The sequence below is a fragment of the Pristiophorus japonicus genome, chromosome 5 (genome assembly GCF_044704955.1).
Source record: "Pristiophorus japonicus isolate sPriJap1 chromosome 5, sPriJap1.hap1, whole genome shotgun sequence".
Lineage (NCBI taxonomy): Eukaryota > Metazoa > Chordata > Chondrichthyes > Pristiophoridae > Pristiophorus > Pristiophorus japonicus.
In genome coordinates this window covers 18,747,511-18,891,689 of record NC_091981.1, presented here as the reverse complement: position 1 = coordinate 18,891,689, position 144,179 = coordinate 18,747,511, and the positions used below count along the sequence as shown (strand labels likewise).

At 46.2% G+C, this 144,179-nt stretch overlaps 1 protein-coding gene and 1 pseudogene across 4 annotated transcripts; one reads left to right on the top strand and one right to left on the bottom strand.

The window, feature by feature from the left end:
• Positions 1-19,019: 19,019 nt before the first annotated feature.
• LOC139264805 (U2 spliceosomal RNA) lies at positions 19,020-19,190 on the bottom strand (annotated as a pseudogene).
• Positions 19,191-49,264: 30,074 nt separating this feature from the next.
• On the top strand, positions 49,265-126,862 carry LOC139264227 (brain acid soluble protein 1 homolog). Of its 4 annotated transcripts, none has more exons than XM_070880358.1 (2): positions 49,265-49,587; positions 125,374-126,862. In XM_070880358.1, exon 2 carries the CDS (start codon positions 125,384-125,386, stop codon positions 126,107-126,109), a length of 726 nt encoding a protein of 241 aa, XP_070736459.1. In that variant the 5' UTR covers positions 49,265-49,587; positions 125,374-125,383; the 3' UTR covers positions 126,110-126,862. The 4 variants fall into 4 exon arrangements, with proteins under 4 accessions (XP_070736459.1, XP_070736461.1, XP_070736458.1 ...); XM_070880360.1 differs by lacking the exon at positions 49,265-49,587 and adding an exon at positions 50,391-50,615; XM_070880357.1 differs by lacking the exon at positions 49,265-49,587 and adding an exon at positions 50,395-50,602.
• The last annotated feature ends 17,317 nt before the right edge of the window (positions 126,863-144,179 follow it).

Genomic DNA, 144,179 nt, shown 5'->3' with positions numbered 1-144,179 from the left:
GATATGTTTAAAGATGTAATGTATTTGCTTCATGGGTTCTTTTCTTAAGAATTCATAGCAACACATTGCTATTAAGAACTAGTTGGTTTATTAGCAAAGTTTTAACAATCACATTACACATTACCAGTTCATCCACCGGGCTCACGACTGCATACCTCATCGTGGATGACCTAGACCCACTCATAATGCTACAGCTCTACAAACCTGTGAGCATACTCATAGGTGCATAGATTACAGTGAAGAGAAATTAACTGGTCAGTTAACCAGTTTATCCACCAGGCTCACAACCACATGCCTCATCGTGGATCCCCTGAACCCAACTGACTGGGGTTTTATTGAGTCTTCTGAACATCACGTGACGAGCTATGCCACTCCCAACTTAACAGCTCTACAAATCTGTGAGCATACCCACAGGTGCATATATTGCAAAAGATAGCTTACTGACCTTGATCTTTGCGTAGATTCTACACATGCATTTAACCCAGGTAGGAAGCATGCAAGAATAAATAAGTCATGCGACTGAATTGCAGGAAAATTAAAATCACCCATCAAACAAAGGTGGCATTTTATATTAAACGTGCTAGCAATCTGTTTCTGTTACACTGAGTGTAAGAGGTTGCAGCCCACCTTTTGAAGGAGCTGCTCCTCAATATTTGACTGTACTTCAGCCCCACGCGCCTGATCTTTGGTCACCCAGAGCGGAGGGGAGTGGCAAGTCGGAGAATCTCCTCATGGGACTGCTCCTGGGGCTGGATGCGTTACCCTCTGTTGTAGTGGGAAGTGCAGCTGAAATACTTGTTGCAAATGTAAAGGTCTGTTTCCTGACTCAACATGTTAATGAAGTAACTAGGGTTGATCATATATTAGATCTGGGGTTAGATTTTCCACCTGTTGCCGTCTCTTTTTTCGCCCCGAAGTGGGGGCAATGGCGGCGGTGAGCTCTTCCGGGTGGGCGGCCAGTTTCCAGCACCCTGCTGGGGTGTTTGGGGCCGGTTTCGGCGGGGTGCTGAGCATTACTGCCCGGGAGAGGCGAGCGGTGTACAACGCCCCTGGTTGCAACACCGGCTTGATTTTTGGCTCCCACCCGACCCGTAGCGCTCCATAGAGCGCCCCCTGTTGGGAACGCCTGTGAAAGTGGGTGGTCCGAGCTGTAGCGGCTGCAGTGAGGTAAGTGATATCAGCCACAGGTAAGGGTGATTGGTTTTTAGTTTTTTTTTTTGTGAGTTATGTTGTGATGGTGCGAGCTACTTATTGGGAATGTTTTTGGCGTTTTTCTTTCAGGTTTCTTTCCCTCCCCAGGCCTCTTTCAGAGCGTTCCCAGGCCGGTTGTTTCGCTCGGGATTTTCCCATGCTCAGCTGGCCTAGCGCCCTAAAAGAGGTGTGTAACGCCTCCCTTAGCGCTCAGCCCCACACGCAGGGCCCAGCTGCCCAATTTTGCTGATTGTGGCGCAAACTGTTCCCGGGCACAAACTTTACCGCCCCGCTGCCATTACCGCCCCGATATGAGCAAAGCTGAAAATCCAGACCCTAGTGTTTAGTGGTGAGCCTGATCTTGTATCGGGCCTCCATGTGGGGGAGCATCTGGGCAACAAAGATCATAACTTTATATGGTTTCAACTGGCTGGTAGAACTAAAGGTACTGAGAACCTGCAACTCGTACCAGATTTCAGGAGAGCATAATTTACTAAAATGTCAGATGATTTGGAATGTGTTAATTGGCTAACCCTACTGGATGGTGATGAGACTGATCTAGATACACATGGAAAGTTTTTAAGAACAAGATAAATAATGTACAAGACAAATATGTGCCAAAGTCAAAAGAAGGGAGTGTGATAAGAAAAAGTCAAGCTGGCCAACTGGTTATGGACAAAGACGACAATAACAACGACTTGTATTTATATAGCGCCTTTAACATAGTGAAATGTCCCAAGGCGCTTCACAGGAGTGTGATAAGATTTTTTAAAAACTTGATACTGAGCCAGATAAGAAGAAATTATGGCAGATGACCAAAAGCTTGGTCAAAGAGGTAGGTTTTATGGAGTATCTTGAAGGAGGAAAGAGCAAGGGCTTAGGGCCTAGGCAGCTGAAGATATGGCCACCAATGGTGGACCGATTATAATCAGGCAAGTTCAAGAGGACAGAATTAGAGGAGCGCAGACATCTCGGGGAGGTTGTGGGGCTGGAGGAGATTACAGAGATAGGGAGGGGCGAGGCCATGGAGGGATTTGTAAACAAGGATGAAAATTTTGAAATCGAGGCATTGCTTAACCGGGAGCCAATGTAGGTCAGCGAGCACAGGGGGTGATGGGTGATGTACACAGAAATGTTTCTATAAATTAAAACATTTAATACTCAACTGAACAGAATAGAGTATAAGGAACAGCTAACATAAAATGAAGGTTGCTATTAGATCAGTTAAAAGGCTAATGGTAAAAAGGATCGTAGACAACTGTGGAAATAATGGGAAAAGCCTTTTCAGTTATGTAAAAAATAAGCGAACTGTTGAAGGATGTTCAAGGATAGGTTGCAAGGGACTCACTGAATAATATTAAATGAGTGCATTGCATCGGTCTTCACTCTTGAAGGTGATATCGACTATTAGAATTGAACAATATTAATAATGGAACTAGTAATATTAAATTGGATGAACATATTTCTTTTAGCTGGAATTAAGGACTTGAAAATAGATCGAGCAGCCGGGCTGGATGATATCCACCCGAAGGTCCTCAGGGAGGTGGGACATGTGCTCTAGCCTGTATTTTACATAGCTCACTGCACTTTGGGATGGTTCCTGTAGACTGGAAGGAGGCTAATGTAGTTGCCATCTTTAAAGAAGGAGACAAGATGGACCCAGGTAACTATAGGCCCATAAGTTTGACATCAGTAAATTAAGCAAATACTTTGTGACTTCACGGAAGAAGACGCAAAAAACCTCTTGGAAATAGTTGAGAAGCAAGGGTCTAGCAAAAATGAGGAACTGAAAGAAATTAGTATTAGTAAAAAAATAGTACTGGAGAAATTAATGGGACTGAAAGCCAATAAATCCCCTGGACCTGATGGCCTACATCCTAGGGTTTTGAAAGAGGTGGCTATAGAGATAATGGTGCATTGGTTGTCATCTTCCAAAATTCCATAGATTTGAGAATGGTTCCCGCGGATTGGGAGGTAGCAGCAGTAACCCTACTATTTAAGAAAGGCGGGAGAGAGAAAACAGGGAACTGCAAACCAGTTAGTGTGACATCAGCAGTAGGGAAAATGCTAGAATCTATTATTAAGGATGTGGTAACGGGGCACTTAGAAAATAATGATAGGATTGGGAAGAGTTAACACAGATTTATGAAAGGGAAATCATGTTTGAAAAATCTGTTAGAGCTTTTTGAGGTTGTAATTAATGCAATAGATAAGGGGGAATCAGTGGATGTGCTGTATTTAGATTTTCAGAAGGCATTTGATAAAGTGCCACACAACAGGTTATTAAACAAAATTAGGGCTTATAGGATTGTGGGTAATATACGAGCATGGATTGAGGATTGGTTAACGGACAGAAACAGAGATTAGGAATAAACGGGTCATTTTCGGGTCGGCAGACTGTAACGAGTGGGGTACCACAAGGCTCGGTGCTTGGGCCCCAGCTATTCAAAATCTAAAGCAAATGATTTGGATGAGGGGACCAAATGTAATATATCCAAGTTTGCTGAAGATACAAAGCCAGGTGAGAATGTAAGTTGTGAGGAGGATGAAAAGAGGCTTCAAGGGGATATAGACAGGCTAAGTGAATGGGCAAGAACATGGCAAATGGAATATAATGTGGAGAAATGTGAAGTTATCCACTTTGGTAGGAAAAATAGAAAAGCAGAGTATTTTTTAAATGGTGAGAGATTGGGAAATGTTGGTGTTCAGAGGGACCTGGGTGCCCTTGTACATGAATCACTGAAAGTTAACATGCAGGTACAGCAAGCAATTAAGAAAGCAAATGTTTATTGTAGAGGATTTGAGTATAAGAGTAAAGACGTCTTACTGCAATTATATAGGGCCCTGGTGAGACCGCTCCTGGAGTATTGTGTACAGTTTTGGTCTCCTTACCTAAGGAAGAATATATTTGCCATAGAGGGAGCGCAACCATAGAGGTTCACCAGACTGATTCCTGGGATGGGGGGGATTGACCTATGAGGAGAGATTGAGTAAAAGAGGCCTATATTCTCTAGAGTTGAGAAGAATGAGAGGTGATCTCATTGAAACATACAAAATTCTTTAAGGGCTTGACAGGGTAGATGCAGGGAGGATGTTTCCCTTGGCTGGGGAGTCTGGAACCAGGGGTCACAGTCTCAGAATAAGGGGTCAGCCATTTAGGCCTGAGATGAGCAGAAATGTCTTCACTCAGAGGATAGTGAATCTTTGGAATTCTCTCCCCCAGAGGGCTGTGGATGCTCAGTCATTGAGTATATTCAAGACAGAGATCGATAGATTTTTGGATATTAAGGGAATCAAGGGATATGTGGACAGTGCAGGAAAGTGGAGAGATCTTATTGAATAGCAGAGCAGGCTCGAGGGGCCGAGTGGTCTACTCCTGCTCCTATTTCTTACGTTACGTTCTTATCGCATGGTTTCGGGTCGGGTGAGTGTATATGTTGTGATACACAAGGTATCACAATTGTGTGGGGCAGGTGGAAGCACCAGAGGGTCTTTACCTGTCCGACATTGTTCGTATGTTTGTAAATCTGACCCCTGATCCAAAGCTACAGTAAACCCTTAATGAGGGCTGATGGATCTTAAAAGAAAAACGGAAATGAGAAATAAAACCTAAACCGGGAATTTCAATGCTAACAAACATGGGGACAATTGATCATAAAATAAAAACACAAAATTGAAACAAAAAGGCACAAAATAAAATCCTAACCAAAGCATATGAGCAGCATTCTGAGACAGCTCTGATAGACAGGCCATTCAACTCGCCCTCCCACCCACCCTCCCAGACTGGGAGATCATATGAAAGCCCAGGGCCCACATTAGCATTTGCATTGATTTGCAAGCCACACACAAAATATACTTAACACATGGGTTGAGAAGTCACAAGGGCACGATTGGCTGACATTAGCATCTGCACTGGACAAGAGAGAAAGATCTCATCCCACACAAACCTGCAGACACCTGGCTGAACCAGCAGAGTGCAGTACAGTATTACCCAAAGCCTTTCCACCATCTGCAAGGCACAAGTCAGGAGTGTGATGGAATACTCTCCACTTGCCTGGATGACACTCAAAAAGCTTGACACCATCCAGGACAAAGCAGCCTGCTTGATTGGCACCCCGTCCACCACCTTAAACATTCACTCCCTCCACCACTCCCTAAAAAGTAGGACCTCAAAGTAGTAATCTCGGGATTGCTACCAGTGCCACGTGATAGTCAGATGAATACGTGGCTTGAGCAGTGGTGCAACAGGGAGGGATTCAAATTCCTGGGGCATTGGAACCGGTTCTGGGGGAGGTGGGACCAGTACAAACCGGACGGTCTGCACCTGGGCAGGACCGGAACCAATGTCCTAGGGGGAGTGTTTGCTAGTGCTGTTGGAGAGGATTTAAACTGATATGGCAGGGGGATGGGAACCAATGCAGGGAGACAGAGGGAAACAAAAAGGAGGCAAAAGCAAAAGACAGAAAGGAATGAGGAAAAGTGGAGGGCAGAGAAACCCAAGGCAAAGAACAAAAAGGGCCACTGTACAGCAAAATTCTAAAAGGACAAAGGGTGTTAAAAGAACAAGCCTGAAGGCTTTGTGTCTTAATGCAAGGAGTATCCACAATAAAGTGGATGAATTAACTGTGCAAATAGATGTTAACAAATATGATGTGATTGGGATTACGGAGACGTGGCTCCAGGATGATCAGGGCTGGGAACTCAACATCCAGGGGTATTCAACATTCAGGAAAGATAGAATAAAAGGAAAAGGAGGTGGGGTAGCATTGCTGGTTAAGGAGCAAATTAAGGCAATAGTTCGGAAGGACATTAGCTTGGATGATGTGGAATCTATATGGGTAGAGCTGCAGAATACCAAAGGACAAAAAACGTTAGTGGGAGTTGTGTACAGACCTCCAAACAGTAGTAGTGATGTTGGGGAGGGCATCAAACATGAAATTAGGGGTGCGTGCAATAAAGATGCAGCAGTTATAATGGGTGACTTTAATATGCACATAGATTGGGTTAACCAAACTGGAAGCAATACGGTAGAGGAGGATTTCCTGGAGTGCATAAGGGATGGTTTTTTAGACCAATATGTCGAGGAACCAACTAGGGGGGAGGCCATCTTAGACTGGGTGTTGTGTAATGAGAGAGGATTAATTAGCAATCTCGTTGTGCGAGGCCCCTTGGGGAAGAGTGACCATAATATGGTGGAATTCTGCATTAGGATGGAGAATGAAACAGTTAATTCAGAGACCATGGTCCAGAACTTAAAGAAGGGTAACTTTGAAGGTATGAGGCGTGAATTGGCTAGGATAGATTGGCGAATGATACTGAAGGGGTTGACTGTGGATGGGCAATGGCAGACATTTAGAGACCGCATGGATGAACTACAACAATTGTACATTCCTGTCTGTCGTAAAAATAAAAAAGGGAAGGTGGCTCAACCGTGGCTATCAAGGGAAATCAGGGATAGCATTAAAGCCAAGGAAGTGGCATACAAATTGGCCAGAAATAGCAGAAAACCCGGGGACTGGGAGAAATTTAGAACTCAGCAGAGGAGGACAAAGGGTTTGATTAGGGCAGGGAAAATGGAGTATGAGAAGAAGCTTGCAGGGAACATTAAGACGGATTGCAAAAGTTTCTATAGATATGTAAAGAGAAAAAGGTTAGTAAAGACAAACGTAGGTCCCCTGCAGTCAGAATCAGGGGAAGTCATAACGGGGAACAAAGAAATGGCGGACCAATTGAACAAGTACTTTGGTTCGGTATTCACTGAGGAGGACACAAACAACCTTCCGGATATAAAAGGGGTCGGAGGGTCTAGTAAGGAGGAGGAACTGAGGGAAATCCTTATTAGTCGGGAAATTGTGTTTGGGAAATTGATGGGATTGAAGGCCGATAAATCCCCAGGGCTTGATGGACTGCATCCCAGAGTACTTAAGGAAGTGGCCTTGGAAATAGTGGATGCATTGACAGTCATTTTCTAACATTCCATTGACTCTGGATCAGTTCCTATGGAGTGGAGGGTAGCCAATGTAACCCCACTTTTTAAAAAAGGAGGGAGAGAGAAAACAGGTAATTACAGACCGGTCAGCCTGACATCGGTAGTGGGTAAAATGATGGAATCAATTATTAAGGATGTCATCGCAGTGCATTTGGAAAGAGGTAATATGATAGGTCCAAGTCAGCATGGATTTGTGAAAGGGAAATCATGCTTGACAAATCTTCTGGAATTTTTTGAGGATGTTTCCAGTAGAGTGGACAAGGGAGAACCAGTTGATGTGGTATATTTGGACTTTCAGAAGGCTTTCGACAAGGTCCCACACAAGAGATTAATGTGCAAAGTTAAAGCACATGGGATTGGGGGTAGTGTGCTGACATGGATTGAGAACTGGTTGTCAGACAGGAAGCAAAGAGTAGGAGTAAATGGGGACTTTTCAGAATGGCAGGCAGTGACTAGTGGGGTACCGCAAGGTTCTGTGCTGGGGCCCCAGCTGTTTACACTGTACATTAATGATTTAGACGAGGGGATTAAATGTAGTATCTTCAAATTTGCGGATGACACTAAGTTGGGTGGCAGTGTGAGCTGCAAGGAGGATTCTATGAGGCTGCAGAGCGACTTGGATAGGTTAGATGAGTGGGCAAATGCATGGCAGATGAAGTATAATGTGGATAAATGTGAGGTTATCCACTTTGGTGGTAAAAACAGAGAGACAGACTATTATCTGAATGGTGACAGATTAGGAAAAGGGCAGGTGCAAAGAGACCTGGGTGTCATGGTACATCAGTCATTGAAGGTTGGCATGCAGGTACAGCAGGCGGTTAAGAAAGCAAATGGCATGTTGGCCTTCATAGCGAGGGGATTTGAGTACAAGGGCAGGGAGGTGTTGCTACAATTGTACAGGTCCTTGGTGAGGCCACACCTGGAGTATTGTGTACAGTTTTGGTCTCCTAACCTGAGGAAGGACATTCTTGCTATTGAGGGAGTGCAGCGAAGGTTCACCAGACTGATTCCCGGGATGGCGGGACTGACCTATCAAGAAAGACTGGATCAACTGGGCTTGTATTCACTGGAGTTCAGAAGAATGAGAGGGGACCTCATAGAAACATTTAAAATTCTGACGGGGTTAGACAGGTTAGATGCAGGAAGAATGTTCCCAATGTTGGGGAAGTCCAGAACCAGGGGACACAGTCTAAGGATAAGGGGGAAGCCATTTAGGACCGAGATGAGGAGGAATTTCTTCATCCAGAGAGTGGTGAACCTGTGGAATTCTCTACCACAGAAAGTTGTTGAGGCCAATTCACTAAATATATTCAAAAAGGAGTTAGATGAAGTCCTTACTACTAGGGGAATCAAGGGGTATGGTGAGAAAGCAGGAATGGGGTACTGAAGTTGCATGTTCAGCCATGAACTCATTGAATGGCGGTGCAGGCTAGAAGGGCCGAATGGCCTACTCCTGCACCTATTTTCTATGTTTCTATGTTTCTACCATCGGTGCACCGTGGCTGCAGTGTGTACCATCTACAAGATGCACTGCAGCAACTCGCCAAGGCTTCTTTGGCAGCACCTCCTAAACCCATGACCTTTACCACCTAGAAAGACGGGCAGCAGGCGCATGGGAACACCACCATCTCTAAAGCTCCCCTCCAAGTCACACACTCTCCTGAATTGGAAATATATCGCCGTTCCTTCATCGTCACTGGGACAAATTCCTGGCACTCCCTCCCTGTCAACACTGTGGGAGTACCTTCACCACACGGACTGCAGCAGTTCAAGAACGCGGCTCATCACCACCCTCTCAGGGGCGATTAGCGATGGGCAATAAATGCTGGCCTTGCCAGCGACGCCTACATCTCGGGGATGAATTAAAAAAACTAACATGAGACCAAACACCCTTAATGAACCCTGAGAGAAATCTAACCTGCTTTGGGGAGGGGACAAAATCCTCCACTGACGATATGTAACATGGGAGGAGCCAACCTTCGACCCCAAGAATAAAAAGAGTTCCCATAGGCAACGTTTTAAATCTCCCTGACAGCAAAACCCAGGTATCTAGTCAGAGAAAAAAAGATACCATTCAAAATCAAACTGAGCCAAAATCCACTGGTGGTAAACTTCTAGTTATTAAGGTGTCAAAGAAAAACTAGTAACATCTTTTTAACCGCTGTTGCACTTTTCAACACCCAGAGAATGAACAACAATATGCGGAACAAAAGCAGTCTGCCTGGGAGCCAAACGCAGATGAGCCCAAACTCTGGTGCACACAGGAATCTCTCGAGCCTCGACCAGGAACCAGAGACAGATACTCCAGAAACTCCATGATCTAAATATTCCTAGAGGGTGAGGGACAGCCCCCTAAGGGCATTGTATGACAGCCGGAAAAATTAACGGCATTTCATAAAACCGGCAAAGCCTGCATGGGAACCCTTGAAAAAAAATTGGTCTCAAATTCTGAACACTGGGCAAAACAAACAAGACAAATTCAAATTGAAAATTACAAAAAGCAACCTGCAAAAATTGGACAATGGGCTGAATTGGGCTGAAGCTGAATTGACAGACCACCTGGAGGAGGCGATGGCCAAACCAATGAATTGCAATAAAGAAACCTCAGAGAGATTCAGAATAAAAACAATGTGACAAAATAAAGAGGGGCTGGATTTCCGGTGTCCTGCCGCCCCGCTTAGCGCCCCGGAGGGGCGGCAATGGCGGCAGACAGCACTTGTGCCCGGGCGGCCAGCTTCCAGCGCCCCTCTGGCACATTCGGTGACGGTATTGCCGGGGCGCGGAGCATTACCGCCTAGACATGGCGAGCCAGTATGCAACGCACCTGGTTGCGACAACGGCTCGATTTTTGGTTGCCCAACGACCCGTAGTGCTCCGTAGCGCCCCCTGGTGGGACCGCCTGTGAAAACAGGCGTTCCGAGCTAATGTAGTATCTCCAAATTTGCGGATGACACTAAGTTGGGTGGCACTGTGAGCTGCGAGGAGGATGCTGTGAGGCTGCAGAGCGACTTGGATAGGTTAGGTGAGTGGGCAAATGCATGGCAGATGAAGTATAATGTGGATAAATGTGAGGTTATCCACTTTGGTGGTAAAAACAGAGAGACAGACTATTATCTGAATGGTGACAGATTAGGAAAAGGGGAGGTGCAAAGAGACCTGGGTGTCATGGTACATCAGTCATTGAAGGTTGGCATGCAGGTGCAGCAGGCGGTTAAGAAAGCAAATGGCATGTTGGCCTTCATAGCAAGGGGATTTGAGTACAGGGGCAGGGAGGTGTTGCTACAGTTGTACAGGGCATTGGTGAGGCCACACCTGGAGTATTGTGTACAGTTTTGGTCTCCTAACCTGAGGAAGGACATTCTTGCTATTGAGGGAGTGCAGCGAAGGTTCACCAGACTGATTCCCGGGATGGCGGGACTGACCTATCAAGAAAGACTGGATCAACTGGGCTTGTATTCACTGGAGTTCAGAAGAATGAGAGGGGACCTCATAGAAACATATAAAATTCTGACGGGGTTAGACAGGTTAGATGCAGGAAGAATGTTCCCAATGTTGGGGAAGTCCAGAACCAGGGGTCACAGTCTAAGGATAAGGGGTAAGCCATTTAGGACCGAGATGCGGAGGAACTTCTTCACCCAGAGAGTGGTGAACCTGTGGAATTCTCTACCACAGAAAGTTGTTGAGGCCAATTCACTAAATATATTCAAAAAGGAGTTAGATGAGGTCCTTACTGCTAGGGGGATCAAGGGGTATGGCGAGAAAGCAGGAATGGGGTACTGAAGTTGAATGTTCAGCCATGAACTCATTGAATGGCGGTGCAGGCTAGAAGGGCCGAATGGCCTACTCCTGCACCTATTTTCTATGTTTCTATGTTTCTATGATGCTGACCTCGGGTAAGGGTGATTGTTTAAAATGTTTTTTTTTACAATATATGTTGTGGTGGCATGGGCTATATATTGGGAATGTTTCGGGTGATTTATTTTCTGTTCCTCCCACCCCCCAGGCCTGTGTGTTATGGCGCTCCGATGCCGGCTGTTTAGCTCGAGATTTTCCCTTGCTCAGCCAGCCTAGCACCATAAAAGACGCGTGCAACGCCTCCCTTGGCGCTCCAGTCCTAACTCCGGTCCCAGCTGATGAATTTTGCGGCAGCAGACGCAAACCAATTGCCGATGCAAAATTTACCGCTCCGCCCGGGACAATGCATCAACTGAGGCACGACCACATTTTTCCCCCCATATTTGAACTGGTGTCATTGTCAGAAGCGGAACAATGGGTCAGCTCACCACCCAGGAACTGCCTGGATCCATGAGCTAACTGGCATGACTTCCAATGTGGCCACCACTGTGGATCATGCTCACATCCCAAGAGAACAAGCCAAGTATTTCTACGAGGGGCACCACCAGTGGGCTGTACATGGACCATGTACAGCAGGGACCTCAAAGCACTGGAGAAGTACCACCAATGCTGCCTGCGCAAGATCCTGAAAATCCATTGCCAGGATAGGTGCACCAACGTCAGTGTTCTCGCTCAGGCCAACATCCCCAGCATCGAAGCATTGACCACGCTCGATCAGCTCCGCTGGGCGGGCCACATCGTCCGCATGCCTGATACTAGACTCCCAAAACACGCGCTCTACTCAGAGTTCCGACAGGGCAAGCGAGTCCCAGGTGGGAAGAGGAAACACTTCAAGGACACCCTTAAAGTCTCCTTGAAAAAGTGCAAAATCCCCACTGACACCTGGAAATCCCTGGCCCAAGACCGCTCAAAGTGGAGGAGAAGCATTTGGGAAGGCACCAAACACCTCGAGTCTTTTCGTCAGGTGCCCTCGGAAGCCAAGCGCAAACCAACGGAAGGAGCGTAAGACAACCCAGATCCCCCACCCGCCCGGCCCAGCAACCACCATCTGCCTCACCTGTGACAGAGACTGTCGATCCCGCATTGGTCTCATCAGTCACCTGAGAACTCATTTTAGTGTGGAAGCAAGTCATCCTCGACTCCGAGAGACTGTCTAAGCAGAAGAAGAGGGGGTGGGGGGGGGTGGGGCAAAGACAATTGGAGCTGTCTGGAAGCCCGGGGTAAGGGTGACCAAGGCTTTCTGCGCCTCCTGGCCTATAGTGTCAGTTGTGGCTCAGTGGGTAGCATTCTCACCCCTGAATCAGAAGGTTGTGGGTTCAAGTTCCACTCTAGGGACATGAGCACATAAATTCTGGCGGACACTCCCAGTGCAGTGCTGAGGGGGTGCTGCACTGTCGGAGGTGCTGTATTTCGGATGAGACGTTAAACCGAGGCCCCGTCTGCTCTCTCAGGTGGCTGTAAAAGATCCCGCGGCACTAATACAATCTGACGAAGGGTCATCGATCTGAAACGTTAACTCTGTTTCTCTCCACAGATGCTGCCTGACTTGTTTCGAAGAAGAGCAGAGGAGTTATCCCTGATGTCCTGGCCAATATTTATCCCTCAATCAACATAACAAAAAAACAGATTATCTGGTCATTATCATGTTGCTGTCTTTGGGAGCTTGCTGTGCACAAATTGGCTGCCACGTTTCCCACGTTACAACAGTAACTACACTCCAAAAGTATTTCTTTGGTTGTAAAGCACTTTGAGACGTCCGGTGGTCGTGAAAGGCGCTATATAAATGCAAGTCTTTCTTTCTTTATAAATAAAAATTAAAGACGTACCTGACTGGCCCTCTTCTGGCCCATGATCCATCTCCCACTGGGTCCCATCTGATGCAGAAGATATTGCTTATCCCTGCTCAGGTCTCCGACTAAAATTGCAGATCAGGTCCTGACGAGATCATCGGGACCCGGTCTGAATATTTAACGAGGATCCTGCCAGCTTGGGGTGGGTCTCCTGCTTGCCTGCTCCAAGGTTAATATCCAGGCCGGCCAGGAAGGCAGTGGGATCGGAGGAGGTAAGTCGACCCCCTCAGTTTAACCTCACACCACCACGGTTTAATCTACCGGGGAAGGGAGTTCAAATCGGGGCCAATGTCTTCGACATACTTTCTCTATTTATATTTTTTCTGTGTTTCTTACTCCCTCCTTTTCCTTTCATTTGCAACAGAGATCTGAAAATGGACCCAAGACTCCAAACCTCTGATGGCCTTGCCTCTTTTACAAAAATATCCATTCATAGGATGTGGGCGTCGCTGGCAAGGCCGACATTTATTGCCCATCCCTAATCGCCCTAGGGAAGGTGGTGGTGAGCCGCCTTTTTGAATATATCTTGCTAGGCCATTTCAGAGGGCAGTTAAGAGTTAACCACATTGCTGTGGGCCTGGAGTAACGATGGGTAACGGCAACAGATTTCCTTTTCTAAAGGACATTAAAACCCTAAATGGGTTTTTACAACAATCTGGTAATTGCATGGTCACCATTGCCAATACTTACTTTTTACTTCAGAATTATTATTGAATTAATTGTCTGTTAATCCAGGCCTCTGGATTACTAGTCCAGTAACATAACCACTATGCTACTGTAACCCCTACTAGTAGGCGCTACTGAACGACACATTCTTGCTGTATTTGCAACAGGAGGCTGGGAGTGAGAAAGGGAGGGAATGGGGGGAGGGGATTTGTGATGCAGCTCTGCTTGCATTATATACTTTAATTAATAATATCATTGACTCTGTCTGTATTTAGTTATTATTAAATTGCTTATGACGTTGCCACAATTATTTGATGAATTAAGTTTTTTAATACAAGATTTCAGCGAGCGTGTGGTAAATCTATGGGACAGGGAGATGGTGGAAGCAGATAATAATGATTAATTAAAATGCAAATTAGATTGATAGCTTTCAGGGAATAATATTTTGGGATCCAGTACATGAGTAATTTGAGACGTACTGTGTCATGCTTGGGAAGAACTGGTGACTTTGGCTCTCTGGACTAGTAATCGAGGGAGCTGGACTAATGGAACCACAGACAATTCATTCAATTATTTGAATAAATTTGGAGTAAAAAGCTAGTATCGGTAATGGTGACCATGCAACTACCAGATTTTTGTAAAAACTCATTTAGGGTTTTAATGTCCTTTAGAAAAGGAACTCTGCCATCGATACCCATCGTTACTATGGTTCCCACAGCTCTCCACCACTGGGGTTTTTTTCCCGCCTCATGTTCTCGGAACTTCTCGCACAACAGCAGCTGGTATAAAACCACGAGCAAAACTACTCAACTACTGCTGAGCCGACCTCTGTAAGGTAAATGCAATACATTTTTGTAGAAGCCGTGTGGTCAGATGTCACGTGATCTGATGCCATGTGATCAGGTGTCACATGGTCCGGTGTCATGTGGTCAGAATGTCACATGATCAAACCTCCAGGAATGCCTCCAACCAGAGTTTGACAACCCTATTGCAAACAGATGTTGCAGAAGGAGATGGAGGAATGCCTCCTCCCCACTAAATCCGTCCCAAAGACTGCGTAAAAACATGCAATGCTTCACCGATTTGTGCATAATGCTTGGGCAGGGGCCTTCCGAACCTTCTCCCCATTGTTCCAACGATTGTTGAACGGTGACAGTTGAGCGGGTGGTAGGAATTCAAGCTTTTACCAAGAATGAATGCCTGATCTCTTGCTCAATGCAATGAGTTGAAGCGATCTTACCTCTCTGATTGGCTGGGCAGTAGCCTTGAATTCCTGCGATGAGAAGTTGCATTTCAGAAAAGAGCCAACATGTTGAGGCTTGCGTCATCTCTGGCTGCACCATTAGCGACTGTACAAGGCTTTAGTAAAAGGCGGTGGGCTGGAGATACAGTGAGGTTTTCAGAGCTTGACATTCCAGCAATTGCCGACTCCTTATTCTGAGACTGCTCCATCTGCTCTCTCAGGTGGACATAAAAGTTCCCATGGCACGATTTTGAAGAAGAGCTGGCGTGTTATCCCTGGTGTCCTGGCCAATGTTTATCCCTCAATTTACATCAATAAACATGAGAACATAAGACTTGGGAGCAGGAGTAGGCCATTCGGCCCCTTGAGCCTGCTCCGCCATTCAATGAGATCATAGCTGCTCTTCTACCTCAATTCCACTTTCCTGCATTGTCCACATATCCCTTGATTCACTTAATATCCAAAACTCTATTCATCTCTGTCTTGAATATATTCAACGACTGAGCCTCCACAGCCCTCGAGCCTAGAGAATTCCAAAGATTCACCACCCTCTGAGTGAAAATGTTTCTCCTCATCTCAGTCCTAAATGGCCGACCCCTTATTCTGAATCTGTGACCCCCCAGGTTCTAGACTCTCCAGCCAGAGGTAACATCCTCCCTGCATCTACTCTGTCAAGATCTATAAGAATTTTGTTGTGTTCCTAACACAGATGAGACTGCACACAGGGAGGTTAAAGTAACAGTGACCTCAGTCTTTATTAAGACGCTCCAGAGTGAGGAACAGTCCTGAGGGACCGGCTTATATACAGTGCTCCCAAGGGATGCTGGGATCCCTTGGGACTTCAGGGGATGCACTCCCTGGTGGTGGAACATGGGAGTGCATGCTTTACAGATACACATCAATCTCCCCCAAAGTCAAAGAGAAAACTATTTACAAGGTGAGGCGGTCGGGAGTCTTTCTTTCCCTGGTGGACTGCCTCGGTACAAATGTCTGTTCTGGTGTGTTGGCTGTGTCCTCGCTGGGCTGGCGTGTTGTTGGCCCTGCAGGGCTGCTGGGTGAGCCTGGCCTTGCTGGGCTGTTGGGCGTGATGGGTTCGATTTCCTGGTCCGGCGTGGTGTCGTTGATCCTTTGGGTGTTGTGGGCTCGAAAAAGGTGGTGTCTGCTGTGGGTTGTTCAGGGCAGTCTGTGAACCGCAGCCTCGTTTGCTGCAGGTGCTTTCTTCAAATTTGTCCATTGTCTAGTTTGACTACAAACACCCCACTCCCTTCTTTAGCTATCACCTGCCCGCGATCCACTTGGGACCATGTCCATAGTTTAGCACATACACAGGGTCATTCAGATCAATTTCCCGTGACACAGTGGCGCGACCATCGTTTACATTTTGTTGCTGCCGCCTGCTCTCTGCCTGATCATGCAGGTTGGGGTGAACCAGCGAGAGTCTGGTTTTAAGTGTCCTTTTCATGAGTAGCTCAGCCGGGGGCACCCCTGTGAGCGAGTGGGGTCTCGTGCGGTAGCTGAGCAGTACTCGGGATAGGCGGGTTTGGAGTGAGCCTTCTGTGACTCGTTTAAGGCTCTGTTTGATTGTTTGTACTGCCCACTCTGCCTGCCCATTGGAGGCTGGTTTAAACGGGGCCGAGGTGACAATTTGATCCCATTGCGGGTCATGAATTCTTTAAATTCGGCATTGGTGAAACATGGCCCGTTGTCACTGACCAGTATGTCAGGCAGGCCGTGGGTGGCAAACATGGCCCTCAGGCTTTCAATGGTGGCGGTGGTGATGCTTCCTGACATTATTTCACATTCAATCCATTTTGGAAAAGCATCCACCATCTCCAGCAACATTTTACCAAGAAACGGGCCCGCAGAGTCGACATGGATCCTCGACCATGTTCTGGAGGGCCAGGACCACAAACTTAGTGGTGCCTCGCTGGCTGGGTTGCTCAAATGAGCACACACGCTGCATTGCCGTACACAGGACTCGAAGTCAGAGTCGATACCGGGCCACCACCCGTGGGATCTGGCTATCGCTTTCATCATTACTATACCCGGGTGTGTGCTATGGAGATCCGAGATGAACGTCTCCTTGCCCTTTTTGGGTAGCACTACGCGGTTACCCCACAACAGGCAGTCTGCCTGAATGGACAGCTCGTCCTTTCGCCGCTGGAATGGCTTGATTAGCTCTTGCATTTCAACGGGGATGCTGGCCCAGCTCCCATGCAGTACACAGTTTTTTACTAGGGACAGCAGAGGATCTTGGCTGGTCCAAGTCCTAATCTGGCGGACCGTGACAGGTGATTTATCATTTCCATGACCATCAACAAATCTGCGGGCTGCGCCACCATCAACAACTTTGCAGGCTGCGCCATTTCCTCCCCCGTGGTGGGCAATGGTAGCCAACTGAGAGTATCCGCACAGTTCTCGGTGCCTGGCCTGTGGCGGATGATATAGTTATACACTGATAGCGCGAGTACTCACCTTTGTATGCGGGCTGAGGCATTAGTATTTATCCCCTTGTTTTCAGCGAACAGGGATGTGAGGGGCTTGTGATCGGTTTCCAGCTCAAATTTGAGGCCAAACAGGTACTGATGCATTTTCTTTACCCCAAACACACACGCTAATGCCTCTTTCTCAATCATGCTGTAGGCCCTCTTGGCCTTAGACAAGCTCCTGGAGGCATAGGCGACAGGTTGCAACTTCCCCGCAACGTTAGCTTGTTGTAATACACACCCGACTCCGTACGACGACACATCACATGCTAGCACAGGTCTTTTACACGGATTATATAATACAAGCAGCTTGTTGGAGCATAAAATGTTTCTGGCTTTCTCAAAAGCAATTACTTGGTTTTTTTCCCCATACCCAGTTCTCACCTTTACACAATAACACATGTAGGGGCTCGAAGAGGGTGCTTAACCCCGGTAGGAAGTTACCAAATAGTTGAGGAGTCCCAGGAACGACCGCATCTCCGTGACGTTCAGTGGCCTGGACGCGTTCCTGATAGCCTCTGTCTTGGCGTCTGTGGGCCGAATGCCATCCGCTGCGATCTGTCTCCCCAAAAACTCCACTTCTGTTGCCATGAAGATGCATTTCGACCTCTTCAGCCGCAGCCCTACGCATCCAGTCGCTGGAGGACCTCCTCCAGGTTTTGTAGGTGCTCAACAGTGTTCCGTGACCAATATGTCGTCCTGAAAAACCACCGTGCGTGGTACCGACTTGAGTAGGCTCTCCATGTTTCTCTGGAAGATCGCTGCAGCCGACCAAATTCCACGCGGGCATCTGTTGTAGATGAACAACCCCTTGTGCGTGTTGATGCAGGTGAGGCCCTTCGAAGACTCCTCCAGCTCCTGAGTTATGTAGGCCGAAGTGAGGTCGAGCTTGGTGAACATCGTGCCTCCTGCCAGCTTCGCAAATAGGTCGTCTACCTTAGGTAGTGGGTATTGGTCCTGTAGCGAGAAACGATTAATAGTTGCTTTATAATCACCGCATATCCTGACCGTGCCATCCCTTTTGAGTACTGGAACAATCGGGCTGGCCCACTCACTGAATTCTACAGGGGAGATGATGCCCTAGCGTTGCAGCCTGTCCAGCTCGATTCCCAATGTCTCCCTCATCATGTGAGGTACTGCTCGCGCCTTGTGGTGAATGGGTCGTGCCTCTGGGACCAAGTGGATCCGCACCTTTGCCCCGGAAAAGTTTCCAATGCCTGGCTCAAAAAGGGAAGGAAATTTGTTAAGAACCTGGGTACATGAGGCCTCATTGACATGTGATAGCGCTCGGACGTCATCCCAGTTCCAGCGGATTTTGCCCAGCCAGCTCCTTCCAAGCAGTGTGGGGCCATCGCCCGGGGCAATCCAGAGTGGCAGTTCGTGCACCGTGCCCTCGTGGGTGACCTTGACCATGCCGCTGCCCAGGACAGTGACAAGCTCTTTGGTGTACGTTCTCAGTTTCATGTGGATGGGGCTCAGGGATGGTCTGAGTGCCTTGTTGCACCACAGTCTTTCAAACATCTTTTTACTCATGATGGATTGGCTAGCATCAGTGTCCTGTTCCATGGCTACGGGTAAGCCATTCAATTTTACGATTAGCATTAAAGGTGGACATTTCGTCGAAATTTATTTATTTATTTATTTTTAATTTTTTTTATCCAATTTCGTTCCAGATCAACTCTAACGCCAAAGATCACTTTGCGCCAATGTGTTTGTTCTTAGGCCAAAAGGCCGAGAGGCGAAGTTGCACCGTTCCTGGAAATATTGCAATACCAGGTCGGTGCATGGAGTGGACGGGGCATGCCCCTGATCCAGCTCCCTGTCCAAAAATCAATTCAATATCATGTCCCCATAGGGGATATTAAACTGATAAGAACAGATACTACACTTGATCTTAGCCAAAAGGGGATTTCGTCGAAAATGTGTGCACGCCGTGTACTTCAGCATTTGCCTCCTCTCTCTGAGGCTCGAAATTGCTTTGATCCACCATGGACCGATCTTCCTCTGCCACGTGGTGGTTAGCAGGATTTGCAGAGCTTGCAGCTCATCTAAACTCGTTGGAGGTGCCCCATTGTTCCACAGCTCTTGCAAACATATCCTTTGAAGCGGCATGAATAGGCTGAATGGAAGCCTTCACAACACCAACAAGGTGTGAATTGCCTTGCATTCATCCTTTGTTGCGGACTCTGAGTCATCTGGGTCACTTGAGGTCTGCTGGTAGTTGCAGACTCGTAGTTTCTGCCCTGTACATTTCTGCTTGTAAACACAGTTCCAGTTAATTTATGAACATTGCTAGCACTTGTGTGCTTGTTTGGTGTTATCACTGGTGGACATAAATGCCTGTGCTATCGGAATGGCCTTACTGAGAGTCAGTGTCTCTACAGTCAAAAGTTTTCGTAGGATGGTCTCGTGGCCAATGCCCAGTACAAAACAGTCTCTGAGCATTTGCTCCAGGTAGCCATCAAACTCACATTGTTCTGCAAGTCGCCTTAGCTCGGCGATGTAGTTCGCCACTTCCTGACCTTCAGATCGCTGGCACGTGTAGAACCGATACCTCGCCATCAGCATGCTCTCCCTTGGGTTAAGATGCTCCCGAACCAGTGTACACAGCTCCTCATATGACTTATCTGTGGGTTTCACCAGAGCCAGAAGATTCTTCATGAGGCTGTAGGTCGGTGCCCCGCAGACCGTGAGGAGGACCGCTCTCCTTTTTGCAGTGCTTCCTTCTCCGTCCAGCTCGTTGGCTACAAAGTACTGGTCTAACCGTTGGACATAGGCTTCCCAGTCCTCACCCTCCGAGAACTTCTCCAGGATGCCCACAGTTTGCTGCATCTTTGCATTGGATTCGTGTACTCGTCGCCAGTTGTTGTGTTCCTAACACAGATGAGACAGCACACAGGGAGGATAAAGTAACAGTGACCTCAGTCTTTATTAAGACACTCCAGAGTGAGGAACATGCCTTAGGGGCTGGCTTATTTCAGTGCTCCCAAGGGATGCTGGGATCCCTTGGGACTTCAGGGGATGCGCTCCCTGGTGGCGGAACATGGGAGTGCATGCTTTATAGATACACAACAAATTTTCTATGTTTCAATGAGATCACCTCTCATTCTTCTAAACTCTAGAGAATATAGACCTAGTCTACGCAATCTCGCCATATAGGACAATCCCTCCCATCCCAGGAATCAGTCTGGTGGACTTTCGTTGCACCTCTTCTATCGTAAGTATATCCTTCCTTGGGTAAGGAGACCAAAACTGTACACAATACCCCAGGTGCAGCCTCACCAGGGCCGTATATAATTGCAGTAAGACGTCTTTACTATTATACTCAAATCCTCTTGTAATAAAGGCCAACATACCATTTGCTTTCTTAATTGCTTGCTGTATCTGCATGTTAACTTTCAGTGATTCATGTACAAGGACACCCAGGTCCCTCTGAACACCAACATTTCCCAATCTCTCACCATTTAAAAAAATATTCTACTTTTCTATTTTTCCTACCAAAGTGGATAACTTCACATTTCTCCACATTATATTCCACTTGCCATGTTTTTGCCCACTCACTTAGCTTGTCTATATCCCCTTGAAGCCTCTTTGCATCCTGCTCACGACTTACATTCCCATCTGGCTTTGTATCATCAGCAAACTTGGAAATATTACATTTGGTCCCTTCATCAAAATCATTGATATAGATTGTGAATAGCTGGGGCCCCAGCACTGATCCTTGCGGCATCCCACTAGTTACAGCCTGTCAACCCAAAAATGACCCATTTATTCCTACTCTCTCTTTTCTGTCCATTAACTAATCCTCAATATATGCTAGTATATTACCCCCAATCCCATGGGCACTCATTTTTTTTAATAACCTCTTATGGGGCACCTGCTAAAAATACAAATGCACCATATCCACTGATCCCCCCTTATCTATTCTACTAGTTTATATCACTTCTGATATAAATAAATAAAATCAATAAGCTCTTCATCCAAGTTATAGTTTTCCTTCTGGTGACTATTAATGTCAAAACTCAGCGAAGCAACAAAATAAACGGATTATTACAGTCAATAGCCAGTTCCGTAAAATCTCCTTCGCCACCATCGTCCAGAATGCTAAAATTGTCCCTTAATACTCAAGATCCAGTTTACTGAAATCTGAACTAAAAATTGAAATGGGTGGGGAGGTGGGGTCGGGGAGGGCGGGGGTGGGGGGCGTGGTCTGAAACCGAGGGGGTGTTCTCTGAAACCAGTGGGAGGTCTCTGAAATCAGGAGGGTATCTCGGAAATCAGAGGGCTTTCTGAAATCTGGTGGGGGTGCGGGGGGGGTGTTTCTCTGTAATCGGGAGGGCTCCAGTGTGGAGTGGAAGTGAAAGAGACTGGAGACTGGAGAATGTTTGAGGGTTGGCCCCAGTAGAGCCTGGAGCAGTCATTAAAGGGCCGAGTGGGAACGGCCCTGAGGGAGGGGCAGTCAGTAAAGGGCCGAGTGGGAATGGCATCGAGAGAGGAGCGGCCAGTGAAGAGCCGAGTAAAACCTGGAGACCTTATTGTGGCTAAATAATGAAAGATTGTTTCCACTGGTGGCAAATGAGTCCGAGTCCGAGTCCAGGGACTGCATTGGAAATGTTGGTGCTGAGCTGCGTTTAGGACGATGTGCTGTGTGAGAAGTGCCCCAAACACTGAGCCCGCTGGCCTCTGTGCGATTGCTCAGGTTGGTTTAGGTCGGTCTGTGACGTGTGAAGTCCAAGTACAGATCGGCTCGGGCTGAGGGTCCAAGCTCAGAGTTGCCACCTTCACACGGAACCGGAATCCAAAGCAGACTCCAAGGAGATGGGGAGAGAGATCGGGCCTGTTAAACGTGGCATTGAACGGGGAGCCTAACTGCACCTTGTGCAGTGCGCGGATAATTCTGGCTACGGTTTTAGACTGAATATCAGCCAGATTTAGGATTACTACTGGTTACAGGTAGGACATTAGGGTGACACTACCTGTTACATATAGACTATCAGCGAGTTTATCTATTACTCTTGGTTATGAGGGGAAACCGAGTGTCACTCAAAGGGTTGTTAATCTTTGGAATTTTCTACCTCAAAGGGCTATGGATGCTGAGTCGTCGAATTTGTTCAAGGCTGAAATTGATAGATTTTTGGACTCTAGGAGAATCAAGGGATAGGGGGATCGGGCGGAAAAGTGGAGTTGAGTAGAAGGTCAGCCATGATCTTATTGAATGGCGGAGCAGGCTCGAGGGGCCGAATGGCCTAATCCTGCTTCTAATTCATTTACTCATATGTACTACAATTACTATTAGCTATAAGCGCAATCTCAGTGAGTTACCATTAGTTACTGATGGAATCAAAGTTCCTCCCATCACTGGTTTCCCCTCTGTGAATCGCTCCCCCACTTTTAGGCTCACCTGTTCCCTCGCTCTCATTTTCCCCGCCCTCGATTCCCCGCTCTCAGTCCCCCCGCCCTCGATTCCCCCGCTTTCAGTTCCCCCGCACTCGATTCCCCCAGCCTCGATTCCCCCGCTTTCAGTTCCTACGCTCTCAGTCCCCCCGCCCTCAATTTCCCCGCCCTCGATTCCCCCAGCCTCGACGATACCCCCGCTCTCAGTTCCCCCGCCCTCAGTTCCCTCGCCCTTGATTCCCCCGGCCTTGATTCCCCCGCTCTCAGTTCCCCCGCCCTCAGTTCCCCCACCCTCGATTCCCCGCTCTCAGTTCCCTCGCTCTCAGTTCCCTCGCCCTCGGTTGCCCCGCTCTCAGTTCCCCTGCCCTCAGTCCCCTCACTCTCAGTTCCCCTGCCCTCAGTTCCCCCGCTCTCAGTTCCCCCGCCCTCAGTCCCCCCACTCTCAGTTCCCCCGCTCTCAGTTTCCCCACCCTCAGTTCCACCCTCCGCCTGCTCACGAGCGGTTTCCTGGTTTTCGGAATTTCTCGTACAACAGCAACTGGAATAAGACCACGAGCAAAATTACTCAACTCCTGCGGAACCGACCTGTATAAGGGTAAATGCAATAAATTTTTGTAGAAGTTGTGTGGTGAGATGTCACGTGATCCGATGCCGTGTGATCAGGTATGACATGGCCAGGTGCCATGTGGTCAGAATGTCACAAGATCAAACTTCCAGGAATTCCACCAACCCGACTTGGCAGCCCTATTGCAAACAGATGTTGCAGAAGGAGATGGAGGAATATCTCCTGCCCACTAAACCTGGCTCGAGGATTGTGTAAAAACATGGAATGCTTCACGAATTTGTGCGTAAGGCTCGGGCAGGGGACTTCCTAATCTTCTCCCCATCATTCCAACGATTGTTGAACGGTGACAGTTGAGTGGGTGGTAAGAATTCAGGCTTTTACCAAGAATGAATGCCTGATCAACGCAATGAGTGGAAGCGATCTTACCTCACTGATTGGCTGGGCAGCAGCCTTGAATTCCTGAGATGAGAAGTTGCATTTCAGAAAAGCGCCAACATGTTGAGGCTTGCATCATCTCTGGCTGCACCATTAGCGACTGTACAAGGTTTTAGTAAAAGATATTAGAATGGAGATACAGTGAGGTTTTCAGAGCTTGACATTCCAGCAATTGACCTCTGAAAAACTCTCCAACACGACAGCATTCTTTTTAAATTATATTTTTGGAAAACCTTGTTCTTTTTTTGTTCTCCTGCAGTGAGGGATGTCTGTGCTGGGAAGAGGAATACTCTGCCAGTGTTAAGCAATGTTAGATGAGGCATAACATTGGCAACCACACCACAAAATTTAATGGTATGAGAAGTGGAATTCATACCGCTGGAGGTTGTGATTAAGGCAAATTGGTACCAAATAGATTCAGCTGATTAGTGTCAGCTGTGGCTCAGTGAGTAGCACCCTTGCCTCTGAGTCAGAAGGTTGTGGGTTCAAGTCCCACCCTGGAGACTTGGCTGGCACTCCAGTGCAGAGCTGAGGGAGTGCTGCACTGTTGGAGGTGCTGTCTTTCGGATGAGATGTTAAACCAAAGCCCCATCTGTTCTCTCAGGTGGACATAAAAGATCCAATGGAACTGTTTCGAAGAAGAGCAGGGGAGTTATCCCTGGTGGCCTGGCCAATGTTTATCCCTCAATTGACATCACTAAAACAGATTATCTGGTCAGTATCACATTGCTGATTGTGGGAGCTTGCTGTGTAAAATGGGTGGCTGCCTTTCCTACATTACAACAGTGAATACACTTTAAAAGAAAATCGTTATTGGCTGTAAAGCCCTTTCTTTAATCGTCCTGTAGTCGTGAAAGGCGCTATATAAATGCAAAGCTTTATGCAATTCCGCTTCAACAATCTACTTGAAACCCAACCTCATATAAATCCTATTGCATCAGTGTTTTCCATCTCCTAGTTATAGCCTCTCTGAGTAAGTGGAACTACATTACTGAGCTTTATACATATTTATCAACTTTTTCATTAAAATTGGGAATGAAGAAATTCCTCCCTGATTTGAAAATAATTTGATCTTTCAGGTAAAGCTATCAAAAAACGAACTGTCTTCGCATTTAGATAGCATGCATCAGATTACTACACTAAGGCACACATATATTCGCACTATTTTGCTGTAGACCAGCATCTGAGATCAAATTAAATGGCCCAAATTGGTCTCGCTTGATGATTAACAAACTGATTGAATTTTCTAAAATAAAAACACATTGGGCCAAAAATTGGGGCCATGTTGGGTCAGTATAAGGTGCGCACGGACCCAGCGAGGCCTCGCAAAAGCTGATTTCAGGGCACGTTGCGCATGCGCCAAGAACCGGCCTTTCCGATCTGCCAAGATATCTCCGTGCAGATCCTCCGCATCCCCGGGAGAAGGATCTCTGTGCGGGCGAGGTTGAGCTATTTGCCCAACTCATGCCCGTCGAATGTCCTTCAAACCTTTACGCCTGATAAAAGCAGGCGCAGAGCCTACTTTTACCAGTGTAGCACTTTTAAAACATATAAAAATTAAATTTAAACACTCATTTTTTAATTAAAAACCCTGTCTATTAAGGTAAGTTTATTTTTAACACTATTAAAACATATTTTAAAAAATTCCAAAGAATATTTTTTTTTCTAAAACACTTAATTACATTTCATTTCAATTAATTATGTGAGGTGTTTTATTTATTTATTATGCTGTGTTTCGGTGTTTTCGTTTTTTTTTCTCGTTGATAGTAATGGGAGTCCATACAAACAAAGCTCTCATTTTTATTAATGAGAATACGACATAGTGATTGGTGGTCCAGGCCCATGTGACACCAGCTTGTACGTACGTACCTGAAAGGCATCTTCCCATGCACTGTGCAATGAATCTAGGCCTTCGGCCGGGATCCTCTGTTCCTCCGAGACCACTTTCGTAGATTTTTTTCGGGTCGGATGGGTTTGCATGCAGGAAGCCTCCGACCGCAATTTTCCCGCCATTATTTTGCAAACTGCTAATCTGAGTACTGTTTAACTCCAAGAGGTATGACCTTGGCTCTGCTTTATTAAGGCCCAAAAGTGCATATATACAAAATATCTGGCCTTTTACACATGTGCGTGCAGCCCAATGGCCCAGTGATGCCATCTGATGACTAGTGATCCCAAAAAACATACATGACAGAAACGCTCAGCAGTGTCTGTGGAGAGAGAAACAGCGTTAATATTTCATCGTGAGTGCTGGGATTGAACTGGCACAGATATTTCCACTTTGTTCTTTGCCTGTGTTGAAATGGATGATAGGTTAAACTTATACGGAGCGCTTTCCCAGTGTTATAACTTCAGTACAACTCACAAACGCACACACAGCCTAAAGATGGCAGAACACTCTGGAACTCTAGTCAGGTGACCTGTTCCCTCTTTATTTGTACACCGCACTGGCTTCAGTGCCACAGTAGTCCACAGGTGGCGCTATATGTATTACACTCAGGGACCCAGTATCTTGTGATAGCTGCTCATGAAAATTGATGCTCAAATGGGGAGAATGGAAGTTATAGGAGAAATATTCTGATAATGAGGAGAGATCATGTGGGGCAAGGGGAAAGGTATGAAAGAAAGAACTGGTGACAACCTTTAGTGCCTGTAATGTATTTGCTCCATGAGTTATTTGACTAAGAATTGAGAGCAACACATTGCTATTAAGAACTAGTTGGTTTATTAACAAAGGTTTAACAATCACACTACACATTACCAGTCCATCCTCTAGGCTCACAACTGCATACCTCATTGTGGATGACCTGGACCCACTCACAATGCAACAGCTCTACAAACCTGAGCATACTCATAGCTGCAAAGATTATAGTGAAGAGAAATTAACTGGTCAGTTTAAGAAAAATGGCAACCAATGCCATAAACAGGGACTAATACAGAGAAATATACAACAGGGGAAATATAATTTAGCAATCATATGATCGTGTTAATTGCCCCTATCTGATGAATCAACACTACCCAAATCATCTCACATCAACCAGGATTCTGACAGATTAGCTCTAAAACCAAGCTTGAGGGAAGGATTTCTGCTGCCCACATTATTAATGCGGTAGATGCGTAGATCTAAACAAAACCAAGTATAATAGAAGAGTGATCTCTCCGCTAACCCAGTCACAACTGAGGTTCAATTAACCCCTTTGATGTCAAACAATTGGGATGTTTGGAATGTAATATGAAAACTGTTCAGGGATGTTTACAGGACAAATGTTAGTTCAACTACCTGGGGGTGAAATTCGGTTAGGCCTGAAAACATGAAAGCACCCGATATTGGCCCCCCTCTTGAGCACTAAATCAACCAGCTCAGCTCGCACGGGGAGCACGAAGGCCGATCTGCCCACAGCCATTCAAAGTGGTGCAGGCAGCACGCCAAATTTGTGCAGCCTGCTCATTTAACATGATGGGAGAGCTGAGCTGGTTGATTTAGTGCTCAAGAGGGGGGCCAATATCGGGTGCTTTCTACTGACCAATAAAGTTTGGCCTCGGCTCTCTGCACTACTTCACGGGTTGGTGTTTTGTTGCAGAAGCACCTCATTGTCACTCTGCATGCAGCCATGGCTCAACAGGGAAGCGAGAGGGCAAGGAGCTTCTCTGGTGCAGCGCTGGAGGTCTTGGTCCTGGGGTTGCTCAGATGAAGACAGGTTTTCTACCCGCAGGCAGGCAGGAAGGTTCCAGGCAGCACACCAGAAGGCAGTGGGAGGAGATAGCAGAAGCCATGGGTGCCACATTTGTTGTACCCACGACCTGGTTTCAGTGTCGCAAGAAGTTTAATGATCTCGCATGAGTAGTCAAGGTGAGTGAATGCCTCTTCAAATGCCATATCCCACCAACTGCACCACTGGCCTCACACACTGCTCAGTGCACCACACCACTTTTAAGAGATGGTTGGATGGGCACTTAAAGTGCCATAACCTGCAGGGTTACGGACTCAAAGCTGGTAATTGGGATTAAACTGTATTATGTATGTAACCCTTGGCAACCTGCATCACACCACCACCAGAGGGCCTATCTGTTGGAGTCCCAAGGGATCTCAGCATCCCTTGGGAGCATTGTGTATAAGCAGGCCTCCCATGCTGTACCAGCACTCCGGACTTTGATTAAAGGAGCTAAGGTCACACTTACTCATTGCATACAGTACTCAGTCGTATCACTTTATCATGAGCATAACAGACTGATGACCTTTTGTTGGACGGCGCAGATATAATGGTAAGTACTGCAGGGAATCGAATAAGGCCAGGGTGATCTCCTGGGCTAGTTTCGATCACCTGGATGGGTTGGAGAGGAATTTTCCCAGATTTTTTCTCCCTAAATTGGCCTGGGTTTTTATCTGGTTTTTGCCTCTCCCAGGAGATCACATGGCTCCGGTTGGGGTGGAGCATAGAATGTTTCAATGGAAGGGGTGTCTCAGTTGTGTGAGGAGGACTGGTCGGGCTGGGTGCTCGTTGCCTTTCCGTCATCGTTCATAGGTTTATATGTAACCTTTAAGACTGCTGACCAAGGGCCGTGCGGCTCTTTGTCAGCGGGTGTGTACATGATGGGCTGAAATGGCCTCCTTCTGCGCTGTAAATTTCTATGTTTCTATGTTTCTACCCCCATCACTCACCGACCAACGATCTCTATCCATCACGACGCATGCCTCACAGTCGTAGCTTCATCTCACCCCCACACACTTACCACTGCTGCAGGACTCACACCCACATCTCACACCTTGCACACACTGCCAGCTATTCAAACATGACACGCACATCATCCAACACTTTCCCCCCCGCACTCACTGACACACTTCCCTTTCCCTTGCAGGCCAAGGTGGCTCAGAACAAACGTGAGCAGCAGCAGACGGGCAGAGAGGAAGCATGTCGTCAGAACCTCACTGAGCTGGAGGAGACATTGCTGGAAATGATTGGACTGGCCGTCACTGAGGCCGTGGCAAGGTTGAAAGCGTTACTGATGACGGTATGCTCATAACTAATCCTTCTTCTCACATCCCACTTCCCCCCCAAACCCACAATCTCTTCTCACGTACAAGCTGCTGGTGGTGTAACTGTTGTATATGCAGACTATGGATGTACTCGCTGTGTAGTCACTGTGTGGTTGCATAAGATGGAGACTTGTTTACCTGATGTACTATCAATAAGGTTTACACTGTGTATATACATGCTGGCACCACTAGAGGGTGCAACTGGTGGAGACGGAGGGTTTCCTGCCCTAGTGGCAGGGCCCAGTAGAAAAGGCTGCCCACCATGCTTGTGCCTCACTCTGGAGTTTGGCATAAAGGACCAAGGTCACTACAGTTTGAGGACAACACATTGCCTCGTGGAGTCATTCATAAGTACATCACAGACATAATACTAACCATGCACACCTTGCTTTCCCCCCGTCCCCTCACCACAACCCGACCCTTGTGCCTTTCTCCTTTCAAATGCCCAAGAACTGCCAGCAGCCCAGCCTGTCCGCGACATTGTAGAGGAGGAGCGTAAAGGAGAAGAGGCACCGTCACTCGATCTGACGCGTCCAGGCACCTGTTCAGAAAATGGCACTGCGCGTACTTTAGAGGGCAGTATAGAGACGGGATCTGCACGTGGTGAGTCACTGGGCATGAATGGGCTGCAGCCAGGCCCGGGGGAAAGGGTAACTCAGGTGCCAGCTCCCCGAAGGGCGAGTTCGCGCATGAGTTCCGCTGCACAGGACTCTGATGATCACTTCGATGGGATGGCCTTCAGAAGAAGCGTGATGGGCACGCACACAGAAATGCTTGGTGCAATGGCAAGCCTGCCAGAGAGCCTCTTGTCAGTGTCGAGGAACATGGCGGAGTCGGGTTCCAAATTTGCACGGGAATTTGCGCGGAGTTTAGAGCCCAGAGTTTCCGGGATGGAAGTGATGGGCAACTCCATTAGGACACTCATGGACTCAACCATCATGCTAGGTGTGATGGGCAATATCGCGGCTTCCATTGCAGCACAAGTGGAAGCGACCTAACGTCTAAGCGCTGCAGTGTAAGCTCAGACAGATGCCATCGTGGCTGGGTCTATGAGTGTGGCATGGGGTTTGCGTGGTCTCTCAGCAGTCCGGCAGTCTCTGCTCCTACAGCTGGCTAGGAATGCTGAGGCACCGCCCCATGGGCGTGGCAGTGGCTCTGTGGAACAGGAACCTGCGGTCCTCTCTCAGGACGATAGCATTTCTACTCCCACCCCTGCCGCACCGCCAGTGCCGTTGCTGCTGCTGCCTGTCAGCCAAGGTGGTGAGATTACAGCCAGGCCTTCTAGGCCCGGAGCTGCTCGAAGTCGTCCTGCAAGACCGTCTGCCGTCTCCCCCATGGAAAGTCAGCAGCAATTTTCCACCTAATATCTCGTGGCCCCTTTAACCCATTCAAGAGTCCGTGCGTGCGCGTTTTTTCTATTTAAAAGCTGGCTCACCGACTGCACGGGAACCATGGAGCATTGTGTAGCCGTGCAGCTGCGCAGCTGATCATCATCATATGCAGGCCCTCGGAATCGAGGAAGACTTGCTTCCACTCTTAAAATGAGTCCTTAGGTGGCTGAACAGTCCAATACGAGAACCACAGTCCCTGTCACAGGTGGGACTGACAGTGGTTGTGGGACTGGTTTGCCGCACGCCCCTTCCGCTGCCCGCGCTTGGTTTCTGCATGCTCTCAGCGACGAGACTCGATGTGCTCAGCGCCCTCTCGGATGCACTTCCTCCACTTAGGGTGGTCTTTGGGCCAGGGACTCCCAGATGTCGGTGGGGATGTTGCATTTTATCAGGGAGGCTTTGAGGGTGTCCTTATAACGTTTCCTCTGCCCACCTTTGGCTCGTTTACCGTGAAGGAGCTCCGAGTAGAGCGCTTGCTTTGGGAGTCTCGTGTCGGGCATGCGGACAATGTGGCCCGCCCAACGGAGCTGATCAAGTGTGGTCAGTGCTTCAATGCTGGGGATGTTGGCCTGGTCGAGGACGCTAATGTTGGTGCGTCTGTCCTCCCAGGGGATTTGTAGGATCTTGTGCAGACATCGTTGGTGGTATTTCTCCAGTGACTTGAGGTGCCTACTGTACATGGTCCATGTCTGTGAGCCATACAGGAGGGCTTAAAGGGGACTTTGGTCAGCAGCCTTCCACCAACTGTGCTGCAACCACTGGGGTAGCACTGCGTAGGAGCACTCGTGTAGGCAAAAGTACAGGAAAGACAGGCACTAAAGGCATGCACAAGAGTGATTAGTTGACGTTGTTATGCAGTTTTCCATTGACTCATTTATAGATTATGTTTGTAATGTTTGCTTTGTGGCCCTTTCAGTTTGTGTCCAAGAGGACGCGGTGATGTTCCGTGACAGAGGGATGGTAAGGTGGTGAAGTGTTGAGCAACGGGGATCTGGGGTTTCATAAAGGGGAACCGGATTCTGATGAGGCGCTCATGGCCAGCCTGCCCAGGATGGGAATCTGCTGTCTGCCTTCTCCCTTCCTCCTCCTCCTCTCCCTCTTTCTCCTCCTCCCATGGTGGCAAGGGCTGTGCTCTCGCGATGGCCAAGTTATAAAGGGTGCGGCAGACCACCACGAAATGGGAGGCCCGCTCCGGTGTGTACTTGAGGGCACCTCCAGAGCGGTCAAGGCAGTGGAACCGTTGCTTCAGCACCCCAATGGTCTGCTCAGTGAGGTTTCACGTGGCTGCAGGGCTCTCACTGTATGAGTGCCGGTCACGGGTGGTGGGGTTACGGAGGGGAGCAATCAGTTATGTGGAGAGTGGTTAGTCCGCTAGCTGGAAGATTGCTGGCACACAGGACTGGCGCAGGATGAAGGCATCATGACTGCTGCCCGGATGCCGGGCATTCACCATTATGATGTGCTGGGTGTGGTTGTATATTGGAGGGAGCAGCGTGCGGCAGCATACCACTGCAGGGAGCAGCGCGTGCTGCTGCAGGAGGGCGACGGCTGACTGTAGTGCGGGCAGGTACAGCAGGAGCGGTGAGGTCAGGGCGAAGGAGCGGCAAGAGTTCTTAGCGGGATGTGATCAGGGCCCAGGAGAGGCATGAGTTCGGGGCCCAGAAGAGGTGAGGGCCCAGGGGCAGCACGGGCCAGCCCACACTGCGATATGTGCGCGCACTCGGTCCGTGCAGCAGAGCAGGTCTCCAGTCGTCTTGGTTAATCCTTGCCACTGGACCAAGAACCAGCTCTGTCAAGCCCGTGTGGTGGCTGGTGTGCAATGGCCACCACACATTTAAAAAATCCATCCTTCCACCCTTCAGGATGTAGTTCGGGATCCGGAATATTAGGTGCTTCATTGAGACACCTGTGAACTCATCCCTTTTCGGCGTGGAAGCAAGTCATCCTCGTTTCGAGGGACTGCCTATGATGATGCCCTGGACATGGCTGTACACCAAGTGCACATTAAGAGAATGGTAGCCTTTGCGGTTGCAATATATCTCAGGATTGGTATGAAGTTCCTGCAAAGCCACGTGTGTGCGGTCAATGGCGCACTGCGCTGTGGGGAAGCCTGATATCCTGGCAAAGCCACATGTGCACTCCTCTTGCATCTCTCTGTTCACAGGGACGACACGGAAGCCCCTTTTGCTGGAGTACAAAGCCTCTGTGACCTCCCGGATGCAGAAATGGATGGCGAGCTGGGAGATGTTAGCTATATCTCCTGCTCTAGATTGGAAGGATCCACTGCTAAAATATTGGCGGCCGTGGTGATGTTGAGGGCCACTGGCAGCACTGCCATTACCTTGCTCTCAGGCTGCAGGTCTGGTTGCAGGAGGTGGCAGCGTTGTGTGACCACCTCCTTGGTGAAGTGGAGCCTCTGAATACACTGCTGCTGGCTTAAGTGTAGGGAGGAAAAGTGCTCTGGGAAAACCCAAAGTAGTTAAGACATCATGCTGAGCGCCCTCCTGGCCCCTCCTCCTCCAACCTCTGCAAGCGGCTGGACCTCTCCTTTGCTGCCTTTGCTCCATCTCCCTGATGTACTCGAGTGTGAGGGGGAACTGCAAGTAGAGCCACCAGGACTGGTAACCCTTGATAACAGAAGCAAGGCCTTCTCCACTTGTGGCACCACTCCCTGTCACCTCACCGACTTTAAACAACTATAGAAGGCTCCCAACAATTGCACAACCATACACAGAGCCATAGAGATAAAACTGCAAGTCATGCGCAAGTTGCTGCTGACCCCTTTAAATAGTGTTGATGGGGCATCCCTGGTGCAGCTGAACGCATGGTCAGCTGTTTGTGCTTTGGAGAGGCATTGGATGGAGTAGCAACGTCCAAAATGGCAGGTTGTGCAAATCAGCATTGCACAATGATTGCCTCATTGCCATTTTTCTAACGAGCGCAGGCAACATCTGTACTGCCGACCTGCCAAATATGACGGCTGCCACAAGTAATGACGGAAGTGGGCGCAAGTGGGGCGGCAGCCATTTTTTTCCGACACCGGCCTTAACAGCCGGCGCTAATTGTGCCGAATTTCACGGCCAATGGGTCTATATCAGTCTACAGTGCTTCCTAGGTCAATGTTCCTGAAACAAAATTTCAGCAAAGGATAAGTTCTTGACGAAACATATGTCGTGGGATTAGCTATGATTAGCAATTTTCACACTTAAAGCAGAGGTTGCATTCACACTCCACGGGCTGCAACCACTTTGCACTGATGCTAATCTTAGAGCCTGGTGTCAAGGTACAGAGCCTGGTGTCAAGGTACAGACTGACTCCCAAGTAAAATGGAGTGAGACTACCTTCTGAGAATCTCACTGCACAGAAGGAGGCCATTCGGACCATGGCGCACATGCTGGATCTTTGAAGGAGCTATCCAACTCCTTTCCCCATAGCCTTGTTGCTCCAAGACTTTTCACTCAGCTTGATTCTTGAGCTGGATTCAGGCTGTATTTGCACTATAACTGCAATTCACCACACAGAGTCAAACCACTTTGCATCACCACTATAGTTGTACTGGAAATGCACTCTCAGATTGCATGAAAGTACGCAGATATCTTCCTTGAGAAAATTTATGATTATAAAAAGAAAAGAAAGACTTGCATCTGTTGTTAAGGTAGAAAAAAATGAAAGAAAGACTTGCATTTATATAGCGCCTTTCACAGCCACCGGACATCTCAAAGCACTTTACAGCTAATTAAGTACTTTTGGAGTGTAGTCACTGCTGTAATGTGGGAAACGCAGCAACCAATTTGCACACAGCAAGCTCCCACAAACGGCAATGTGATAATGACCGGATAATCTGTTTTCGTTATATGGATTGAGGGATAAATATTGGCCTGGACACCGGGGATAACTCTCCTGCTCTTCTTCAAAATAATGCCATGGCATTTTTTACGTCCACTTGAGGCCTTGGTTTAACGTCTCATCCAAAGGACGGCACCTCTGACAGTGCAGCACTCCCTCAGCACTGCACTGGGCATGTCAGCCTTGATTTTTGTGCTCAAGTCCCTGGAGTGGGACTTAAACCCACAACCTTCTGACTCAGAGGCGAGAGTGCTGCCCACTGAGCCGCAGCTGACAGACATAAATCAATACAGTTCCCCTTTAACTTTCATTGTACCTTGCCACAGGTTTTTAATATTTGATTTTTTATTGTACGCTTTCTGGCCTGTTAAAAGATTCCATCAGCGAATGCTCACAAAAATTGTTTATGTGAGCATCACTTCATCGACTGGCCGATATTAAAATGGTAAATCAAATCTAAGTTTAGCTTTACTAGGCTTCTTTTAATGATATTTTGCAAATATAAATATTGACAATTCAATCCTGATATATCTTATTCATACAATAGTTTCCAAGGATGGATTATATATTGAGTCAAAATTATTGACAGATTTATCTGCTTAAAGGGCATTACAGATTTTATATTAACAGAGGCTCGCAGTCACAATATCTGTATGCAGCCAAACTGAAGTAGATACATTAAACATATTGGAGGGAAAATTTAGGTCGGAAGCTTCCTTTATGCGAACGCCTCTTTTAACGAAAATACCTGGTGGTCCCGGAGGAGCGTAGGATTCTGATTGGAGGTCTTCATTCGCAGTCCAGCATACGGGCACACGTCTTCCAGGTACGTATGCGTATCCATTCGTGTGGGCCTGGACCACCAATCACAATGTAGTATTCTCATTGATAATAATGGGAACTCCGTTTGTACAAGCTCCCATTACTATCAATGAGAATATCCCCAAAAATCAAAAAACACAGCACAATAAATTTAAAAAACACATCACATACTTAAAATTTATTGAAATTGAATGTAATTAAATGTTTTAGAAACATTTTTTTCATAGGGCTAAAAATAAACTTACCTCAATGAACAAGGTTTTTAATATAAAAATTAGTGATTAAATTAAATTTTTCTATGTTTTAAAATTCTTAGGCTGGTAAAAGTAGGCTACCAAGTATAAGAGCTTGAAGGACATTCGCTGGGCAGGGGTTGGGCAAATAGCCCAATCTCTGCCCCACAGATGTTCTTCCTGCGGGGGTGCGTTGGATCTGTCAAAAGAGATTTTGACAGATGGCAAAAGCCGGATCTTGGCGCATGTGCACGCACCCGGTGAGATCGCAATTCTCGGCCCACTGTACTTCACACAAGAGGCATAAATTCCCCAAGGATGTTTAATAGGGTTATGACCGCAGTGATCTTGTCCACAACTCCAAGTCGTTGGACAAACATCAGACATCCTAATGGCTGCAGAGCTTTTTTCCTATGCCAAACGTGCATTATAATCCCATTGGCAATAAACGGGGGTTTATAATCTAGCTCCACCGCACAGAGTCATGCGCTATAAATTGATGTAAGTGTGTTTTTGTGCACAGAATGGGTGCTGTGGTCAGAGATCATGTGGCCACTAAGAAACCCCCAAATTCGTTCCCCTCATTCATTTAAATAAAACAGATGGCCTCATCCGCCTAATAATGGGTGCCAAATTTGCCCATTGCTGATGCAATTTAGAGGCAGCCTGCACCTCTTAAAGAGGAGGTGCACTTTGGCTGTCAGTGAAGATTCTGCACCATTGCAGGCACTGCAGAAATTAAGAGAGCCCTCTGGTTTACAGGTGCTGTGTTGGAGGTTTAGGTGGAAGGAGGTTGGCAGCAGCAACAACAAAAACTTGTATTTATATAGTGCCTTTATCATAGTGAAACATTCCAAGGTGCTTCACAGGAGCATTATGAGATTTAAAAAATTTGACACTGAGCCGCATAAGGAGAGTTTAGGGCAGGTGACTGAAAACTAGGTCAAAGAGGTAGGTTTTAAGGAGCGTCTTGATGGAGGAAAGAGAGATAGAGAGGCGGAAAGGTTTAGGCAGGGAGTTCCAGAGCTTGGGGCCGAGGCAACAGAAGGCACGACACCAATGGCTGACCGATTATAATCAAGGATGCTCAAGAGGGCAGAATTAGAGGAGTGCAGACATCTCGGGAGGTGGTGGGGCTGGAGGAGATTACAGAGATAGGGAGGGGCAAGGCCATGGAGGGATTTGAAAACAAGAGGGATGTGTTCTGTCTACCAGGCATTAGGATGATATCCAGGCAAGCTGCCCAGAATATGTAGGCGGAGATAGCAGAAGCACCACCCCCAGGAAGTGGCTGCAGTGATGAGAAAACTTTACTGACCTGATGACGCTGGCTGAGGTAGGTTCTTAAGTCATACCTGTCATTACTCTCTGCTTCCCTGTACTGTTAACCCTGCACTCAGTACCGTTTTTTAAAATCTGGAAATAAAATTCTGGTATCAGTAAAATACTGCGAGTGCTGGAAGTCTTGGTGCTTTCCTCAAAAAAACAATTAGCCAAGCATGGCCTGCCTTTTGCAAATCTGGCAACAACAGGGACGCAAAATATATCTAGCGAAGTTTACCCACAAGTGGGATTAATGAGATTGACTGGCCTATAATTTTATGGGTCATTCCTTACCTTAACCCAGAGTGTAACAGTTATCACCTTGTCCTTGGGAGTAATTCCCATTTCCAAAGGTTTTTGGAAAATTATGGTTGGTGCCTCGACTACCTCCTCTGTAGCCTCTTTCAGTATTCTGGGACGCATAGCATATGGGTCTTGTGATCGTTCTACGTTTAGTCCATTAACTTATTTTATATATCATCGTCATCATCATCATCATAGGCAGTCCCTCGGAATCGAGGAAGACTTGTTTCCACTCCTGAAGTGAGTTCTGTTGTGTTCCTAACACAGATGGGACTGCACACAGGGAGATTAAAGTAACAGTGACCTCAGTCTTTATTCAGACACTCCAGAATGAGTAACAGGCCTCAGGGGCTGGCTTATATACAGTGCTCCCAAGGGTTACTGGGATCCCTTGGGACTTCAGGGGATGCACTCCCTGGTGGCAGAACATGGGAGTGCATGCTTTACAGATACACAACATCACTCCCCCGCCAAAGTCAAAGTGAAAACTATTTACAAGGTGAGGCGGTTGGGAGCCTTTCTTTCCCTGGTGGACCGCTTCGGTACAAATGTCCGTTCTGGTGTGTTGGCTGTGCCCTCGCTGGGCTGGCGTGTTGTTGGCTCTGCAGGGCTGCTGGGTGAGACTGGCTTTGCTGGGCTGTTGGGCGTGATGGGTTCGATTTCCTGGTCCGGCGTGGTGTTGTTGATCCTTTGGGTGTGTGTTGTGGGCTCGAAAAAGGTGGTGTCTGCTGTGGGTTGTTCAGGGCAGTCTGTGACCCGCAGCCTCATTTGGTCCAGGTGCTTTCTGCAAATTTGTCCATTGTCTAGTTTGACTACAAACACCCTACTCCCTTCTTTAGCTATCACCGTGCCCGCAATCCACTTGGGACCATGTCCATAGTTTAGCACATACACAGGGTCATTCAGATCAATTTCCCGTGACACAGTGGCGCGACCATCGTTTACATTTTGTTGCTGCCGCCTGCTCTCTACCTGATCATGCAGGTTGGGGTGAACCAGCGAGAGTCTGGTTTTAAGTGTCCTTTTTATGAGTAGCTCAGCCGGGGGCACCCCTGTGAGCTAGTGGGGTCTCGTGCGGTAGCTGAGCAGTACTCGGGACAGGCGGGTTTGGAGTGAGCCTTCTGTGACTTGTTTGAGGCTCTGGTTGATTGTTTGTACTGCCCGCTCTGCCTGCCCATTGAAGGCTGGTTTAAACGGGGCCGGGGTGACATGTTTGATCCCATTGCGGCTCATGAATTCTTTAAATTCGGCACTGGTGAAACATGGCCCGTTGTCACTGACCAGTATGTCAGGCAGGCCATGGGTGGCAAACATGGCCCTCAGGCTTTCAATGGTGACGGTGCGGTGCTTCCCAATTTATTTCACATTCAATCCATTTTGAAAAAGCATCCATCACCACCAGGAACATTTTACCGAGAAACGGGCCCGCATAGTCGACATGGATCCTCGACCATGGTCTGGAGGGCCAGGACCACAAACTTAGTGGTGCCTCTCTGGGTGCGTTGCTCAACTGAGCACACACGCTGCATTGCCGTACACAGGACTCTAAGTCAGAATCGATACTGGGCCACCACACGTGGGATCTGGCTATCGCTTTCATCATTACTATACCCGGGTGTGAGCTGTGGAGATCCGAGATGAACGACTCCCTGCCCTTTTTGAATGGACAGCTCGTCCTTTCGCCGCTGGAAGAGCTTGATTAGCTCTTGCATTTCAACAGGGTTGCTGGCCCAGCTCCCATGCAGTACACAGTTTTTTACTCGGGACAGCAGAGGATCTTGGCAGGTCCAAGTCCTAATCTGGCAGGCCGTGACAGGTGATTTATCATTTTCAAACGCTTTTGTAAAGTCCTTACTCTACAGTATGAAACCACACGAGGCACATTCTGGGAACAAGGTCACTCTGTGACCTCCTCTTTATTCACAGCACTTCACAAGTGATGACCCTGCGTGGGACCTCCCTTTATATACCTGGGAGATCAGGTAAGGAGTGTCTCCCACAAGTTCACTCCTTGTGGTCAAGGTGTACATTTAGGTTGTGTGTATACAGTAATACAGTGGTGTTACATTGTGGTTACATACATGATATCACCTTCCCCCCCCAAAGTCTTGTTAGGATCATAGGTTTAGCCTTTCAGGTGGTCTACACTCCCTCGTGGAGCGCCGCAGTTGGGGCTCTGGTTGTTGGACACTGACGTGAGTGTCTGTCACCTGTGGTGATTCCGGCCTGTCCAGGCTGACTGCAGGGACTGTGCATTCTTCTGATTGCTCTTGTTGCTCGTTCACTGGCGGTGTTGTGAGCTCCATCTCATGGTCTTCTTCAGGTACCCCCGGGTCGATGCTGAACCTTTTTTTTACTTGGTCCAGCTGCTTACGGCATATCTGGCCATTGTTGAGTTTTACCACGAGGACCCTATTCCCCTCTTTGTCAATTACAGTACCCTTAAGCTATTTGGGCACCATGGCGTGATTGAGGACGAATACAGGATCATTTATTTCTATACATCCCCCCCTCGAATTGCAGTCATGGTACTCGTTTTGTGACTTGCGCTTGCCCTCAACTATGTCGGTCAGGACTGGGTGAATGAGGGACAACCGGGTTTTGAGTGTCCATTTCATAAGTAGCTCTGCGGGCGGGACCCCGGTGAGCGAGTACGGTCGGGATCTATAGGTCAGCAGGAGGCGCGATAGGCGGCATTGTAGGGAGAGCCCTTGAATCCTCCTGAGCATACTTTGCTTAATGATTTGGACCGCACGTTCCACCTGGCCATTGGAGGCCGGCTTGAACGGCGCAGTCCTGACGTGGTTGATGCCATTGCCTGACATAAACTCCCGGAATTCGTAGCTTGTGAAGCATGGGCCATTATTACTAACCAGGATGTCCGGCAAGCCATGGGTTGCAAAGATTGCACGTAAGCTTTCCACGGTGGTGGATGACGTGCATGATTTCAGAATGATGCACTCGATCCATTTCGAGTTCGCATCTACCACAATAAGGAACATCTTTCCCATGAACGGGCCCACGTAGTCAACATGAATGCGTGACCATGGCCTGGTGGGGCAGGGCCACAGGCTGAGCGTGGCCTCCCTGGGGGCATTACCCAGCTGGGCACACGTCGTGCACCTGCGAACACAGTGTTCCAGGTCTGAATCAATTCCAAGCCACCAAACATGTGACCGGGCAATGGCCTTCATCAGCACAATGCCTGGGTGCTTGCTGTGGTGTTCCCTGATGAATGCCTCCCTGCCCTTCTGGGGCATAACTACCTGGCTGTCCCATAGTAGGCAGTCGGCTTGGATGGAGAGCTCATCCATCCGTCTGTGGAACGGTCTGACCTCCTCAGGGCATGTTCCGTGTGCGGGCGCCCAATCCTCAGTCAAGATACATTTCTTAATCAGGGATAGGAGGGGATCTCTGTTGGTCCAGATTTTGATCTGGCGGGCTGTGATGGGGGAACCTGCGCTGTCAAAGGCATCGACAGCCATGACCATCTCAGCGCTTTGCTCCGCTGCACCCTCAGTGGTGGCTAGTGGAAGCCTGCTGAACGCGTCAGAGCAATTTTCAGTGCCGGGCCAGTGCCGGATGGAGTAGTCATAAGCAGCCAGCGTGAGAGCCCATCGCTGTATGTGAGCTGATGTGTTGGCATTGGCAGCCTTGCTGTTTGACAACAGGGATGTTAATGGCTTGTGGTCTGTCCCTAATTCATACTTCCTACCAAAGCGGTACTGATGCATTTCTTTAACACCATAGACACATGCGAGCGCTTCTTTCTCAACCATCCCATATCCCCGTTCTGCTTGAGAGATCTGCCTAGAGGCATAAGCCACAGGTTGTAGTTGACCCTCAGCATTGCCCTGCTGCAACACGAACCCAATCCCATAGGACGATGCATCACATGTCAGAACCAATTTTTTACAGGAGTCGTACAGGGTCAACAACTTGTTTGAACAAAGTAGGTTTTGCGCCTGATCAAAAGCCTGTTCCTGACAGTCCCCCCAAAACCAATTGCAACCCTTACGCAGGAGCACGTATAGCAGCTCCAACAACGTGCTCAAGTTCAGCAGAAAGTTCCCAAAATAGCTCAACAGTCCCAGAAATGAACGCAACTCCGATGTGTTGCAGGGCCTGGGTGCTCGTCGAATCGCCTCTGTTTTGGATTCGGTGGGCCGAATCCCATCTGCAGCAACCCTCCTGCCCAGAAACTCAACCTCGAGAGCTAAGAACACACATTTAGACTTCTTGAGTCGCAGGCCTACCCGGTCCAGTCGGCGTAGCACCTCCTCCAGGTTGTGGAGGTGTTCCTCGGTGTCTCGACCCGTGATGAGGATGTCGTCTTGGAAAATGATCGTTCCAGGAATGGATTTAAGCAGGCTTTCAATGTTTCGTTGAAAAATCGCGGCCGCTGATCGAATGCTAAACGGGCACCTGTTATCAATGAACAGTCCCTTGTGCGTGGTGATGGTGGTCAGTAGTTTAGATTCGTCGGCCAGTTCCTGGGTCATATAGGCTGAGGTGAGGTCCAACTTGGTGAACAGCTTGCCGCCTGCCAGCGTGGTGAAAAGGTCCTCCGCTCTCGGGAGCAGGTATTGGTCTTGTAGGGACACCCGATTGATGGTGGCCTTGTAGTCGCCACAGATCCTGACAGAGCCATCCGCTTTTAGGGCAGGAACGATGGGGCTCGCCCAGTCGCTGAATTCAACAGGCGAGATGATGCCCTCTCTCAACAGCTGGTCCAATTTGCTCTCGATTTTTTTCCCGCATCACATACGGCACCGCTCTGGCTTTGTGGTGCACTGGCCTGGCGTCCGGGGTGATGTGTATTACTACTTTAGTGCCTTTGAAAGTCCCAACGCCAGTTTGGAATCGTGAATTGAATTGTTGTAGGACTTGTGAGCACGAACTTCGCTCCACAGATGACATTGCGTGAACATCTCCCCATTTCCAGTTCATCTCGGCTAACCAGCTCCTCCCCAACAGTGCGGGACCATTACCCGGGACAATCAAGAGCGGCAGCCGATTCACTAACCCGTTGTGTGTGACAGCCAACATTGCACTGGAATGATTTCTTTAGTGTAAGTCCGTAATTGTGCCTCAATACGTGCTAATTTGGTTCTACTGGCTTTAAGTGGCCATAGCTTCTCAAATTGCTGAACACCCATGAGTGACTGGCTGGCCCCAGTGTCCAGCTCCATGCGTACTGGGATGCCATTTAATAAAACCCTCATCATTATTGGTGACGTTTTGGTGTATGAACTGTTCGCCGCATGGACACGCTGAACCTCGGCGTCCATCGATTTGCCCCAAAAGTCATCCTGCCTCAAAGGACCCTCTTCTGGTCCCTCCGCCTCATATATTAGTCTGGTTGCAGGCTTCCTGCACATTCGAGCTAAATGGCCACTGAGATTGCAGTTTCTGCAGACAAACTGTTGAAATCTGCAAGATCTGGCTGAGTGTTTTTCCCCACACCTCCAGCATGAGTTAAAGTTTCCACTGTTGAGAACGAAAGGGCTGTGACCAGGCATTCCGTGCTGACTGTCCCTTTGACTGCTATTAAGTACCCTATTAGTGGGTGTCAATGGCCCCATCCCGGGCCGCATTGTCTGCTGTGATGGCATGAATGTCCGTTCAGCCTGCCATTGTTTCTGTTGGCGTCCTACTCTGGGGTCTATTGCTGCCTGGGGAATGTCGGACTGCCCCTGCCTGCCTGCGGGGCTCTGAGTCGCTTGATGATGTTGACTCCCTGACCCATCGCCATGTTAGAGGCAGAATTGCGCGTGCATATTATTTTCGTCTCTTCCTCCCCCGCCATGAAAGTTTGAGCTAACAAAGCCACCGCTTCCAAGGTCAAATCCTTGGTCTCAATTAATTTGTAGAAAGTTTCCGCATGACCGATGCCCTCGAGAAAGAAGTCTCTTAGCATCTCCCCTCTTCAGGCGTCTGTGAACTTACAGAGGCTGGCCAAACGCCGGAGGTCCGCTACGAAATCCAGTATGCTCTGTCCTTCATGACGTCGGTGGGTGTAGAATCTGTGTCGGGCCATATGTATGCTACTCGCCGGTTTGAGGTGCTCCTCGATCAGTTTGCTAAGTTCTTCAAAGGTTTTGTCTGATGGCTTTTCAGGTGCTAGTAAGTCCATGAGCGCCTAAGTCTTTGCTCCGCAGCTGGTCAAAAGATGAGCCCTTCGCTTGTCGGCTGCTGCATCCCCCAACCATTCTTTCGTAACGAAGCTTTGCTGAAGCCTCGCGACAAAATCATCCCAGTCTTCCCCAACACAGTACCGTTCCTCTGCACTACCGGTGGCCATTCTCGTGGGTCGTGAGTTCCCGTTTCTCGTCGCCAATGTAAAGTCCTTACTCTACAGCATGAAACCACACGAGGCACACTCTGTGACCTCCTCTTTATTCACAGCACTCCACAAGTGATGACCCTGCGTGGGACCTCCCTTTATATACCTGGGAGATCAGGTAAGGAGTGTCTCCCAAAAGTTCACCCCTTGTGGTCAAAGTGTGCATCTAGGTTGTATGTATACAGTAATACAGTGGTGTTACATTGTGGTTACATACATGACAGCTTCCATGACTATCAACAAGTCTGCGGGCTGCACCACCATCAACAAGTTTGCAGGCTGCGCCATTTCCACCCCTGGGGTGGGCAATGGTAGCCGACTGAGAGCATCCGCACAGTTCTCGGTGCCTGGCCTGTGGTGGATGGTGTAGTTATACGCTGATAGCGCGAGTGCCCACCTTTGTTTGCGGGCTGAGGCATTAGTATTTATTCACTTGTTTTCAGCGAACAGAGATATGAGAGGCTTGTGATCGGTTTCCAGCTCAAATTTGAGGCCAAACAGGTACTGATGCATTTTATTTATCCTGAACACACACACACACACACACACACACACACACACACACACACACTAATGCCTCTTTCTCAATCATGCTGTAGGCCTCTGAGCCTTAGACAAGCTCCTGGAAGCATAGGCGACAGGTTGCAACTTCCCCGCAACATTAGCTTGTTGTAAAACACACCCGACTCCGTATGACGACGCGTCACATGCTAGCACGAGTCTTTTACATGGGTTATACAATACAAGCAGTTTGTTGGAGCATAAAATGTTTCTGGCTTTCTCAAAAGCAATTACTTGTTTTTTTTCCCCACACCCACTTCTCACCTTTATGCAATAACACATGTCGGGACTCTAAAAGGGTGCTTAACCCCGGTAGGAAGTTACCAAAATAGTTGAGGAGTCCCAGGAACGAACGCAGCTCCATGACGTTCTGTGGCCTGGGCACGTTCCTGATAGCCTCCATCTTGGCGTCTGTGGGCCGAATGCCATCCGCCGCGATCTTTCTCCCCAAAAACTCCACTTCTGTTGCCATGAAGACGCATTTCGACCACTTCAGCCGCAGCCCTACGCGATCCAGTCACTGGAGGACTCTTCCAGGTTTTGTAGGTGCTCGACGGTGTCCCGACCCATGACCAATATGTCGTCCTGAAAAACAACCATGCGTGGTACCGACTTGAGTCGGCTCTCCATGTTTCTCTGGAAGATCGCTGCAGCCGACCGAATTCCAAACGGGCATCTGTTGTAGATGAACAGTCCCTTGTGCGTGTTGATGCACGTGAGGCCCTTCAAAGACACCTCCAGCTCCTGCATCATGTAGGCCGAAGTCAGGTCGAGCTTGGTGAACGTCTTGCCTCCTGCCAGCGTCGCAAATATGTCATCTGCCTTAGGTAGCGGGTATTGGTCCTGTAGCGAGAAACGATTAATAGTTACTTTATAATCGCCGCAAATCCTGACCGTGCCATCACTTTTGAATACTGGAACAATTGGGCTGGCCCACTCACTGAATTCCACTGGGGAGATGATGCCCTCGTGTTGCAGCCTGTCCAGCTCGATTTCCACTCTCTCCCTCATTATGTGAGGTACCGCTCGCGCCTTGTGGTGAATGGGTCGTGCCTCTGGGACCAAGTGGATCCGCACCTTCGCCCTGGAAAAGTTTCCAATGCCTGGCTCAAAAAGGGAAGGAAATTTGTTAAGAACCTGGGTACATGAGGCCTCATTGACATGTGATAGCGCTCGGATGTCATCCCAGTTCCAGCGGATTTTGCCCAGCCAGCTCCTTCCAAGCAGTGTGGGGCCATCGCCCGGGACAATCCAGAGTGGCAGTTCGTGTACCGTGCCCTCGTAGGTGACTTTGACTATGGCGCTGCTCAGGACAGTGATAAGCTCTTTGATGTACGTTCTCAGTTTCGTGTGGATGGGGCTCAGGGCTGGTCTGAGTGCCTTGGTGCACCACAGTCTCTCAAACTTCTTTTTACTCATGATGGATTGGCTAGCGCCAATGTCCAGTTCCATGGCTACAGGTAAGCCATTCAATTTTACGTTTAGCATTATAGGTGGACATTTCGTTGAAAATGTGTGCACCCTGTGTACTTCAGCATCTGCCTCCTCTCTCTGTGGCTCAAAATTGCTTTGATCCACCATGGACCGATCTTCCTCTGCCACGTGGTGGTTAGCAGGTTTTGCAGAGCTTGCAGCTCATCTGCAAGCTCGTTGGAGGTGCCCCATTGTTCCACAGCTCTTGCAAACATACCCTTTGAAGCGGCATGAATAGGCTGAATGGAAGCCTCCACAACGCCAACAAGGTGTAAATTGCCTTGCATTCATCCTTTGTTGCAGAATCTGAGTCATCTGGGTCACCTGAGGCCTGCTGGCAGTTGCAGACTCGTGGTTTCTGCTCTGTACATTTCTGCTCGCAAGCACAGTTCCGGTTAATTTATGAACATTGCTAGCACTTGTGTGCTGAGAGATTTGTTTGGTGTTATCACTGGTGGACATAAACGCTTGTGCTACCGCAATGGCCTTACTGAGGGTCGGTGTCTCTATAGTCAAAAGTTTTCATAGGATGGTCTCGTGGTCAATGCCCAGTACAAAAAAGTCTCTGAGCATTTGCTCCAGGTAGCCATCAAACTCACATTGTCCTGCAAGTCGCCTTAGCTTGGCGACATAGCTCGCCACTTCCTGACCTTCAGATCACTGGTACGTATAGAACCGATAGCTCGCCATCAGCACTCTCTCCCTCCGGTTAAGATGCTCCCGAACCAGTGTACACAGCTCTTCATACGACTTATCTGTGGGTTTCACTAGAGCGAGAAGATTCTTCCTGAGGCTGTCGGTCGGTGCCCCGTAGACCGTGAGGAGGACCACTCTCCTTTTTGCAGCGCTTCCTTCTCCGTCCAGCTCGTTGGCTACAAAGTACTGGTCTAACCGTTCGACATAGGCTTCCCAGTCCTCACCCTCCGAGAACTTCTCCAGGATGCCCACAGTTTGCTACATCTTTGCGTTGGATTCATGTACACGTCACCAGTTGTTTTGTTCCTAACACAGATGAGACTGCACACGGGGAGGTTAAAGTAACAGTGACCTCAGTCTTTATTCAGACACTCCAGAGTGAGTAACAGGCCTTAGGGGCCGGCTTATATACAGTGCTCCCAAGGGATGCTGGGATCCCCTGGGACTTCAGGGGATGCGCCCCCTGATGGCGGAACATGGGAGTGCATGCTTTATAGATACACAACAAGTTCTTTGGTGGCTGAACAGTCCAATACGAGAGCCACAGATCCTGTCACAGGTGAGACAGACATTCATCAAGGGAAGAGTTGTGTGGGACTGGTTTGATGCACGCTCCTTCCGCTGCCTGCGCTTGACCTCTTCACGCTCTCAGCGTTAAGATTCGAAGAGCTCAGTGCCCTCCCGGATGCACTTTTTCCACCTAGGGCGGTGTTCGGCCAGGGACTCCCAGGTGTCAGTGGCGATGTTGCACTTTATCAGGGAGGCTTTGAGGGTGTCCTTGTAACGTTTCCGCTGCCCACCTTTGGCTCGTTGGCCGTGAAGGAGCTCCGCATAGAGCATTTGCTTAGGGAGTCTCGTGTCTGGCATACGAACTATGTGGCCTGCCCAGCAAAGCTGATCGAGTGTGGTCAGTGCTTCAATGCTGGGGATGTTAGCCTGGATGAGGACGCTAATGTTGGTGCACAAGTCCTCCCAGGGAATTTTCAAGATCTTGCGGAGACATCGTTGGTGATATATCTCCAGCGACTTGAGGTGTTTTCTGTACATCGTCCATGCCTCTGATCTATACAGGAGGGCGGGTATTACTACAGCCCTGTAAACCATGAGCTTGGTGGTAGATTTGAGGGCTTGGTCTTCGAACACTCTTTTCCTCAGGTGGCTGAAGGCTGCATTGGCGCACTGGAGGCGGTGTTGAATCTCCGCATCAATGTCTGCCTTTGTTGACAAGAGGCTCCCGAGGTATGAAAGTGGTCCACGTTGTCGAGGGCCGCGCCGTGAATCATGATGACTGGGGGCAGTGCTGTGCAGCGAGGACAGGCTGGTGGAGGACCTTTGTCTTACGGATGTTTAGCGTAAGGCCCATGCTTTCATATGCCTCGGTGAATACATCGACTATATCCTGGAGTTCAGCCTCAGAATGAATGTGCACAGACATTCTATATATAAAGACAATGCAGGGGCAATTTGGTTACCTTTTTTCACGTTATATTTAAACAAAATTGCTGATCCAATTTTTTAAAACTTTTCCCCCATTTATTAGTATAGCTCCTTCTAGTCCTACTCCCCCTCAAGATAGCTGCACTCCTGCAGACATTAAAAGCTAGGTAAACAGAATTATGTTTAAAATGATGCATTGAATGGACCTGAGCTATACTGCTGACTCCACATCAATTTCCAATCAGTCAAAAGAGAGCCCTTTAAATGTTATTGTTAAACTCAGATCTTCGCTAGCATTAAAGTAGTGCAAAGTTGATGCAGTGTGAGATTACCTGTTAAGACGATCTCTGTCTGCGCCAGTTTAGTGACAGCTGTGGCTCAGTGGGTAGCACTCTCTCACCTCTGAGTCAAAGGGTTGTTGGTTCAAGTCGCACTCCAGCGACTTGAGCACCAAAAATCTGAGCTAGCACTCCAGTGCAGTGCTGAGGGAGTGCTGCACTGTCAGAGGTGCCATCTTTCAGATGAGACATTAAACTGAGGCCCCGTCTGCTCTCTCAAGTGGACATAAAAGATCCCTTGGCACTATTTCGAAGAAGAGTAGGGGAGTTATCCCCGGTGTCCTGGCCAATATTTATCCCTCAATCAACATAACAGAAACAGATTATCTGGTCAGTATCACGTTGCTGTTTGTGGGAGCTTGCTGTGCGCAAATTGGTTGCTGCAATTCCTACATCACAACAGTGACTACACTCCAAAAGTACTTTGTAAAGCGCTTTGAGATGTCCGGTGTTCGTGAAAGGCGCTATAAAAATGCAAGTCTTTCTTTTTTTATATTATACACACATTAAGGGTTGTCCTATGAGGAATTATTTAGTAGATTGGGCCTATGCTCTCTGGAGTTTAGATGAGAGGTGATCTCATTGAAATATATAAGATTCTGAGGGGGATTGACAGGGTAGATGCTGAGAGGATGTTTACCCTGGCTGGAGTGTCCAGAACTAGGAGACACAATCTCAGGATAAGGGGGTCAGCCATTTGAGACTGAGATGAAGAGGTATTTCTTCAGAGATTGTGAATCTTTGGAAATCTCTACCCCAAAGAGCTGTGGATGCTCAGTCGTTGAATATATTCAAGGCTGAAAAATAGATAGATTTTGGACTCTAGGGGAATCAAGGGATATGGGGATCGGGCGGGAAAGTGGAGTTGAGGTTGAAGATCAGCCATGATCTTATTGAACTGCGGAGCGAGCTCGAGGGGCCGTACGGCCTACTCCTGCTCCTCATTCTTATGTTCTTATTGGGTGGATCCAAAGCTGAAGGACTTTTGCACTGATGAAAAATATGATTGTGCAAGAGGTTAACTGACCTGACAGTTCCAGGCAACGGCCAAAGATGGCGGAGTGAGGGCAGAAATCTGCGGCAAGGAATGATTTTACTTTTAAATGTGAAGTTAAAGGTGGATTACTGCAACGTGGGACAAGCTAGTGAATGTAAATGGCACACATGGTCCTGGGGTTGTTGGGGCTCTTCAGATTTCCTGAACTAAAAGCACCTTTTGGAATTCGCGGTATGAACAATCTTCTCTCTCTGCCGAGGTTGCGCAACATCGAATAAAGGTCATTCTCTTGAGAAAAAGAAAGATTCGGATCTTCGCCTCTGGGCAATGCTGAGATGTGTGGGTTGACTAATCAATACGTGCTGTACACCCAACACTATGGAGATGTGTAAGATATCCTATTAGGGACAAAGATAACATGGGAAAACCTGAAATGTGGGCTGTCCGATCAGGGTTTTTTTTAATATGGTCGACTGCAACATTGTAATGTTAACCCGATGGGACAACTAAAATAATTTTCAATTGACTCGTGTTCAGATTTCACTTTTTAACACTTGTTTTTTTTAAAAAAAGCAAATCCAGAGTAATATATTCCTCACTGTTTCTGAATTACTTGTCCTTGTGTCTGGTTTTATATTCGTGTGCCACAGAAAGAGATTTGATTATTATGCTGTTTATAAATCAAAGTGTGTTGACATCAAATGTCCCGGGTGTGGCATTTCAGTGCATGTGTGGATTTCAATGTAAGACACTATTTTAGATTGCAGTGCACGGCGGACCAGAGACAGTGCCGTGTTTCCAGGGAGACAAGGGGGGTAGGGGGCTGATCGACATTCAGTTCACACGCAACTGGTTGACTGGTAGCTGCTTCGATATAACTCTCTCCAATTGAAACATGGCAGAGTCCCCGAACAGCCGCAGAAGCGGCAATATTGGACAGACGAGCTTTCAGTGACACACCTCGGGCAACAAGCGATGAACGCACAGCGAACGCCGGTTGTGGAGCTAGTAAAAGCATTTAACTCCTCTCTGCCTGAAGGTGCAGCAAACCCTCCACCTAATTGTAAGATTTATTCACTAGACACTGCATATCCAAGATCCATTGGACTCTGGTAAGTTTCGTTTTAAAACTTTTTATAGAAGTTTTAACAGTGAAAGGTGTTATTTTTACCCTCTCCAATATAAAAAAGAGATGAGAATCGAACGGCCTCTGAAACCGATTGAAACTATTTTGACTCTCAGGTACAAATATTTTGCCCAGTGACAGTGCGGCGCTTTTCAGCAAACATTACAGAGGGCGCCAAAGAACTTCAGCACTCAGATAGCGGTGTCCTTTAGCAAAGCACCCTTTTTTTGCTTTAATCAAAGCCTAACATTTCGCGAGAATTGCCGATTTATTATAAACGGGAGAAAATCGCCACCTCCCAAACCAATACCTCGGCAAGTTAATTGAAGGGGGAACAGAATATCTATTTAGAGCCTGTCTCTCTCTCTCTCCCCCTCCCTCCACCCCTCTGGCTATCAACCTGCCCCAAATCCACAATTCAAGGGGTTAAACATACAATTGTAAAACATAAAATTGTCCTTCAAAGCGGCAAACCGCATTTTAATACAGCTAGCGACGAAAATTAATGACATGGGACTTATTTAAGTAACATTTACAATTTCAGGGATGCAGCTGCAATTTCAGCAAGGGGCGTGTATTGGTGAGGATTTTTTTTAGAATAGGAGGCGTTTGTTGAAGCGTGCCAATTAAAAAAAAATTAAATGAGTTATTAAAAAAATACTTGTAAGCTGACTCGTTTCAAGTCGGAATTTTTGGAAGTGCTTTAAAGAGCACGTGATGCCAGTCCCAGTGTCCAATTGTGTTCGCAGCGCCGTCTCAGAGTCATATTTTACAAATGGGATAAGCTTTGCTCGGCTCCTGCCCACACTCTCCGGCGAAATGCAACAGCACAAGAGCTTGGCGTAAACTCCCCCCCCCCCCCCCCGCTCTCCCCCCCCAACCCTGCTCCTCCTCGCCAGTTAGGCAGACACACACACACACACACAAGGCAGTGGCTGCAGCGGAGTCCAGTTTAAGATCGGCCAGCGGGAATTTAAAAAGGAGAGGCGATCGGAATAACGGTAAGAGACCGACGTGAGTTTTGCCCCTCTGTATAAAAATCTAGCATCTGTCTTCTCAAACCCTTAAAAAAAAGGGGGGGTTTTGTTGAGGGGGGGGGGGAGATTTGGGAGGGATATGCCTTTTTTTGCAACAAAGAGGCGACTCTGGGCAATTATTTGCAGAAAACGAGGAAGTGTTCTTGAGAAGGGGAGGTTGGGTGCGTTTTACAGCACCGTGGCTGCGATGTGTGAATGGGATAATATGTGTCACTTTTTCTGCTGTGTTTTCAATTAAATGTTCTATTTTTAGAGGACGCTTCAGGAAGGTGGTGTGAAATGATCTGGAAAAGGAGGGGAGGGAGGGGGTTGCAAGTCGAGGCTTATCCGTTGAACCTGTCGCGAATGCATGGGACAGACTGCCCGTGTCTGTTTTATTAGCCAAAGCGATCTGGCCACAACACGGGGCGACCCGTTCCGGCGAATTGATCAATTTTTCGTCCTTAGTTGATTTCGCCCGATGAAATGTACCGGGGCGTCTCTTTCACAGAAGCCAGTTCCCAACATCCGAACCCCCTTTGTATTTTAGCTTCAAGTACCAGGATACCCCAAATCATATGGAATGCAATTTTTCCTCTGTGCATACAGAGAATAAATAGCAAAGTTGCAATGGCGATCATTTATTTATTGAGGAAACCGCTGGTTTTATGATTTTTGTTAGGGAGGAATTTACTGTAAATAATTTGCATCTTTTAGGGCGAGCACATCTGGAAACGTTATACCGATGCACTGGCGTGATGCCCATGGGTTGGGGGGGGGGCGGGGAGGGAGTTTACAGATCATCTATAAATGCATATTGTAATGACATTACCATAAATTCTGCACATATGGATTATTGTCCAAATGTTGAGATTTAGGATGCAGTTTTTAAAAAAAAGACGTTTTGCAACCTAATGCAGAATTTCAACAGAATAGATCGCCAGCATAAATTGGCCCTGCGATTCTCACAGTGACTGCAGTGGATTTAACGTATATAGCTATTTATTTCCTTTGTTTCCCGTGACGCATGCGCTTCACTGCAGGGTGGGGAGAGAAGACATCTCCATAAATCATTCTGTCATTCCCGGCCAGACCGTGAGACAATAGGACTTCTTAACCTGGTTTCCATTCACAACTCCCACCTATGCACCATTTGCCTACACTTCTGGTCTCTAGTTTTTCCCTCCCTCTCCTTCCTAATTCTACACACATTTTATCTGTGATCTATTTTTCTTCTCTTAATGAGCAAAAGAATGATGAAGAGAGAAAAAAATGTCGAGACCACAATACTTCAGCACAGACAAGCCTGGAGATGTTGTCTGGCACCAACGGAGAATTCCAGGGTGTTTTAGGGAGATGCTTGGTTGCAAACGTAAACTGCTTTGAAACCATTTTGAATCAGTGCTCACTTGTTACTGTGCTATTTTTTAAGCTGTTGCGTACAGAACTATGTGGACAGAATATCAACGCAACAATATTCAGCCCCAAAATGTGTCTCTATCAATTTAGGTGTTGCAGTTATGTCTAGACTAAAAGGCAATGGAGAGGGAGGAAATTGCCCTATCGTGTGTTTCTTCCTTTACATTCACCTGTAAGCATGTGACTTATCAGAGTGAGACATTTTATGATCCTTTTAAGGCTGGGCACAAGTTGACTAACCATTCCCTCGGCAAATCGCGACTGGTTATAGCCTTGGAAACGTCGGTCATGATTAAAAAAATGTTGCGATTTAACAGGCATTCTTTGCTGCTTTGCAGAGCGAAGGTGAATACAATGACTGTATTCAATATGATCTGCAGTGTTATGCTTCAGTGCTGACACGGTATTTTTGCAATGCAAATGATGCCATTATTTTACCAAACAAAAAGCCAACTTTGCGAGCATTCAGACGTACTGTCATTAAAATGGTGGATAACTTCACACGGTCTGATCCCTCAGTTTCTTCCTCCTCCAACCTTGCAGTGTTAGAGTAAAAAGAACGTCTGGAAATAAACAGAAACATTCCTTGGCTAAATTCTCCGAAGAAACTCTGGTGTTCTCCTGTGACAATTCTGTCGTGTAGTGGACCACATAATCGTGCAGCGACCAATGCAGTTTTCAATAATATTTGTTGATACATGGTTCAGAGGCGTGTTTTGCATGAGATCTTATCATGTATTCAGTTTCTATATAGACGGAGAATTTGGCAGCTGTGATACAATCAGCATCTTGCCTTATGACCAGCACTTCCAATTATTTTTTATGGTAGTTTGGTGTCAGAGGTAAAATTTAGACATTTCTGAACATTGCAAAAGTTTGTGGTTCTGCACCACACAGGCAGCATGGATGCCATGTTTTGTGCAAACATTTCCAGACTGGGCAGATCCCAGCTATTGCAGGAACTGCACCTTTCTGAAAACTCCAGTGTGGTCATGACGGCCCATTAATTTTTGTTAATTAACATTAATGAACATTTCTTCAAACTGTTTAAAACCTTACTACAAATCTGGCTGCTTAAACCTTCACATTGAAGGAGATGTACTTAATGCATTTCGCAGAAATAGTGTTTAACTTTCCTAGTAAAGGAGACACTTAATGTCCCCTTGGGCGGAACCCACAGGTTATGGGTGACTGCCCACTTCTAATCATGGCTTCCAAGCTCGACTCAGATCAGGTAAGCGAGAAATAAGCACTGGCCTATTGTGACAGAAGAGAAATGCTGCAGACACAAATGCCACACTACAAAGTTGTACTTGCGTCAGCCAAAAATTAGAGCTGTGTGACGACTGATGGATGAGAGAGTTCTGAGCAGCAAATAAGAAGTTGCCATAAATTAAGCAAACTACAAGTGCTGAAGAACTAAACTCAGTGACCCATGTCTAATGGTTGGGTTTGCATTAAGTAATGAAGAAACATCTGACTGAACTCTGCAGGAACAGCTGCAGTAGATAGGAATGGCAAAAATACTCCAAGTCTACGTCATTGTCATCTGTACATGGAACTCAATTGGTATCTACAGCAAAGAGTATAATGTAGCACAGTAAAGTATAGCATAACAACAACAACTTGTATTTATATAGCACCTTTAATGTAGTAAAACATCCCAAGGTGCTTGCTTCACAGGAGTGTTATAAAACAAAATTTGACACCGAGCGCGTAAGGAGAAATTACGTTTGGTCAAAGAGGTAGGTTTTAAGGAATGTCTCAAAGGAGATAGAGAGGCGGGGAGGTTTAGACAGGGAATTCCAGAGCTTAGGGCCTAGGCAACAGAAGGCATGGCCACCAATGGTTGACCGATTATAATCAGGGATGCTCAAGCAGGTTACAGAAATAGGGAGGGGCGAGGCCATGGAGGGATTTGAAAACAAGGATGAGAATTTTGAAATCGAGGCATTGCTTAACTGGGAGCCAATGTAGGTCAGAGTGGCAAGGTCGGGGTGGATGAGCGGCGAGTGTTTGTGGCGCGATGCGGTGAATGTTTGTGGCGGAGGAGCGGCGAGAGATCGTGGCGGAGGTGTGACAGATGAGGGTACGGGGCCCAGAAGAGCCGAGGGCCCAGGGGCAGCACGGACCAGCCCACACTACGATATGTGTGCGCACTAGGTCCATGCAGCAGAGCAGGTCTCCAGTCGTCCTGGTTAATCCTTGCCACTGGACCAAGACCTAGCTCTGCCAAGCCCGTGTGGTGGCTGATGTGCAACGGCCACCACACGTTAAAAAAATCCACGCACAGGCATCTTCCACCCCCTCAATTAGAGTTCAGGACTGGAACATCGGGTCCTTCATCGAAACATCTGTGAACTCGTGGAAGCAAGTCATCCTCGTTCGAGGGACCGCTGATGATGATGATGGATGGGTGAACAGGACTTAAGACGTGTTTTGGATCATCTCTAGTTTACGTAAGGTAGAATGTGGGAGGCCAACCAGGAGTGCTTTGTAATAGTCAAGTCTGGAGGTAACAAAGGCATGGATGAGGGTAAATAACAGTATAACATAGTTGCCTATCTGCATCTCTAAGAAACCTTTTTATCATTTTTGTTACTGCCATCAGTTTTAAGGTCAGAAGACTCTGTTTGCCTCCCTTTAATTCTCTAGATCCTGCCACTACAGTCTCGGCTAAGAGCTGTGGCTGTTATTCTCTACTGTTTACGAGCTAGTAGGTTCAAATCAATCCATCGGCTCCAACAATGGCGAGATGTTGCTCAGCTGTCAGTGCTCGACAGGACTCCAGAGCTGCACCTTGAATTGCTACTGTTTAAATCAAACCTCCATATTTGAGGGTAGGCAGCATACAGCTGCACCTTAGCATTCCAAATCAATTTCTAGTATACCAGAAGCAAACTTCACACAGTGCTTCTGCCTGTCAAGCTATCTTCTAGACTGTGTTGTCACCAGGAGCTCTGCCCTTTGTATATAGCAGTTCAAATGTGTAATTAACAATCACTGGTTGAACCAGGGTTCCTGGAGCATAGCATATGGGAAATCTAGACTTTCCAATTAATAACTCAGTACGTTTTTGCTGTTAATGGCACTCAAGTCAGATTTATCAGCCATTTACCCTTGTTACAATTGTCTTCAGTTGAATCCTGTTATGTCAACCAACATATAAATTGAAATGAGTAGGACATAAATCTGTTTCCTTCTTGCAACATTTCTATTGACAGTATAGGGAAGTTTTTGGTCATTGCTTAACCTATGGTCTTAACGTTTTTTTTGCAAATGCAAACTCGGAGTTGACAGTTTCAAGGAGAAAAAAATCTAAATGCTGGAAATTTGAGATTAATTTCTGGAAACATACAATGGACCCATGTAGCAAACACAAACTACTGCGGATGCTTGAAATCTGAAATGAAAACTGAAAATGCTGGAAATACTCAGCAGGTCAGGCAGCATCTGCGCAGAGAGAAACAGAATTAACGTTTCGGGCGATGATCTTTCGTCAGAACCCAATTAGCATCTGTGAAAATAAATACATTAAATAGGTAAATTTTTCATGTTTAGACTATTTGTCAGAAAAATAGATTGTGACCTGTGATATGTGTGGAATTCAAAAATAACCCTATTGCCTTCCTTTGCTGTCTTTCAACCAATATAGCTTGAATTACAGCTTCTCTCAGAATAGTTATCAGTGGTGCTCTGAATTGACCTGCTTTGTGGGTGAAATATGCCCACAAGAATGAATAGGAATGTCGATAAGAAATTGCAAACCAATTGGCCACAATTGACCGATTACAATACAAGTCTTACATTGCAACAGTGACTAAACTTCAAAAAGTATTTTATTGGCTGTAAGGAAGGCGCTTTGGGATATCTGGTGGCCGTGAAAGGCACTAAATATGTGCAAGGTGCTGAAATTGTCCCACACCCCGACTGTGGGAGGTAACCTTCTGAGCCCGGGTCAGGTATCACCCGGGCGAGAAGTCCGACCCGCGGCGTGGAATTGCTCTTGGCGCCCCTTAAACGGGGCGGAGCTCTGTGTCGGGTGCTCCACCTTGTTGGAGGGGCACTCCTGTGGTGTCAGCGTGACGCTGAGTTCAGTGCCGCGCTGAGGAGTTCAGCGCTAATGGAAGCCCCGCATAGCGCTGACGCGCCACAACTCCCCTCCAAAATGGCGGCCCGGGGCGCACACAGTTTCCCCTTTAAAGGGCGGATGTCCGTGCTCCGCGAAGCGGGTGAGAACATCGGCCCATGCCAGCCTTGCATCCCTCGGGGCAATTTCCCCCGCTGGGCGCAAAGGAATCGGCGCTGGGCGGTTGGCGCGCATAGCGATGACGTCATGGTGGGCGAAAATCGCAGGGCGCGGCGCTAAAAGGGTGGGCCGCTGCGGTCTCTGCAGGCACTTTGTTGGCTACCACTGAGCCAGCAGGGACAATCACGACTGGGCACCCAAAGAGTAGTACTGGTCTGCATGATGGTGGCCCGGTCGAGACCAGGGCCGCCATTGTCGGGCTGACGGAAGAGTTGGCTGACACAAAACAAAATGGCGGCCAGGGGCGCACACAGTTTCCCCTTTAATGGGCGGATGTCCGTGCACCGCGAAGCGGGTGTGAACATCGGCCCGTGCCAGCCTTGCATCCCACGGGGCAATTTCCCCCGCTGGGCGCAAAGACATCGGCGCTGGGCGGTTGGCGTGCATAGCGATGACGTCATGGCGGGCGAAAATCTCGGGGGCAATTTTGCCCCATTCACAACTGCTGCCCGTCGGGTGAAAAGCCAATTGCGCCTGTTAGCACCTCCCAGCGGCACTAACGGGACGCAAAAAAGGGGCAATTTCGGCCTCCAAATTATTTTTTTTTCTGTTCAAGGATTTGAATATTGCACTCCCTTTATAGCTAACTGAATTACTCTGGCTTGTGCTGTACACCACGGGTAATTAACTGGTTAATAACAGTTTAGTTCAGTCGGTAGAGTATTAAGAAGCGAACACATTGCACCCTTGGAGCAGATAGTCAGCAATCAACCTGGTAAGGTTTGAAAGAAGGCCAACAATTTCCAGCCAAGTAAACTGGTAGGAAGATCTCTGAACTATATTAGCATCCATGAATTTAAAACATGGCCAAATGGCATGCCTCCAAATCACAAATACAATCTTGAAGAATTACCTATTCTGTGCTGTTGCAAGATTTGCAAAAAAGAAACTCCAAAGGTCAAGGATTGCACAAAAGGAACATTTCTTCCTGAGATCTGTGGGATTGTAATTACATTTCTCCCTCAGTTATTAGCCTGACATGAACACTTAGTGCAAAGGCATTTTGGTCTACGTGTTCGAGACTGCTTCATTCCTTCCAGCCTTTTCCAATACCTGCTTGGAATAGTGCTCATTTTAGTGTAGTAAGCATCCTCTTGCAACTGTGTTACTAAAGTTAATCATCTACCACTTATACGTTGCTTAGTTAAACACATCTTAAAGCATCTCATTCAAAAAGGAATACATAATTTCTGCACCAAAGTTAATAAAGATTGACTTTTATTTCCTTTGTTCATAAATTGAAGGCCCCTTAATTCCATTTTGTCATTCATAAATTAGCAGAAATTCTCTGTCAGATGTCGATTAAGTTAAAAATGACATTCTGAAATAAAAGGTGTTTTCAAAGGTTTAAAGAACTGTGCACGCTTTACATACACCAGCCGATAATCGCCAAGAGCTCAGTTTTACAAATTAAATGCTTATGGCTAGTTAATTCTGCAAGCTAACCATATATTAAATTGGATGGAAGCCCAATGTTATACTGGTATGTAGCATAAAATACTAACTGTAATCCTCAGATCCATTTAATACTCCAGTAATCCTATTAACTACAAAAAGAATTTTATGATTGAATTTCCATGTTCTGATACTTTTGGAATAATAACACTTTTCCTCGTGCACACTTCCCAGTTTATTTAGGAACCTTTAGTATCTTTTAATAAATTTATTATTTATTATGCTATGGCCCAAAGGCACGCAAGATTATTTTCATAAAATCAAATAACTTAGCTTGTACGTTGAAATCACAATGTCAGCTCCAAGGTTACTTATGTTTAAGTACGCTACTATCTTTCCTATAAACAGTAGTTTAATTACATTCAGTTAGTTAAATATTCCACATACCTAAAATGAGGAGACAACACATTTGAATTGTTATAAAAGATGCAACAGTGTCGGAAATGCTTTTATTTCCTATCCTGAGTTTTTTTACATATGTTCTTGTAGATAGCTGTCCTTAATAAGATCATAAGAAATAGGAGCTGGAGTAGGTCAGTTTGCTCTTCGAGCCTGCTCTGCCATTCAATGAGACCATGGCTGATCTTCTACCTTAACTCCACCTTCTCGCACTATCCCCATATCCCTTGATTCCCTTAGTTCCCAAAAAATGATTGATCTCAGCCTTGAATATACTCAACGACTGAGCATCCACAGCCCTCTGGGGTAGAGAATTCTAAAGATTCACCACCCTTTGAGCGAAGAAATTTCTCCTCATCTCAGTCCTAATTGGCCACCCCTTTATTCTGAGACTGTGACCCCGTGTTCTAGATTCCCCAGCCAGGGGAAACATTTTCTCAGCATTAACCTTGTCAAGCCCCTTACGAATTTTATATGTTTCAATTAGATCACCCCTCATTCTTCTAAACTCTAGGGAATATAGGTCTAGTCTACTCAATCCCTTCTCATAGGGCAATCCCCTCATCCCAGGAACCAGTACAGTGAACCTTTGTGGCACTCCCTCTAAGGCAAATATGTCCTTAGGTAAGGAGACCAGTACAAAGTACTCCAGGTGTGGCCTCACCAATGCCCTATATAATTGTAATAAGACGTCTTATACTCTAATCTCTTTGTAACAAAAGCTAACGCACCATTTGTTTTCCTAATTGCTGTACCTACATTTATGATTTTACCCTGCGAATTTCTTTAGAAATTTACATTCTTATTTTCTGTAAATTTATAACAAGTATATAAGAAACCCTCACTCAAATTATCAGAAAAAAATGGTGTCGGAATGGGGTTGCTGAACTTTCGTTCAGATGTCTTTGCCAAGGTTGGGAAAGTCAGTTGGTTGAGTGCGGATTGTAGGGCCAGCAAAGCTTGGGTTTGATTCCTAGTCTGCGTTGCTTCCAACGGTGGATAAAATAAATAGCGGGGGTAAAACTGGACTGGCGCAGTAGAACAAAATGGGAGGTCACGAATCGGCCTCCTGACTAATGGAAGAGAAAATCGGGCGGGGTGTAAAAATTAGTTGCCAATTTGCTATCCACATTTTGTGCTCCTGCCCAAGTCCAGTTTCACCCTGACCATGTCTTAGAAAGTGGAGGAAAAAATGAGATTTGAAGGCCCGAGCTTTGCTTGCTACATTGTTGCAGTGAAGATCAGCACTGCTCCCAAAAGACATTTCATGTCTAATAAAGATTGACCTTCACTGGGAATATTGTTTCTGTAATGCTCATAAAAAAAAAGCTTTTGAGACTAAATTGTGTTTACTTGTCTCCCAATGGATGGAACAAATTGGGGAACACAAATGGCCACGATTCAGTACTGCGTGGGAGATTGCAATTCAGGAGAGAGCAGTTGGATTCAATATTGGAGCGGTGCCACAAGAACTGGATTTCAGATGTAAGATATCCTGACCTACCAATCCTTCATAACTAACTGTGGGTGCCTAGAAGAAAAAAACATTCCATTATCCAGCAAATTATTGTCCATCATCATAAACACATAATTCACAAGTAGATTCTGGTCAAAAAAATGCTTCCTGTAGGAAAACACATGCACTTGTAGTCTCTTCACTGGAGGCTTGCCATGCTCTGGAGAAATTTAGTTTGGACCTTATTTCCTTTTTGCTTAATGATGGGGCGTCATCCTTTTCTGAAACTGAAAGGTATGTGGGTTTCTCTGTGGAAATGGTCCCAGGTTGAATGAACCGATTCATTTGCTTGTGTGAGGCAGCACCAACACTCCTGCTTTTAATAAGTGATTCTTTAAATTATGCAGTGCTCTAAAGTGTTTTATTTGCTCTGTAGCAACACGATCAGGGAGTTGGGCATGGAATCAAAAATTGTTGTTAAAATCTGTTGAGGCAAGACTTTTTTCATTATCTTGTTGATACCGTACCAACATGAACATTAATCATTCATGTAAGCATTGATTTCCTGGCTTCAGATACATCCAAAATTCCCATTCACAGTGCCAGAAAACTAGTCTCAGCAGATATACTCTTCCATATTTATTGAGTAGAACTGACCAGCTATCAACTTTATGTCATTTTGGTCACTATCCAAAATATTAGGTTTAAGAGGACATTAATAAGTTGGAAGCATACACTCTAAATAATGTCTTTCTCCTGGGTCTGCCTTCCCCATTTCTCCTTATGGGAAACTTTGTAGTCTATCCGTTCTTCCTTCCTCCGTTTTGCAGGCTTGGTACTAGGGAGAAAGTTCTGGGCATTGCGGAGAGCGTAGCAAACAAATGTTTTCAGAGCAAAGCAGAAGTTACAACCCTCATGACTCCAGTAACGTAAAGGAGTATGTTGCTTAGAGTGTCGGCCATGACTCAGTGGGCAGCACACTTGCCTCTGAGTCAGAAGGTTGTGGGCTCAAGTCTCACTCCAGGAACTCGAGCACATAAATCTAGGCTGACACTCCAGTGCTGTGCTGAGGGAGTATTGCACTTTCGGAGATGCTGTCTTTCAGATGAGATGTTAAACCGAGGCCCCGTCTGCTCTCTCAGATGGATGTAAAAGATCCCTTGGCACTATTTCAAAGAAGAGCAGGGGGGTTATCCCCAGTGTTCTGGCCAATATTTATCCCTCAGTCAACATCACAAAAAAAAAACAGGTAATATGGTCAATATAATGCTGTTTGTGGGAGCTTGCTGTGTGCAAATTGGCTGCCGCGTTTCACACATTACAACAGTGCCTATACTCCAGAGGGTACGTCCTTGGCTGTAAAGCGCTTTGCCACATCCGATGGTCGTGAAAGATGCTACATAAATGCAAATCTTTCTTTTTTCTTTTATGTAGTTGAATAAACGACTGATATTTTAGTTGATAGAAATGCGATTGGCGAAGCTGGCAGGCATCCATCGCCGAGGCGCCCCGTAAAGGGGAGGCCTTTAGCACCCCGGGCCAACATCTTCATTTGTCGGCCGACTCTTGCATTGGCCCGACAGTGGTGGCCCTCGCGTCGACTGGGCCGCCATCATGTAGCCCAGCACTCCGTTTTGGGCGCCGAGCTGCTGGCCTGGTTGATCACGTCTCTGGTGGCCCAGTGGCTGGCCACCAAAGAGCCTGCGGAGTGCACAGTGTCCCTTGGGGAGGGGGCGTTGTAGAGCACCTGATATTCCATTTCGTCGATTGCAGTGGAACAGAATCTCAGGCGCTGCGTATAATGAGCGGCCGATCCCATTCCGCTCGCTGTGTGCCAACGTCCGAGACACATTTCCAGGCCAATCTTCTCTATTGTCTCATAGAATCGTAGAAACTTACAGCACGGAAGGGGGCCATTTCGGCCTATTGTGTCCGTGCCGGCCGACAAAGAGCTATCCAGCCTAATCCCACTTTCCAGCTCTTGGTCCGTAGCCCTGCAGGTGACATCACTTCAAGTGCACATCCAAGTACTTTTTAAATATGATGAGAGTTTCTGCTTCTACCACCCTTTCAGGCCGTGAGTTCCAGACCCCCACCCCCCGCTGGGTGAAGAAAGTTCCCCTCAAATCCCCTCTAAACCTCCTACCAATTACCTTAAATTTGTGCCCCCTTGTTGTTGACCCCTCTGCTAAGAGAAACAGGTCCTTCCTATCCACTCTATCCAGACCCCTCATAATTTTATACACCTCAATTAAATCTCTCCTCAGCCTCCTCTGTTCCAAAGAAAACAACCCCAGTCTATCCAATCTTTCCTCATAGCGAAAATTCTCCAGTCCAGGCAACATCCTTGTAAATCTCCTCTGTACCCTCTCTAGTGCAATCACATCTTTCCTGTAATGTGGTGACCAGAACTGCACGCAGTACTCTAGCTGGGGCCTAACCAGTGTTTTATACAGTTCAAGCATAACCTCCTTGCTCTTGTATTCTATGCCTCGGCTAATAAAGGCAAGTCTCAAAATTCATTCATTTTTTTTGAAGAGTGAGAATCCTTCTTTAATTAAAGTATATTTTATATTTTAGTTCCTTACCCTTTCTGTCTCACTGCTGTACTTCTGGCTAATGAGCTGCTCACAGCTCTGCCCAACCCATTGTGATTTGCTGTTGGGAGGTGTGTGAGAGGGAGCTTGATATCTCATTCACTGCTTTTCCCTTTATCTGTGGGCATTTGTCTTGTCTCTGCACTGCTCACTAAAGACATAACAGAGTGTGGTTATGCAATGTATTGTGGCTCTTGACTCCTTAAACTTATTTTCTTCTAAAGCTGTCGTCCAGAAGATAGATTGTGATCTCATCATCATAGACAGTCCCTCAAAATCGAGGAAGACTTGCTTCCACTCTAAAAGTGAGTTCTCAGGTGGCTGCACAGACCAATGTAGGAATTACAGTCTCTGTAACAGGTAGGGCAGACAGTGATTGAAGGAAAAGGTGGGTGGGGAGTCTGGTTTGCTGCACGCTCCTTCCGCTGTCTGCGCTTGGTTTCTGCATGCTCTCGGCGATGAGACTCGAGGTGCTCAGCGCCCTCCCGGATGCTCTTCCTCCACTTTAGGCGGTCTTGGGCCAGGGATTCCCAGGTGCCGGTGGGGATGTTACACTTTATCAAGGAGGCTTTCAGGGTGTCCTTGAAGTGTTTCCTCTGCCCACCTGGGGCTTGCTTGCTGTGTAGGAGTTTCGAGTAGAGCACTTGCTTAGGGAGTCTCGTGTCGGGCATGCCGACGATGTGGCCCACCCAATGGAGCTGGTCGAGTGTGGTCCGTGCTTCGATGCTGGGGATGTTGGCCTGAGCGAGAACACTGACATTGGTGCGTCTGTCCTCCCAGTGGATTTGCAAGCATAAAAGATTTACAGTTCTTTGTAAACGTATCTTCTTGTAATCTGTAAACTGATAGAATTGTTAATGCAGTTTCGACTTTACTTCTGGCAGCTGCCTTTGACCTCTTGTCTAGTTTTACAGGTAACAGTTTGCCCCAGGGCAACTTGAAGGATTGAACGGTGTTTTCTTGTCGTTGATTAGACTACGAATCAGACGGGTGAATAAAGTTTGCATAAAGGAGCTATGCACAGGATTGAAATCAACACTCGAATAATTTTCATTCTTCAAGTTAACCTGGGTGGAAAAGAGAATGTTGGGCGTGAATAGGCGACAAAATGAAAAGCAAATATAAAGTTTTCTATTAACACAGAAATACGATCGGCAGAATGGAGCAATGCATAATGACTGGGAATGTTTCAGTGACAACAAGAGATGTGGATAAATAATTGCTCAACAGAAATCCATCAATGGTTTTGTTTGTTTCGGTAGATTTTGCAAGTTTCCATGAATGTAACTGTTTTGCATATTGATGTTTTTCACGTGGAACCTTTTTGAAAGGAAGAGTCTCCTTGCACTATGGAGGAAACATTTTTCTGAGTAGCTTGTCAGTTAATGTAGGGCTTGCAGTGGTGATGTAACATTGGTGTTATTCTATTTCTGGAGATGGTATAGTTGACGCATCAACTTTGTGACTTGGATTGGTAATTGGTTGGGAGGTAGGAGACAGAGTCTTAGGCGGTCCCTCGTATCGAGGATGACTTACTTCCACCAAAAAGGGATGAGTTCACAGGTGTTTCAATGAAGGATCTGATATTCCCGATCCCGAGCTACATATTGAAGGGTGGAAGATGCCTGTGAGTGGATTTTTTTAACGTGTGGTGGCCATTGCACACCAGTCACCACACAGGCTTGACAGAGCTAGGTTTGTTCCAGTGGCAAGGATTAACCAAGACGATTGGAAACCAGCTCTGCTGCATGGACCTAGTGTTCACACATATCGCAGTGTGGGCTGGCCCGTGCTGCCCCTGGGCCCTCGCCTCTTCTGGTCCCCGAATTCATGCCTCTCCTGGGCCACGATCGCCTCGCTCTGCAATCTCTCGCTGCTCCCTCATCCTGATCTCGCTGTTCCTGCTGCACATGCCCACGCTCCAATCACCGACCTGGATTATGGTGACATCCAATCCAGTCGCCCTCTTCACTGCCATCGCCCTCCTGCACCAGCTCGCGCTGTTCCCTGGAGTGGCATGCCACCATGCTGAGTAGGGATGGATAAAAGGAGTATACTCTGATTGGCAGAATGTGACAAGTGGTGTTTTCCACGATTCTTACTGGGGCCTCAGCTTTTCACCATATATATCAATGACTTGGATGAAGGAAGAGAGAGTTGTATATCCAAGTTTGCAGATGGCAATGTTTCAATATAGTTCAGTGTGAGGTGATGCATTTTGGTAGGAAGACTAAAGAGGCCACATGTTGCTTGGATAATTAGTGTCGAAATGTGATAGAGGAACGGAGGGATCTGGGGGTACAGATACACAAAGTAGTGACATAAATTAATAAGGCCATAAAATTCGCAAACTAAGATCTGGGGTTCAATTCTTGAGGGATAGAATTGAAAAGCAGAGAAGTTATTTAAAACTTGTATAGAACCTTGGTTAGACCACACTTGGCACAGTTCTGGTCTCCATATTATAAAAAAGGATATTGATGCGCTGGAGAAAGTGTAAAAAAATATTCACAAGGTTGATATCGGAATTGAGAGGATATAGTTATCAGGAAAGGCTGAACAATCTGGGGGTCTTTTTTTTAGAAAAGTCTGAGGGGTGACCTGATCGAGGTCATTACAATAATGAAAGGGTTTATTGGGGTAGACGCAGGGAATGTGGATGAGAACAGAACTAGGGGCCATAACTATAAAATATTCACTAATAAATCCAACAGGCAATTCAGGAGGAACCTCTTTACCCAGAGAGTGGTGAGAATGTGGAACTCGCTGCCACAGGGCGTGGTTAAGGTGAATCGTATAGATGCATTTAAGGAGAAGCTAGATAAAACATGAAGGAAAAAGGAAAAGAAGGTTATGCTGATAGAGTTAGATGAAGAGGGGTGGGAAGAGACTTGTGTGGAGTATAAACACCGGCATAGACCAGTTGGGCCGAATGGCCTGTTCCTGTGCCGCAGACTCAGTGTATCTCGATATAACTTGATCTGAAATAGATGAATGTGATTATCAAAAGGTGTAAAAGCTCCAACTCTTGAATCTAATTCTGATAAACAGCCGCAATTGGACACACCGGTATTGTATTGTAAAGAAAGTTCATTCAAGTGATCTACATCGCACTAAAATCAGGTAGTGGCTTCATTTTAAAGTTATAAATGTTTGACTCATATGAATGCTGTAGCTCACTATTTACCCTGTATTTAAGCATATAAAACATATAGGGCCCGACTTTGATGAAGGCCCTCGCCCGCCCAAGTGCTGCCCAAAGGAATGTTGATGGCTGCTGAGGTACTGGACGGTTCTTTGGGCGTGGTTTTCATCACCCAGGTCCCTCAAAGGTCGGCGGGAAATCAACGATGTACACCGCCAATCCGGGTGGCAGCAGGCGGGAGGTCTCATTCTCGGCGGCAGAGGTGTTTGCCACCCAAGTGCCGCCGAGGATGGAGTCGGGCCTACGGAGGGTCGAAGAGCTAAAAATAAAAAGCAGCAAAACAACAAAACAAAAACATCTGTCGACCTTCAGGGGACCGCATCCAGGTACAGTACCTGTAAAGAATTGATTTAAATAAACTTCAATCACCTTTTTTACAGCATCTTGACACTTACTGTTGAGGACAGAGCAGCCTGCACTCCGCCGTCCACAGCCGTCCTGCCGCCGTCCAGCTGCCGACTCCGCCCGCATGAATCTGGCATCTCGGCAGGCGGCAGTCTACTTACGCGCGTCGGTCGTCCGCTAACGTCGGCGGACGCTTCCCGGCGGCTCTCCCCTCCCGCCCGCTCCAGGCCATGGCGAAAGTGGCACTGGGCGGATCGATGAGAGGAATATCGGCGACACTGGGTGGCAGTCGGTGGCAGTGGGCGCCTGAAATCCTGCTTCTGGGCTTCCTGCGGGCGGTCGGGCTGAAAAGAAGAGAAAAGACGCGCAGTTACCTTTTGCTCGGGCGCCCACCAGTGATTGCGGTTTTACATAAAAACATAAGAAATAGGAGCAGGAGTAGGCCATACGGCCCCTCGAGCCTGCTCCGCCATTCAATAAAATCATGGCTGATCTGATCATGGACTCAGCTCCACTTCCCCGCCCACTCCCCATAACCCCTTATCCCCTGATCATTTAAGAAACTGTCTATTTCTGTCTTAGGTTTATTCAATGTCCCAGCTTCCACAGCTCTCTGAGGCAGCGAATTCCACAGATTTACAACCCTCTGAGGGAAGAAATTTCTCCTCATCTCTGTTTTAAATGGGCGGCCCCTTACTCTAAGATCATGCCCTCTAGTTCTAGTCTCCCCCATCAGTGGAAACATCCTCTCTGCATCCACCTTGTCAAGCCCCCTCATAATCTTACACGTTCGATAAGATCACCTCTCATTCTTCTGAATGCCAATGAGTAGAGGCCCAACCTACTTAACCTTTCCTCATAAGTCAACCCCCTCTTCCCCAGAATCAACCTAGTGAACCTTCTCTGAACTGCCTCCAAAGCAAGTATATCCTTTTGTAAATATGGAAACCAAAACTGCACGCAGTATTCCAGGTGTGGCCTCACCAATACCTTATATAGCTGCAGCAAGACGTCCCTGCTTTTATACTCCATCCCCTTTGCAATAAAGACCAAGATACCATTGGCCTTCCTGATTACTTACTGTACCTGCATACTATCAATTTGTGTTTCATGCACAATTACCCCCAGGTCCCGCTGTACTGTGGCACTTTGCAATCTTTTTCCATTTAAATAAAAACTTGCTCTTTGATTTTTTCTTGTCAAAGTGCATGACCTCACACTTTCCGACATTATACTCCATCTGCCAAATTTTTGACCACTCAAGTAGCCTGTCTATGTCCTTTTGCAGATATTTTGTGTCCTCACACATTGCTTTTCCTCCCATCTTTGTATTGTTAGCAAAGTTGGCTACGTTACACTCAGTCCCTTCTTCCAAGTCGTTAATATAGTTTGTAAATAGTTGGGGGTCCCAGCACTGATCCCTGCTTCACCCCACTCGTTACTGGTTGCCGACCAGAGAATGAACCATTTATCCCGACTCTCTGTTCTTTGTTAGTTAGCCAATCCTCTATCCATGCTAATATATTACCCCCCAACCCCGTGAACCTTTATCTTGTGCAGTAAACTTTTATGTGGCACCTTGTCAAATGCCTTCTGGAAGACCAAATACACCACATCTACTGGTTACCCTTTATCCACCCTGTTCATTACATCCTCAAAGAACTCCAGCAAATTTGTCAAACATGACTTCCCCTTCATAAAACCATTCTGGCTCTGCCTGACCGAATTTTGCTTTTCCAAATGTCCTGCTACTGCTTCTTTAATCATGGACTCCAACATTTTCCCAACCAAAGATGTTAGGCTAACTGGTCTATAGTTTCCTGCTTTTTGTCTGCCTCCTTTTTTAAATAGGGGTGTTACATTTGCAGTTTTCCAATCTGCTGGGACCTCTCCAGAATCCAGGGAATTTTGGTAAATTACAACCAATGCATTACAACTAGGCCTCTTCTGCATGTGCGTCGGAACGCGTGCACGTCTGAACGTCTGTCGAGCTGGAGCTGGAGTCACGTGGTCTTGGACACCCAATCAAGGTAAAGCATTCTCATTCATAATAATGGGAACTGCGTAAGTAGAAGTCCTCATTATTATGAATGAGAAACATCCCCCAAACACCTAAACACAAATAAAAAATAAAAAACACCCCACATATTTAACATTCATTTAAATTAAAGTTAATAAATGGGCAGGATTTTTAACATAAAAATGTGTTTTTAAATGTTATTTTTAATGTTTTTTATATGTTTTAAAACTCTTACGCTGGTAAAAGTAGGCTCTTTACCAGGCGCAAGAGTTTTAAGGACATTCGCTGGGCAAGAGATGGGCAAATAGCGCAATCTTGCCCATGCAAATGTCCTTCTCCCCAAGATGCATTGGATCAGTCAAGCCAGAACTTGGCAGATCGGAAAAGCCAGTTTTCGGCGCATATGCATTGCGCACTGAAAATCGACTTTTGCGATGCCTCCCCGGGTCCTTACAGACTCCGTACGGACCTGGGGAGGCCGGGATTTCAGGCCCATAAACATACGAACAATGACGAACAGGTAAAGACCTTCTGGTCCATCCAGCCTGTCCCTCTCAATTTAGATACCTTCTCACCACCCCACCGAATGATCTCCTGGGAGAGGCGAAAAACTAGATAAAAATCTGGGAAATTCCTCTCCGCCCCATTTAGATGATCGAAACTAATCTAGGAGATCACTCTGGCCCTGAATTCCCTGAAGTACCTACCTTTCGTATAAGGTGATCTCCGCCCCAACCAGAAATGGGTCCAACTCTTGCTTGAAGGAATTCAGCGAATCTGCATCCATTGCATGAGACGGCAGCCTGTTCCAGAGGCCCACTATTCTCTGGGAAAAGAACCACCTCCTGACATCTAACCTAGATTTGGCCTGGTACAACTTAAAATTGTGACCCTGGTCCTCCCTAACCTATTTTTTGTTTGTTATTTATTCGTTCGCGGGATGTGGGCGTCGCTGGCAAGGCCAGTCTTTATTGTCCATCCTTCATTTCCCTTGAGTGGCTTGCTAGGCCATTTCAGCGGGCAGTTAGAGTCAACCACATTGCTGTGGGTCTGGAGTCACATATAGGCCAGATCGGGTATGGATGACAGATTTCCTTCCCTGAAGGACATTAGTGAGCCAGATTGGAACACTCAATTGGAATACAATCTATTCCCTTCATAGAAATAGAAACATAGAAAATAGGTGCAGGAGCAGGCCATTTGGCTCTTCGAGCCTGCACCACCATTGAATATGATCATGGCTGATCATGCAACTTCAGTACCCCATTCCTGCTTTCTCTCCATACCCCTTGATCCCTTTAGCCGTAAGGGCCACATATAACTCCCTTTTGAATATATCTAACGAACTGGCCTCAACAACTTTCTGTGGTAGAGAATTCCACAGGTTGACAATTCTCTGAGTGAAGAAGTTTCTCCTCATCTCGGTCCTAAATGGCTTACCCTTTATCCTTAGACTGTGACCCTTGGTTCTGGACTTCCCCAACATCGGAAACATTCTTCCTGCATCTAACCTGCCCAATCCCGTCAGAATTCATCATCTTATAAACCTCAATCAGATCTCCCTTTAAGTCTACGCTTTTCTAAAGTTTATTCGTTCACGGGATGTGGGCGTCGCTGGCAAAGCCAGCATTTATTGCCCATCTGTAATTGCCCTTGAGGAGGTGGTGGCGAGTCCTATCTCTTTCAGCCTATCTTGATAACTAAAGTGCTTTATACTGGGAATTAGACTAGTTGCCCTCCTCTATACCCTTTCCAAAGCCTCGAAGGCCCTGAAATTACAGTGCTTCTGCGTACGCTGTTGAAAGCCTTCAGAATGTCCCTGCAATTTCCCTGTTTCCTCATGCGCTGCGCATGCATGAAAACCAGGAACTTGGACATATCCACCACATCCGCTACAAAATCACCTTCGCGGGCACAGATTTGGACTGCCCAGCGAATGCCAACGAAACCCTTACGCCTGGTAAAAGCAGGTGTAAGGCCTTCTTTTACCAATGTAAGGGTTAAACTAACATTTTTAATATGAGTTAAACATACACATACATTTTTATTTTAATTGCATAATTAGTTTTAATTTTGAACATGGAAACATTTATTTTTATTTATGTGGCGTGAATTCTTATTTATTTGGGGATTTCTAATATGCTTATGGGGATTCCGTACAAAAATCGAATGCACATAAACATCATAGAAATCTCCCTTTTTGATTGGTTGATCGGGCCCGCGTAATCCCAGGGACCCTTGCGAACCGCCTGTGATCCGTGGGTCTTTATAATCAGGCGAAGCCTATAGGCCCAGGATCGGCAGAGCCCGAAGCTCCGGGGACACCAGGTAAGTTTGGATTTGATCTTTTCGGTTCAGTGGCGTGTTCTTCTGGTAGGCCTCCCACCGTAAATTCAGGGCCATTATCATCCACCATGTGAGGAGACCAAAACTGGAGACAGTAGTCCAAGTGAGGCCTGACCAAGGTCTTGTACAAGGACAAAATTGTAGACCTCGTCTTATTATCAATTGTCCTATGAATGCACCCCAACACCTTGTTTGCTCTAGTTATCGCTTCACAGCATTGCTCATGCATCTTTAGAGATCTATGCATTAAATCGCACAGATCTCTTTCTTTTATAATGCTCTTCCCTGAAAAGTATATGAATGTTGAACATTCGCCCTGCCCAAGGCATAACACTGCATTTATCCAAATTAAACATAATTTGCCCATCATGAGTCCAATCGCCCAACACATTAAAATCTGCCTGAAGCAGGTGAGCGTGGTCTACAGTCCGAACACCTGCACAGCACTTAGTATTATCTGCAAACTCACAGATTATACCCTCAACGCTTATATCCCGATCATTAATAAAAATAGTAAAGAACAACGATCCCAACACCGATCCCTGCAGGACACAACTGGTGACAGATCCAAATCCATCTATAGCTACATAAGAAGATAAGAAATAGGAGCAGGAGTAGGCCATACAGCCCCTCGAGCCTGTTCCGCCATTTAATACGATCATGGCTGATCCGATCATAGACTCAGGTCCACTTCCCTGCCCGCTCCCCATAACTCCTTATTCCCTTATCACTTAAGACTACGTCCTACCAGCCAGTTCTGCATGCAAGCTCAGTATAGTGTATTACCAGTAATACCAAAGGCTTCAATCTTGTAGAAAAGGATCTTGCGCAGAAACTTATCAAAAGCTTTTTGCAAGTCTCAGGCGACAATGTCTACTGGGCTTACCTCCACCATTTTCATAACTTCTTCAAAAAATACAATTAGATTTGTAAGACATGACATGACATAAGAACATAAGAAATAGGAGCAGGAGTAGGCCATTTGGCCCCTCGAGACTGCTCCGCCATTCAGTAAGATCATGGCTGATCTGATCTTGGGCTCAACTCCACTTCCCCTCCCGCTCCTCATAACCCTTGATTCCCTTATCCATGTTGGGTGTCCCCAATATGTCCCTCTCTATCCATGCAATCAGTTAACGATTAGTAAGTTGTTTTATATTATCCAAGGATGGAGGTAAGGCCCAGTCATTGTAATCAACTCTCGGCCGAGTCTCATCGCCGAGAGCATGCAGAAATCAAGCGCAGGCAGCGGAAAGAGCATGCGGCAAACCTGTCCCACCCACCCCTTAGCTCAACGACTATCTGTCCCACCTGTGACAGGGACTGTGGTTCTCGTATTGGACTGTTCAGCCACCTAAGGACTCATTTTAAGAGTGGAAGCAAGTCTGCCTCGATTCCGAGGGACTGCCTATGATGATGGTAATGATGATGAATCAACAGGAGAAATTAAATCAGCCGTGGAATATTGGGACTTGAAAATCCATACTTAAAATTCTGTTTCTGAGTCACAAATCTCACGTCTCAAAATCTGTGCTTTGCGGATGTGCAGGAAGCTGCATTCCTCAATCAACCAGCGACCTGTATGTATCATCAGTCCACGTTCAGAGGCCAGAGGCACTTGCAAGTTCTCAGTTTATCTAAAACCCGCTCTCTTATAAATGCCTAGCTCAAATGTTTGAGTAATGTGCCAGCCCAATTTATCAGCTGATTGTCCACTGTACAACTCTCATAATCCTTCCTTCCATCTCCTTCCTCTGGTCAATGGATAAGATCTTATTCTCAAAACTTGGCCACTTACTCAATAGCCATGATGACAATCAAGAAACCCGTGGTTGGCCAGCCACGTGTATTAGTCAGAAGCATCTGGTCCTGATGTGGAAAAATTGATCTCACAGTTTGCACAATGCTCATTCATATCAGAAAGCTATTCCAAGATAGTGACCTTGGACGTGTTGTAATATTTACAACTATTGATAGGCTTTAAAAAAAAATTCATTCATGGGATGTGGGCGTTGCTGGCAAAGCCAGCATTTATTGCCCATTCCTAATTGCCCCCAAGAAGTTGGTGGTGGTGAGCCACCTTCTTGAAGCACTGCAGTCCATGTGGTGAACTCCCACAGTGACCTTATATTTCTTTGTCGCAGTTTATACAAATGAATGGCTTGCTAGGCCATTTCAGAGGGCAGTTAAGAGTCAACCACATTGCTGTGGGCCTCCAGTCACATATAGGCCAGACCGGGTAAGGACGGCAGATTTCCTTCCCGAAAGGACATTAGTGAACCAGATGGGCTTTTACCACAATCTAGTAGTTTTGAGGTCACCAGATTTAATTAATTAAGCAAATTTAAATTCCCCAGCTGCTGCGGTGGGATTTGAACTCAAACTTCATGGATCAATAGTCCAGGCCTCTGGATTACTCAAATCATCATAGGCAGTCCCTCAGAATCGAGGAAGACTTGCTTCTGCTCCCAAAGTGAGTTCTTTGATGGCTGAAGAGTCTGATACGAGAGCCACAGACCCTGTTACAGGTGGGACAGACATTGGTCGGGGGAAGGGGTTGGTGGGGCTGGTTTGCCGCGCGCTCCTTCCGCTGCCTGCGCTTGGCCTCTTCACGCTCTTTGCGTTGAGACTCGAAGAGCTCAACGCTCCCCCGGATGCACTTTCTCCACCTCGGGCGGTCTTCGGCCAGGGTCTCCCAGGTGTCAGTGGTGATGTCGCACTTTACCAGGGAGGCTTTGAGGGTGTCCTTATAACGATTCTGCTGCCCACCTTTGGCTCGTTTACCATGAAGGAGCTCCACATAAAGCATTTGCTTAGGGAGTCTCGAATCTGGCATGCGAACTATGTGGCCTGCCCAGCGAAGCTGATCGAGTGTGGTCAGTGCTTCAATACTGGGGATGTTAGCCTGGTCGAGGACACTGATGTTGGTGTGCCTGTCCTCCCAGGGGATTTGCAACCCAATAACATAACCACTATGCTACCGTACCCCATAGCTCTTGATATGCTGTAGTTCAGGAAATCTACATGCAATTGGATTCAGTTTTCATTTTGCAGGAACAGTACTTACGAAAACACTGACGTGTAATTCTATATGAAGTTACCTGGAAACGAAAACGATTCATGTTTTAGTCCAGATAATCTGAGTCATAGTATTCTTGTAGTAAATCAACATCTGTAAACGTATTTACCCATTCGGAGCGTGTAGATTCCAAGATTCCAGTTCGAAGGCCCCTGATATTTTGTTGGGGAAAAAAAGTTCACGGAGAGTATTTATATTTTATTTTAATGGACCAGAGAGCTTTGTAATGTCAAGGGTTACATAATTCACAGAAAATAAACCCCAAGGAAACTCATTAACAGGATGTCTAAGAAGCTGACCTGATATGGCTGTCATTTTGGAAAACTGCCTGGCTTCATGAAATTAATGTCCTTGAACTGTATGAAAGCTCTTGTGTACTCCAGTCCCAACAGCTGCGATAACCCAGTGTGTCGTTTTCGATGTAGATTTCTTTTATCATGCAAAATTTGCTGATGGCAAATTTCAGACAGATTGTCAGAAATAGTTCCTGCATTCCTATTGCGCTGATTAAACTACACTGACCATTTGGAAAACATTAAAAAAGTAATGTACTGCTTCCTTTGCTTAGTCAGACCATGTTCACTTAAATTCCTTCAATGTGAAACCAGGAAGGTAACCTTTTTTCTTGAAAGAGACAACAGGAAACCGTCTCTGATAATTACAACTTTGCATAAATTCCTTTGAAGAAAATAATATATATATAAATAGATGGTTGCTGCATTTTTTTAACATTTCTGTGTCTAATTTCTAATAAAAGTTGGGGTTGTTCTCCTTAGAGCAGAGAAGGTTGAGAGGAGATTTGATAGGGGTATTCAAAATCACGGGGTGAGGGCAGGGATTGGTGGGAGGGGGGGGGGGGGGCGTCTAGACAGAGTAGATAGAGAGAAACTGTTCCCATTGGCAGAAGGGTCGAGAACCAGAGAACCAGAAGAACCAAAGGCAACATGAGGAAAAACTTTTTACGCAGCGAGTGGTTAGGATCTGGAATGCCCTGCCTGAGAGGGTGGTGGAGGCAGATTCAATCGCGGCTTTCAAAAGGGAATTGGATAAGTACCTGAACGAAAAAAATTGCAGGGCTACGGGGAAAGGGTGGTGTGGGGGGAGAGTGGGACTAGCTGAAGTGCTCTTGCAGAGAGCCGGCATGGGCTTGACTGGCTGAATGGCTTCCTTCTGTGCTGTAACTATTCTATGATTCTTTGGTACATTTGGCTCGGACTAGTCCCGTCATCTAGATTCTTAGTTTCCTTAGTATTGAATTTTGATCGCGCCTGTTTTGCTTTTGCCCTGAAAAAGTGATTTTGGCAAGAGTAAGATTGACCTCAGCTGTGGAGATGCCTTGGTCATGGGGACATAATTATATTATGCCTGATTTATTTTTAGCATGTGATGAGAAGATGTTGGGTTAGAAATTCGGCTGTTTAGCGCCACCATTAGCGCCAGAGCGGGGCGCTAAGAAGCCGCTAAGCACCTCCCGCCCGAGCGCCGCGCTGTCAGCTGCTGCCGCAAACTTCAGTGAAGGTTTAGCGGCGGTGCTGACAGATTGCGCTGCACTCGCTAGCCCCGCCCACTGGGTGACATCACCGAGTATGCATCGTTTCCCCATAGTCCCACGTTCTGCAAAATGTACTCTCGCGCCTGCGGTAGTGCCTGGCGCTGAGACCGGCGGGGGGGGGGGGAAAGCAGTCGGTCCAGCGACGATCCCAGGGCGATATCGTCCGGCGTGCTAGGTAAGTGCTGAAATTTCAGTTTTTCAACTTGTTTTTTATTTGTTGCAGTAGTGGGGAAGTGTGGGCGAGTTTCATTAAAATTTTCACCAGGATTTTTTTTTTTCGTCTTCAGGCGCCAGGATGCCGGTAACCTAGCGCCAAAAGATTGAGCAGGCCTCCTGCGATATGGCTCCGTTATCACCCAAAGAGGAGTGTGGAATGCTTCCCTTAGCGCTTCATGCTCCTGTTGGGGCGATACAACTGGATATCGCACTTTGAGGCGATAGACATCGCCCGGCGTTAAAGGTAGCGTCCCGGCAGCGTCACCGCCTCAAAGTGGGCGGTAACGAATTTCTAGCCCTAATGTCCAAACAGGTAGATTGCATTATCAGCTTTGAACATTCTATTTTACAGAGCATTAGTCTATAGATTGGCCAACTGTATACTGTTTTAATATATATATACAAATAATTGCATTGCTTCCTCTTGTCTGTTTATCACCTGCTCTACAATTTTGCATGCCACTTTCATTTTGATACTGCTGATATAAACCCCTCAAATTCTTGGGGTGAGGGAAGGCACAAATTGGGCAGTTTGCCTAATGGGGAGGGGGGTGGAATTTGTGGCAGGACGTGGATCCATCAGGTTTTCACCCCATTCCACCATGGGAGACCATTTGGAAAAGAACTATGAGGCTGATACCGAGTATCAAACATCTGGATTAGGAGGGAAGACGGGAGAACTTTGGACTTTTCACCCTTGAAAGGGAGCAGGAGATCTTACAGAAACATGAAATATAGTTAACATTATGGAAAAAGTTAACCAGGGGAACATTACTTTAAGATAAGTTTTGCAAATAGGATAAGGTAAATTTAAGATTAATATCTGGAAGTTCTTCACGGAGAGTGTTCAATACATATGGACTCCAGAAAGTGCAGTGGTAGCAAAAACTCCTAAAACATAAGAAGCAGATGGTGCAATGAGGGTAGTTTCATGTCTTTCTGGATGGACGAGCTAAGTTAAGCTGAGTGGCTTTTCTAATCCATAATTATCTTGTGATCTTGCAAACTTTTATATTGCCTTAAACTGCAGTTTCACATTAAGAGAGAGAATATCATCATCATAGGCATTCCACTTGCTTCCACTCTTAAAATGAGTCCTTAGGTGGCTGAACAGTCCAATACGAGAACCACAGTCCCTGTCACAGGTGGGACAGATAATCGTAAGGACAGGGTGGGTGGGGCAGGTTTGCCGCACTCTCTTTCCGCTGCCTGCGTTTGATTTCTGCATGCTCTCGGCGATAATATTGTCCAGCTTGTACAACCGAACAATTCATTAATTTTCTTCCTTTATGAAATTCCCGATATACTCATCATCTACAGTGGAGGTGGTCGCTGTGTGGGACCTGGAGCCTGGGGCAATCTTGCTGAAGCCCAATCAACTCAGTCCTACTTGTGCTTATTCATATTATTTGCTGTTTTCTCCAGTTTGCAGTTTGTGATAAATGGAGTTTGGCATTCTCGATCAAATCACCACAAAGCTCTCAGTAATTTGACACTAACTACCTGAGGCTAGGTAGTATGGCAACTAAAAATGTGTAGTAAAGGCATGTTGGCAAATGGCACGTTTGCCTTTATTGCAAGGGGGCTGGAGTACAAGAGTAAGGAAGTCTTACTACGATTGTACAGGGCCATGGTGAGACCACACCTGGAGTACTGTGCGCAGTTTTGGTCTCCTTATCTGAGAAAGGACACACATGCCTTAGAGGCGATGCAATGAAGGTTCACTAGATTAATCCCTGGGATGGGAGGATTGTCCTATGAGGAGAGATTGAGTCGATTGGACCCATACTCTCTAGTGTTTAGGTGATCTCAATGAAACATATAAGATTCTGAGGGGGATTGACAGGGTAGATGCTGACAGGTTGTTTTACCCCGGCTGGAGAGTGTAGTACTAGGGGGCATAGTCCCAGCATATTCAAAGCTGAGATCGATAGATTTTTGGACTCTAGGGGAATCAAAGGATTATGGAGATTGGGTGGGAAAGTGGAGTTGAGGTTGAAGATCAGCCATGATCTTACTGATTGGCGGAGCAGGCTCGAGGGATCGTGTGGCCTACTCCTGATCCTAATATTTTTGATCTTATGTTATTCTGAGATTGGGGTTAAAGCACATTCAATAGGCAGTGTAGCAATAGCTTTACTTACCACCCATCACATGCTGAAGCTCACCTAAGATGCCTAATGCTGGCACTTGTTGGAAGAATGCTACTTCCCCAAGCCACGCCACCTTTTCATCTCAACGAGCACCGAACACAACTGAAAACCTCCATCGTACAAGCAAATGAAATCCTACTTTCAGTCATCATCATAGGCAGTCACTCGAAACGAGGATGACTTGCTTCCACGCCGAAAGCAGATGAGTTCACAGGTGTTTCAATGATATTCCGGATCCCGAACTACATCCTGAAGGGTGGAAGATGCCTGTGCGTGGAATTTTTTAACGTGTGGTGGCCGTTGCACACCAGCCACCACACGGTCTTGACAGAGCTAGGTCTTGGTCCAGTGGCAAGGGTTATCCAAGACGACTGGAGACCAGCTCTTCTGCACGGACCGAGTGCGCACACATATCGCAGTGTGGGCTGGCCCGTGCTGCCCCTGGGCCCTCGCCTCTTCTGCGCCCCAAACTCTCGCCTCTCCTGGGCCCCGATCACATCCCTCTACGAACTTTTGCCACTCCTTCGTCCCCACCCTTGCCGCTCCTGCTCTACCTGCACTTGCAATGTCCAATCTATGGCTCCGGTTTCCAACAATTTTAGCCCTTTGTTGAAGGGAACCTTGCCGTCCTTCTCCCTGACATTGACAGCTGTGATTCTGAGGGCAATGGGGCACACACACAGAGCTAATAGCTTCAGGAAAAGTTTTCAACCTAAGTTTGAGGATTATTCGTTCAGTAGACCATAATTATTAAAACATCACAGGACTGATTCTACCCGCGGAGCTGTTGTTGCCAACCACTCGCGCCAGCCTTGTGGGCTGCGGGGCAACTTCCCCCACGGAGCTGTAAAGGGTCGGCGTGCGGCACTGAGGCACGCGATGGGTCGCGACCGGTGGCACGCGGTGCAGTCGTGGCAGCGCCTCCGCTAACTCCCGGAAAATTTCCCGGGAGCCGGTAGCGCCCACCAACCCCGGCGAAAGGTGTCTTCCGCCCCATTCGCGCCTCCCTATGGCACTACCGGGCCTCCATAAAAGGGGCAATTTCTCCCCCTGTATATTTTAATTCCCATTGGTTGTTGAGATCTGAACATTAGAGCGTGGTGCATTCCATTGTGTATCTTTAAAAAAAGGTCAGGTTTAGTTGTATTGTTTGATTACTTGGCAAAGTCAGTGCGTAACTCAGCCTCAACTAATTGATCTGTAGTGAGTGAGAAGACCTTGGGCGAGCCAGCATTTGGGGCATTAAAGTTGGCTTTACTTTGCTAGGAGCCGAAAATCATCCGGGAATCTCAATCCTGATGGTTTTAGTAAAAGCTGCTGGAAAGTGTGGGATGTCAGGTCTACACAGGCTGTGTGATACCCTCCGTCGTTTACTGGTCTGCCTACACGCATCACCTCGAATGGCCGCTTAGGTGAAGTATGCGCAGGCTGCTGGCTTCATGGGACCATATACCTTCAGGAGAGGAGGACAGAAAATTGGACGAAGCGATGGGAATCTTTTAAAAGAGATGTTTCTTCATCGTTGCTGGGTCAAAATCCTGGAACTGCCTACCTAACAGCACTGTGGGAGCACCTTCACCACACGGACTGCAGCGGTTCAAGAAGGTGGCTCACCACCACCTTCTCAAGGGCAATTAGGGATGGGCAATAAATGCTCATCTTGCCAGCAACGTTGACATCCCCTGAATGAATTTTTTAAAATGCTATATGAAGAATTTCTGTTGTAATGCAACAGGGTAAAATTTATAGTCATCATGGTGTAAAATTATGCTTTGAGTTTTCTTCAGTGGTAGAGTAAAAATCTCTTTTCCAAAGCACTCCTCTTAAGAAAACAACATCTCTACCAACCCCAATGGGTAGTAAACCTGTTCAAGAACTGAAATTTATCAACATCTCATAATGAATCAACTGTGACTCGCGAAGTATTGGAGGGTAAATTAAATGTTGTATTCCTTCATAACAACACAACAAAATGGTTATTGAGTTTAAGGTTAGGACTCTGCCAATGGCAGGAGTTTATGCAATGTATACGGTTCAAAACCATTGTTGTGCCGACTAACGATCGAAACCGCAGAGCAGCCAGTCCGGTGAAAATTATTTGAGAGGGCAGTGTGTTCAACTTAGACAATCTGGGAGTGCATTTGGGCTAAAGTTAACTGAGGTCCCAAACCAACAGTGGGATCTCACATGCAATGGGTGACTTTTTGGAAATGAAGGGCAAGATTTTCAATGGCCTCAACGGGGCAGGAGTGATCAGAAAATGGTGGCAGAAACCTTCCTGCCCCGTTAATGTTCCTGGCCTGGCCGACGCCACGCTAAAAGGGTCCTAGAACAGGGTGGCCAAAGCACTCGCCTGTTTCAGATAGTAGGCCCTTTTAATAAGCAAATTGGGGGTCCTATGATATACATAGAAACCGGCTGCTATTTTGAGAATGTGTGTGTGCTCCAGTACAGGTGAAGGGGCCGACAGTGTGACAGGCAGAGAGGCCTGCTTGAGTGCTGGGATGATCGGGCACGGTCGCCGTTCCCTTGGTGGTCCAGCTGGGTCCCCTTCCTATTGCCGAACCTGCAGCGATGGCCCTTCCCTTTAAGGGAGAGAAGGGCCCTTTGTATGCAGCAGCACTGCATGGCCCAGTGTCCTTTAGCACCCCAAGAAGGAAGTGGAGCGCTTGATTTAACGCCTGGAGCGTTAAAGCCAATTTTTTGGCGAGCGGGGGAGCATTAGCGGCTGGCGCTTTCGAAAGTTACTGCCCCCAAGTGGGGCGATAATGAATTTCTCCCCCATAGAATGGTTACAGCACAGAAGGAGGCCATTCGGCCCATCGAGCCCATGCCGGCTCTCTGCAAGAGCACTTCAGCTAGTCCCACTCCACCGTCCTTTAACCGTAGCCTTGCAATTTATTTTTCTTTCAGGTACTTATCCAAATCCCATATTTTGGCAAGAACGCCATTTCGCTCTTAGTTAATATTATTGTTGCCTTTGGCCTTTGTGTGGATGTTATGATAGCTGCCACTGATTTGGGAATCTGCTGTGAATTGTGCAGGTATCAATCTCCTCAGGCAGGGTGAAAACCGAAAATGCCTTACTCTAATCAGAGTAACGAAACTTCCAGTTGCAGCATAGAGCTGCAACTTCTTACATTGCCCAGATAACACTTTCAACAGAACAAATGTTGCAACATTTCCCATTTGAGATGACACTGTAAGAATTAAAGATAGATTTCAGGGCTAGAACTGGAAACATACTCCAGACCCGTTTGACCCCTAACCTGCTGACTAACGAGGACCCGTACAGTAAGCACAACAAATAGGAACAAGAATGCTGAGGATTTGAATCAATCCTGGAGGCAAGAGATCAGTGTGAAATTTTGCACGCTCGCTATAGTTGAGAGCTGACCAGAGTGACCAAGCATTGAGCCTGCCTGAGATTACCAAAGCCTTGTGGAATTGTACTCGAGAAAGTGTTTTTTGGCCGGTTAGTGCTTGGGGAGGGGATGCGAGGAAGTCAACTATAATAGAGGTTTGCAAAAGATAATGTAACCATGAAGATTTCTCATCCCAAGGGCAGTGACTGTTCAGTACGACTGATACGTGCTGAGATCCACCCACAGGATTAAACTTTGAGTGTATTTTGTAAGTAGTTTTACTAATCTTTTAAGGATTGAAAGGTCTGACCAGAATGACATTGAGGAATAAAATGTTGATATATCGGGACTTTTGTGTAACTTTTGTTAAAAAAACATTTTTTTTCAGAAACACACAATTTGGTATAGCAATAGTTTAAGCTAGCAACAGTCTCTGTACTGTTGAAAGCAAAGGATTTGCCAAAATGTCAAAAATTCCATGGTGCAAAAATGGCTCCAATAGCGGTGCCTTGCCCCTAACTGTTTGCTGAGATTAGAGAAAGTCTTGTGCTGTATTGCCCTGGCCCATCAGTGTTTCAAACTTGTTGGGTTGAAGGGACCCCTTTTCAAATGGATTAGTAATCACGCACCCCTCCTCTAGATTATAATACTATATAATACTTATAATATGAAAGTGCTGCATGTAAAGAGTGTTTTAATAATGCTTCCAATAATATATTGTCAGCTGTGCCTCAGTTAGTAGCACCTTCACCCCTGAATAAGAAGATTGTGAGTTCATAGTCCTACTCCAAAGGCTTGAGCGCAAAGATCGAGACTGATACTCCAGTGCAGTAGTGGGGGAGTGCTGCACTGTCGGCGGTGCCGTCTTTCGGGTGAGACATTAAACCAGGGCCCCGTCCGCGCTCTCAAGTGGATGTAAAAGATCCCATGACACTATTTTGAAGAAGAGCAGGGGCGTTATCCCCGGTGTCCTACGGCCAATATTTATCCCTCAATCAGCATTACTAAAGAAACAGTTTATCTGGTCATTATCTCATTGCTGTTTGTGGGAGCTTGCTGTGCGCAAATTGGCTGCTGCGATTCCTACATTATAACAGTGATTACACTCCAAAAAGTACTTCATTGGCTGTAAAGCACTTTGGGATGGTCCGGCGGTCGTGAAAGGTGCTATGTAAATGCAATTCTTTCTCTTTAAACAAACCGGTACTTACTTACCTGCTTCTCACTGCAGAGTCGGTCTATCCTTGATGTGATGTTTTTTTCCCCAGGTGAGGGAGGGAAAGTGTCCCTAAAATAGGGGATCAACTGCTGGTGTGGGAAGAAGGTTCGACCGAGCGATCACAGGATAGTTCCAGCAGCTCCTCCTCTGGTGATCTTCGCCTGCTCTCAGTGCTCCTCCATGCACGCTCCCCTCTCATCCTTGTTTACATATCCTTCCATGGCCTCGCCCCTCCCTATCTCTGTAATCTCCTCCAGCCCCACAACCTCCCCCACAAGCTGTCTGCGCTCCTCCAATTCTGCCCTTTTGAGCATCCCTGATTATAATCACTCAAGCATTGGTGGCCGTGCCTTCAGCAGCCTGGGCCCCAAGCTCTGGAACTCCCTCCCTAAACCTCTCCGCCACTCTACCTCTCTTTCCTCCTTTAAGACGCTCCTTAAAACCTACCTCTTTGACCCAAGCTTTTGGTCACCTGCACTAATTTCTACTTATGTAGCTCGGTGTCAAATTTATTTGTTTTATCTTGAAACGCTCCTGTGAAGTGCCTTGTGACGTTTTACTATGTTAAAGAAGCTATATAAACACAACTTGTTATTGTTATAGATGAGACAGCCAGCCACTTTGCACATGTGGTGGCCATGTCCCGTTCTTAGCTCGCAGCGTGTCCGCCTCCGGCCACACTTCTACATTATTTTGTGGGGCACTCGGAAAGTCTCCAGGGACACCTCCAGTGGTCCGTGGACCCCAGCTTGAGAACCACTGAACTGGATCATATAATGGGCCTAGCTTTGAGAAATTAGTTATGACCTAGGTTATATCTCCAGTGGTAAGATGTTCAATTACAGATTACTCGAGCCCCACAAGGAGTTATCATTTCATTTAATTTTTAATGATTCCTTTCTCCAATCCTTGGGATTTTATTACCTTTTACATATTTTTCAGTTTTATAATAGTCTTGTATAATCCACCTACCAATTAGTGTAGGCAGAATTATGCAAACTAGATGAACACAGGATAAGAAGGAATGAAACCACAATTGATTTCCTGCTCGAAGCTAATTGCCAAATTAAGGCTATCATATTAAATTAGGAAACTAAGAATACGTGCCTGATATTTTAATTTTGGCATTTTTAAAGAAATAATGTTCAGTGAAAGTCTAGTCACGAATATTAAGGGATTTTAAAAGGAGAGTTAAGTATTCGGATTGCCTAAATTTCAGGAATAGCCAGCGCGGAAAACTGCCTCCAAGTTCCCGATGTCGAATACTTATTGATTTCCTTTGGTAATTTTTTGAGAGCGCGTGAAATCCTGCTATTACTCCAGAGACTGAAGCACATAATCTTATCTGACACTCTAGTGCAGTGCTGAGGGAGCGCTGCACTGTCGGTGGTGCTGTCTTTCGGATGAGACATTAAACCGAGGCCCCGTCCGCTCTCTCAGGTGGACAGAAAAGATCCCATGACACTATTTCGGAGAAGGAGAGGGGAGTTCTCCCCTGGTATCCTGGCCAACACTTATCCCTTAAGCAACACCCAAAAACAGATTATCTGGTCATTATCACATAGCGTTTGTGGGAGCTTGCTTGTGTGCAAATTGACTGCTGCGCCTCCTATATTACAACAGTGGCTACACTTCAAAAAAGTATTTCTTTGTCTGTAAAGCGCTTTGGGATATCCTGAGGCTATTAAATAAATACAAGTCTTCCTTTTCTTTTTCTTTCTTTCCCGGTCAGATGCCATCTATGTGCCAGCATCTTGCTCCTCTACCTAAGAGCCTTGACTTCACGACCAGAAGTTAGATGGCAGCAAGCAAGGGAGCAATTCTCCCTTCAGATTTATCTTGTGTGGGAACTTGCTACCCATGGCAGCAAGGATTCAATTGGAATCTCAGCAGCCTCGATGATTGAAGCTTGTATCCCCTCTGTCATTGCTGCTGGGATGTCCTGTGCAGTAAAGGACCTTTATCCCCTTAATTTGGTATTGTTGGCGGTAAATCTTTGGTCGTCTCTCCCCCCAATGAGGTGTGGGTGCCGAATCGTTGAGTATATTCAAGGCCGAGATAGATAGATTTTTGGACTGTAGGGGAATCAAGGGATATGGGGATCGGGTGGGAAAGTGGATTTGAGATAGAGGTAAAGCCACGATAGCAGGCTCGAGGAGCTGTATGGTCTACTCCTGCTCCTAATTGTTATGTTCTTACATTGCTGCAATACCTCTCTGCCAAATGTCTCTTTATTTGTTGTCACTCATAAGGTGGTGAACCTGTGGAATTCTCTACCACAGAAGGCTGTGGAGGCCAAGTCACTAATCATATTTAAGAAGGAGATAGATAGATTTCTAGACACAAAAGGCAAGAAAGGAGTATGGGGAGAAAGCGGGAATATGATGTTGAGATAGAGGATCAGCCATGATCATATTGAATGGTGGTGCAGACTCGAAGGGCCGAATGGCCTACTACTGCTCCTATTTTTTATGTTTCTATGTAACTGTTGCTACATGTTTTCCCACCATTTTGCCAATGGTTGAGTTAAAGTGTTCATTAGTACATAAGAACATGATCTTGATGAATGGCAGAGCAGGCTTGAAGTACCAAATGGCCTATTCCTGCTCCTATTTCTTATTTTTTTAATGTTCTTATTTTGTCAATGGTTGGGCTCAAGTGTTCAGTTGCGTTAGCGATGGGCAGAGATTTGTTACCATGACTGTATTTACATCTACCTGAGCCGGCAGTTTTCCTGGTCTAGAATGAAGGATTTATTCCTTTATTCTCCATCCAATTTTCCTAAAGAATAATTGTTGTGTTTAAAAATAAACTTTCTAGAAATGTTGCAACAAAGGAAGGAAATATAACACAAGAACATAAGAAATAGGAGCAGGAGTAGGCCTTATGGCCCCTCGAGCCTGCTCCGCCATTCAATACGATCATGGCTGATCAGATCATGGACTCAGCTCCACTTCCCTGCCCGCTCCCCATAACCCCTTATTCCCTTATCGTTTAAGAAACTGTCTATTTCTGTCTTAAATTTATTCAATGTCCCAGCTTCCACAGCTCTCTGAGGCAGCAAATTCCACAGATTTACTACCCTCTGAGAGAAGAAATTTCTCCTCTTCTCTGTTTTAAATGGGCGGCCTCTTATTCTAAGATCATGCCCTCTAGTTCTAGTCTCCTCCATCAGTGGAAAGATCCTCTCTGCATCCACCTTGTCAAGCCCCCTCATAATCTTATATGTTTCGCGAAGATCACCTCTCATTCTTCTGAATTCCAATGAGTAGAGGCCCAACCTACTCAACCTTTCCTCATATGTCAACCCCCTCATGCCCGGAATCAACCTAGTGAACCTTCTCTGAACTGTCTCCAAAGCAAGTATATCCTTTCGTAAACATGGAAACCAAAACTGCACACAGTATTCCAGATGTGGCCTCACCAATACCTTATATAGCTATAGCAAGACTTCCCTGCTTTTATACTCCATCCCCTTTGCAATAAAGGCCAAGTTACCATTGGCCTTCCTGATCACTTGCTGTACCTGCATACTATCCTTTTGTGTTTCATACACAAGTATCCCCAGGTCCCGCTGTACTGCGGCACTTTGCAATCTTTCTCCATTTAAATAATAACTTGCTCTTTGATTTTTTTCTGCCAAAGTACATGACCTCACACTTTCCAACATTATACTCCATCTGCCAAATTTTTGCCCACTCACTTAGCCTGTCTATGTCCTTTTACAAATTGTTTGTGTCCTCCTCACACATTGCTTTTCCTCCCATCTTTGTATCGTCAGCAAATTTGGCTACGTTACACTCAGTCCCTTCTTCCAAGTCGTTAATATAGATTGTAAATAGTTGGGGTCCCAGCACTGATCCCTGTGGCACCCCACTAGTTACTGATTGTCAACCAGAAAATGAACCATATATCCCGACTCTCTGTTCTCTGTTAGTTAGCCAATCCTCTATCCATGCTAATATATTACCCCCAACCCCGTGAACTTTTATCTTGTGCAATAACGGGGAGGAGTAAGCACACTACAGGTCCATCAGTAACTAAAAAAGAGAAAAGACAGATTAATGTTTCGAGTGTAGCCCTTTGCTAGTGAAATTGCTACATTTTCTACTTTTAGTTCTAATTTTCTGCAATTTGAAGTTGTTCCATTTTATTTTGTTTAAATGTTGTTGCCAGCCGTGGCTCAGTGGGTAGCACACTCACTTCTGAATTGCAAAGGTTGTGGGTTCAAATCCCACTCCAGGGACTTAAGCACAAAAATCTAGGCTGACAGTCCAGTGTAGTACTGAGGGAGTGCTGCACTGTCAGAGGTGATGTCTTTCAGATGAGATGTTAAACTGAGGTTCTGTCTGCTCTCTCAGGGGATGTAAAAGATCTCATGGCACTATTGCGAAGGAGAGCAGGAGGGGTGTCCTGGCTAATATTTATCCTTCAACCAACATAACAAAAAACAGATTATCCGGTCATTACCACGGTGCTGTTTTTGGGAGCTTGCAGCTGCTGTGTTTTCTACATTAGAACAGTGACTACAGTTCAAAAGTACTTCATTGGCTGTAAAGCGCGTTGGCATGTCCTGAGGTCGTGAAAGGCTCTATATAAATGCAAGTCTTTTTGTTGACCCAATACAGGTATTTGGATTATAATGAAAATATAGGCTGTGCTTCAAGGATATGGCATCAGTAGTGCAGTTGCTTATCGTGACTTCTTACTTTAGTAATTTAGGGAGAGTCTGTTCACAAGGTAATGTGGTATGAGAAGGAGCGTGTAAGGCATTCGTAAAGGAGCTTGCCTCGAAGGAAGAATCCAGAAAAGTACATGATTTCTGGCACGTGGTGCCATGTATAAACTGCACAATAAACTTTCCAACATGATTGGCACGGTTGTGCTGCATGTTTGCAGCCAGTAACTCAAAGGTTTTGCACCCAAGTCAGCATTGAAGTAGACAGGACTTCAAAATCTAGGTAAATGGTTTAAAAATGTCAGGAGGGATGAAGGTAACTAAATCTAAATCTATTGGGCCTGAAATTCCAGACGGGGGCTTCCTTTGGACGAACGCCTCCGACACGAAATATTTTACGAATTTACCTGGTGGCCCAGGAGGAGCGTGGGATTCCGGTGGGCAGGTCTTCTCTTCCCGCACTGCGAAGCGTGCTCCCGTCCTCCAGGTTCCCATGCAGAAGGTGCAGTCGCGTGTGTCTGCTCGACCAATCAGGAACAGTATTCCACAGCATTCTCATGAATAGCAATCGGTACTCCGTATCTACCAGTTCTCATTGCTATTAATGAGAAAAGAAACAAACACACTAAACACAACATAAAAAAATAAAAAACACACTGCACATATTTAACATTAATTTAAACCAAAGTTTATTAACTGTTTTAGAAAAAATTTTTTTTTTAAGTGTTTTAATTAGGATTTAAAATAAACTTACCTTGGTGGACAGGGTTTTTAACATAAAAATGTGTTTTATAATTTTATTTTTAATATTTTTTTTATGTTTTAAAACTCTGACGCTGGTACAAGTAGGCAATGTGCCTGCTTTTACCAGGCGCCAGAGTTTAAAGGACATTCGCTGGGCAAGAGATGGGTAAATAGCGAAATCTTGCCCATGCAAATGTCCTTCTCCCGAAGATGCGGAGAATCTGTCAAGCCAGAACTTGATAGATCATAAAAGCCAGTTTTTGGCACATGCGCATTGCGTGCTGAAAACTGACTTTTGCGATGCCTTCCCGGGTCCGTACACACTCCGTACAGACCTGTGGAGGCCGGGATTTCAGCGCCATTAAGTTTTTAACAAAAGCGGTCTTAAAAATGGACTCTGCAAATACTTCTGTTGCTGGACTCTACAAATTTATATTAAAAGCAAAGAGGCGGTCTTGTTTATTTCATTGCTCTAGTTATGGAAAGTTTTAAAGAATCAGTGATGTCTTGGACCGGAAATCCCCACATTTTATCTCTAACAAAGAAATACCCTGTACTTGCATTTCTATTGCACCTTTCACGACCATCGAATGTCCCACAGCTCTTTACAGCCAATGAAGTACTTTTTAAAGTGTAGCCACTGTTGTAATGTAGGAAACACAGCAGCCAATTTGCGAACAGCAAGCTCCTACAAGCATGTGATAATGACCAGATAATCTGTTTTAGTGATGTTGGTTGAGGAATAAACATTGGCCAGGACACCGGGGATAACTGCTCTGTTCTTTTTCTAAATAGTGCCATGGGATCTTTTACGCCCACCCGAGAAAGCAGACGGGGCCTCGGTTTAACACCTTGTTCGAAAGACGGCATCACCGACAGTGCAGCGCTCCCTCAGCACTGCACTGGAGTGTCAGTCTGGATTTTTGCGCTCAAGTCTCTGGACTTGCATTTATATAGCGCCTTTCACGGCCACCGGACGTCTCAAAGCACTTTGTAGCCAATGAAGTACTTTTGGAGTGTAGTCACTGTTGTAATGTAGGAAACGCATCAGCCAATTTGTGTACAAGCAAGCTCCCACAAACAGCAATATTATAATGATCAGATAAATTGTTTTTTTGTTATGTTGGTTGAGGGATAAATATTGGGCAGGTCACCACAGTTTTTATGATTTATGCAATCATTCGAGTCCGAAGAATGTGCTACATTGATGCCCCCCCACAGTTTAGCTGCTCAATTCTTCATCTGATTCAGGTTTCATGTCCTGTGTATAATAAGCAATGATGCGATGAATCATGAATCCTTCCTGTCATATGATGTGACACAACAAATTTGTTTTTCAATCTGCTCAGCTCTTCCCTGTACTACAGCATTGCGTCATAGTATCGGATCGGAATTCAAATCAAGCACCTTTGCGATAAGCCAAGACTAGTTAGGTGCAGGTATAAATGCTCATACCTGTGCTGTTCCTAAAGTTGCCTCTGTGAAGGTCAGCTTCCTCTTACTTTTCCCCTCAACAACTGGACTCTCCAGAACCCCCAAGTTCATTCTAGACTTTATGCGATACATTGTTTCAGCAGCTCTCCTGCAATCCCACAGAGAATACACAATAAACCCTTGTCTGCCCTTTCATCCTTTCACCTCCAATATCTACCCGTTCCCATCTTTCTCTACTTTATCAATGCAATTATGTCTGCTGCTCTTCTGAGCTCCTTTCTTCTTTCTCACCAGCTCCAAAATGCTTCCCAACGAATTTCAGCTCCTTTGACAGGCTTTGAAATTTTGAAATAAAGAATCAGTAGATCGTTTCCTAAACAAAATCATTCTTTCCCAGATCCCAAATCTGTGGAACTCTCTATCAACATCATGTCCCCACACTCGTAGCCCCCCCCCCACCCCCGGCGATCAACACCAATCCATTCACTCCCCCCCAATCAACACCACCCCCCCCCTCACTCCTAGCCCTTTCCCAATCAACACCAACCTCCCTCACTTCTCCCCCAATCAACACCATAACCCTCACTCCCCCTCAATCAACACCAATCCCCTCACTCCCCCTCAATCAACACCAATCCCCTCACTCCCCCTCAATCAACACCAATCCCCTCACTCCCCCTCAATCAACACCAATCCCCTCACTCCCCCTCAATCAACACCAATCCATTCACTCCCCCCCAATCAACACCACCCCCCCCCTCACTCCTAGCCCTTTCCCAATCAACACCAACCTCCCTCACTTCTCCCCCAATCAACACCAGTCCCCTCCCTCCCCCCCAATCAACACCATAACCCTCACTCCCCCTCAATCAACACCAATCCCCTCACTCCCCCTCAATCAACACCAATCCCCTCACTCCCCCTCAATCAACACCAATCCCCTCACTCCCCCCCCAATCAACATCACTCCCTCACCACCCCCAATCAACACCAATCCCCTCACTCCCCCTCAATCAACACCAATCCCCTTATTCCTCCTCAATCAACACCAATCCCCTCACTCCCCCCCCCAATCAACATCACTCTCTCACCACCCCCAATCAACACCAATCCCCTCACTCCCCCCCAATCAACATCACCCCCTCACCCCCCCAATCAACAGCAACCCCCTCACCCCTCCAATCAACACCAACCCCCTCACCCCCCCCATCAACATCACCCCCTCACTCCCCCCATCAACACCAACCCCCTCAGCCCCCAATCAACACCAACCCCCTCACCCCCCCCATCAACATCACCCCTCACCCCCCCATCAACACCAACCCCCTCACCCCCCCAATCAACACCAACCCCCTCATTCCCCCTCAATCAACACCAATCCCCTCACTCACCCCCCAATTAACATCACTCCCTCACCCCCCACAATCAACACCAACCCCCTCACCCCCCAATCAACACCAACCCCCTCACTCCCCCCCAATCAACACCAACCCCCTCACTCCTACCCCAATCAACACCAACCCCCTCACCCCCCAATCAACACCAACCCCCTCACCCCCCAATCAACACCAACCCCCTCACCCCCCAATCAACACCAACCCCCTCACCCCCCAATCAACACCAACCCCCTCACCCCCCCAATCAACACCACCCCCTCACTCCTACCCCAATCAACACCAACCCCCTCATCACCTCCCAATCAACACCAACTCCCTCACCCCTCCCAATCAACACCAATCCCCTCACTCCCCCCTCAATCAACACCACACCCTCACTCCTACCCCAATCAACACCAACCCCCTCACCCCCCCAATCAACACCAATCCCCTCACTCCCCCCCCAATCAACACCAATCCCCTCACTCCCCCCCCAATCAACACCAATCCCCAAACGCCCCCCCCCCCAATCAACACCACCCCCTCACTTCTACCCCCCCCCCAATCAACAGCCTCTCCCCTCACTCCTCCCTCCCGATCAACAGCTGTCTCTACTCAATCCTATCATAGAATTATAAAAATTTACGGCACAGAAGGAGGCCATTACGCCTGTCGTGTCTATGCCGGCCAAAAAAAATCTATCCAGCCTAATCCCACTTTCCAGCTCTTGGTCCAAACCCCAAGTGCACATCCAAGTACTTTTTAAATGTGGTGTGAGTTTCTGCCTCTACCACCCTTTCAGGCCATGAGTTTCAGACTCCCACCACCCTCTGGGTGAAAAATGTTCTCCTCAAATCCCCTCTAATCCTTCTACCAATTACTTCAAATCTATGCCCCCTGGTTATTGATCTCTCTGCTAAGGGAAATAGGTCCTTCCTATCCACTCTATCTAGGCCCCTCAATTATATACCTCAATTAAGTCTCCCCTCAGCCTCCTCTGTTCCAAATCTACAGGCTTTTAAAATGCAAGCTTGGCGTTACCTAATCTGAATTTAGCTCCAATTCTTCCCTATTCTCTTCCTGGAGTCCTTCACTGTAGTCTTTGCCCTTCATCTTGATCCTGTCAATAGTAAAAAAACAGATGAATATCTCTGAGCAAAGACAGCTTGTATCTCAAAAACATAAATTAGATAAATGCTCTTGCTACAAGTCATTCTATGTAGCTCCGTTAGAACATTGTAGAAACAACCTGCAATGGTATTTTTAAAAGCAAACATATGAAATAAAATGTTGATCTCACTCCTCAGGTCTTATAAGCAAAGAGTGAAAGAAAGACTTGCATTTATATAGCGCCTTTCACATGCAACGGACGTCTCAAAGTGCTTTACAGCCAATGAAGTACTTTTGGAGTGTAGTCACTGTTGTAATGTGGGAAACACGGCAGCCAATTTGCGCACAGCAAGCTCCCACAAACAGCAATGTGATGATGACTAGATAATCTGTTTTTTTGTTCTGTTGATTGAGGGATAAATATTGGCCAGGATACCGGGGATAACTCCCCTGCTCCTCTTCAAAATAGTGCCTTGGGATCTTTTACATCCACCTGAGAGAGCAGACGGGGCCTTGGTTTAATGTTTCTTCCGAATATATAATATTGGAAGATATAACAGAAAATTAAAAAAGGTATGTAGGATTATAGGATGTTGCAAATCTTCCCTATGAATTCCCAACAAATTTTATCTTAATTCCAATCATATGACCAATGGAAATAAGAACGTAAGAACATAAGCAATAGGAGCAGGAGTAGGCCATTTGGCACCTCTAACCTGCTCCATAATTCAATAATTCATGGCTGATCTGATTTTGGGCTCAGCTCCACTTCCCCTTTGAAGCTCGGATTCCAGCTCATCAACATGGAACCAAAGTTCCTCGAGCTACAGACACTGGCTACAGATGTGGTCGCCGTGGACCTCAATGGTGTCCACCAGCTCCCACATGCAGCAACAGTAACACATCGCCTCCCCTGGCATCTCTACTGTATTTTGTTTAATTAATTACATTTTGAATGTTTCGATTTAAAAAAAAATCCCAGCTCTTAATTTATACCACTGCCCAAGAAAAAGAGAGAAATACTGACCAACCAATCACTTGCCTGCTTTCCTGTGCCATCACATTTGATGATACTTTTTACTTCTTACCCTCCCACGTCAGTTGCCGCTGGTCTGGGCTAGCTCTTGTTGTTGTTCCCGCTGGGTCCGGTCTCGCGCTGGTTTCGGGCTTCTTATCGCAATTATTTTGAGATTTACTACAACTCTTTTCAGAATTCCAGAGTTTAACCATAATACAGATTGAAAAAGGTTTTTAGCCCACATCAGCAGTTCAGCTGTTGTTTCTTTAAACCCCATGTACCGTCGCAATCCGAGGCAACCAGCGATGAAACAGCGGTGCCCACACTCCTCAGTTGGCAGAACACATAAAAAGTCTAACTCCCAGTACAGGCTGAATCTCCCTTATCCAGAACCCTCGGGACCTGGCCTGTTCTGGATAAGGGATTTTTCCGGACGAGGGGTGGTCACCTTAAATTGGATGGTACAGGTACTGAGCAAGGGGATATCGGGGCTGGCTGGCTTGGGGCTGGGAATGCGGCAGAGAGATCATGGCGGGTGGAGGGGGGTGCGGTGTGTGGAGAATCGCGGGGTTAGGCCAGCGATTGCGGGAGTCGGCAGCGAGGAAGGACTTAAGTTTGTTTAATTTGTTCATGTCGGAGTTCTGCGCATGCGCCACCCGGTGACCGGGAATGGTTCTGGACGAGGGGTGGTTCCGGATCATCATCATAGGCAGTCCCTCGGAATCGAGGAAGACGTGCTTCCACTCTTAGCATGAGTTTTTAGGTGGCTGTGCAGTCCAATACGAGAACCACAGTCTCTGTCACAGGTGGGACAGACAGTGGTTGAGGGGAATGGTGGGTGGGGAGCCTGGTTTGCCGCACGCTCCTTCCGCTGCCTGCGCTTGATTTCTGCAAGCTCCCGGCGATGAGACTCGAGGTGCTCAGCGCCCTCCCGGATGCACTTCCTCCCCTTAGGGCGGTCCTTTGGCCAGGGACTCCCAGGTGTCAATGGGGATGTTGCACTTTATCAGGGAGGCTTTGAGGGTAACATTTCTGCTGCCCACTTTTGGCTCGTTTACCATGGACGCGTTCCAATTAGAGCGCTTGTTTTGGGAGTCTCGTGCCTGACTACGGAGTTCTGGATAATGGAGGTTCAGCATGTATCCAGTGTATGGGATCAATTACCTTAATGTTTTTTTTTATTGCTGGGGCCTTCAGGAGGTTTCCAGAAGAACCCATACGTGCTAAAGACTGCTGCTGGTTCTACTTAGGGCGTGCTGTGTGGAACTCCAAGGGCAGCCTGGCAATGCCCCCAGAGTTGGTGCTGCAGCAGTACCCGCCATTCCTGCGCTGGAACTTGTTACAAAATACTTATTACAGAATTTTGTATGGGGCAGGCCCAGACAGGTGTGGGTTTGGCCTCCACCATCTCTCCCCCCCCCCCCCCCCCCCCAGCCCCCTGGAATCACGTTGGAGTTCTGCTGGCCCACCTATCTTTCAGTGTAGCTGGCTGTTTCAGCCTGTGGCTCAGTGGGTAGCACCCTCGCCTATGAGTCAGAAGATTGTGGGTTCAAGTCCCACTCCAGAGACTCAAGCACATAAATCTAGGCTGCACTGTTGGAGGTGCCATCTTTCGGATGAGAGTTAAACCGAGGCCCCATCTGCCCTCTCAGGTGGACATAAAAGATCCTATGGCACTATTTAGGAGAGCAGGGGAGTTATCCCAGGTTCCCTGGCCAATATCTATCCCTCAATCTATCACTAAAGCAAATTATCTGGTAATTATCACATTGCTGTTTGTGGGAGCTTGCTGTGTGCAAATTGGCTGCCTTGTTTCCTGCATTACAACAGTGACTACACACCAAAAGTATTTCATTGGCTACAAAGAGCTTTGGAATGTGCAGTGGTCATGAAAGGTGCTATATAAATCCAAGTCTTTCTTATTTTATGATGGGAATGAGGCAAGATTACTTCTGGTCCCCATATGTTAGGGACATCCTCACCACACCAGCAAGGTTTCCTTCAATCTCTATTTCTAGTAAAATTGGAAGCATGTTCTTTTACAATGCTTTTACTATTTTGTTGCAAATACCATACAAAATCTTCCAGCATGTTTGCAATGTTGCAAAAGCATAACGACCAGATGGAATCTTGCCCACCAGATGTTAGTGTTGCCTACCAGATGTTGCAATGTTGCCCACCAGATGTTACAATGTTGCCCACCAGATCTTACAATGTTATCCACCAGCTGTGTTACAATGTTACCCACCAGATGTTGCAATGTTACCCACCAGATGTTACAATGTTACACACCAGGTGTGTTATAATGTTACCCACCAGATGTTAGTGTTGTCCACCAGATGTTTCAATGTTGCCCACCAGATGTGTTAATGTTACCCACCAGATATTACAATGTTACCCACCAGCTGTTTTGCAATGTTACCCACCAGATGTTGCAATGTTACCCACCAGATGTTACAATGTTACACACCAGGTGTGTTATAATGTTACCCACCAGATGTTAGTGTTGCCCACCAGATGTTTCAATGTTGCCCACCAGATGTGTTAATGTTACCCACCAGATGTTACAATGTTACCCACCAGATGTTAGTGTTGCCCACCAGATGTTTCAATGTTGCCCACCAGATGTGTTAATGTTACCCACCAGATGTTACAATGTTACCCACCAGATGTTACAATGTTGACCACCAGATGTTGCAATGTTACCCACCAGATGTTGCAATGTTACCCACCAGCTGTTACAATGATTCCCACCAAATGTTACAGTGTAATACACCATATATTACAATATTACCCACCAGATGTTACAATGTTACCCACCAGACATGTTACAATGTTTCTCACCAGATGTTGCTATGTTACCCACTAGATGTTACAATGTTTCCCACCAGATGTTGCTATTTTACCCACCAGACGCGTTACAATGTTTCCCACCAGATGTTGCTATGTTACTCACCAGATGTTACAATGTTACCCATCAGATGTTGCTATGTTACCCACCAGCTGTGTTACAATGTTTCCCACCAGATGTTACAACATTACTCACCAGATGTTGCTATGTTACCCACCAGCTGTGTTACAATGTTTCCCACCAAATGTTGCTATGTTACCCACCAGATGTTACAATGTTTCCCACCAGATGTTACAATGTTTCCCATGAGATGTTGCTATGTTACCCACCAGATGTTGCTATGTTACCCACCAGATGTTACAATGTTTCCCACCTGATGTTGCAATATTACTCACCAGATGCTACAATGTCACCCACCAGATGTTACAATGTTTCCCACCTGATGTTGCAATATTACACACCAGATGCTACAATGTCACCCACCAGATGTTACAATGTTACCCACCAGCTGTGTTACAATGTTACCCACCAGATGTTACAATGTTACGCACCAGCTGTGTTACAATGTTACCCACAAGATGTTACAATGTTGCCCTCAAGATGTTACAATGTTGCCCACAAGATGTTACAATGTTACCCACCAGCTGTGTTACAATGTTACCCACCAAATGTTACAGTGTTACCCACCAGATGTTACAATGTTACCACCAGCTGTGTTACAATGTTACCCACCAGATGTTACAATGTTGCCCACTAGATGTTACAATGTTGTCCGCCAGATGTTACAATGTTACCCACCAGCTGTGTTACAATGTTACCCACCAGGTGTTGCAATGTTATCCACCAAATGTTACAATGTTACCCACCAGCTGTAGTACAATGTTACCCACCAGATGTTACAATGTTATCCACCAAATGTTACAATGTTACCCACCAGATGTTACAATGTTGCCCACCACTGTTACAATGTTACGCACCAGTTGTGTTACAATGTTACCCACCAGATTTTACATTGTTACCCACCAGATGTTACAATGTTACCCACCAGATGTTACAATGTTGCCCACCAGATGTTACACTGTTACCCACCAGCTGTGTTATAATGTTACCCACCAGGTGTTACAATGTTATCCACCAGATGTTACAATGTTACCCACCAGATGTTACAATGTTACCCACTAGATGTTACAATGTTGCCAACCAGATGTTACATTGTTGCCCACCAGCTGTGATGTGGTGGAGAATATGGCCCACTCGGCGAACCTATGAAAAAGGATGAAAGCCGATAAAGGGCATTTCCAGCTGGTGATATAGATCAGGTGAATTACAGAGCCCCCAGGATTGGCTACCTGTGCGAAGATAGAAAAAACATAGCAGATTATGAATGCTGACAGAATCCTTAGATTTGTCTTTCAACTCACTCCCTAATAATATACTCTTAATTATTTTCTATTTCAGATTTGAAGTAAGAAAGACTTGCATTTATATAGCGCCTTTCAAAATCCACGACATCCCTAAGCGCTTTACAGCCAATTAAGTATTTTTTGAAGTGTAGTCACTGTTGGAATGTGGGAAATGTGGTAGCCAATTAGTGCACAGCAAGCTCCCACAAACAGCAATATGATAATGACATAATCTGTTTTTGTTTAGTGATCTTGATTGAGGGACACATTTTGGCTCGGACACTGAGAGTAATTCCCCTGCTCTGCTTCAAAATAGTGCCATTTGTGAAAGATCGTACACATTTGGGGGCATTTCAAAAGTACGGCATTTGTGCGGTATACGGGTCTAGAATATTTGCGAAAAGGATATTTTTGTTGGTGGAATCGTACCTGTGAAAAGCTTGAAAACATTCTTATTGTGCAGATAAACAGTTGTACAGAAAGTTCTCCTTCTCATTATGCAGTGATACTGTACCGTGTAGTCATAGGGTAATAGGGTAGAATGGCACAGTAAAAGTGCAGTAGATCAGTGTGATATACTGGGGCAGAAATTCCAGCCTCCCGGGTCCGTACTGAATGTATACGGACTCAGGAAGGCATCGCAAAAGCTGGTTTTCAGCGCACAATGCACATGCGCTGAAAAACGGCTTTTCCGATCTGTCAAGCTCTTCCGCATCTCGGCAGCCAGGACATTTGCATGGGCAAGATTGCGGTATTTACCCAAATCTTGCCCAGCAAATGCCCTGAAAACTCTTGTGCCTGATAGAAGCAGGCGCATAGCGTACTTTTCCAGGTGTAAGAGTTTTAAAATACCCCAAAACATTTTAAAATAAAATGATAAAAACACATTTTATTGTTAAAAACCCTTCCCACTAGGGTAAGTTCATTTTGAACTATAATTAAAAAAACTTTTAAATGTGATTGGTGAGTAGCTTTTCTTTTCTTTTTTATATCAGTAAGTGAACTGTAACATTGTTATTACCAATTTAAGTGTATCTAAGGGTTAAGACATGGCAGGAGAGCTCGGTCACGTGATATGCTCCTCCTGTACCATGTGGGAACTCGGGGACACTTCCGGTGTCCCGGGGCGCTACGTGTGTGGGAAGTGTATCCGCCTCGAGCTCTTGACGGTCCGCGTTGCGGAATTGGAGCTGAGGGTGGATTCACTCTGGAGCATCCACGATGCTGAGAATGACGTGAGTATCAAGTGTAGTGAGTTGGTCTTACCGCAGGAAAAGGGTCCACAGCCAGATAGGGAATGGAAGACCAGCAGGAAGAGCAGTGCAAGAAAGATAGTGCAGGGGTCCCCTGTGGTCATCCCCCTGCAAAACAGATACACTGCTTTGAGTACTGTTGGGGAGGATGACTCATCAGGGGAGGGCAGCAGCAGCCAAGTTCATGGCACCATAGATGGCTCTGCTGCAAAGGAGGGCAGGAAAAAGATTGAGAGCGCGATAGTGATAGGGGATTCGATGGTGAGGGGAATAGATAGGCGTTTCTGCAGACGCAACCGAGACTCCAGGATGGTATGTTGCCTCCCTGGTGCAAGGGTCAAGGATGTCTCGGAGCGGGTGCAGGACATTCTGAAATGGGAGGGAGAACAGCCAGTTGCCGTGGTGCACATTGGTACCAACGACATAGGTTAAAAAAAGGGATGAGGTCCTATGAAAAGAATTTAAGGAGCTAGGAGCTAAATTAAAAAGTAGGACCTCAAAAGTAGTAATCTCGGGATTGCTACCAGTGCCACATGCTAGTCAGAGTAGGAATCGCAGGATAGCGCAGATGAATACATGGCTTGAGCAGTGGTGCAGCAAGGAGGGATTCAAATTCTTGGGGCATTGGAACCGGTTCTGGGGGAGGTGGGACCAGTACAAACCGGACGGTCTGCACCTGGGCAGGACCGGAACCAATGTCCTAGGGGGAGTGTTTGCTAGTGCTGTTGGGGAGGAGTTAAACTAATATTGCAGGGGGATGGGAACCTATGCAGGGAAATAGAGGGAGACAAAAATGAGGCAAAAGAAAAAGACAGAAAGGAGTTGAGGAAAAGTGGAGGGCAGAGAAACCCAAGGCAAAGAACAAAAAGGGCCACTGTACAGCAAAATTCTAAAAGGACAAAGGGTGTTAAAAAAGCAAGCCTGAAGGCTTTGTGTCTTAATGCAAGGAGTATCCGCAATAAGGTGGATGAATTAACTGTGCAAATAGATGTTAACAAATATGATGTGATTGGGATTACGGAGACGTGGTTCCAGGATGATCAGGGCTGGGAACTCAACATCCAGGGGTATTCAACATTCAGGAAGGATAGAATAAAAGGAAAAGGAGGTGGGGTAGCATTGCTGGTTAAAGAGGAGATGAATGCAATAGTTAGGAAAGACATTAGCTTGGATGATGTGGAATCTATATGGGTAGAGCTGCAGAACACCAAAGGGCAAAAATCGTTAGTGGGAGTTGTGTACAGACCTCCAAACAGTAGTAGTGATGTTGGGGAGGGCATCAAACAGGAAATTAGGAGTGCACGCAATAAAGGTGCAGCAGTTATAATGGGTGACTTTAATATGCACATAGATTGGGCTAGCCAAACTGGAAGCAATACGGTGGAGGAGGATTTCCTGGAGTGCATAAGGGATGGTTTTCTAGACCAATATGTCGAGGAACCAACTAGGGGGGAGGCCATCTTAGACTGGGTGTTGTGTAATGAGAGAGGATTAATTAACAATCTCATTGTGCGAGGCCCCTTGGGGAAGAGTGACCATAATATGGTGGAATTCTGCATTAGGATGGAGAATGAAACAGTTAATTCAGAGACCATGGTCCAGAACTTAAAGAAGGGTAACTTTGAAGGTATGCGGCATGAATTGGCTAAGATAGATTGGCTAATGATACTTAAGGGGTTGACTGTGGATGGGCAATGGCAGACATTTAGAGACCGCATGGATGAATTACAACAATTGTACATTCCTGTCTGGCGTAAAACTAAAAAAGGGAAGGTGGCTCAACCGTGGCTATCTAGGGAAATCAGGGATAGTATTAAAACCAAGGAAATGGCATACAAATTGGCCAGAAATAGCAGCGAACCTGGGAACTGGGAGAAATTTAGAACTCAGCAGAGGAGGACAAAGGGTTTGATTAGGGCAGGGAAAATAGAGTACGAGAAGAAGCTTGCAGGGAACATTAAGGCGGATTGCAAAGGTTTCTATAGGTATGTAAAGAGAAAAAGGTTAGTAAAGACAAACGTAGGTCCCCTGCAGTCAGAATCAGGGGAAGTCATAACGGGGAACAAAGAAATGGCAGACCAATTGAACAAGTACTTTGGTTCAGTATTCACTAAGGAGGACACAAACAACCTTCCGGATATAAAAGGGGTCAGAGGGTCTAGTAAGGAGGAGGAACTGAGGGAAATCTTTATTAGTCGGGAAATTATGTTGGGGAAATTGATGGGATTGAAGACCGATAAATCCCCAGGGCCTGATGGACTGCATCCCAGAGTATTTAAGGAGGTGGCCTTGGAAATAGCGGATGTATTGACAGTCATTTTCCAACATTCCATTGACTCTGGATCAGTTCCTATCGAGTGGAGGGTAGCCAATGTAACCCCACTTTTTAAAAACGGAGGGAGAGAGAAAACAGGGAATTATAGACCGGTCAGCCTGACCTCAGTAGTGGGTAAAATGATGGAATCAATTATTAAGGATGTCATAGCAGCGCATTTGGAAAATGGTGACATGATAGGTCCAAGTCAGCATGGATTTGTGAAAGGGAAATCATGCTTGACAAATCTTCTGGAATTTTTTGAGGATGTTTCCAATAAAGTGGACAAAGGAGTACCAGTTGATGTGGTATATTTGGACTTTCAGAAGGCTTTCAACAAGGTGCCACACAGGAGATTAATGTGCAAAGTTAAAGCACATGGGATTGGGGGTAGTGTGATGACGTGGATTGAGAACTGGTTGTCAGACAGGAAGCAAAGAGTAGGAGTAAATGGGTACTTTTCGGAATGGCAGGCAGTGACTAGTGGGGTACCGCAGGGTTCTGTGCTGGGGCCCCAGCTGTTTACATTGTACATTAATGATTTAGACGAGGGGATTAAATGTAGTATCTCCAAATTTGCGGATGACACTAAGTTGGGTGGCAGTGTGAGCTGCGAGGAGGATGCTATGAGGCTGCAGAGTGACTTGGATAGGTTAGGTGAGTGGGCAAATGCATTGGCAGATGAAGTATAATGTGGATAAATGTGAGGTTATCCACTTTGGTGGTAAAAACAGAGAGACAGACTATTATCTGAATGGTGACAGATTAGGAAAAGGGAAGGTGCAACGAGACCTGGGTGTCATGGTACATCAGTCATTGAAGGTTGGCATGCAGGTACAGCAGGCGGTTAAGAAAGCAAATGGCATGTTGGCCTTCATAGCGAGGAGATTTGAGTACAGGGACAGGGAGGTGTTGCTACAGTTGTACAGGGCCTTGGTGAGGCCACACCTGGAGTATTGTGTACAGTTTTGGTCTCCTAACTTGAGGAAGGACATTCTTGCTATTGAGGGAGTGCAGCGAAGATTCACCAGACTGATTCCCGGGATGGTGGGACTGACCTATCAAGAAAGACTGGATCAACTGGGCTTGTATTCACTGGAGTTCAGAAGAGTGAGAGGCGACCTCATAGAAACGTTTAAAATTCTGACGGGTTTGGACAGGTTGGATGCAGGAAGAATGTTCCCAATGTTGGGGAAGTCCAGAACCAGGGGTCACAGTCTAAGGATAAGGGGTAAGCCATTTAGGACCGAGATAAGGAGAAACTTCTTCACCCAGAGAGTGGTGAACCTGTGGAATTCTCTACCACAGAAAGTAGTTGAGGCCAATTCACTAAATATATTCAAAAGGGAGTTAGATGAAGTCCTTACTACTCGGGGGATCAAGGGGTATGGCGTAAAAGCAGGAAGGGGGTACTGAAGTTTCATGTTCAGCCATGAACTCATTGAATGGCGGTGCAGGCTAGAAGGGCTGAATGGCCTGCTCCTGCACCTATTTTCTATGTTTCTATGTTTCTAAAAAACTCGGAAAAATATATATTTTTTTAAAATACATAAATAACTTGAATTAAAATTATTAAAAATATGTGGTGTATTTTTCCGATTTTTGATTAATGTTTTGTGTATTTGGAGTTTCTCATTCATAATAATGGGAATTCCAACTTAAGGAATTGCCATTATTATGAATGAGTATATACTTTACCTGATTGGCTGCCCAGAACCATGTGACTGCAGCTCCAGGCCTGCGCACGTCCCGACGACATGTGCTGCGACGTGCAGTCAGTGGAGGCCTCAGGACCGGGAACTCGCGTGGACGCAGCATTTTAAAAAGTTTTTTACTTGATCGCCCGCGGGAAGCAGCTGTCCGGGATTTCTGGGCCATGATCATGTCAGGCCAGGACACCACACGATTGTAGCTGGTGCTGGATTTTCATGTTATGAATTTATTAACCTTTTCTACTGTTTACTGTGCATCGTTTTTACATTTTGTCTATTCCAAGTCCTATTTGTATTGTTTTGCAGTCATTGTTGAGCTGCTTGCACTGAGTCCTTTCACTTTCCGTTTGAGCTATTTCGTGTATTGAGCAGTCACGAGGCATCAGAAAGCTTAACAGCTGACACAATAAAGCCTCAGGTTACTAAGACCAACCGCCGAATGCAAATGCCAAATGCTGTGAACAAAACGCGGGCAGTTCATTTCAGTCCTGCGGTCCCACCTTTACTCCTGCTCGGGGCGTCAATTTGCACCTAGTTTTTTTTTTCCTGCCCTGTTTCTTCCTGGGGCTGCAGATTAGCCGGTGCTGGTCGGAAGTCACCAGGAGTTGCACAAGAGCAACCAAGGCATTACTTTGTCCAATTCTCCCATCATCAACATCATAGGCAGTCCCTCAGAAACTTAGAAGCATAGAAAATAGGTGCAGGAGTAGGCCATTCGGCCCTTCGAGCCTGAACCACCATTCAATAAGATCATGGCTGATCATCACCTCAGTACCCCTTTCCTGCTTTCTCTCCATACCCCTTGATCCCTTTAGCCGTAAGGGCCACATCTAAGCCTCTCTTGAATATAGCCAACGAACTGGCATCAACAACTCTCTGCGTTAGAAAATTCCACAGGTTCACCACTCTCTGAGTGAAGAGGTTTCTCCTCATCTCAGTCCTAAATGGCTTACCCCTTATCCTTAGACTGTGTCCCCTGGTTCTGGACTTCCCCAACATCGGGAACATTTTTCCTGCATCTAGCCTGTCCAGCCCCGTCAGTATTTTATATGTTTCTATGAGATCCCCTCTCATTCTTCTAAACTCCAGGGAATACAGGCCCAGTTGATCCAATCTCTCCTCATATGTCAGTCCTGCCATCCCAGGAATCAGTCTGGTGAACCTTCGCTGCACTCCCTCGATAGCAAGATCGTCCTTCCTCAGATTAGGAGACCAAAACTGAACACAATATTCCAGGTGAGGCCTCACCAAGGCCCTGTACAACTGCAGTAAGACTTCCCTGCTCCTATACTCAAATCCCCTAGCTATGAAGGCCAACATGCCATTTGCCTTCTTCACCACCTGCTGTTCCTGCATGCCAACTTTCAATGACTGATGTACCATGACACCCAGGTCTCATTGCACCTTCCCTTTTCCTAATCTGTTGCCATAATATTCTGCCCTTGTGTTTTTGCCACCAAAGTGGATAACCTCACATTTATCCACATTATACTGCATCTGCCATGCATTTGCCCACTCACCTAACCTGTCCAAGTCAGCCTGCAGCCTCTTAGCATCCTCCTCGCAGCTTACACCGCCACCCAGCTTAGTGTCATCTGCAAACTTGGGGAGATATTACACTCAATTCCTTCATCTGAATCATTGATGTATATTGTAAGTAGCTGGGGTCCCAGCACTGAGTCCTGCGGCACCCCACTAGTCACTGCCTGCCATTCTGAAAAGGATCCGTTTATCCCGGAAGACTTGCTTCCACTCGAAACATGAGTCCTTAGGTGGCTGAACATTCCAATATGAGAACCATAGTCCCTGTCACAGATGGGGCAGATAGTCATTGAGGGAAGGGCTGGGTGGGACATGTTTGCCACACGCTCCTTCCGGTGCCTGCGCTTGATTTCTGCAGGCTCTTTTTGCGATGAGACTCGAGGAGCTCAGCGCCCTACCGGTTGCTTTTCCTTCACTTGGGGCGGTCTTTGGCCAGGGATTCCCAGGTGTCAGTGGGGATGTTGCACTCCCCAGGGTTGAGGTGTCCTTGTAACGTTCCGCTGCCCACCTGGGGCTCGCTTGCCATGAAGAAGTTACGAGCAGAGCGCTTGCTTTGAGGGTCTCGTGTCTCCCATCATCCCTGTGGCGCGTCACCTGACTCGTGCTCACTCCACTGGAGCGACGGGCAATTGTTGTTGGAGCGGAGGTGACACCTGTGCCAACAACAACAACAATGACTTTTATTTATATAGCACCTTTAAGTAGCAAAACGTCATAGCGGCGCTTCACAGCAGTGTTATAAGACAAAACTGTGTTAATTAATGCCCCACATTAATGCCCCAACAATGTGCCACGCACTTAATGCATTTTTAAATTGTTATGAATTTAGTTGTGTGCTCAGATTTGCCTTTTTTTAATGAATATTGGCAGATGTATATTTAAAGCATTCAACTCAACTAAATGCATTATATCATAACACTTAATAGTATGTCCAGGTAATTTTACTTAAGATTTTTTATTGCCTTGTATATGGAATGTCTGCTAACACGTACTCACTCGACTTGTTATGAGATCAAGTGGCAGCCATTTCATCTTGTGACTTACTACAGTTGGGAAATACAATTGCTGCAATTTCATTGCTATCTATGTTTATGCGATCAAGGCACTCGTATGAACAATAACCTTTATCTGCAATTGGAATCCTAATTTCTAAAAAAAGCTGATGTCAGGTCCATTTCAAACTACGGTTTCTTCTGACGGGACTGGACAAGTTAGATGCAGGAAGGATGTTCCCGATGTTGGGGAAGTCCAGAACTAGGAGACACAGTTTAAGGATAAGGGGTAAGCCATTTAGGACCGAGATGAGGAGAAACTTCTTCACTCGGAGAATTGTTAACCTGTGGAATTCTCGACCGCAGAAAGTTGTTGATGTCAGTTCATTGGATATATTCAAGAGGGAGTTACGGCTTGGTTGGTGTTTTGTGTGGGGAGTTTAGCCTTACGGCTAAAGGGATCAAGGGGTATGGAGAGAAAGCAGGAAGGGGGTACTGAGGTGAATGATCAGCCATGATCTTATTGAATGGTGGTGCAGGCTCGAAGGGCCGAATGGCCTACTCCTGCACCTATTTTCTATGTTTCTATAAGTTTCTTACTTTTACTGATTGGCTTGTAGTTCGGATTGATTCTATATCTGGGCACGATGACCCAAACTCCACATCCACAAGAGTCTATGTCCAAAATTGTATCAGAGTTTAATTTGCTGCTGAAAATCATGGTACTGAAAGCACTGCATGCATCTTAAAAGAAAATATATTATTAATTGATGTTTACAGATATTTAGAGCATATCGTTCTGTTTGCTGATTTTAGCAAGGAAGTAGATTTTCCTCTCCTATGCCGCATGAATTTGTGTGGATCTGGAGCTGAAAGGATAGGAAAGTTGCCAGGGCACAATGTCACTGGCTCACTGCTGCCACTTCAGTGATTTTCAGCCGGAAGTGATGGCGGGCGTTGACATATTTCTGGCAAAATACGGACACGCATAAGATTCTATAAGATTTACACAAACACACACATGCACATGCTCAGACACGCAGGTACATATGCACACAGACACATAAATATGAACACAGCCTCACGCACACACACAGACCCACACGTACATATGCACACAGACACAACGCACACGCAGACACACACACTCAGACACACACATGTACAAATGCACCCAGGCACACCCATGCACAAACACACATGTACATATGCACACAGGCTCACACGCGCACAGACACACACACACGCACACATATATGCACATGGACACTCATGCACACAGACACACACGCACGCACATATGCAAAGAGACACACGTGCACACAGACACACAAATGCACGCACATATACACACAGACACACACGCACGCACACAGACACACACATGTACATATGCACACAGACACACTTACACACATAACGGAAGGCGAATTAAAGAGGTGATGAAAGGAATGATATTAATATTTGACAATAGGAAGTATAATAAGAGAAATTAAAGATTCTTAAGACGCCGGAATATATAAACTGAGGTGGTGAAAAGGAGCTAGAAAAGCGGACAATGTGTAACAGGATCCAGCAGCCCAGAAGCTTGGAAGGGATGTAGATGATCTGCCTGCACAGTGATCCAATTGTGGGTCCCCACACAAAACACCAACCATCGCTCCTCCCCAAAACAACAAAACATCTATCCCATATCACCAGCATCTTCACCCACAGTGAAAGTGGGAGAAAAGTAAGGTCTGAAGTCAATAACGTAGATAGTAAGGACACAGGACTGCCAAGTGCCAAATAGAAAAGGGGCTGTTCTTCGAGCTTACATTAAGCTTCTTTGGAATTGGGTCGAAGGTCAAACAAGGAGAGGTTAGAGTGGGAGTGGATCACGGAATTGAAGTGGCAGGGAACTCGGAGATGGAACGGAGCCATTTAACCATCTCCTGTTTTTCTTTAAAACTCTTTACAGGTCATTCTACTTCTTTCCTTGGGTGTGCACACGCATGTCTATGTGAGAGATGTTCTCTCTTCCCCCTCTTTTCTTTTTAAATGCTGTTCGGCTGCTGTTTTTTCCAGATGAAACGTCCGCCCCTGAATGTTCTGCTCACTCAGTGGGTGGATTGGCCTCCACGGATGCTGACTGACTTGCCGGGGGTCTCCTGAATTTTCAATTTTTGTTTTAGGGTACCTGAATCGGCAGGGTCTTTTTGCTTTTGCTTTATGCCTGGATAATCTGTTTTGTTACCAAAGATATTATCCAGCCAGTGTAGGCTGAGAAAGGGGTTGTGGTCTTTCTCTTATTAATAATAACTACAGCTTCCACTTGTATATAAAATACCTTTAATATAGTAAAACGTCCCAAGGTGCTACACAGGAGCGATTATCAAACAAAAAATTGGACTCTGAGACACATAAGGAGATATTAGGATAGGTGACCAAAAACCTGGACAATGAGGTAGGTTTTAAGGAGCGTCTTAAAGGATGAGAGAGGTAGAGAAGTGGAAAGGTTTAGGGAGTCAATTCAAGAGCTTAGCACCTGGGCAGCTGAAGGCACGGCGGCCAAAGGTTAAACGATTAAAATTGGGCATGCGCAAGAGGCCAGAATTGGAGGAGCGCAGACATCTCGGAGGGTTGTAGGGCTGGAGTAGATTACAGAGATAGGGAGGGGCGAAGCTATGGAGGGATTTGAAAACAAGAATAAGAATTTTTAAATTGATGCGATGATGGACCAGGAGCCAATGTAGGTCAGCGAGCACAGGGTGATGGGTTAGCGGGACTTGCTGCGAGTTCGGACACAGGCAGCAGAGTTTCCGATGAGCTGAAGTTTATGGAGGGTGCAAGGTGCAAGATCGGCCAGAAGAGCATTGGAATAGTTGCGGCTCGAGGTAACAAAGGGATGGATGAGGGTTTCAGTAGCAGATGAGCTAAGGCAGGGTGGAGATGAGTGGTATTGAGGTAGAAGTAGGCGATCTTGGTGATGGAGAGCATATGGGGTCAGATGCTCAGTTCAGGGTCAGATATGACGCCAAGGTTGCGATTGGTCAGGTTGAGCCTCAGGCAGTGGTCAGGGAGAGGGGTGGAGTTGTCGAGGGCACAGAGTCTGAAATCAACTGTTTGACTGGGAACTTGTTCAATAACTGACTGCAGTTGATATTTGTAGTGCGTTTTTATTGTTACATAATTACTGACAGATGCAGATACAGTTTTAGTGTTTAACGTTCGCTGTTAACTACCCCATCAAAACTGACCACAACCTCAGGATTTAGATCATGCGCTTCCTAACGCGGAAATCCTGAAGTTGCAGTCAGTCGTTCAATGCTCCGACACTGACTGCGCTATGGCCTTCCCGCTCCCCTCCCCCACCCACAGCCGGGAATCTGTGTAATCGGGGAAATCAGTGAAACCGACCAAAAATTGGATTTTCTGCGGTGATATCGCTGTTAAATACCCGATTGAAAGCTAAACATTGTTGGTTTAGGTATAACTGGGGTTTTAACAGCGTATTGACAGCTAAGCAAACCTTAGGCCTTGAAAAACTAATTTTAATTTTGTGGCGTGTCAAATTTCTCCATTATAATAAAAATTAGCATATTTAAGAAACTTTAAAAAAAATATATTTTTTAGAAGTTTGTTCATCTTTATGTCAGGTTTACCATTCCTCGTGTGAGAGCCCCAATCTTTTTTTTGCTCTCTGTGACATTTTTAACAAGTCAGAATAAAAGGGGCTTCTTCACTTCCTGGTTCACTGTCTGTGATTGGCTGCTTAGACAGCTGGTTGCCGTCACAGCAGCTTGTGCTATGGAATTCCCATTACACTACACCAAACTCAATTGCACGTCAAAAAAGCCAGACTCCTCGCCACAGAGACCGCAAGGTCCTTGAGGGGAGCTTTCTTTGGGGCCAGCGGTGAGCGCCTTTGCTTCGCCGCTGACCACGAATTATGGGCCAATATTTTCACCAAATGTTGAATTGCGCTTAAAACAGGTATGTGTCGATGGCGAGGAAACAGTGTGATTTTTCTTTTGAGGATAGATGCGAGAATTAAACATGAACTTATCCAGAAGGTTGAGTTGTGCATGTGGCGACTGCTTTGGTCAGTACTCTCGCAATGGTGCACTGCTTCAGCTACTCTTATAAGAACATAAGAACATAAGAAATGGGAGCAGGAGTAGGCCATTCGGCCCCTCGAGCCTGCTCCGCCATATAATATCATGGCTGACCTAGCTCAACTCCACCTTTCTGCACTATCCCCATATCCCTTGATTCCCTTAATATTCAAAAATCTATCGATTTCTGTCTTGAATTTATTCAATGACTGAGCCCTCCACAGCCCTTTGGCACAGAGAATTGCAAAGATTCACAACTCTCTGAGTGAAGAAATTTCCCCTAACTCATTCCTAAATGGCTGACCCCTTATTCTGAGACTGTGACCCCTGGTTCTAGACTCCCCAGACAGAGGAAACATCCTCCCTGCATCTACCCTGTCAAGCCCTGTAATAATTTTACATGTTTCAATTCGGTCATCTCTCATTCTTCTAAATTCTATGGAATATAGGCCTTGTCGACTCAATCTTTCCTCATAGGACAATCCCCCCATCCCAGGAATCAGTCTGGTGAACGTTCGTTGCACTTGCTCTAAAGCAATTATATCGTTCCTTAGGTAAGGAGACCAAAACTGTACACAATACTCCAGGTGTGGTCTCCCCAGGGCCCTATATAATTGCAGTAAGATGTCTTTACATTTGTACTCCAAATCTTTTGTAATAATGGCTAACATACCATTTGCTTTCCTAATTGCTTGCTGTACCTGCATGTTAACTTTCAATGATTTGTGTACAACGACACCCAGGTCTCTCTGAATTTCCTAATCTCTCACCATTTAAAAAATATTCTGCTGTTCTATTATTCTGTTTTTCCCACCAAAGTGGATAACTTCACATTTTTCCACATTATATTCCATTTGCCATGTTCTGGTCCACTCACGTAACCTGTCTATATTCCTTTGCAGCCTCTTTATGACCTTCTCATAACTTAATTTCTTACCTAGCTTTGTATCATCAGCAAACTTGGATTCATTACACTCGGTCCCCTCTAAGTTATTGATATAGATTGTGAATAGCTGAGGCTGAAGCACTGATCCTTGAAGTACCTCACTAGTTTACAGCCTACCAACCCGGAAGTGACCTGTTTATTCCCACCCTCTGTTTTCTGTCCATTAACTGATTCTCAATCCATGCTAGTATATTACCCCCAATCCCATGAGCCTTAATTTTGTGTAACAAGCTCTTGTGTGGCACCTTATCGAATGCTTTCTGAAAATCCAAATACATTACATCCACTGGTTACCCCTTATTTACCCTGCTTGTTACAAGCTCAAAATACTCTTAACAGATTTATCAAATACGATTTCCCTTTCATAAATCTGTATTGACTCTGCCCAATCATATGATGATTTTCTCAATGTCCTTTTACCACATCCTTAATAAAAAAGATTCTAGCATTTTCCCTACTACTGATGTGCCAATAATCAATTTAAATTCTCAGTTTTAACCAGAGGAGGGGTTTGAAATATCAGACTGCATTGGAAGTCAATAACTTTAAATAGCAATTCATTGAGGGAGAAATTTGGTCGTGCCTCATTTGGGGCGGTAACCCAGACAGAGCGGTAATTTTAGCGCCTTGAAACAGTTTGCGCCCTCCACCCAGAAATTCATCAGAATTGGTCGAAGAGCTGCACTGGGCGCTAAATCAGCCATTGCCGACCAGAGCTGGGAGGGTGATAACGAAAGTTTGGTCGATAAATTTGGCGGACCCATTGCACATGTGCGGAACTCCGAGTCAGACCCCGGCAGCAGCCAAGTCTTAAAGGCACGGCATAGTAATGCACCCGACTAAAAATTTTCAAAATCATTTATTTTCAACCTGCGCTGTTATATCTGTCTGCCACTGCAAACTCGGAGGCTGACGCACCGTTTTCTGTATAAACGTTGCACTCTCTGTGACCCCTCATCCCTTTAAGTAGCCACCAGTTAACCACGTTGCAGGCCTGCACCGACTGTTTTTCCAGACATTGTTCTTGACGGCCGTTAAACGAGGCGGCATCCTCTAATTTAGCGACTGGGGCGCAAGCGTGCGCGTTGCACCGGGAATACCTCATGATCGGAGCGATCGTCAGCAGCCGGGCGCTACTGGTTTGCGCCCCGGTGAGCCTCTAATGAATTTTCGGTCGTGGCACTAAACGCTGCACTCCCGGTCGGTAACCTCTTACGTTCCCATTAACTCTGGCCGCTAACTAAGGCATTAGACAACTGAAAATCCAGCCCATCGACTTTGATTCTGCCTCGACCCTAACCCAAAAGAAGATTGCTCCCTGGGTGCTTGGTTTAACATGGCATATTATTATTACTGATTTAAATGCCGTGATACTTTTATATAAGCAATAGAACTCCATGAAAGATTGTAAACATAAAGCAATCGTGGTGGTGCTTTGAAGAGAAAGAAGTACGGGAAAGATGGGGAATGTTTGTTGACCACTTATGATCTGAAGGGGTTAAAAGTATAAACGTCAGTGCGATAGAAAACTATAGCGAGGATTTGCATACAGAATAAGTATACAGTCATCGGTGAAGAATAAGGATGTAGTTATAAATGGAAGCTGGCCAATAGGTACTGACTCACTGTGGACATTTTCATAACTGCCCAATCCTATTTAGATGAATTAAATGTAAAAACAAATTTACATGGCACATTTAACATAGTGAAATGTTCCAAGGAGGGTTATGAAACAAAATTAGACCGTGAGCCACAAAGGAGCTATTAGGACAGATGACAAAAAGCTTGGTCAAAGAGGTAGGTTTTATGGAGGCCAGCCAGGAGAGCATTGGAACAGTCAAGTCTCGAGGTAAAAAAGACATGGATGAGGGTTTCAGCAGCCGTTGAGCTGAGCCACAGGCAGAATTGGGCGATGTTACGGAGGTGGAAGTAAGTGATCTTGGCGGTGGTGTGGTCGGTGCTCATCTTGGGGTCAAATACGACACCAAGGTTGTGAACAGTCTGGTTCCGCCTCAGAGAGTTGCCAAGGAGAGAGATGGAGTCAGTGGCTAGGGAATGGAGTTTGTGATGGGGTTCGAAGGCAATGACGTCCCAATATTTAGTTGGAGGAAATTTTTGCTTCTCTCGTACTGGATGTCAGATAAGCAGTTTGACAATTTAGAGACAGTGGAGGGGTCGAGAGAGGTGGTGGTGAGGTAGAGCTGGGTGTTATCAGCGTATATGTGGAAAATGACTGTATTTCGGATGATGTTGTTGAGGGGCAGCATGTAGATGAGAAATAGGAGGAGGCCAAGCATTGATCCTTGGAGGACTCCAGAAGTAACGGTGCGGGAGCGGGCAGACAAATCATTGCAGGTGATTCTCCAGCTATGATTAGATAGATAAGAATGGAACCAGGCGAGTGCAGTCCCACCCAGCTGGACGACGGAGGAGAGGCGTTGGAAGAGGATAGTGTGGTCAACCCTGTCAAAGGCTGCAGACAGGCTGGGAAGGATGAGGAGGGATAGTTTAACATGGTCACAATCACATAGGATGTCCTTTATGTCTTTGATAAGGGCTGTTTCAGTACTGTGGCGGGGCGGAAACCTGATTGGAGGGATTCAGACAACGAGTTGCGGGAAAGATGGGCACGGGTTTGAGAGGTGACAACGCGTTCAAGGACTTTGGAGAGAAAAGTGAGGTTGGCGATGGGGCAAGAAAGTATGGGATCAGTAGAAGAAAGTCAAACTTTGGAATTTTGATAGAGAGAAGGCAAATAAATGATTTCAACAATTATTAAAATATCTATTGAGAGAAATAGGCAGAAGCCCTGCAATAATCAGGAGGCCATTTCCATGCTGTAGTGGTTCGACACCTGCTGCTGGCCAGTGGATCAACATGGGCATTAAAGTCCTATTGCAATAATCCCGAATTATTCAATTGGACAATGAGATTTTGCTGCCTGTATATTGGACTGCATTGGTATCATTTTTCCAGAAATAATTCTCTAAGCCAATAGGTGTTTACTGCCCTGGGTTTGTATTTGTGGTAGCGGGCAGTAGATTGAAGTTTACGTGTGCTCAGCTCTCTGGTGTGATATTGGATGCATTTGTAAATGAGGAAGAGTTGTATTTATAGGGCGCTATATTATATTTCTCGGAATTATCTCAAAGCATTTCATATTCAGTGAGTTATTTTGAAATACAGCAACATTCTGGTATATAGGCAGATTTTGTACACGAGATCCCAGAAATAGCAGTGCAATAGATGACAAGTTAATCTGTTCTTAGTGGTATTATTGAAGGAGGAATGTTGGCTAGGACATAAGAACATAAGAATCAGGAGCAGGAATTGGCCATTTGGCTCCTCGAGCCTGCTCTGCCATTCAATAAGATCATGACTGATCTTCTACCTCAACTCCACTTTCCTGCACTATCCCCATATCCCTTGATTCCCTTAATATCCCAAAATCTATCAATCTCTGTCTTGAATATACTCAAAGACTGGGGGCCCGAAATTGGTGAAGGACCTCGCCCGCCTAAAGGCCCACCGATGGCTGCCGAGGTACCTGACAGTACTTTGGGTGGGATATTCATCGTGAAGGTCAAAGGGCGGCGGGTGGCAAATGAGGGACTTATGCCGCCAATCTGGGCAGCAACCAGCGTGAGCTCTCATTCTCGGCGGCAAAGGCAAATCATCAAGGAAAAAAACCCCATCAGAAGACCTTCAGGGGACCCCATTGAGGTAAGTCGCTGTAGAGAAATAAAAATAAAAAATGTTTACTAACCCTTTTTTCAGGATCTTCATACTCACTGTCGGGGACAGACCAGCCTCCAGCCAGCGGTCCTGCCCCGTTTTGGCACCGACTCCCGCCCGCATCAATCTGGCATTTCGGTGGGCGTGAGGTTAGTTGTGCCACTTGGCCGTCCGCTGACATTAGCGGGCACTTCCCGGCATTCTCCCCACCCGCCCACTCCAGCCCACATCGAAAGTGGCACTGGGCGGATCTTCCAGAGCAATGTCGGCGGCAGTGGGCGGCGAGTTCTTCAATTTTGTGCCCTGGGCCTCCATAGCCCTCTAGGGTAGAGAATTCCAAAGATTCACCACCCTTGGAGTGAAGAAACTTCTCCTCATCTCAGACCTAAATAGCCGACCCCTTATTCTGAGACTGTGACCCCTGGTTCTAGACTCCCCAGCCAGGGGGAAACATCCTCCCTGCATCTACCCTGTAAAGCCCTGTAAGAATTTTATATATTTCAATGAGATCACCTCTCATTCTTCTAAACTCGAGAGAGTATAGGCCTGGTCTACTCAATCTCTCCTCGTAGGACAATCACCCCATCCCCGGAATCAATCTTGTGGACACTGAGAAAACTCTCTGACTTTCTCCAAATAGTGCCACGGGACATTTAAAACTGTGCCACTGGAAAAAGTTGACAGGTTTAATGTCCCACCTGAAGAATGGTATCTCCAATAATGCTGCACTCCCACAGCACTGGAATGTCATTTCCAATCATATGTTCAATCCTGGAGAGGAGATTGAGCACATGGGTTCTTGATTCAGGAGCTGACAAATAAACCAAGCTGTAAATGTTATCATATAGCACAGTGAAGCCCTTCAAAGGACGGTATGAGCGTGCATGGGGAGTGAAATGCACAGCAGTTTCCGAAGAGTTGCACAACTTGTTTTGGCACATTATTCTGGCGAGAAGCCATTAGCAATGCACCTCGTGCAGTGCCTAAAGTGACCAACTATAACCCCAGTCAAGAAAGATGCAAAAAAGTCATTCTAAATGTTCCAGTTGAATTTATTGAAGGACTACTTTAGCTCAACTTTCAGTTAAGCTTGGTAAAACATGGTTCTTATTGTCTTAGTTTGATTGATTTTCAACCTTTCTCCTTCTTCCTGTAACAGATAGATTTTAAAGAACTGACAGAATGTGTTCAGTTATGCTTTGCAGTCAGCAAGTTATGACACTTGCAGACTACTTCCACTTCTGTATTCTCAAGTTCATTGCAGAAACCTGCCATGGCCACTCTGCCTTGAGTAAAATGCTCTCAAGACCTTGGAGTCAAACCAGCCACTGCACTAAAGCATTTGCGAAAAATATCATGAATAATGACAGTTGGGAGCTGCACCAAGAATTTTCTACTTAGAAGTTTGGCAAACCAGCTCTGCAGATGATGCATTAATTACTTTATTGAATGGCGGAGCAGGCTCAAGGGGCCATTTAAGAACATAAGAAATAGGAACAGGAGTAGACCATTTGGTCCCTCAAGCCTGCTCCGCCATTTAATAAGATCATGGCTGACCTGATCATGGACTCAGCTCCACTTCCCTGCCCGCTCCCCATAGCCCTTCACTCCCTTATCTTTCAAAAATCTGTCTATCTCCACCTTAAATATATTCAATGACCCAGCCTCCACAGCTTTCTGGGGCAGAGAATTCCACAGATTTATGACCCTCTGGGAGAAGAAATTCCTCCTCATCTCAGTTGTAAATGGTCGACCCCTTATTTTGAAACTATGGCCCCTAGTTCTAGATTCCCCCACGAGGGGAAATACCTTCTCTGCATCTACCTTGTCAAGCCCCCTCAGTATCTTATATGTTTCAATAAGATCACCTCTCATTCTTTTAAACTCCAATGAGTACAGGCCCAACCTGCTCAACCTTTCTTCACAAGTCAATCCCTTCATTTCAGGAATCAACCTCGTGAACCTCCTCTGCTCTACCTCCTGTGCAAGTATATCCCTCCTAAAACTGTGCGCAGTACCTTTTGGCCTACTCCCGCTCCTAGTTTTTCTGCTGCCAGCTCTGATTGTTTTACAGCACTCACGGCTCTGGGTTGGAAGGTTATGGATTTGAGGCCCAACCGAGATTTGGGCTCCTAACCACAAATCATACTCTATTGCAGTATCAGGGGGTGCTGCATTATTAGAGATGGGTCTCTTCACATGAAACCAAAGTCCCACCTGTCTGTTCAGGTGGACATTAAATATCCCGTGGCACTTTTGGAAGAGGAACAGGCAATTCTCCCTGTGCTTAGGCTAACTTTCCTCCCTCAACCAATAACAAATAAAAAGCAGATGACCTGGTGATTCATCTCATTGCTCGGAGATGTTGCTGGTGCAGGGAGAGTCTGGGTGTTCCGCTCATGATTTCCAGCAGTGGATGGAACAGGGCACAGAACCAACCTCGTTAAATGTTTTTGTGTTCGTATCACTGCAGCAATTTCTAGCCAATGTCCTAACATTACCAACAATAGAGTGATCTGTTACAAATATTGGACAATAGTTATTATCGATTGGATTTTTTTCCATCAAAACGTTTGTTCTCCCATCAAATTAGCATTTCTGTTGCAACGTGCTGTAATCGCATGGCAGCGGGATGCACAAGACAGTTGCGATGAAAAATGTAAAGGTTCGGAAATCTGAGCTAAAGGTCAGAAAATTATTGAAATACAAAGCAAAGTGTGGTAGCATCCGAAAAGAGAAAAGGCAAGTTAACGTTTTGGGTGTATGTCCATTATCTAAACTAATGACTGCTAATGAAAGGTGGAAACCAACGTTCCCTCCGTTCTGCATAGCCTGGGATCGGCTTTTCCAATGTGAAATTTTTGCGCATGCACGGAAATTTGAACGAGCAGCGCAGCGCGTTAAAGGGGCGGCCCAACCAGAAACAAAGTTAGGGAGATCATCGCTCGCCACCCTTTTGTCCTTTTGGATGCCGATGAAGTATTAAAAACAAAATCAGCCATTTTATTTTTTATGTATTTAAGATAGTTGCATACATCAGTGGAAGGATGGGTCAATTGAAAGTATCCACATTCGTTTATCTTTTGTGTATTTTTGTAAACTAATTTGAACTGGTCTGATTCGGTTTAACCTTCAATCCTTCCAACTTGATTTTGTTTTTTAGATTTTCTTCAGCAGTTATTCTGACATTAGGGTTCGAATTTCTCGCCTCCCACAGCCCAGGCCCACCGTGTTACTGAGGTAGTTTCCTGGATTGCAGCCTTTATCTATTCAGAAGAGGCTCCAGTGTATAAATTCATGAGGGGCCTTGATAGAGTGGATAGGAAGGACCTATTTCCCTTGGCAGAGAGGTCAATAACCAGGGGGCAGAGAATTAAAGTAATTGGTAGAAGGTTTAGAGAGAAGTTGAGGAGAACTTTTTTCACCCAGAGGGTGGTGGGGGTCTGGAACTCACTGCCTGAAAGGGTGGTAGAGGCAGAAACCCTTAATGCATTAAACAGTACTTGAAGTGCCATAACCTACAAGGCTACGGACCAAGAGCTGGAACGTGGGATTAGGCTGGCTGAACACAAAATCACAAGAAATAGGAGCAGGAGTAGGCCATTTGACCCATCGAGCCTGCTCCGCCATTTAATAAGATCATGGCTGATCTGACCATGGACTCAGTTCTACTTCCCCGCCCACTCCCCATAACCCTTGACTCCCTTATCGCTCAAAATTCTGTCTATCTCCGCCTTAAATATATTCACTGACCCAGCCTCCACAGCTCTCTGGGGCAGAGAATTCCACAGATTTACAACCCTCTGAGAGAAGAAATTCCTTCTCATCTCAGTTTTAAATGGGCGGCCCCTTATTCTGAGACCATGTCCTCTAGTATTAGTTTCCCCTATGAGTAGAAATATCCTCTCTGCATTCACCTTGTCGAGCCCCCTCATTATCTTATATGTTTCGATAAGATCACTTCTCATCCTTCTGAACTCCAATGAGTAGAGGCCCAACCTCCTCAACCTATCTTCATAAGTCAACCCCACCATCTCCAGAATCATTCTAGTGAACCTTCTCTGAACAGCCTCCAATGCAGGTATATCCTTCCTTAAATACGGAGACAAAAAACTGCATGCAGTACTCCAGGTGTGGCCTCACCAATACCCTGTACAGTTGTAGCAGGACTTCTCTGCTTTTATACTCTATCCCTCTTGCAATAAAGGCCAACATTCCATTTGCCTTCCTGATTACTTGCTGTACCTGCATACTAACTTTTGTGTTTCAAGCACAAGGACCCCCAGGTCCCGCTGTTCTGCAACACTTTTCAATTTTTCTCCATTTAAATTATAATTTGCTGTTCTATTTTTTCTGCCAAAGTGGATAACCTCACATTTTCCTACATTATACTCCATCTGCCAATGTTTTGCCCATTCACTTAGCCTGTCTATATCCCTTTGTAGATTTTTTGTGTCCTCCTCACAATTTGCTTTCCCACCCATCTTTGCATCATCAGCAAACTTGGCCACATTACACTCGGTTCCTTCATCCAAGTCATTAATATAGATTGTAAATAGTTGAGGCCCCAGCACCGATCCCTGCGGCACCCAACTAGTTACTGTTTGCCAACTGGAAAATGACCCGTTTATCCTGACTCTCTGTTTCTGTTAGTTAGCCAATCCTCTATCCACGCTAATATATTACCCCCTAACCCTGTGAACTTTTATCTTGAGCAGTAACCTTTTATGTGGCACCTTATCGAATGCCTTCTGGAAATCCAAATACCCCACATCCACTGGTTCCCCCTTATCCACTCTGCTCGTTACATCCTCAAAGAATTCCATTTTTCAAACACGATTTCCATTTCATAAAACCATGCTGACTCTGCTTGATTGAATCATGCTTTTCCAAATGTCCCGCTACTGCTTCCTTAATAATGGACTCCAGCATTTTCCCAAAGACAGATGTTAGGCTAAGTGATCTACAGTTTCCCGCTTTCTGTCTGCCTCCTTTTTTAAATAGGAGCGTTACATTTGCTGTTTTCCAATCCGCTGGGGCCTCTCCAGAATCAGCCAGCACAGTCACGATGGGCTGAATGGCCTCCTTCTGTGCTGAAAATTTCTAGGATGCTATGATTCTCGGTGCGAATCTGCCATCAAGAGGGAACCTTCCCTTACATATTCTATGTTGAGGAGCAAGGTATCCAAGCAGCCAAAGTGAAGTGAGCCCAGTTAAAGGGGCCGAACAGCTGTTGACGCGGTGAATCATGAATTTATCCTTGGCCTCAGGGGGAGCCGGATTGGGCCAGAGCAGAGGAAGAGTTACCACTATCTTTCACGTCAATGCAATGCGCAGTCGCTACTGTTTAAAACCCTCTGTCAATGCCAACAGGTGCAGAATCTTTGCTGATATGCCTCTGAATGGCGCATAGCTTTAACCAATTAGGCACTGACTCCACCCTCTGGGATGTGGGCGGGCGACACATATATAAGCAGGGAGCTGGGTGTCGCTTTCTGCAAAGATCCTGTGCACAGCTGTGGCAGGATGTGGGTGCTGACACCATTCCTTTCAGCAGTTAGTCACATGAGCAGGGCCGGTGCTGTGCAAGAGTGATTACGTTGGTCCCGGCTCCGGCTCGCCTTCGCTGGAGTTCCGCGAGCATAAAACCGTGCGATCGCTTCTCTTGTCACTGCTTGGTGGGAGCAGCCCCTTCTACAGCCCGCGTAGACTGTTGGTCCTTTCCAAACGTGATTGCGTCAGGGGTAAGGTGTGGGCTTCCTGGTCCTGATGTGGGTTTTCTGTCTGTCAGTTCGATGTGACTTGTTGCTATTGTGCGCTCATTGGAGTGGAGAAACAGCAGCTCTTTGGCGGCGTTCTGATTAGCTGATGGTATCAGTAGATTGCAAATGTTTCTCAAAGAATTTGACGGGGAAGAGAAAAAGCAGAAAGCTGCAGATGCAGCGATCCCATATATAAGCATGGGCTCAGTAATCCTGTATCCCACCAGCGTAACCACATATTGTTGTTAGATCTTGTTTATAGTATATCAATGCTGAGCTGCAGTGTTTGATGTGCACTGGGCAGCTGCTGCAAGTCTACTAGATTTACTACCACGATTCCTTCATTGTGAGCCTAGCTGAGGATCGTTTTACTGTGTTTTCCAATTATATTAGGCAATAGCGACAGACAGGACATTTTTATATTAACGTTTTGACCTATCTAAAGCGTTTGCCAATATTTCCTATCGACAAAGGCCCATTTTTTTAAGAGTCTCAACTATTGGTTGGGGAACCAATAGATTAGCAAGGTAACGTTTCTGGTTTAAAAGCCCGACATTCTGGAACATTCTTGTTGGCCCAACAGAGTGCTAATAACTAAGCCACTTCTGCATTTAGCTGTTTTCAGTAAGTCACGGTTGAACCATTCTAAGCTGGAATATGTGGCTCAATTGAAATAAAATACAGGTATTTTGGGCGGTTGCAATGGGAAGGAACAAAATAGCTAAGTTATACTGGACACAGGTCGTTCAAGCTCGGCTATCACAGGCACCTCACCCTTCGAAAAACACTGAGTTTTGCACACTTCCTGTGTATTTGATAAAATCAGACATACAAGATCTCCCAACAAATGTTTTAATTTTTCAACACTAAAACCATGACTTCAGTGCTATCAGAAGAGTGAAGTGTCATCCTGTAAACTCTGGGCATTAAATGTTTTTGTTTAAATCCTCGGGTGTGGTCAGATGGAAGCCATCATCCTGCTTGTTTTGTCGTGCTGCATAAAGTGTATCTCTGTTCAAGTGGGATCTCATTTTATCCATGTTGGAGCAGACGGCAATGAACTGGAGAATTTCAGTCAGTATCCGTCTTCAAGTATCCTGAATAATTTTTCTTCTCAGCTTGGCTGTTTAGTTCTTGTGCTTTCCGAGCTAAGAGCAGTGACTGGCCCCAATGTTTACGGCCATATTGCCTTGGGCAGCTTGGCCATAGTTAGCTAAGTCACTTGACAGTCGTGGGTGCCACAATTAGCCCCAGTCGGCACTGATTCGGGAGAGGGAGTAACGCCAAGGTCCCAGCTCCAGATCGCTATCCTGTGACCTTGGCTGGTTGTGTGCATTGATGGATGTCGGGCGTAATGTCCCCTGTGACCTGTTGAGATTTAATATCGCAGCTAACGCATGAAAACTGGTCACTTTGATGAAGTAGTGAAGGGTACCTAGTGCCAGTGGAGATGTATTTCAGCAAGAAATCAATGTCGAGGAAGCCATGGTGGGGAGAAAACTGCTGGGGAAGGGAGGATGACGAGAGTGATGGCCGCCAATACTCACAGGGAGGTGGGGAAAACGGCCGGACATGGAAATCCTGCGGGATTTAACCTTGTTCACATTTTTGTCTTCTGTTTCCTGCCTGGCGGCCAGATAAATGGACAGTTTGGCCGCCAGCCAGGTGGGAAAACCAGCGGTAGAAGGCCGTAGCCGGAGATCCTTGGGGACAGTCCCGTAAATCGAGAAGGGTGGGGTGGAGGGGCGAGAGGCCATGATTAGGAGGGGGAAAGAGGCTGGGGATTGGGAGGGGGGTAGAGGCTGAGGATTGGGAGGTGGGGGGGGGGGCGAGGCTGGGGATTGGGAGCGGGGGAAGGCTGGGGATTGGGAGGGGGGAGAGGCTGGGCATCGGGAGGGGGGAGAGTGAGGCTGGGGATTGAGAGGGGGGAGAGGCCGGGGATTGGGAGGGGGGGAGATGCTGGGGATCGGGAGGGGGAGAGAGACTGGGGATAGGGAGGGGGGGGAGAGACTCGGAGTCGGGAGTGGGGAGAGGCTGGGGATTTGGAGGGTGGGGGAGAGGCTGTGGATTGGGAGGGGGTAGAGGCCGGGGATTGGAAGGGGGGGAGAGGCTGGGGATAGGGAGGGGGGAGAGGTCGAGTATTGGGGGGGGGGGGGGGGAGAGGCCGGATATTGGGAGGGGGGGAGAGGCTGGGGATCGGGAGGGGGGAGAAGTCGAGTATTGGGAGGGGGGGTGGGGGGAGAGGCCGGGTATTGGGAGGGGGGGGGAGAGGCTGGGGATTGGAAGGGGGGTAGCGGCCGGAGATTGGGAGGGGGGGAGAGGCTGGGGATCGGGAGAGGGGGAGAGGCTGGGGATCGGGAGAGGGGGGTAGAGGCTGGGGATTGGGGGGGGCAGTGAGGCATCAATCAGGGCATGGAGAGGACATGGATACTTGGGAACTATGGGGAGATCAGCGATTGGGGTTTATGGGGGTGGATCAGCCAGGATCGGCAGAGGGATGGTGCTGGGGTGGGGGGAGGCTGAGGGCTCCCTGGAGGGTCCGTGTGGAGGGTCCTGCTCCTCCTGGCCCACAAGGAGTGTTGGAATAGGCACTTACCTTGTGGAGCCCGCAGCTCCCGCCTCGCTTTCACTCCCGGCTTTCCCGACCCTAATTGCACTGTGAGAGCCATATTTAAATATGTTAATGGTGGATCAGCCTCTTCATTGCGGGACACTCAGACACCCCGATATCCATCGCTGTGAAAACGGCAACGACTGCTTCACACGCTCGTGTTTTTCATTTTTAACCCCTGCGACCCCTCGTGTCGGTGGTGGGGGGAGGGGGGGGCGCAGTTATCAACGCTATTGAGTCCGTAATTAGCTGTGTAGAAGCCTATCTGAGAGGCCCTCTCTGTTTCCTGCGGATTACATAGCCAGCCATTGATGGGACCAAAAATAACAAGTTGCAAACTAACACATGTCAAGAAATATAGATTATTGTAACATTTGAGCAATGCCCAAGGGCTGGCACAATGTAAACTGGATATTTTGGGGGAGGGAGAAGTTGTGAGTGGTGCAATTGTGGAACTTATTGAATGTTTTTATTTAGTATACGCGCCAATCTCCCGTCACGCTGCACGTGTGATGTCAAGACTAAGGGTTGTCTTCAGCTGAAGCAGGGTGAGAGGGCAAGGGTCATTTGGACTGGGTTACACAGACATAATTTAGTCCGTAATTTAAGGTTGTACATTTTGTTGTTATTTTATCTAATTCTTTGATTTTATACTTTTCTGTCTAGTTAAATAGCAAAAGTTAGGGCGATTTAAGAAGGAGAGAAGTCGAGTTGGTTGAAGAATAGAAGTTTAGAATCATAGAATTATTCCTATCCATTCCATCTCGGCCCTCTCATAATTTTACATGGCACAGAAGGAGGCCATTCGCTTCATTGTGTCTGTGCCGGCCGAAAAAATCCAGTCTAATCCCACTTTCCAGCTCTTGGTCCATAGCCCTGTAGGTTACGGCACTTCAAGTGCACATCCAAGTACTTTTTAAACGCGATGAGGGTTTCTGCCTCTACCACCCTTTCAGGCAGTGAGTTCCAGACCCCCACCACCCTCTGGGTGAAAAAAGTTCTCCTCAACTCCCCTCTAACCTTTCCACCAATTACTTTCAATCCATGCCTCCTGGTTATTGACGTCTCTGCTAAGGGAAATAGCTCCTTCCTATCCACTCTCTCTAGGCCGTATCGTAATTTTGTACACCTCAATAATATCTCCCCGTAGCCACCTCTGTTCCAAAGAAAACAGACCCAGCCTATCCAATCTGTCCTCACAGCTAACATTCTCCAGTCCTGGCAACATCCTCGTAAGTCTCCTCTGCCCCCTCTCTTGTGCAATCACGTCTTTCCTGTAATGTGGTCGGCTGTCTGGGCCGAGGAAATAGGAATTGCAAGAATGAGAAGCTTCAGTGTGGACACTGCTTGACCTGCTTACACCAACAGTTTCCATCATTGATGTCAGCATCGCGATTTATAAAGGGTAAAAGTGGACGCAATAATATGACAGAACCACGACAGCAGGAAATAAAGTTTTGTAAAAAAGGACTGCATGAGGACACAAGTTTTTTTTCACATATTATAGTTGATCTTCAGTGTCATTGCACAGAGTAAATCCAAATCTGATTGAAGCTTTTTAAAATTGTTCTCTAGCTTTTCTTCAATTCATTTAGGAAATGAACTGAGCGGGAACCGCTAGAAACTAAATAAAAATATTAAGTCTGTATGGCTGACTAAACAGTACTGGTGCCTCCTGGGAAATTAATACGCGCCAAGACAACACTCTGCAAATTCAGCTCAGCATCACTGGTCTGGGCGCAAGTATCTCGTTCAAATACCTGTTCCAGGCTTTTGAGAGGGGCTGAAGCTTTCAAGTAAAAAAATGTAATTAAGGTGTTCAAAAACACATTAGACTATTCAGTTGATAAATTATTATTGCAAAACGTACAATTTAAATTTTTTTGTTTAATACCCTTATTTTAGACATTAAGAGGCCAAAATTGCCCCTCTTTATAGCCACGTTAGCGCCTCCTGGGGGTGCTAATGGGGCACAATGGCATTTTTGTCCGGGGGAGTGAAATTGACCTGGAGGTTTGGGGGCACTGTCCCGGCAATGCTGCACCCTGCGATTAGCGCCTGGTTCTGGCGTATAACCAGCGATGATGTCATCGCCGTGCACGCCGACCCCTTTTGCGCCCCACGGGGGAAATTGCCCCGCGGGTCACGAAGCTGGCGCAGGCGGGTGTCAGTCAACCGGGGTGCCCCTTAAAGGGGAGGCCTTTCGTGCCGGGCCATCATTTTTATTTGTCGGCCGACTCTCGCGGCAATGGTGGCCCTCGATGGCAGCCCGGCTTTCTGTTTTGGGGGGTGGGCTGCCGGCCAGGAACGCGTCCCTGGTGGCCCAGTGTCGGCCAACAAAGGGCCGGCAGAGTGCGCAAGGAACCTCCGCTTTAATGGAAGGGGGAGGGGATGTTGCAGCGCGTCAGCGTCCGCGTAGCGCTGGCCTCCTCAGTGCCGCTCTGCACTCAGTGCCTCGCTGTCGCCCCGGGAGCGCCGGAGACAGAGCACCGCTTCCTTTGAGGGGCGCATGGCTCAATTCTGCGCCGGGGGCGGGATGTCTGGGCCGGGCAGGAAGGCCCGGCCCCCGGAAAGTTACCGCCCCCAATCGGGGCGAAGGGCAACTTCCAGCCCTAACAATTCAGTTACTGAGGGATAAAATGGTGGATTAAAACATGTTCACGATAAAAAAAATTCAGGAGGCATTTGAGCAATTAGTGGGAAAGGTGGTCAGATTGTACAAATACAGGTTGGCAAAAAACTGACAAGAAAAGTATGACAACAGCAAGTAAAGTTTTGCAGATAAGACGAAAACTTAAAAAAGCTTTGGAAACTGTTAGCTTGTGCTGCCGGCAATTACGTTTGTAACTTCAACTGTTGTCCTTTGAGAGCTTTTTGGGGTCAGAGAGGGATTCCCTAATTATCGTGCCTTTGGTGAATCCTCGACCACTAGCAGGACATCGAGGGCCCACCATGCTGAGAAGGCCGGCAAGCTTGTTCAAGCATTGGCTGACTTGAGAGCTCTGCCCCCTCTACTCCCTCCCCCACCATTGAGACAAGTTAAAGGGGCTCCAAAAGTTCTTTTTGTGAGGGGGCCATTTTGAAATGTAAAAAATATATATTCCTAGATCTTCTTGGGTCCAAGACATGTTCCCAGGCCAATGATTGGGGAGGTACAGCTGTCCTGACAAGCCATACATCCACTGAGCTTACACTGGATCCCAGAGAAGGATTCGGATGTGGGGGCCTCGTGACATACAGAATCCCTTCCTCTGGTCACACCCTCCTTATGATGATTGCCACGTTTGGAGTGAATGGAAGTCATTGTAGATACTGCTCCACAAGACCGCATCCTCACGTATCCAAACCGTGGTGTCGCTATGGGGTATCAAAACAGACTATTGGCTGCAGGGGAATATGGTTAGAGGATGGGGTAATAATCGGACCAGGGAATGTAGACATTCTAACCCCATTTTATGTTCATACAAGGTATGGTGGCATAGTGGTTATGTTACTGGATTAGTAATCCAAAGGCCTGGATGAATGCTGTGTGAACAGGAGTTGAAATCCCTTCATGGCAGCTGGGGAATTTAATTTCAGTTAATTAAATACAAAAATAAATTTTTATCTGGAATAGAAAGGTAGCACCAATAATGGTGACCATGAAATAACTGGATTGTTGTTAAAACCCATCTGGTTCACTAATGTCCTTCAGAGGAAGGAAATCTTTGCTGTCCTTACCTGGTCTGGGCCTACATGTGATTCCAGACCCACAGCAATGTGGTTGACTCTTAACTGCCCTCTGAAATGGCTGAACAAGCCATTCAGTTGTCTAAGGCGGCTCACCACCACCTTCTCAAGGGGCAGTTAATATCCTGTGAATGAATAGTAAAAAAATGTGTCCATTTTAAGATCTTATGTCCACATTTATAATGGAAACAGCCCAGAATAAAATTATCGTGCTGGCTTATACCTTCCAGTCAGAATCATTGCAACTTAATGTTAATTAATATAAAACTGAGTGTCGTTGTTGGTTTGACTGTCTTTTTTGTTATTTATTTCAGAGCATAGAAAATGGGAAACACTCTGATGAAGAAGAAGAAGAACTATAAACTTTCCGGTGATAAAGAGACGGATAAAGTGGCTGAAGGAACAGCGGCGGAGGATGGAGAGGCCAAAAAGGAAAACCAGGAAGAGCCCAAACCCTCTGAAGAGGGCACGGAAGGAAATGCCGACCCGGGCAAAGAGACCCAGGCTGCCAACAGCACGGCGGAGGTGAAGGAAGGGGATAAAGAGAGCGCGAATAAAGAAGAAACTCAAAAGCCTGAAGCAGAAGCATCCACCGAACCAAAGGCGGAGCCCCAGGCCGCGGAACCGGCGGCGGAAAAGCCTGCCGAGCCACCCAAGGCCGCGCCCGCCGCCACCACAGGCGGCGAGACATCGGCGGCGCCCGAGCCCAGTACTGAAGCGGCGTCCGCTCAGCCCTCCGAAACCCCGGCCCCTTCTGCCGAAAGCAAAACGGAAGAAAGGAGCTCGGGCAAGGCTGAAGTGGAGGCCAAACAGACTGAGGTCTCACCCACCCCTGCCACCCAAGAGGAAAGTAAAAAAACGGAGCCCCAGAACTCGGACTCTGCCACAAGCACCACCGATGCCGCTCCTTCCAAGGAGGCACCAGCAGCAGAAGCTCCCAGCTCTGCCCCGGCTGGTCCTGCAGCCTCAGACAGTGCCACGCCAGCAGATGCCACAGCTTCAGAGGGTTCTTCAGCCAATACTGATCAAACTTTAGCTGTGCAAGAATAACGGAGAGCCCCGTTCGACGACCACTCACAACCTGCATTAATTTCAACTGTACTAACAAACTTGATCCTACTGTCTTTTACCAGAAACCTCCCCAAGAGGATATATCCCCTGCCGCCCCCATGCTGAGAAATTCCAGCAGGAAATTTCAAGCCTACACTTTGGAAAAACTCCTGGACTTAAAATCTTTGATGTCTGAAAGTTAAAGCGGGTGGAATAAAAAGTCTACTCAACAGCTGTAAGCGGCGCACCTCGCAAGTGGGTTCAGCTTCAAAACCAACATAAAGGTTAAAGGTTATGACTCTGCCGAGTGATAGGTAGTGCTTCTGCACCAAAGGCAATCAGATATTCAGATAACATCGTTGTTTGTTTTCCAGCCTGATTTTACACAGCGAGGTGCTGCCAGCTGTCAGATACAAGCCGCCATATTCCCTTTCTCATGACATGCCCGACACAACAGATTTGTCTCAAAAGTATTTCAGACTAACATACACTTCCCATTGTACGTAGCCTACCTAGATTTCTCTTGATCAGTTAATGCATGTCCGTTGTTGGGTGCACCTGTAGTTCTGTTTAAGTAAGTGGCAAGCAAGTCTGCATTCATTGCAATTCCAGCTTCTCCTCCATTCAGTGTCACTAATGCCTCCACTACACCACAGCACATATTGATAATGATGAGAATTGTAAAATGGATGCATTGAAATTATACGTGATTGTATTAATGGTGCAACAGTAATAAAAACCATGAAAAAAGAACCAACGAGGTTTGAATTCATTTTTATTCAAACTCACATCCCTGTTGCAGCAATGCATTTTTGGCTTGTTTTCAGTATTTCGGTGGCACCGGGACCAAATATTAAGATTTCTTTGCATCTTTACCTGCATGTTGAAGTTTACGAAGGCTCAACTGTGGTTCAGTGGGTAGCACACTCGCCTCTGAATCAGAAGGTTGTGGGTTCAAGTCCCACTCCAGGGATTTGAGCGCAAAAAAAAATCTAGGCTGACACTCCAGTGCAGTACTGAGGGAGTGCTGTGCTGTCTTTCAGATGAGACGTTAAACCGAGTCCCCGTCAGCTCTCTCAGGTAGACTTAAAAGATCCCATGACACTATTTCGAAAAAAAGCAGGGAAGTTCTCCCCAGTGTCCTAGCCAATATTTATCCCTGAATCAACATAACAAAATAGATTATCTGGTCATTATCACATTGCTATTTGTGGGAGCTTGCTGTGCACAAATTGGCTGCTGTGTTTCCCACATTACAACAGTGACTACACTTCCAAAAGTACTTCATTGATTATAAAACTCTTTAGGACGTCCTGAGATCATGAAAGGCGCTATAGAAATGCAAGTCTTTCATTAAGGAACTACCTGTTTATTAGCTTACTGAGAAATATGGCAGCATTATGCAAACAATTCTTTTTTAACCATTTACTATATTTTTTTGCCACTTTATAAGATGAAATAACCTGGAAAATAATCTGTGATTTAATGCACTGTCACTATGTTGTAGTAAATGGGGTTAATTTTCCTCCTCCAGTGTAGCTCGGGGAATGAGCTTTTTAAGCTCATCTGTTTTGAACTTGGGTAAACTGAGCTAAATTTCCAAGCTCAGATCATTTTCCGATGCTGCTTGTAACCTGGGTGGGAGTTCCTCCTGGTAACGGGCGCTGCGTGTGGATTGGTGGAGGGATTTGGTTCGGCTGCTTTTGGCCTGAAAGACTCGGATGAGAGCAAATTCCCACCGTTGCATTAACAGCAGCCAGACGTTCCCCATCTCTGGTGTTCCACCTTGCTGGCCCGTAGGAAATGTTAAACATACCTTTCAGGAGGTCTGAAGAGGCTGCATTCATCTCCCTTTAAGCTCCTCTGATCGGAAAGAGCCAGCGACGGTTTGTCTGTCCTGCCCTTGTCACACATCCACCCGGCAGAATCCACAAAAAGAGCCAGTGCAGTGATTATTTGGACATTACTCCTGTGTCATCAGTGTTAAATTCAAAAGGCCTTGCACACCAAGGGATGCCACACACAGTGCAAAGTGACAGAGGACAGGCGTCATGTTCCAAGTTACTCTGGGTAATGTTGCAGAAGCTGGAACACGTGGGGTGTTCGGCGGTGGAAAATTGGCCCCGATATGTTGTCGTAAACCAAATCTTTTTTATGGGTGCTTCCCTTGTTTTTCATTCTGCCGTCAAGCATTTTGCCTCTTCTCCTGTAGAAGAAAAGACTACATTTATATAGTGCCTTTCACCACTTCAGGGCTTCCCAAAGCGCTTCACAGCCAATTAAGTACTTTTGGAGTGTAGTCACAGTTGTAATGTGGGAAACGCAGCAGCCAATTTGCGCACAGCAAACTCTCACAAATAACAATGTGATAACGACCAGATAAGCTTTCTTTAATGATTTTGGTTGAGGGATAAATATTGGCCAGGACACTGGGGATAACTCCCCTGCTCTTCTTCAGATAGTGCCATGGCATCTTTAATGAATACCTGAGAGACCAGATGGAGCCTCATAAGAACATAAGAAATAAGAGCAGGAGTAGGCCATTTAGCCCCTCGAGCCTGCTCCACTATTTAATAAGATCATGGCTGATCTGATCATGGACTGAGCTCCACTTCCCCGCCCGCTCCCCATAACCATTTACTCCCTTATTGCTCAAAAATCTGTCTATCTCTGCCTTAAATATATTCAGTGAGCCAACCTCCACACTCTCTGGGGCAGAGAATTCCATAGATTTACAACCCTCTGAGAGAAGAAATTCCTCCTCATCTCAATTTTAAGTGAGTGTCCCCTTATTTTGAGACTATGCCCTCTAGTTTTAGTTTCCCCTATGAGTGGAAATATCTTCTCGGCATCCACCTTGTCGATCACCCTCATTATCTTATACGTTTCGATAAGATCACCTCGCATTCTTATGAACTCCAATGTGTATAGGCCCAACCTACTCAACCTATCTTCATTAGTCAACCCCCTCATCTCCAGAATCAACCGAGTGAACCTTCTCTGAATAGCCTCTAATGCAACTATATCCTTCCTTAAATACGGAGACCAAAACTGTATGCAATACTCTAGGTGTGGCCTCACCAATACCCTGTACAGTTGTAGCAGGACTTCTTTGCTTTTATACTCTATCCCCCTTGCAATAAAGGCCAACATTCCATTTTTATTCCTGATTACTTGCTCTACCTGCATACTAACGTTTTGTGTTTTATGCACAAGGATCCCCAGGTCCCTCTGTACTGCAGCACTTTGCAATTTTTCCCATTTAAATTATAAATTGCTTTTCTATTTCTTTCCACCAACATTGATAACCTCACTTTCCCACATTATACTCCATCTGCCAAATTTTTGCCCACTCAATTAGCCTGTCTATATCCCTTTGCAGATTTTTTGTGCCCTCCTCACAACTTGCTTTCCTACCCATCTTTGTATCATCAACAAACTGGGCTACATTACAATCGGTCCCTTCATTCAAGTCATTAATATAGATTGTAAATAGTTGAGGACCTAGCACCGATTCCTGCGGCACCCCACTGGTCACTGTTTGCCAAATGACCCATTTATCCCGACTCTCTGTTCTCTGTTAGATGGCCAATTCTCTATCCATGCTAATATATTACTCCCAAACTTGTGAACTTTTATCTTGTTCAGTAACTTTCTTTGTGGCATCTTATTGAATGCCTTCTGGAAATCTAAATACACCACATCCACTGGTTCCCCCTTATCCACCCTGCTCGTTACATCCTCAAAGAACTCCAGCAAATTTGTCAAACATGATTTCCCTTTCATAAAACCATGCTGACTCTGCTTGATTGAATCATGCTTTTCCAAATGTCCCGCTACTGCTTCCTTAATAATGGACTCCAGTATTTTCCCAACGACAGATGTTAGGCTAAGTGGTCTATAGTTTACTGCTTTCTATCTGTCTCCTTTTTTAAATAGGGGCGTTACATTTGCTGTTTTCCAATCTGCTGGGACCGCCCCAGAATCCAGGGAATTTAGGTAGATTATAACCAATGCATCCACTATCTCTGCAGCCACTTCTTTTAAGACTTTAGAATGTAAGCTATCAGGTCCAGGGGACTTGTCCGCCTTTAGTCCCATTATTTTACCGAGTACTACTTTAGTGATAGTAATTGTATTACTTTAACCTCACTTTAACACCTCATCCAAAAGACGAATGTGGATAGTGTAATGTATTTGCTTCATGGGTTCTTTGCTTAAGAATTCATAGTAACACATTGCTATTAAGAACTAGTTGGTTTATTAACCAAGGTTTAACAATCACACTACACATTACTAGTTCACAACTGAATACCTCATCGTGGATAACCTAGACCTAACTGGCTGGGGGTTTATTGAGTCTTGTGAACATCATGTGACTGGCTAAGCCACTCACAACACAACAGCTCTACAACTATTTTGGTAGAACGTAAAATCAAGTGCCCTCTTTTGGTAAGGGCACTAGAACCCACAAATTAACAATAAAACTTTAACGGAAATGTTAAACAGTCAAATTAAAATTTGGTTACCGGGGGTGATGATACACTCCAGTCCCTCCGGTGCCCACATCTCGCGGAAGACCACGAGCGTACCGGTGGACACCACGGGCTCCATCTCCAGGGCAACAGCTCCACAACTCTTTTTAGTGAAAACTATAATCCAAGTGCCCCCCCTTAAAAGGGACACTAAAAGTGACAAATTAAACCAATTAAACTTTTTATGTTATTTGATCAAGCTAAAATTTGGTGATGATGCACTCCAGTCCCTCCGGCGCCCACCTCTCACGGAAGGCAACAGCTCTACAACACTGAGCATACTCACAGGTGCATACATTACAGATAGGCAAACAGAGACCATGCTACAACTCCACGTTGAATCACACTTCTACAGATTATCTACAAACAAATACACCTTTTGAATTCAATTCCCAAACGTGCATTTTTAATTTTAATTGAAATAAATCCTAAAATGCTAGTGGTAGCTGAAACCCTGTTCAGTAGGAAAAGGTTAACTATCGTGTTCGCCATCATTATCCATTCAGTAACTTATTTGAAGGTTTTTGATAGAGAGACATGTTTTCACATATCTGTTGAAAAAACGGTTCCTGTTCTTGCAGTCAATTCGAAAGGAATTGTTGAAGATTCTCTCCATGTCAGTGCCCATACATGCACAGAAATACAAACCTTCTAATCTGGAGATTGGCAAGAACATTCAGTTCCCAGACATCTGTTTAACTTCTACAATCTACAAAGCTATTTTGTTCGCCATTTCAAAGCTTTCAGGAAGATACAGAATCATGGGATTTTTTAATAGGTAATCTTCTAATAAGTCTCAGCACCCGTAAGTTTGTAGTGCAGAAATGCTACCACTGCCTTCAAGCGTCTAATACTCCAGTACTATATACCAGTAAGGCACATTTGGTAATTCTTCAAACAAACATCACTTTAGAAAGGCATTCAATTTCTTTTCATTCTTATATATTGGGCTTTTTTTTTAAACCGTGCAGTTTATTTTACAATTTAAAATGTAGCGATGAGTACTTTGTGTTTCTGGAAGTTGCAAGCCAACTTTCTATTTGGCCTCATCATATCTATCAACCGGCACCATTAGGACTGCTAGGTATCACTATAGCAGGTGAGTATTGTACTTCTGGCATAGGGTACAAATAAATGCTAATTGATGGAGCTTGGGAATAATGACTAAATAGTCATAAGTGGGCAAAACACACTGGAACACATGATGTAAGGGTACTCTGTTTCTCTGTGCTTAACACACTACACGTGGTGTGACTTAAATGACACTAATATAAGTTACCGTTCTCAAATGACCTTTAATTTAGATGTGTCCCATTTTATGCATATCCCTTACTCAGCTTTCAGGTCCTCGGATTAGTTTGGACAAACAGCCAGTTCTCACTTTTTGCCAATGCTTCTTTTGGGCTGCCGAAAATAACTGTGTGACTGGGGTCTAGGGCGACGTGTTTTCCTTTTATACTCCCCTCAGTTGAAAGTTAAACTTTCGTGCAATGATTTTTTTGGTGGCACAATTGGAATTTGCCGCATTTGGAATTTCAAGCACAGAGCTTCACCCTCCCACTGAACAACGCCGGATGTTGGCACAAAACTGCAATGCAATTAGCAGAAGAAATTGCGAATTCTGAACCTGTAATATATTTGCTTCATGGGTTCTTTGCTTAAGAATTCACAGCAACACATTGCTATTAAGAACTAATTGGTTTATTAACAAAGGTTTAACAATCACACTACACATTACCAGTTCATTCACCAGGCTCACAACTGCATATCTCATCGTGGATGACCTAGGCCCAACTGACTGGGGTTTTATTGAGTCTTGTGAACACCATGTGATTGGCTAAGCCACTCACAATGCAACAGCTCTACAATTATTTTAAGTCGAACCTTTAAATCAAGTGCCCCCCTGATTAAAGGGGCACTAAAACCAACAAATTCAAAATAAAACTTTTTAACAATAAACAGTGAATGGAGAGCTTTCAACTATTTTGAGTTTAAATCAAGTACCCCATTTTTAAAGGGTACTAGAGCCCATAAATCCAAATTAACGGGAACTTTATCAAATTAAATTAAAATCATGTTCCCGGGGATGATGATGCACTCCAGTCCCTCCGGTGCCCACCTCTTGCGGAAGGCCATGAGCGTATCGGTGGACACCGCGTGCCCCATCTCCAGGGACACCCTGGCTCAGATGTATTCGCAGAAGAGAGCAGGCAGTCGGGCTGAACGACCCCCTCGACCCCCTGGACCAGCTGATGGCCCCCTTGGCTGTACCCAGGAGCAGTCCTACGAGGAGACCTTCCTGCTCTACAACTCTTTTGCAGAAAACAATAAGTAAACATTAAATCAAGTGCCCCCTGATCTGGGGGACACTACAAACAGTGCCTTTTTTTTTGTTGTTTTTTAAAAATATATTTTGTGTTTTTTTGTGGGAGGGGTTTTGGGCACTAAAACATACATTATACAAATGCCTCCTATAAAAGGGGAGGGCGACACTAAAACCCGTCAACAAAAACAAATTAAACTTTAAAACATGTAAAATCAAATTAAAATTTGGTTGCCAGGGGTGATGATGCATTCCAGTCCCTCCAACGCCCACCTCTCGCGGAAGGCCGCGAGCGTACCGGTGGACACCACATGCTCCATCTCCAAGGACACCTTGGCCCAGATGTAAGCACGGTAGAGAGGCAGGTAGTCAGGCTGAACGACCCCCTCGACCGCCCACTGTCTGGACCGGCTGATGGTCCCCTTGGCCGTGCCCAGGAGCAGTCCTATGAGGAGGACTTTCTGCTCTACAACTCTTTTGGGGGTACAAAATAAACATTAGATCGAGTGCCCCCCCCCGATCTGGGGGACACTCCAGACACTTATAACTGTGCTCTTTTTTTAAATTTTTTTGTTTTTTTGGGGGTTTTTTTGTGTTTTTTTTTCTTTTGTGATTTTTTTTTGGGCATTAAAATCATATATTTTACAAGTGCCCCCTATAAAACCCAGCAATTAAAACAAATTAAACTTTAAAACATAAAATCAAATTAAAATTTGGTTGCCGGGGTGAGAATGCACTCCAGTCCCTCCGGCGCCCACCTCTCGCGGAAGGCCGCGAGCGTACCGGTGGACACCGCGTGCTCCATCTCCAAGGACACCCTGGCCCGGATGTAGGCGCGGAAGAGAGGCAGGCAGTCAGGCTGAACGACCCCCTCGACCGCCCGCTGCCTGGACCGGCTGATGGCACCCTTGGCCGTTCTCAGGAACAGTCCTACGGGGAGGCCTTTCTGCTCTACAAACCTGTGAACATCCTCACAGGTGCCTACATTACAGTGCCCTATTAAAGATGCTAAGGAAGAATTAGACTGACGTCTTCACTCGCTCAATTCAATTTTTAGTCAAGGGAATTAACAATGAGTGGTTTGTTTCTACTGATAATGGTTGACTTAAAAAAATACTGTTAACTTGAGATTTAAAATTTTAGTTTGATTACTAACACTCAATTCAAAAAATGTACATTTGTCCGCATCTTACATGTTATGGTACAGGCATCGTAGATAGAACATCCCGTCATCCACCTTGACCTCGCTTCCTGCGTAGTGTATCTCATGATATCTGCTAGCAACCATCTCCTGTTACCTAACATCGCCCCTCCCTATCTCTGTAATCTCCTGCAGCTCCACAACCACCTGAGATGTCTGCGCTCCTCTAATTCTGCCCTCCTGAGCATCCCTGATTATAATCACTCAACCATTGGTGGCCGTACCTTCTGTTGCCTGGGCCCCAAGCTCTGGAACTCCCTGCCTAAACCTCTCCGCCTCGCTACCTCTTTTTCCTCCTTCAAGACGCTCCTTCAAACCTACCTCTTTGACCAAGCCTTTGGTCACCTGCCCTAATTTCTACTTATGTGGTGTCAAATTTTTTTATCACATAATACTCCTGTGAGGCGCCTTGGGATGTTTCACTATGTTAAAGGCGCGATATAAATACAAGTTGTTGTTCTTGTCTTCTTGCCCTGCCTCTAACTTGCATCTCTCTTACAAATATGTTATCATTCATGATGCGGTTTCACCAGCGCTTATATGCATTGCATCAATATATACACAATGTGCAAGAAACCTTGGGGAAGGAAATTACTCATTCAAGACTTGGATTTGTCCACTCTGGCACAATTTTCTTCCTCTGTTCCTATTTTTTCACCTTTGGATTGGTCCCTGGGCAAATGTTGCGGCCAGCTTTCTGACAGGTTTTAGCAGTGTAACGTTCCCATTTACCTTTGAGCCTTTGCCAGAGGAGTTTTTCAAAGGAAGTATATTTCTGGTTCAGGATATGATCACTTTAATCACCCAGTGGGGGCTATTCATTTTAGACAATAAAAGCATGCTTTTACTATTATCCTGCAGTGTACCGATGCTGTGCTTTCCCTTGTCCTGTCCCTGTGTTTGCTGTTGTGCCATGATCTCTGCCGGCGACATCCCAATATTCTCGGGCTTCATCGCTCTGCTGATGTTCACCAGACTTTCCACCACTCTACCAAAATTGCAAAACCTCTTCTACGTACCTCATCCTCCCACACATTCCCATTCGCATCTACTGTGCTATGCACATGAACTGCAAATGATTTTTTAAAAACTGATTGTATATTTTCCCCAGGGCAAGATATTGAGTTTGAACTGAGTTAACCATCTTTTTTCAAATGCGCAGCCACAATTCGGCAGCAATGTAGTGTGCTCTCCTCTCATCATCACAGGCAGTCCCTCGGAATCGAGGAAGAATTGCTTCCACTCTAAAAGTGAGTTCTCAGGTGACTGCACAGTCCAATACGGGAATTACAGTCCCCTGTCACAGGTGGGACAGACAGTGGTCGAAGGAAAGGGTGGGTGGGGAGTCTGGTTTGCCGCACTCTCCTTGCGCTGCCTGCGCTTGATTTCTGCATGCTCTCGGCGATGAGACTCGAGGTGCTCAACGCCCTCCCGGATGTTCTTCCTCCACTTTGGGAGGCCTTGGGCCAGGGATTCCCAGGTGTCGGTGGGGATGTTGCACTTTATCAAGGAGGCTTTGTGGGTGTCCGTGAAACGTTTCCTCTGCTCACCTGAGGCTCGCTTGCCATGTAGGAGTTCTGAGTAGAGCGCTTGCTTTGGGAGCCTTGTGTCGGGCATGCAGACGATGTGGTCCGCCCAAAGGAGTTGGTCAAGTGTAGTCAGTGCTTCGATGCTGGGGATGTTGGCTTGAGTGAGAACACTGACGTTGGTGCATCTATCCTTCCGGTGAATTTGCAGGAGCTTGCGGAGGCAGCGCTGTTGGTACTTCTCCAGTGTTTTGATGTGTCTACTGTATATGGTCCACATCTCTGAGCCATATAGGTGGGCGGGTATCACTACTTCCTTGTAGACTATAAGCTTGGTGCCAGATTTGAGGTCCTGGTCTTCAAACACTCTCTTCCTCTGTCGACCGAAGGCTGTGCTGGCGCAGTGGAGGTGGTGTTGGACCTTGTCATCGATGTCTGCCCTTGCTAATAGTAGGCTCCTGAAGTATGGAAAATGGTCTACATTGTCCAAGGCCGCACCGTAGATTTTGAGGACCGGGTGGCAGTGCTGTGTGGCGGGGTGAGGTTGGTGGAGGACCTTTGTCTTACAGATGTTCAGTGTAAGGTCCATGCTTTCATACGCCTCGGTGAAGATGTTGACAATGACTTGGAGTTCGGCCTCTGAATGTGCGCAGACGCAAGCGTCGTCCCCGTACTTTAGTTCGATGACAGAGGATGGGTCGACCTTGGATCTAGCCTGAAGGCAATAAAGGTTGAACAGGTTCCCATTGGTTCTATAGTTCAGTTCCAATCCAGCGGGAAGCTTGTTGAGAGTGAGATGGAGCATTGCAACAAGGAAGATCGAGAAAAGTGTTCGCGCGATGACGTAACCTTGCTTGACCCGAGGAGATACAAAGATGGGAGGAAAAGCAATGTGTGAGGAGGACACAAAAAATCTGCAAAAGGACATAGACATGCTAAGTGAGTGGGAAAAAATTTGGCAGATGGAGTATAATGTTGGAAAGTGTGAGGTCATGCACTTTGGCAGAAAAAAATCAAAGAGCAAGTTATTATTTAAATGGAGAAAAATTGTAAAGTGCTGCAGTACAGCGGGACCTAGGGTTACTTGTGCATGAAACACAAAAGATTAGTATGTAGGTGCAGCAATTGACCAGGAAGGCTAATGGAATCTTGGCCTTTATTGCAAAGGGGACGGAGTATAAAAGCAGGGAAGTCTTGCTACAGTTATACAGGGTATTGGTGAAGCCACACCTGGAATACTGCGTACAATTTTGGTTTCCATATTTACGAAAGGATATACTTGCTTTGGAGGCAGTTCAGAGAAGGTTCGCTAGGATGATTCCGGAGATGAGGGGTTGACTTATGAGGAAAGGTTGAGTAGATTGAGCCTTTACTCATTGGAATTCAGAAGAATGAGAGGTGATCTTATCAAAACGTATAGATTATGAGGGGGCTTAACAAAGTGGATGCAGAGAGGATGTTTCCACTGATGGGGAAGACTAGAACTAGAGGGCATAATCTTAGAATAAGGGGCCACCCATTTAAAACTGAGATGAAGAGGAATTTCTTCTCTCAGAGGGTTGTAAATCTGTAGAATACACTGCCTCAGAGAGCTGTGGAAGCTGGGACATTGAATAAATTTAAGAGAGAGATAGACCATTTCTTAACCGATAAGGGGTTATGGGGTGCGGGCAGGGAAGTGGACCTGAGTCCATGATCGGATCAGCCATGATTGTATTAAATGGTGAAGCAGGCTCGAGGAGCCATATGGCCTACTCCTGTTCCTATTTCTTATGTTCTTATGTTCTTATGATCCCGGTCCGGATTTGGATTGGGTCTGTGGTGGATCCGTTAGTCAGGATCACGGTCTGCATGCCATCGTGGAGCAGGCGGAGGATGGTGACAAACTTTTGGGGGCAGCCGAAATGGAGGAGGATGTTCCATAGTCCCTCACGGTTGACAGTGTCAGAGACCTTTGTGAGGTCAAACAAGGCCATGTACAAGGGTTGGTGCTGTTCCCTGCATTTCTCTTGTAGTTGTTGCGCAGTGAAGATCATGTCCATTGTACCCCTTAGTGGACGGAATCCGCATTGTGACTCTGGGAGGAGCTCTTCAGCCTCAGGGAGAAGACGGTTGAGAAAGATTCTTGCAATGACTTTCCCAGTGGCCGACAGCAGGGAGATTCCTCTGTGGTTGCCGCAGTCGGACTTTTGGTACTTTTTTGAAGATGGTCACGATTATGGCATCTCTGATCTCCGGGCATGCTCTCTCCTTCCAGATAAGAGAGATGAGGTCATGCATTCATGCCAATCGTGCTTCTCCGCCATACTTTAGTGCCTCAGCGGGGATTCCATCCGCTCCCGATGCCTTGTTATTTTTGAGCTGATGGATGGCCTTTTCTACTTCGTGTAGGGCTGGGATTTTGCTGAGATGGTGGCGGGTAGCATGCTGCAGGATGGAGTCGAGGACACTTGGGTCAAAGGCAGAGTCTCAGTTAAGGAGATCTTCGAAGTGCTCCTTCCATGGGCCCTGACTGCCTTGGTGTCCTTGATGAGTGGCTCCCTGTTCTTGGCCAGCAGTGTGGTGGGGCCTTGGGTGCTTGGGCCGTTGGTGGACTTAACTGCGGTGAAGAATCCTCGCACGTCATGGCTGTCGGCCAGCTGCTGGATCTCCTGTGCTTTCTCCATCCGCCATCTATTCTTTAGGTCGCGGGTTTTTTGTTGGACTTCGACCTTCAGTCACCTGTAGAGCTGCTTTGCTGCTGTCAAATTGGGTTGTTTTAGGTTCAGAAATGCCTTGCGCTTGTGGCTTATTAGCTCCTGGATCTCCTGGTCGTTCTCGCAAGCCAGTCTTGGTGTTTCCTGGTTGAGTAACCAAGCGTCTCTTTGCAGGCGCTGGTTATGGAGGCCTTGAGGGCAGACCAAGCGCTGTGGGCACTCTGCGTCTCGGGGTCATCGAGGGTCGCCAGGTTGGCAGTGAGGTGCTGGCTGTATAGCGCTTTCTTAACTGGGTCTTTGAGTGCCCCGGTGTTGATTTTTCTGCGGCATTGTTTCTGTTGCCATCGTTGCTTTGCGGCTACATTGATGTTGATGATGGAGCGGTTTAGGCGGTGGTCCGTCCAGCAGTCGTCAGCTCCTGTCATGGCGCAGGTGATGCGCACATCTTTGCAGTCCCTCGCTCGGATGATGACATAGTTGAACAAGTGCCAGTGCTTTGAGCAAGGGTGTTGCCATAATGCCTTGTACTTGTCCCTCTGACAGAAGAAGGTGTTGGTGGGGGAAGGCTTTCCTCGACTGTTGGTATAGTTGGGGATTTCCTCTACAGACTTCCTTGGTTTTAATTTAAAACCAGAGGCAGATAGATTCAAACTCCCCTGCCTGCTTTCAGGGATGCTTTTTTTAAAATTTTAAAACATTTTTTTAATATGTAAAGCTATTTTCATCTGTTTTCTGTGCATGCACTGTGGCATTGATGAAAATTAATATTTCAGTAGTGAAGATATTTCAACCATTTTACCCTTAGGCAGTCATTCAGAGTCAAGGATGACTTGCTTCCACACTATTATGAGTTCTCAGATGACTGATGAGACCAATTTGGGACTTACAGTCTCTGTCACAGGTGGGGCAGACGGTGGTTGAAGGGACGGGTGGATGGGGGGCTTGGGTTGTCGTGCATTCCTTCCGCTGTTTGTAATTCGTATTTCTCTTTACGCTCCTATTCTCTCTGTCCTCTTTTAAACTTTAATTTTACTTTCATTTTTAGTATTAATTATCCATTTTACCGATTTTAATTTTTTGAATTACTTTTCCACATTTTAAAATATTTAATTTGTCTCATCTCACATCGTTAATTTTGAAAGTGGGACAACTTTGGCATGGTTTGGCTAAAAGTTGAATCCAAAGACACCACAAAGCTGCCTTTAATTTTCAATCAAAAAGTACAGGAGACACAAAATGCTGCCAATCTTTGCTACGTTTTTCAGTGTCAAGAATCAGGAAGAAGGCTGCCAACAAATGGTCTTCTTTATCTGAATTTTACAAGAAAGATAGATTTTAAATCTGATTTGATTCATATTTTAACATTTAGATCACTTTGGGTCATACACATTTGAAAACAACATTTTCAGACCTGATATAACAAATGCCTCCCAAACTGAAGTGTTCTATCGCGAAAGGATCGAGCTGACTTTGTAGTTCATAAGAACATAAGAAATAGGAACAGGAGTAGGCCATAAGGCCCCTCGAGCCTGCTCCGCCATTGAATAAGATCATGGCTGATCTGATCATGGATTCAGCTCCACTTTCCCGCCCACTCCCCATAATGCTTTATCCCCTTATCATTTAAGAAACTGTCTATTTCTGTCTTAAATTTATTCAATGTCCCGGCTTCCACAGCTCTCTGAGGCAGCGAATTCCACAGATTCACAACCCTCTGAGAGAAGAAATTTCTCCTCATCTCAGTTCTAAATAGGCGGCCCCTTATTCTAAGATCATGCCCTCTAGTTCTAGTCTCCCCCACCACTCTCTGCATCCACCTTGTCAAGCCCCCTCATAATCTTATACATTTCTATAAGGTCACCTCTCATTCTTCTGAATTCCAATGAGTAGTGGCCCAACCTACTCAACCTTTCCTCATTAGTCAACCCACTCATCCCCGGGATCAACCTAGGTAGTCGATCCCCCTGTTGAAATAGATGCATTGCATTTCTGGGGAAGAATTTGGCCATGGGTAGTGGTAAATTGGGTCCAGACAAGATCTATTCCAAGCCTTCTACTAAGACTTAGGGGCCTAAAAATTCGACGGCGTTGCGTCTGTTTTACAGGCGTAAAATGGGCAAATTAGGATGGAATATAGCGGGCGACCTGGGTCCACTGCCTGCCATATGGTATGTTGGCCTTCATTGCAAGAGGATTTGAGTACAGGAGCAAGGATGTTTTACTACAGTTATACAGGGCCTTGGTGAGACCACACCTGGAGTACTGTGTGCAGTTTTGGTCTCCTTACCTAAGATATACTTGCCATAGAGGGAGTGCAGTGAAGGTTCACAAGACTGATTCCTGGGATGGCAGGACTGTCGCATGAGGAGAGATAGAGTCGACCAGGTCTGAATTCACTAGAGTTTAGAAGAATGAGAGGGGATCTCATTGAAACGAATAAAATGCTGATGGGGTTGGACAGACTGGATGCAGGGAGGATGTTTCTCCTGGATGGGAAGTCTAGAACAAGGGGTCACAGTCTCAGGTTATGGGGTAGGAAATTTAGGACTGAGATGAGAAGAAATTTCATAACTCAGAGGGTGGTGAACCTGTGGAATTCTCTACCACAGAAGGCTGTGGAGGCCAAGTCACTGAATATATTTAAGAGTAGATAGATACATTTCTAGACACAAAAAGCAGGAATATGGTGTTGAGATAGAGGATCAGTCATGATCACATTGAATGGCGGTGCAGGCTCAAAGGGCCGAATGGCCTACTACTGCTCCTGTTTTCTATGTTTCTTTATTGGTTAGTGCTGCTCAGTAGATGTCCAGGGCATGCATTAGGCTCATTGCATAGGCAAATCAGGGGCCTGATCACAGTTTCAAGCCCCTTTGTAAATTGGTCTGTGAGTGAGCATATCTTGCGTCGTGCTGTGATTTGTTCCATCAGGGGCTCGGCAGCCGTTCTTTATTTACCTTATTACAGAGCCACGAGGAGCTTCTCTCGGCTGCACATTAAACCTGGCGGCCGGTGATTTGGGCACAATCTAATTTCTAGGCTAGGGTGTTGTGGTGTATTTGTTTCATGGGCTCTTTGCTTAAGAATTCATAGCAACACATTTGCTGTAAAGAACTAGCTGGTTTATTAGCAAAGGTTTAACAATCACACTGAACACTGCCAGTTCATCCACCAGGTTTACAACTGCACACCTCATTGTGGAGAACCTGAACTCAATAAACTGGGGTTTTATTGAGTCTTGTGAACATCATGTGACTGGCTAAGCCACTCATGCAACAGCTCCACAAACCTGTGAGCATGGATACAGGTGCATACATTGCAGGTGTCAGCGTCATCCTTAAATTATTTTGGGTTCACATAAAGGCAAATAATTTTGACTAACCACCTATATAGAGGTCATCAGTTGGGCTTATTATTAATTATCCTCAACCTGATTTCTAGATTTGTAGGCAAGGTGTAGAATTTACCAATATCTCGCAAAGATTCCAGGTACCTTTCCCCTACAGAGGAGAAAAATCCCTTTCTGGGCTTTTAAAATGAGTTTAAAGGGGCAGACGAAGCCTGCGGGGGATAAAAGGGGATGCATTCATGGAGACCCCCCCCCCCAGTGTTTGGACTCATAGGAAAGGTAATTCAAAATGGACCTAAATTACAGAAGCTTGAGATCCCCTAAACATCTATGGGAAGGAGCATATCAATTTTAAGATTCTACAACATTTTGGCTGCGAAAAAGAGTTACCAAATACAGGAGGTGGGGCCAACGTCTGAAGCAAATTCGTGTATTAAAGACCCCAGGCTATTCACCCCCTAAGAGATAATCGAATTACCCAATCAAGCACAATGGAAATCATGGTTAGAAAAACTGGACAATCCTAAAACAATGCAAAACCAGTGATAGCACATTCTCACACCCTAATCGAGTTACTGCTGACAAAGGAGACATTTGAAAATCAATGGACAGAACAGTTTAAACAGAGCCCAAGAGATTTGATGGGAGATAACGGAGCTTTTTTTTTGGGATATATCTATCCCCCAGTTTTACAAGGAAAGGTAGCAGAACACAGAATGTAGCAGAACACAAAGTAGCAGAACACAGAATGAAGCAAAGCACAGACTCGAACACAGACAGACACAAGCAGCCGGAGGTGGGGAGTGAAGAAATGGAGTCGTGAAGGAACCTACAAGAAATCGTCAAGGACCGACCGAGCACGAGGCCCACGAAATGGAAGGTTGTCAGCAACCAAATTGACAAACCCGGGCTACCACAACCAGCGAAACGACCAACCAAAACCAACTCAGCAAAAACCGAAGAATCGACATTTATTTCCACTCTACAATCTACTTCTGAACGGCCAACGGGTGAGAAATTACCTAAAAGGACTAACTAAAACCAAAGAAAGTGGGTACTTATCCCATACATCCGAAACGCAACTTACCGCATCAACGGACGCACCCCAACCGAAGACGACGCAGTCCGAAGTCCTCTCCGGGGTACGGCTCGCCTAGAAGGCCAAGTGCAGCGAACCCCGAAACTGTGATTCACCGGCAACTGTCTAAAGGGATTGGTGAGCATAGTCCCTGAACCCTCAGAGCTATAACTTAGTTAGTTAGGGGAATTGGGAGGAGGGAGGCGGGATAACTTGTGTAAATGTATCTGCATTCTCTTCTTTACCCCATTTAGAGTTTAAGCTGTATTCTTTTCCCCACAGGCTGTAATTTGACATTTTATTCAATGTGTTGTACCCCTCAGTATGTATTGGTCTGTGTGTGTTATTAAAGATGTGCCTTTTACTTATTTTTAAACACAATAAAGCCATACCTGCTTCCTAACTTGAAACCGATTGTCTGTCCAAGTCTGTCACAGTCCCTTCATAATTCCAGTGTCTAGAACCAAGGGTGTGGGAGCGATTCGGAACCGCTCATATAAGGTCAGAAGGGAAAGCTGACCCCCTGAAAACCACCCCTTACAAAGGGCAGCAGGCACATGGGAACACCATCACCTCCATGTTCCCCTCCAAGTCACACACCATCCTGACTTGGAAATATGTCGCCGTTCCTTCATCGTCGCTGGGTCAAAATCCTGGAACTCCCTCCCTAACAGCACTGTGGGAGTACCTTCACCACACGGACTGCAGCGGTTCAAGAAGGCGGCTCACCACCACCTTCTCAAGTACTGTTAGGGATGAGCAATAAATGCTGGCCTTTCCAGCGATGCCCACATCCTGTGAATGAATAAAAAAAAAAATTATGGTATTTTGTTCAGGAGTTCACTTCTCCCTGTTTTTTTTCCCCAATTTTTAACTCTTTGAAGGGGATTTTCTCTGAGGTTTACTGTAACTGGGATAATGCAAATGTTTGGTCACTGCTGACTGTGTTAGTCTACTCCTACAGTACTTCATGACTGAAAAACAGAGGAACTTTTCTCATATATTGAACATTGAGGGGATTTCAATTGTGTTAAAAATAAGTCAATGAAGGTGCATGTAATTTTCTGTCAAACATTACTGGCCATTGCCACAGGATCTGCTGTGTGTGCTGATAGCTGGTTTTTAAGGCTTTCAATCAGACTGCCCATCTCAGAATGTACATGACGTTTACTACTGAAGAAAAATAGACAGCAGGATTCTCTGGTACACTTATTCGAAAATGTTCTGAGGTAAATTGAAACACATCGAGCACCTTATCCTGAAATCAATTTGTAAAACTCTAACTCAGTGCTGTTTACTCTGAATTGATGGCTACATAAAATACAAATCTCAGCTGTTGTGCCAACTCGTGAGAGGAATGCA

Coding starts and splice junctions, on each gene's coding strand:
- LOC139264227 (XM_070880358.1), top strand. CDS start 125,384: ATGGGAAACACTCTGATGAAGAAGAAGAAGAACTATAAACTTTCCGGT.